This window comes from Phycodurus eques, chromosome 5, assembly GCF_024500275.1.
Source record: "Phycodurus eques isolate BA_2022a chromosome 5, UOR_Pequ_1.1, whole genome shotgun sequence".
NCBI lineage: Eukaryota > Metazoa > Chordata > Actinopteri > Syngnathiformes > Syngnathidae > Phycodurus > Phycodurus eques.
Window position 1 is genome coordinate 14,649,045 of NC_084529.1, and position 144,179 is coordinate 14,793,223.

Below are 144,179 nucleotides of genomic sequence, written 5' to 3' on the forward strand. Positions count from 1 at the left end.
GAGGGTGAGAGTGTAAGTTAACCCTTTCAGCACCATAATAGATATATGTATTAGTTTGACAGCTTTCAGTTTTAATGATTAAAATTGCACAAAGTAGCGAGGAGTTACGGTAATTTCAAATACACATGCGTCGCGGTGTCACCGGTGATCCCTGTCGTTTTAAAAAGGTTAACTGTTGACGTTGACTTATTGTAAAATGCAGCCCTACGTTTATTTAGTAAATGAGAACATTACACAGTTGTGCTCATGTTTGATTACCAGGGAAAAAGGTGTAAGGTGTGTGCAATTTGTTATTATGATCTAATATTATTATGAGTGGCATAAAAAACATCAATGATACTATCATTTATCTTAAAGGTTCTTGGGAAAATATACTGTTCCAAAATATTTGCTATCGTGGCATGCCGAAACACATATTGAGAGAGACAAACAGAAATTAACACCAAAATATTGTACAAACATTGTAACAACTGTAAGAAAAATCTGCAATGTAGCAGGACTGCCAATGCAAGAACCGTGAGATAGCTGAGGATTACTGTATCTGTATTCCATGATGATAAATTGCAGGAACTCATTGTTTCAGGGCTGGGACTCTTTTCCATGACGTGTGCATCCGTGGACTCATAGTCTCAAATGTAAAGTGATGTATGGTACAGTTTAAACATAGATACTGCACTTAAATCTAATTTTAATTAATTTATTTAATTATAGGAAAAGAAAAAACTGTATTTGATTCATGATTCAATTCAAATGTATTGCACATAAAAAGTTTAATAAAAATGTACTTAAATAAATGTTTAAAAATAGTTAAAGATTAAATGTAAACTGTACTTAAAAGGGCGGCACGGTGGTCGACTGGTGAGAGCGTCAGGCTCACAGTTCTGAGGACCCGGGTTCAATCCCCGGCCCCGCCTGTGTGGAGTGTGGATGTTCTACCCGTGCCTGCGTGGGTTTTCTCCGGGCACTCCGGTTTCCTCCCACATCTCAAAAACATGCATTAATTGGAGACTCTAAATTGCCCGTAGGCATGACTGTGAGTGCGAATGGTTGTTTGTTTCTATGTGCCCTACGATTGGCTGGCAACCAGTTCAGGGTGTACCCCGCCTCCTGCCCGATGACAGCTGGGATAGGCTCCAGCACGCCCGCGACCCTAGTGAGGAGAAGCGGCTCAGAAAATGGATGGATGGATCTACTTAAAAGTAAAATACAACTGAACTATACTTTAAAAATGTACTAGAAAGTAAGACGTACTATACATGAAAAGGAAAAAAATAAGTTCTGCACTGGTTTAAAAACAAAAGTTAAAACAAACTGTAAGCGTAGTTACAAATGTCATTCCAATATGTATGATTGTATTTCATGTTTTCATAGCTATACATTTTATTAGTATTTATTTCAGTTATTCTTTCGCGGACTACTAGAAAGACTCCGAGTAGCCACAATTGTCAATCTCCGAGGGGCGGCACGACATTCCCCCAACAAATGTATTTTGAACATTCAGACGTCCACCCATATTGTTTTTGAACGTGTGGATCGGCAAAATGTTTCGTCAGCACCCTTAGAGCTTAGTTGTACTGTCCCAGAAAACATTGACAATGAGCTACTGGCAAGTAGGCAAGCAATTACATGACGGCGTAAAATGGCCTTAAGTACTGTACTACTTAAGCGATAAGAGTTGATGGAAAAAATGCATCGTTACGTAAGAGCGTCATGGATAAATGGCGTGTCAAACACAGGTTCACAGACTGTACTCCAAACATTCCTGTTCCTGACATGTTTACAAGCCTTAATCCACACTGTAGAATGAAGCCTCAAGGAATGTACATCCAACAGGATGTTTTTGACTCATTAATTGCATTCTGGTATCTAGGCGGTGACTAGCTGAAGACCCCCCGAAAGACAAGACACTGGTAATCATCTTACAAAATGTAGTACATGTATTTTATTTAGAAGGATTACCTCACATCATATGGCTTTGATGATGTCAGAGAATGTGAGCTCAACTTGTCACAATATAATGACATCATGGCTATGATGCCATCAAACATAATGCTGGAAAATTATTATGTGTTGAAATGCATTACCTTATCAGAAAAATAGTTCACCCACATAATAACCATAAGAACTTCATGAATCTCAATGACATTTTCCCCTGAAAGAAGACACTGCCAGTCATGTTACCGGATAAGGTTAGGTTAGCAAATTATTTTATTAGACTTTGCAACCAAAACTGCTCTCAATTATTATTATTGTACTGTATATTTGTCACTCAACTACTGAGAGTCAGTATTGCTGGTTTCATTCCCAACTGCACATAAGTACAGTATAGTACTGTTGATCCATGTAAACTCGTCACATACAATGCCACTCCCAATTCTTGATGCTTTTTTAATTCACATTCAGATATGCATATATAGTATGCCAAGTATAGTTTTCTAATAATATATCTATTTACGTATAACTGTTACTGCACTTCTGTTCTTATTGCTGGTGTTTATTTCATTTCATTCTCAATTTATACTCTATATAGACAATTTATTGATACCTGTCTATGTGTATCTGATGCTACTGAAAATTTGTGCTACTGTTCACATTCACTCCTGTATTTTTTCATATGAAGTCTGACTTTCACAGCCATATACTGCATAATGTTTCTGTAGTTGCCATACACTGCTGCTCTTTCTGGTCATATTGCTTGATGTTTTAGGTTCGAGCTTATGTACAGCACTTTTTATTTTTATTAAGTTGTTAAGTCAATTAAGTTGAGTTGAGGTATTGTGAATACGCATATATCCATCCATCCATTTTCTGAGCCGCTTCTCCTCACCAGGGGCACGGCGGGCGTGCTGGAGCCTATCCCAGCTGTCATCGGGCAGGAGGCGGGGCGGGGTACACCCTGAACTGGTTGCCAGCCAATCGCAGGGCACATACAAACAAACAACATTCGCACTCACATTCACACCTACGGGCAATTTAGAGTCCCCAATTAATGCATGTGTTTGGGATGTGGGAGGAAACCGGAGTGCCCGGAGAAAACCCACGCAGGCACGGGGAGAACATGCAAACTCCACACAGGCGGGACCGGGGATTGAACCCCGCTCCTCATAACTGTGAGGCTGATGCTCTAACCAGTCGGCCACCATGCCGCCAATACGCGTATATATATAAAATATTTTTTTAAATATTCCTATTCTTGTGTGCTGCTACTGTCCACTTTTGTAGCTTTAAAACTGGAATTTCCCAATAGCCTAAAAAGGGTCTATTCTATTGTGTATTTTTTTTAAAATGGGGACTAGTCCATCAATTAGGACTAGCTGATATTCACTTGTACTGACAACAGGCTGGGCGGCTGTTTGATTATTGATAGATTTTAGGTGTTGTCTTGGCTTCCATGCCTTTTTGCACTTCCCTTTCTTCGTGTGTTCAATCCTTTTTTCCCTGTGTCATTTCACATTATTACACACGACTTAATTTCTGAGTTTATTTATTCTACTTTCTTTGTATGTATAGATGACTTGGGTTGTTCCCATGTTGACAGAAAAAAACAGAACTGTTGAATTTTTTGCAGATTTATTAAAAAAGAAAAACTGAAATATCACACAGCCAGTATTCAGACCCTTCGCTGTGACACTCATATTTAACTTGGGTGCTGTCCATTTCTACTGATCATTCTTGAGATGGTTCTACACCTTCATTGGAGACAGTGAAGCATGATGGTGATGCCATCATCATGGTGTGGGGGTGTTTTTCAGCTGCAGGGACAGGACGACTGGTTGCAATCGAAGGAAAGACTAATGCAGCCAAGTACATGGATATCCTAGACAAAAACTTTCTGCAGAGTGCTCAGGACCTCAGACTGGGCCGAATGTTTACCTTCCAACAAGACAATGACCCTAAGCACACAACTAAAATAACGAAGGAGTGGTTTCAGAACAACTCCGTGACTGTTCTTGAATGGCTCAGCCACAGCCCTGACTTAAACCCAATTGAGCATCTCTGGAGAGACCTGAAAATGGCTGTACACCAATGTTCACCATCCAACCTGACAGAACTGGAGAGGATATGCAAGGAGGAATGGCAGAGGATCCCCAAATCCAGGTCGGAAAAACTTGTTGCATCATTCCCAAGAACACTCATGGCTGTTTTAGCTCTAAAGGGTGTTACTACTAAATACTGAGCAAAGAGTCTGAATACTTAAGGCTGTGTGATATTTCAGTTTTTCTTTTTTAATAAATCTGCAAAAAATTCAACAATTGTTTTTTTCTGTCAATATGGGGTGCTGTTTGTACATTGAGGAGAAAAATGAACTTAAATTATTTTAGCAAATGGCTGCAATATAACAGTGAAATATTTAAGGGGGTCTGAATACTTTCCGTACCCACTGTATTTCTTTATTTTTAAATAATTTAGGCTTCCAGCTCATAAAACCCACAAAATCAGGAATTCAAAAAATTAGAATAGTGTCATTTACTTCCCAGTTTAAAAAAAAACAAAAACAAAAGAATTAGGGTCACATTGAATCAATCAAAATATGGTACTTTCAAAACGATACGTTAATCTTGGTTGGGAATCCCTTTGCTTTAATCCCTGAGGGTAGCCCCTTGTTACATCTGTCAGAAGTCATTAAACACCAGGGAGCTCATTGAATAAGCAGCCATACGTGGCCAAGCCATAACACTCCCTCCACTAAATTTGACGTGTCACATGTTTTGGATCATGAGTTGTTCCTTTCCTTGTCCAGACTTCATACTTTTCTCTCCCTTTGGTTCTGATCCAAGTTGACGTTGGTTTGGTCCAAAATTTCAAACATGAGGAATTTTTGAGATTATGATATTTTTTTGCTTTCCTTTACTTACTATACTGTACCTTGTTGTTTCATGATTGTTTCTCGTGATTGTTGATTTTGACATTCATGTGCCTACTTTCTCCAGATCAAGGATGGGCCTCTTCGAGTGGCCCCTAGATTTATAATAAAAAATATATATTTCCTCTACCGTAACAGAGCAGTTTTAAGTTGTAATATTACCATTCACCACTACATCGCAGACATTGTTTACTATCGCGCCAGATCTTGTCCATGAGAGAATATGAATGGGGACGCCTGAATGAAAATCAGCGGGGAGAGAGAATAATGACGCAATAGCAAAAAGCTGCGGTAAGATACAACTCCACCAAAAACAAATCAGTCCCATGTTGCCCCATCGTAGCGCTGACAAAAAATTGTGGCCACGTCATCATTTAAGTTGCCCATCCCTGCTCCAGAGAATTCTTGACTTGAAAATTTAAGGCAGGAAGACCCACAAATAAGCAGCAATTGAAGGTTGAAGGTGAAGGCCAGGCAAAGCTTCTCCAGGGAGATGATGTCCTGGGGCTCCCGAAACCAGGCAGTCAAAGGATTTTTCCCTAAAAATTTTAATTATGGTTATAAAAGTTACATCACAAATACCACTACTGCTTATAATAATCATTTCCACATACATGTAAACTTCAAATGTATAGTATGTTAAATGTCCACATGTACCTATGTGACAATACATACAAATTATCTGCATGGTATGGCAGCTTTTATTGTCAATCCGCGATATGTGTGGAACACACAGAGGATGAAAATATGTAAGCATTTCAGTAAACTGCTAGACCAAGTATTTGCAGAATAGCACAATATGGTGGTTACATTGTTTTGAAGTAAATTCTTGATTCTCATTGGTTTTTTTTCAATTGTTCTACAAAAAAATACAAGTGAAATATTCATTCTTGCATTCTGTTTTGGTCTCCAAGGTTGATGCAACAACCACCCTGGAGTACATACCCAGTCACAAGAAAATCTGCTTACTTCTCTCTGGGAATGCCAGAAAAACATTGCGAGGGTTTCTGCAATCAATCACCATTGGCCTTCTGGACAACCAACAAAGTTGCCGCCCCTGCCAGCAGAGTGTCCTCCAACAAAAGAGTGACCCTAACAACAAACCTGTGAGGCAGCTTGTCTTGAAACCTGCCTCTGTGACCCCTCATATAACCGAACTGCGATATAACATCCAAGAAAAGAGTGTTCATGCACCAAGGACAACTAAACTGAATAGTAGTGGACGGGATTGTAGGGCATATCAACAAAGTATCCGCCCACTGATACATCGTGCTTCCAAGCACACGAAGGAAGCTTGCCAACTACCAATCTCCATTGGCCCTAAAATAACCAAACTGGATGTTAGACCCAATCAGCAGAATGCCCACACAACAATCTACAAGAATGTTAGAGGCACACAGCAAGTTGTCTATCAAACCATCACCTTGGATTTTGACAAATCCAAACAGAATCGAACCATCCAACAGCAGAGTACATGTCCACCAAGGACAATTACTCAGAAAACCAACCACCAGTGCAGTTCATATAAGAATATCCATCCAACAATCCACAATGATGCAAGAAAAATTGGTCAAGATATTCCACAATCCATTCCATTGGTACCTTATATAACACAAGTGCAGTCCAGGCCCCATCAGCAGAAGAAAACCAACCTGGAATGTAGGCACAATCAACACCGTGTCCGTCCACCAATCCGCAAGGATTGTAAACACAGTTATCAAGAAATCTCAAAGGGGCTTCAGATAACCCAACTTGAATGTCCGAATAGGCAGACTATGCATCCAATCCACAGGCCTGTCAAAGACATGCAACAAGATGTTGTACAACCCATCACCTTGGTCCCTGATAGAGCCCAACTGGGGGGTAGCTCCCATCAGCATGGTGTCCGCCGACCAATTGACAAGCCCGCTAAAGTTTCTCGTGAAGGTATTCCTGAACCCATCTCCATGGGGCTTCAGATAACTGAAGTCAAGTGCAGCACAGATCAACCATCCGTCCACACATCACACCAAAAGGATATTTGTGACACGTGCTCTCATTTAACCCGGATAGATTTTTGTCCTAATAAAAAGAATAGTAATGAAGTCCAGAAGGGTGGTAGACACACTCGGTCAGTTGACCCACAACCCATTTCCATGTGCCTTCAGATAACACCACTCTAGCATGGTCTCCCAAGTGTCCACCCAACAAATCACAAGGATGCTAGACTCATTAAGCTGCACAATTCAGTGGGCTGGGGTGGGGTGCATTCAGAAAACCCCAAAAAATTGGTGCACACACCACTGTCAGCAGCAAAGCCACCACTATTCTGTCCAAAGGTGCACACTGGTTCCCAAAAACAAACTTGGACTTGTAGTTTTCTGTGAATCTTTTGGACTCTACTAAACTTCACTCAGGTCAAAGGTTTATTATGAGAGCTCTTATCAGAGCTCTGTTAGCCTGCAGTTTAAATAGTATTGTCATTGTTTGTACAAGCCAGGACCAGACAGTTTTTTAAAAAATCTGTCTCAAGATGGGAAGAGGTAATTTTAAGTACTGTATCTTAAAAAAAAAGACGCTTGAAGTAGCTGGGATTACTTTGCTGAGACTACTCGCAGACTACCACTCCAAGTTTTAGCTTTACACTTTAGTTTTTGCATTTTACTCTTTATTTGTGATCGTTCATTAACAATTATTTGTGACACTAGTTACTGTATCTCTTGTGCAGCTGCGTGAGCTGTACCCAATGAGAGTATGTGTGAAATTAAATAAAAAAGAAAACAAAAGGTGGGGTGTCTAGAGAAAAGTCCAAAGAAGTTTTACTCTTGTAAATTTTAGAATTAGTTCAGAATTAAGATTCAAGATTGAGGGCAGTTGAGGGTGAGCACCCTTTCCACTAAATTATTTCTGGGATGAGTTTTGGTCTCTTGCTGTCCTGCATAGGCAAACCAGCATGCAGTGCCATGAAAAAGTATTTGCCCTTTCATAAATTCTTATTTTTGCATAGTTTCCACACTTTGTTTCAGATCATCAAACAAATATAAATATCAGACAACGATAACGCAAGTTAACAAAATGCAGTTTTTAAATGATTTTATTTATTAAGGGGGAAAAAGAAAAATCATGAGTTAACTATGGCTAATCCCATTTTTGGAAAGCTGAGTTCAGTCAAGAAATCACTTGAATAGAACCTGTCTGACAAAATGAAGTCAGCCAAAAGATCTCAAACAAAATGCCACGGTCCAAAGAGATTTAAGAAAAGATGAGAAATGAGGAATTGACTATCAGTCTGGAAAGGGTTAAAAAAACATTTCTCAAGCTTTCGGATTCTAGCGAACGAAAGTGAGTTCCATTATCCAAAAAATAGAGAAAACACAAACTCAGGGTGAACCTTCCCAAAGATTACCACAGTGACAGAGCACAGTGACAACTCATCCAAGAGGTCACAAGGGAACCCAGGACAGTATCTAAAGAACTGCAGGCCTCCATTGCCTCAGTTAAGGTCAATGTTCAAGATTCAACAATAAGGAAGGGACTGGGCAAAATTGGCACGTATGACAGCGATCCAAGGGGAATTATGTATTAAGGGGGGAAAAAACTACAGCGCTACCTGGCCCTATGAGAAAAAGTAACTATAGCCCTTGTTAAATCATGAATTAACTATGGCTTATCACATTTTTTGGAAAGCCAAGTTCATTTTCCCTGACCACATCCAAGCCTGATTTCCTCCAGATCTGTTCAATCAGCAACACACTTAAATAGAAGCTGACGAAAATGAAGCTGGCCAAAAGATTTCAAAAACCTGCAACAAAATGCATCGATCCAAAGAAATTCAAGAACATATTAGATATAAAGTAACTGAAATCTATCAGTCTGGAAAGGGTTACAAAGGTATTTTTAAAGCATTAGCACTCCAGCGAACTACGGTGAGAGCCAAATGCAGAAAACATGCGTGCGACAGTGGTGAACCTTCCCAAGAGTGTCCAGCCCCCAAAAATTATCCTAAGAGTACAGCACAACTAATCTAGGAGGTCAGAAAGAAACCCAGGACAACGGCTAAAAGAACTACAAGCCTCTGTTGCCCCAGTTAAGGTCAATGTTCATGACTCAACAATTAGGAAGAGACTGGACAAAAATAACATGCATGGCAGAGTTCCAAAGCGAAAACCACTGCTGAACTAAAACAACAAAGTCTCGTCTTTTGCACAAAAAAGACCCCAAAACAAACCTCCCGAATCATTCCTAAGACGTTTGGGAGATTATTCTATGGACTGAAGAGATGAAAGTTCCACTTTTTGGAAGGTGTGTGTCTTGTTACATCTGGTGTAAATGTAACATCATTTCAGAAAAAGAATAATACCAGCAGTCAAACATGTTGATGGTATTCTGATGGTATGGGGCTGCTTTTCACATTTAGGACCTGGACGATTTACTGCAATTGAAAATCCTGAAGGAGAATGTTCGGCCATCAGTTTGTGACTGCAACGCAGTTGGGTTTTGCAGCAGGGCAATGAGCCAAAACACACCAACACGTCAACTTCTTAATGGCTTACAAAAAAGATAAAAGGAAGGTTTTGGAGCGGCCGAGTCAAAGTCCAGACTTGAATCTGATTGAAGTGCTGTGGCATGACCTTAAAAAGGCAGTTCATGCTCGACAACCCCGCAGTGTTGCTGAATTGAAACAATTCTGCAAGGAAGAGTGGGCCAAAATATATCTGTAGAGATGTTAAAGACTCATTGCCAGTTGAAAGAAAATGCTTGATTTCAGATGTTGCTGCTGAGGGTAGTCCAACGAGTTATTAGGTTAAGGGGGCAATTACTTTTTCACACAGGGCCAGGTAGCCTTGGCTATCTTTTCCCCCTTGTTAAATAAAATCAACATTTAAAAAACACATTTTATGTCGGGTTAGGGTTGTTTGATATTTACTTTTGTTTGATCATCTTAAACATTAACGTGGGGAAACTATGCAAAAAAATAAGACCGGTAATTTTATAAGGGAGCAAATGCTTTTGGGTGGCACTAACACATATTACACACACTTGGCTTTCGACCCAGGCACTAACAAGCAACACAAACAAACCACTGAAAGTTCTACGTCTGAATGGGGGTCTTAGATTACAGTATCTATAATCTTTTTACCTTAACATATATGTACCTATTGGAGGACCAAGGGGCACTGTACTGACAGGGGTCCCAAAAACAGCATTTTTAATTTGTGGCATTGACTTAACTTGATCATCTCTGACAGCTCCCTCAGGTGGGCAAACTGTGACAGCAAACCATGAACCAGAACCATGAAGTGAGACTTAAATTACTCCTGTTTCCCTGACCAAGGCTAACATCTTCCCCATGAGCTTGGCTTGGTATACGTTCATACTGCCATTTAACCAAAAAGGTATTCCAGCTATCTGCAGCATTAATAAGCTAAACTTGCTCTACTCCAGCCTCCTTGTCCTCTCTTCAAGCCTGCTGCAATGTAGTGTTTAGGCATAGTGCCCTCAAGTGGTTCATAAGACTATCACAAGTGTCATCAATCCGTACAGCGTAGAAAGAACATTCAAACCAACTGTTTTTTAACCTTAAACCTTTGCTCAAATGCAATCAAAAAAATTTTTTATTCGTATAATGTAGAACATAGGTAGCATAAAAATATCTATTTCAAGAAAAATATGCAAAAATCATCCTCAAAACAAAATTGAAAAAACAAAAAGCCTGCTGTTTCATCATTTCTGCACAGCATTTTTTTCAGTTATGCAGTTGCTCCTTTGTATTAAAAGGTCATGTTAAGAGATGTAAAAGTAACATGTCAGGGTAAGACACAATGACAGTTATTTGTCAAGTGATTTGTCTTTGTTTGTGGGAGGGCCTCAAGTGTTGAATGAGTATTGTCACCATTGAGGAAGAGGTTTCAACAAAGCATATGAATAACATCTCCAGTCTGGACTTGGTTAATTCTGGTGTCAGTCTTAATGTGTGCTCACTCTGAAGAGACTTGAAGCCGCCGCTCTGTCCAGGAGCTTTGACAGCTCACTTTTGTTGCCAGGCTGCACAGGTCCATCTCTATACTGAAAGACAGGGGGATTTAATCTAATTAAATTCAGGCACAATTTCATTGGCAAAAAACCCTTTTTGTTCATTTCCATTGCCATTCATGTTTCAGAGAGCAGCAAGCAGTAATTTCATCAAATTATATTGTGATGGACCAGTTTTGGATTATTTATTTTCTGTTTGCATCTAGTAATTGATGTGAATGGTTTTGAACTAATTCAAGGAAGTGTTACCAAAAACAAGTAGTGTTCATTCCATTTTACAAATGGGAGAATGGGAGAGTACAATTATACATCCCAATGGAAATAAAAGGTCGACCCATATCCATATGCCAGGTTTTGTGATATAATTTTTCCACCATGAATGTGACCTAACCTGTACAATTCAAATTTGAAAAAAACAAACAAAATCAAATGTTTTTGAGAAGGTAAGTAAAAATATACAACTGAGCTAATGTGGTTGCACAAGTGTACACACCCTCTCACCTGGGGATGTGGCTGTGTTCAGAATTTTCCATCCATCCATCCATTTTCTGAGCCGCTTCTCCTCACTAGGGTCACGGGCGTGCTGGAGCCTATCCCAGCTATAATCGGGCTGGAGGAGGGGTACACCCTGAACTGGTTGCCAGCCAATCGTAGGGCACATACAAACCATTCACACTCACATTCTCACCTCCGGGCAATTTAGAGTCTTCAATCAACCTACCACGCATGTTTTTGGGATATGGGAGGAAACCGGAGTGCCCGGAGAAAACCCACGCAGGCACGGGGAGAACATGCAAACTCCACACAGGCGGGGCCGGGGATTGAAACCCGGTCCTCAGAACTGTGAGGCTGGCGCTCTAACACTGTTCAGAATTAATCAACATGAAAATTGTCACTTTTTTTTTTGTTGTACAGGTTGTAGGTCAGATCAATGATTAAAAAAATAATTGAAATATTTATCCTTGTCTCATTTTTTACACAAAACCTGACATTGGAACATAGGTGTATAGACAGTACAGTACAGTTCAAAAATATATAATGCGTAGTCACATTTAATTCAGGTAAAATTCTATATGGTTCTTGCTTTTTGTATGAAGTATGAATAATTAACTTTAACATATCATTAATATGATAATTATAACTAAATCTTATGTACATGTCTCCTATCTTTGTGAGGATGACAATTAAGTCCAAATTTTGCTTAATTATTTGCAATTTATAACTCCAAGTAAAAAATAAATAAATAAATAAATAAAACTACCTTGTGAAAAAAGACTATAAATACTTTTTACAATGGAATTTAAAGTTTTACCATGAATTGTTGAGCTGTCCTCCTGTCGGCGATGATGGACGAAATGTATTTGTCCTTGTCACCTGCTGCTCAAAAGGCAGGTCTGTCGGTGCAGTACTTGTGGCCTTCACAACTTTGTGCCCCTCACTGCAGGAATGAAGCTTGTGTTCTGAATTGGCCAGGTTGAATTGAATCCTACGTGCACGGATTCCTATGGGCTTCTTCCTCACAGAGGCTGATTTGGAACTTAGAGGAGGACAAGGCGAACGTGTGATGTCACAGAAAAGTTGAGCCACATCAGCTGACTTGGATTTAAACTCATCTGAAAGTGATATGTCAGAAAGCAGGCAAATTTAGGCACTCTCAGTAAGTCATCTTTTATAGCTTGGCATCGCATAAAGTTCTGCCTTCCCCCGATGTGACATATTTTTATTTAAAAAAAAAAAGGATCCAGTATGTTCAGAGAGTTTTTACCTGTGCAAACAGACTTGATATATGATGATTTAGATGGGCTTGTGTCTAGGCTATCCACACAATGCTCTTCAGCACAACTGTTGCTGCTAATACCATCAAATCCTTCCGCTTCCTCCTCATCATCATCGGCCTCTTCATTGTCGTTGCCTTGCCGAACAACCAGTACCTGCGATAATCTTTCTCTTTGTATTGCTTGGAGACGCCTGGAAGAAATGTGCGAGTCATGTACGTGCAGATGAAGTCAGTTAAAACTGATCACCTTTAAATTACCTTGATATGCACAAAGTTGGATAACATTACAGTGATGAAAGTATAGGTACACCTAGAGGAAGTGCAAATAGTTGGATGAGAGGGCCTGGAACACAATCTCTGTTCTAGTTCATCCCAAAGGTAGTGGATGAGTAAAGTTCTTCCACACCATACTTGTCCAACCATGCCTTCTTGGACCTTGCTATGTCCACTGTGGGCTTTCCCTAAACTGCAAATTTGGAAGCATACACTTGTAAAAATTGGTAAGAAATAATATTGTAGCGATTACCAAGGGGTCTACCCAGAGAAAACTAACACAAGCATGGGAAGAGCATGCAAACTCCACACAGGAGAGCCTGAGCCTAGGTTAGAACCCAAAGCATGTCAACTGTGAGGCAGACGGGCCAACTCTAGCTGAACCCGGCCATTTTATATAAGGTTTGTTCTCATTAGGGTCATGGGAAACCGGTGCCTATCCCAGCTGACATTGGGCGAAAGGCGGCGTATATACAGTACTGGACTGCGACAAGAGTCGCAAGTCAATTGCAAAGGCACAAATTAAAATCATTCAAACTCACATTTACAACTATAGATGATTTGGAGTCCTAAATTAATCTGGCATGCATGTTTTGGGAATGTGGGAAGAAGCTTGAGTATTAGGGCTGTCGCTATCGAATATATTTAGAATCGATTATTGTATCATTCCATCGATTATTTGAATAAAAATGTATTTGCATTAAGGTTTACTGCAGAATACATTTTTACCTGATAACTGTAAATTAAATGATTGTTGTTAATTTGGTATCATTTGATTAAACAAAAATCAATTAAGCAATATCACACGAGGAAGTGATGTTGCAGTCACCAACCTTATTGAAACTGAGCTACTTTGGTACTGATTAATGCGAAGGGCTACGAGTGCGATATACACTTCTGAAGCTGCTTCAGGTTCAACGACATGTCAATTACAGGTTATTCATACTACGACTGCAAATAACAATTATTTTTGTAAAAGATTAAACTGATGATTATTGTTTCTATGAATTGATTAGGATTCAGTTACTGGTTAGGTCCCCAATATGTCATAAAAGGTGGGAAAATGATTCTGTTTCATGAAGGACTATAGAAATCAGAAAATATTTACTGTTGAGATGCTGAAATCAGATTTGGTCAATTTTAAATTAAACAATGGCTCTGGATGATTAATCAATTATCAAAAGAGTTGTTGATTAATTTGATGATTAATTAGGTCTTGATTAATCAATTATCGGTAAGTGTGACACCACTACTGAGTACCCAAAGAAAACCTACGCAAGCAATAGAGGAACATGCAAACTTCACACAGAAAGGACGGTGACGATATTTGAATCCAAAACCACTCAGTTGTGAGGCAGACTCTAGTTGAAACCTCCTAAATTGATTTCAATTTACTATACTTATTCATATCCCACATGGGGAAATTCAACTCACACTCCAATGTTAATTTGTGGTGCACACCACACACAGAACCATATCACACACATGCAAGCATGCAAGAGATTCAGCGTGAAAAGGTTCACAAAGAGTGCTGCACCACTTGAGCTGGCAGTGACAATGCCTTGCTCAAGGGCACTTCAACAGTAGCCAGAAAGCAGAATACCATCCCTCAAACTAGTTGCCATTATTATATTTTTGTCCACAGTGGGACTTGAACCCCATCCTCCTACTCCAAAGACCAAGTCTTTACAAACTGAGATACTGCCTCTCCTGGTGGATTGAAGAATTATTAATTAATTCATCAAAACTGTACCTATGTCCAATTTACCAGAATTATATTTGTACGCCTTTTACATTTTCTGTAATTTTCAGTCAAGTGTCAATTTTTTTAATCTAATAAAGAGTGAGTTGTATACCTGCTGTGTTTCTCCCTCCAAGCTCTAACTTCAGCAAGCACATCACCACTCTCTTTCGTATCAGTGTCTTGAGGGTTAAAGGTCGACATACAGGGTGCAGTCTGTGAGCGAAAAAACAAATACATATAGAATACAGAGAGTCAATTCATTATACTAACACCGCGGGGTAAGTAAAGGGAAAAATAAAATTAGTTTCTAACAAAAACTTCATGATTGCCAATCCAAGGTAGGTATATGTATCCCCTTAAAAATAATGCTCAATTAATACTGCCAAACGCAGCAACCCAAAGATGGAAGTTGTAGCTCCAGTGGATCTCATAGCAAAATGTACTTTCACAACAAAGTGACACTAAACTTTATCTCTATTATGACATGCCACCTACCCTCAACTTTTCACGCCTTGCTCGTATAGCCCTGACAGGGTTTCCACAGAACAGAATCTTGCCAGCTCCTACATAAAGTATATAAACAGAATACAGTTTTTTCAATAAGTCCTAGTTTTTGCGTTGTTTTTGTTAAGAGTTTGTCATCATAGGCCAATACTAAAACGGGACCCAGAAGCAAATACGTTCATAACGGAACAAGCCAAGACTATAGTAGGTGAACATTCGTGTGAACCATCAGAATATGTAACCATGCGTCAAGACGCTGCTGTCTTCTTCGACTTCAGCTAAGTCTGAATCCACAGAACAAGGTGTGGGCACTGGGGAGCAAAGAAACCCAGATGAGGTTGCCGATACAGGTCTGGAGCCAGTTGTGCTTGCCGATGACAGGGGCTGGAAGCTGGAGGCAGGATGCCTGGCTGAGTTGGGCCGGCTATATGCACAGTTTGCCTCCGCTTCTACACAAACAACAATAAACATGTCATTGAAATCACCTTTAAATAACAAGTGAGTCCACAATAAAAACAAATGCATACGGTCTTTAGTCGGTGCTGGAGAGGAGTCCCTTAGGCAGTCTCGGAGAATAGCCCAGTCTTCCCACATGGTGCTGCTCGGGCCCAACCTGCCATCCTCCACTCTTGCATTGTCAAGGTAACGCAGCTGTGGAACCAACTCCTTCACTACGTCACAATAACTATAGTCAATCTGGTGGGATGAGCAAAGGAAAGTATCAAAATAAATTCACGTGACTGCTATTTTAAGGTTTAGAATTGAAGTTACTACAGAGTTTATTTAAATGGATATCAAACCTGCTCAAGTTTGAACTCAACATTTCTCATCTTCTACCAAACTACAGAGATGTTGTGCAGAAAAAGAATAACTAGCAAGGGGGAAATGAGATGAGAAAGTGTGACGGTTTGGAGAGAGGAAGTGAGCGGTTGTGCGTCCTTGTGCGTTGGAAAAGGTTTGGCCAACCCAAGAAACCCCTCAGTTCCTACAAAGCGTGAGCCTAATACATATTCAGCTGAGCCTTTCCCTTCATTGCCCTAGTTTCCTAATTAGTTCTCTATTGAACAGAGAACTAAACTCCCCTTACAGTGGCCCAAAAACTTTCCACGCTGTTATAAATCAGCAGAAGACGGAAACCATGGCTCTGCCATACGTTCAGTTTCACTAACTGGCCAATTATACAGATTCGAAAGCCACCATTATAGTATTTCAATTAACTTGATTTGTATTAACAATGCAGAGCTCGAGATTGCGACCAAATTGATCGCATTTGCAACCTTTTTTTAGCTTGTGGTTAGAAATTTAAAATGTTGATCTTGTCGCAGTCCATGTTTTAATGGTTGAAGTTGCCTTTTTTTCCACCGCAGTCTACTCCTGCGCGCCACTGAGAGAGAGCGAGAGAGAGAGCGAGAGAGAGAGAGAGAGAGAGAGAGAGCGTTGTTTTGAATTGCATTTGAGTTCAAAGCGACCCGCTGCAATATGATTGTCTGTCTGTTGCAACATAATTGACTATTTCTTTCAATTCAAAACGCGTTATTTTCCACAGCACCGCTGCGTACCCGCGCACCATATATACAATATATACAGTACATACCACAGACGGGCCAGTACGCGGTTGTGGTCAGTCGCCAGTGGCCACCACTTACTGAAATTGACGCTGGCCCGCTACTTATTCATTTTAAATGACAAGTGTGAGCCCTCAACACATCTAGACTACTGGTGAGCAAGCTAGTTAGTCAGCACCCACCTTGTAAAGTCCTGTAAGAGTCACCCGCAGCTTTTCTTTTTACACGCAACATTATCAGTGATGCTACATTTGTCACGGGAATAAACCCAAAAGCGGTTTCTCGAGTGACGTCACGTATGAGCGTCTCAAAATTACGAGTGCGCGTGTGTGTGTTGCGGGGGTTAAATTGGTTTGTTTTGCTTGCTGCTTGTTTGTTGAGCAAAATAGTGTTAATAATCATAAACAATACTTTTATATGGTGGTGGTACACTTATGCAATCATTTATAAATGTATGTCAATCATATGGTTATGTTAATGCTCAAAATGAAGTGGTTTTCCCATGGGGAAGAGTGTTAGGAGTCCTCACTTTAAGAACTGACTGCTGGCCCCTCTGGTCAAACAAATGATAAAATATAAGTCAAGCCTTTTTCTTTTTTAAGTAAATGACCAGTTTTGTGGCGGCACGGTGGACGACTGGTTAGATCGTCAGCCTCACAGTTCTGAGCACCGGGTTCAATCCCCGGCCCCGCCTGTGTAGAGTTTGCATGTTCTCCCCGTGCCTGCGTGGGTTTTCACCGGGCACTCCGGTTTCCTCCCACATCCCAAAAACATGCATGGTAGGTTAATTGACAACTCTAAATTGCCTGTAGGTGTGAATGTGAGTGCGAATGGTTGTTTGTTTGTATGTGCCCTGCGATTGGCTGGCAACCAGTTCGAGGTGTACCCCGCCTCCTGCCCGATGATAGCTGGGATAGGCTCCTGCACGCCCGCGACCCTAGTGAGGAGAAGCGGCTCAGAAAATGGATGGATGGACCTGTTTTGTCTTCCGCTGCCTGTTGCGAAACTTTTTGTTCACAGTAAAATATTTTGTAAATATCATATCTCGAGTTACTGTCAATCTTTAGCCTAACCCGAGGAGCTGCATGGATATTCATGGCAGTGCCACAACCGAAGCCAAAAAGGAGCCATTGCCAAGGTGGCGAGAAAGGAGGCAGCTGGTCCGAAATGATCAAATACAATTTTCCATTTGTTGGACTATTATTTTGGAATAGTACAAGGAGTACCGATTCGATTCTGATTCGTTAGTCATTTGTTTCTGACAAAACAAATAGCGAATCGGGATTTGGAGGGCGAGTCCGAGCCCTACCAAAAATTATATTTATTATGAATTAAGACACTGTAACATTATGCACAGTTTGAACATTAAATAAAATTGTACCTGTATAAATGTTTTACAAATTGTAAAAAGTGTACCTGTATCAATGTTTAAAAACAAATAATTGTTGAATATTAAATGCTAATTTATTGTACTTAAAAGTTAAATACAACAGAACTATACTTTACTGTACTGCAATTGAAAAGTTAAAAAAAACAAAAAAAAGAACAATACTGGATTAAAAAAAAAGTTTAAACAGGCGGTGTATGCATATAGCTACGAGCTTCATTCTGTTTGTTTTTATTTTATTTGGATTTAATTCAGTGATTATTTTGTGTACCACTCGAAGAAGCTAGCATACCAGTAGTGGTACACGTAACGCACATTGAGAATCACTGACATGTATTATAAAAACACATTGACCTACTTGTGTGGTAGTGGGGTTTGGCCGCAGACACACAGGGTTTCCTTCCAAGGTGAGGGTCTGTAGTTTGCCACACAACCCAAGATATTGAACCTGGACAAGGTCATCTACATTATTTCCTTTAAGATCTAACACTTGTAGGTTCTCCAGCATGCCAACCTGACTCAAGTCTGTCACTTTGTTAAAGGCCAAGTACAATTCCTTAAAAGAAGAACAAAAAAACACTTCAATGTTGGATTTAATAGACAAATTTAATATCTGACATTAATCTCTGATTTATGAACTTTACCCTGAGAGAAGAGAGAGTCGAAATGCCATCCAAGTCTTGTAGGCTGCAGCAAGACATCCAAAGAACCTGCAGGTGGGATAGGGTGATTCCCAGGTCTCTATGAAAACCAAAACAGCATGAATCAAGCTATTAGACATCTTACTGTTGCAGTTATCCATACTGTACTGAGATTGAAGCCCAGTTTTGTACTTAGTTTCTCTTTGTAAATATTAACAGTTGTTAGTCCCGTTTTACAACGTTCTATGCATAAACCTTGCTTTCTGCTACTTGTCAACATATCCCTCGTAAACATCTGTGAAACGCCATGCTATACAAATGACAATCACTTAGCTAAACAGACTTAGTATAAAATGCCTCTCCTGGTGGCTTTTATTTTTATTTTTTTATTTTTTTAAGATACCTTAAGCAATTTTAAAAGCAACATTCATGTTTAGTTCCTACAGTAAGAGGGGAGCAGAAAACTCGGAACTCAAAAACGATACAAAATCAATTTATTAATAAGGGTTATTATTGAAAGGGCGGCACGATGGACGATTGCTTAGCACATCTGATGATTGCTGGGATAGGCTCCAGCACGCCCGCGACCCTAGTGAGGAGAAGCGGTTCAGTAAATGGATGGATGGATGGACATTTATGTCCAGAAGGCTAACTTGCCGGGCACAGATCGAGCCAGGTGGATCGTAGGAATATAACTCGATATAATAAATTAATTGTTACACCACTGATTGATTGATAGATAGATAGATAGATAGATAGATAAATAGATAGATAGATAGATAGATAGATAGATAGATAGATAGATAGATAGATAGATAGATAGATAGATAGATAGATAGATAGATAGATAGATAGATAGATAGATAGATAGATAGATAGATAGATAGATAGATAGAACCCCAATTCCAATGAAGTTGGGATGTTGTGTTAAACAAATAAAAACAGAAAACAATGATTTGCAAATCATGTTCAACCTATATTTAATTGAATAAACTTGAATTGAATTGAATTGTGAATTGAATTGAATTGTGGCGTGGAACAGAATATAGCCAATCAAGAAGCACCCTGACTCAACAAAAGGAAAAGACCGCAAATAAAAACAAGCATGTCTTACCCGATGTCGTTTTTTGTATAAAAGTGGGTTCTCCAGAGAAGCAAGAAATATTTTCCAAAGCAAGTCGTTTTTTGAGGACAACGTCATTTTACAAGGCTCCCAGCTACAGCAACTGGGGAACATTTGGGAAACATCGACGCATATCTGGATATGTTTCTGTTTTGCGAGATCACGTGTGATCACACAAGATTTCGAGATCGACAATGAATCTTTATGTGTGTTATTCTGTGTTTAGAATATCGGAGCACACCACCACACAATACGACCAAAACTTTAAAAGGCCAGATTTTTTATCTTCATGTGTGGGGTCTGTCACAGATAATCTTTTTATGATTGGAAACATATTCATGTGTGTACCATGCCTTAGGAACACATTTTCCATTATCTATACACTTTCGAACACTTCTAAACCCTGGTCATGATTGCTCCTTTTTTATTACTTATTTTACATACAGTAAATGTATTGAGGACAAGCAGCAGAAAAAATTAAGCTCGTTAAACTCTAGAAGCTGAGATCAAAAGATGCATGTGAACGCCAAACCAGGTTGAAAATATGAAGACTCAGTTAATGTCTTGTATTGTGTCATTTTTACTCACCGTACAGATGTGAGTACACTGTTGTTCATTCTGAGCAGCACCAGCCTGGGCAAGTAAGAACCTACAGGATGACATCAGCTATTTTAATGACAAATACGATGACCATTTTAAGTCGTCTCACAATGCCCCCAGTTTAATTCCAAACCAAGCCAGGTGCACCGCTTTTTGCTTCTCACTGAATCTAAAGTGTCTAAACTGTCAATAATGTCCTTCATGTTACGGTGGATATGAAAATAGTGTTAGTTTTAGAGTTGAATATTTGACAATGACAGAGGTCAAACTTTTCCGTAAGTCTTCACAAGGAATGAAATGGTTATCCACACAAGGAAGACTACATTAAAAAAAAAAAAACACATACACAAATAGATACATACAGTCCTGATACTGTGTAATAGTACTCAGAATAGTTTCCTGAAAGAACAATGAAGTATCTAAAGATTACAGATGTCTGATATGCAGCTCACCAAAGTTACCCAGGCTGTTTTCTTGAGTATCCACGCAGATTTCCAGGGAGGTCACCCGTGACAGATCTTTTGTTCCACACAGTAATTCCTGTGAAGGACAGGCTTAACTCAACACAGTTTCCCAACATGTACTGTTGATTAGACAGGATTTCAGCAGCCACCAGTAGGAACACAAATGAAGGGAACTACAGTCTACATAGGTAAAATATAGTCGGGGACATTCATACTTCTGATCTAGATACAGTATATTCACTACGTGGGCCATACAAATATAACTCTATAGTAGCTTAATATCAGTGAACGTTCACCAATACGAATACTGTACTGTTAAATTTTATTGCGGGTAAGGCTGACTGGGCGAGAAGGGGGCTACAACCTCAAACAGTGATTCACTGTGCCGTGAGAGATCATCAGGGGTGCCATAGAAAATTATCCATCCATCCATTTTCCATATCCTCACTCGGGTTGTAGGTGTGCTGGCGCCTAGCCCAGCTATCTTTGGGCAAGAGGCGGGGTACACCCTGAACTGGTCGCCAGCCAATCACAGGGCACACAAAACACACATTCATACTTATGGGCAATTTGGAGTCCTCAATTAATCTACCACGCATGTTTTTGCGATGTGAAACCGGAGTAAACTCATGCAGGCATGGAGGAGAACATGCAAACGCCATACAGGGGAGGCCGGATTTGAACCAGGGTCCCCAGAACTGTGAGGCAGAGGTGCTGACCAGTCATTCACCATGCCAAATTTTCTGAAAATTATTATTCATAAATGTATCTTTGTCCACGTAACTGCCAACAAAGTATCATGAAAGGCAGAACAGTAAAATACTCCTCCTTTGGATGGCAGAAGATACAGTAAACCTGTGTATCCACCTGTTGCCATTCATACGGATTAAGTCATGGCTTCCTGCGAATATATGATTTTAGTGTTTATTTAAACGCCCAGATTTCACACTGAGTCAGTCAGTTTGTGCGTAAATTGAAAGGAGATCGTGATTTCAGTATTCATACTTTTTTGTGACATTTTTGTTTGGTGATGTGTTGTAAGTTTTTTTTTCTGATGTGAAATGGGAGCCTTAAACTAAATAAAGGTTGGGAAACCAGTCAATCGCAGGCACATATAAACACATACACAAAATACATAAATAAAACATTCACACCTATGGCTAATTAGTCTTCACCTGACATATGTTTTGAGAATGTGGGAAGAAGCCAGAGTACCCGAACAAAATTCGACTTAGAACGCCAAAGCCAAGCGCAGAACCTCTCCACCGCGATGCAGATGCGCTAATCACTACTCTACTGAATTAACTGAATTCATTTTCCTAATTTAAGTGCTTTTAACCCGTTACATAACATGTTTGATCCAGCCTAATCTGTAAAAATGCACTGAAATTACATTATCAATGAAGAGTGTATCTTTTTGGCTTTCTGTGACATTACCAGCCTCTCCTGGAGCGGATAGAGCTCCACTGTTTTGTCAGCCTCCTCACGGACTTTGGTGATAGGAGCTGGGTTGAGGGGGCCTGATTCATCCATCACAGTCACCTGAACCCGGCCAGAACCAGGCCGAACCTCCCGTTTTACACACGCGAGATCCATTCTTCTCTGCTAATAACACCTACGATGGAAATATGACGTCGCAAAAAAACGCCTTGCTTTACTCCGACCTTTCCCCTCGTATTGTGAAAAAGATAATTCATCCATGTTTGTCACCACTCGGTGCAGTTAAATGTTTACTTGACAACTACTCTCAACTTCCTGGATACGGCGAGTGCGGAGGTACCTCGGTGGCTTCATGGGAAATGTAGTTTAAGCCACCTACGAAACACTGAAAGGGGCTTTGGAAAAGTGTGGCGACGCAAATCGAGCTTAAAGAGTATCTTAATTAGCGCATATTAATTTCATGTTGAATTTTATTTTTAAAAGATTGTAAGCTCATCCCTGACTTCAGTGAAGTATGTAACTGAAAACTACGCGCAGTTTTACCTTTGGTGGAAAGACAACAAATCTCTCAAGTTGAATTGAGCATTTGCTCAAAACAATGTAAGTCAGTGTGCTGTTTTTCCTGTTAGTTGGGCGCGTTCCCGCGAAGTGCGCGCAACGGTCTTGAATTCGACAGGCGGGGACGGCTCGTGCGCGCAACGGTCTTGAATTCGACAGGCGGGGACGGCTCGTGCGCATCGGGGCGGTTCTGCGTGGGTCCGCGCTGGGCGTGGGCTTCACGCACACCCCACTCCCCACTCCCCATCCTCTCGCCTGCTCCCCACACTGGAGCCACATTGTTCGACGCGGGTACATTTCGCTCGAACCGATGAGTGCACCCGAGTCGCTCGGTGCTATTTAGCAGAGGAAAAGTGATCATTTCGCGGTAGAGCATAACCATTCGGTTATTTGAAGACGACCGGAAACGGTGCGAAGACTGGATATCTTCAATTGAAGAGGGAACTTGAGTTGGAACACCTTTTTTTTTTTTTTTTTTTTTTTTTTTTTTTTAATAAAACATCTCTCATCTGGCAGACGAAACATTGCTAATTAGAGAGCCCCGCTTGTTGTAAGTATGCAGCAAACACATTCGAGTGTCCGAAAGATGTTCATTACGAATAATGTGTGCGCCTTTGTACCGTGTGTTGTCTTTTTGCTGCCCACAGTTACGACGTTTTAGCTAGCAGTGGTGAGGTTTTAATTGACAACCAGCCATCTTTTCCAGTTACACGCGTGGATTTAGTTCGACTACGTGTGCGTTCCTAATAAATAATGCATGTTCAATTCGCAAAATTATCATTCAGAACAGTGACGACCCCCTGAGTAGATCGTTCAGCTTGGGAGGACGTCAGTGGATGTCTCCGTTGCCCCCAAAACATAACACTAAGTAATAAAAATACCGGCAGTTTTGTTGATTGCATTGTAAAAGAAATCAAATAAACCAGAGTGCTGTTGTCGCTGACAGTGGCCACGCAGAGCGAAGGGAGACACCCTGTCACACTGTGGGAAAACTGCCAATGTATCACTGCGGAAGTTGGATTCCTCTACCAGTCTTGAAGACTGTTATGATGCTGCCTCCCTAAAATGTTGGCCGAGGAGGGGCTGACTGCTAGGGTGTAATTGGCTAATCATGGCTGAAGGAACTGTACAGTATACATTTACTCTACGACCACAACGTTAGGCACACCTGCACAGTTCAACGGGATTCCATATAACGCATAAACCCTTATAAAGATCACAAAGCCGAGTTGTGATTGACACTGTCACTTAAGTATTCATGGAACAACATGATGATTATTCTGGGTGTAGTTTGCAGTGATGTAGAACTGAAAGCTGTTAAGAATTCTGTTGCTTGTGTGAAAGTGATTGTCGATTAATCGTGTCTTAAAGCAACTGTGGCTAAATTGCTATATTACAATCTATATTTTTTGTTTAAAAAAAATAATAATAATTTTCACCCAAACCACTACAAGAGTAGATGAGAGAATACTGATTAAGCCTATCAGCTTCTGACACATCTTGCTATATTTTTCAATATTTATATTTTATATTCAGTGACTATCCAATACATTCCCGCTCTTGATCACTTGGTGGTGCTCAAAAATTATGTCGTAATGATGTATTTTACCGATGAACGGGCAGGCCCATATATGGACTGAGCCTGTGTCCAAAATAACTCCCTTCTCCATTTTGTAGTGTAGTCCAAATGCTTAGTGATCAAATTCAGTGCCTTAAATAGTGCACTCAAAATTTTCCCCACAAAGCATTCCAAAAAGTAGTGAGCAACCGATGGTTACTCACCAAGTCGTGATATACCATAATGCATCGCGTCTTCAGAGAAAGAATGGCTGGACTTGATAGGTCGCAGACGGAAGGAGTTAATTTTTCGCATAACTGTAACTTTTCAGCAAAGCTTCTATTGTTGGCATTTTTATTGCAATGTACAGTAAAATAATCTTGTTTTAATGTGCAATTTTTATTTATTTTTTACCCACCGCAACATCCTGCGTTGTTAATGTGCGACAGTTGTGACGTCATTAACAGAGCATCGTGTAGTGTCCGAAAGCTGTTATGAATGAGCTCACTATGTAGTCCGCTACAGTCAATAGTGTAACACTACATGGGGAGTGAGTGAACGATTTTGGACACAGCCTGAGCCATAGAGAAAAGAGAAAGTATGCGTGTTTGGAAGGAGGAGGGGGGGGCCAGACAAGCATTTAGCCCACATCATATCGTAGCAACGAAGGATTTTGTTGTAATACTGAATTCCAGCGTTAGGGGGTGCCAGAAATCGCAGCTAATGCTGTGTCTTTGAAGCAATTGTGGCAAAAATGTAGCTCTACTCGAGATACTGTTGAGTCGGTCTCAACTGTTTGCAGTCTGAACTAGGGTACATGTTAAGATTTTTAAAATCATAAAATGACCCAAAATATGTGTTGTTATTGTCCTTATAGTGTGTGGTGTATTTCAAGATGACCAACACAGCACAACACACAAGCAACAGTTCACTTCTGTTAATGCCTATGATACTACCTTGGAAGAAGGCAAATTTGCGGGTCGACTTCAACACCCCCTCCCGTTCCTAACAGACAGACGGCAAATAAAAATGAAAAGCTCAGCTAGGTGTTTGCTTCTCTGGTAAAGTGGTGTACACGAGGGATGGGAGGGTACTGGATAAACCTCAGTATCAGTAAAACAGAGTACCGTTCGGTATGCTCTGCAGGGGACAATACGCCTTTCTGCAATGGGGTTTATGCGCCCAAATTCCGGTTTTAGGCACTAATCCAGCTCGAATTCTTCCGGTCTGTTTATCTCCATGCAAAATGACTGTATTCTTCCTAAGATCACTGAAGACAAGACACTCAATCACTTATTTTGGTGCTTTGCGACTTAATGTCACGATAGCCTAGCAATTAGCATAGCGTCTCCATCTTTCTCCTGTTAATTATTCCTTGTCCTCCCTTCAAGAAACGATACTTGCCAGAAGTGTATCTTATTTGCTGCCATGGATGTGATGAGTAGTGACTTATGCTGCGTTGACACCGGACGCGAAGGGAATGTTGGCCTCTGTGGCCAGGCATTGTATTAAGCTACATTAGCTGTAGCTCATATGTAGTTGGGCCGGCGCAAAATAGCGTGCAACAAGCATTTCCCTTTTGTGAGTTATGCTCCGTCAACACTGGACGTGAAGCGAACGTTTGCCTCCATGGCTCGACATCGTATTTACCTGTAGCTCGTAGGTAGCTGGAGGGTGGGGGGGGGGGGGGGGGTTGGGGGGGTGCATAATAGCATGCAACAAGCTATCCCCTTAGTACTCGAACAGCGGAAAGCAGCGAGATTGGGCGACTGTTCAAAGTCAACTTTTATTTTTTTAAAACAATCGACCACAGGCTGGCTGCGATTTTTGCCTACATCATCACAACATCCAGTTTTGGCAAAAAAAATTTTGGTGACAAAAGTCTTTTTGTCCGAAACCGCAAATGCACTTTTGGGCCATTTTCAGCCGAAACATTTTGGTGGTCGAAATTTCTGTGCATCACTAGTTTATATAAAGCTTTTTTTTTCCCGGTTTGAGCTTCTAACCTGATTCTAATTGGAATACAAGGCTTCATGTAAACCAGGCTATCCAGATAAATGATCACGAAAAACTGGAGCGATACCAAGGGCTAAAGGAAGAACTAGAGAAAATGTGGAGGGTGAAGGCAATAGTGGTGCCAGTAGTGATCAGGACACTAAGGGCAGGAATCCCCAAGCTGGGTGGATGGCTCCAGCAGATACCAGGACCAACATCTGACATCTCCGTCCAGAAGAGCACAATACTGCGAACAGCTAAGATCCTGCGCAGAACCCTCAAGCTCCCAGGCCTCTGGTAGAGGACCCAAGTTTGAAGGGGATTCTGCTCGGGTAGGCGAGAATTTAAAAAAAATAAAAAAATAAAAAAAATAAAAAATGTTATGTACTGTCGCAATCAGTCTGCTGTTTTATAATATTGGGTTACTCATTGTTACCGGTAAATATTTAATTAAATAAATAAATGCCACAATCATTAGTACACATATTTTATACCATGTTATTAGTACAATTACATTCATGGTTATGAATGACTGTGGACTAACCTCTGTACTATGACAAGTGTTACAACACAGTGTTGTAAAGTGTCATGGTGTTGGTGCGCAATGCATCCTACAACTTCTATGATGAATAAAGTTCTCGTTAGTACACCGTTCTTGTCCGCACATTATTTGACATAATATTGTGGTGACAAAGGTTCACTTTGCATTGCTGCCCTTGTTCCCCATGGTCTTGCTACTGCTAGTATAAATCTTTTAAAGGTCCCATGCCATCCATCCATCCATCCATCCATTTTCTGAGCCGCTTATCCTCACTAGGGTCGCGGGCGTGCTGGAGCCTATCCCAGCTGTCATCGGGCAGGAGGCGGGGTACACCCTGAACTGGTTGCCAGCCAATCGCAGGGCACATGCAAACAGACAACCATTCGCTCTCACAGTCACACCTACGGGCAATTTAGAGTCTCTAATTTATGCATGTTTTTGGGATGTGGGAGGAAACCGGAGTGCCCAGAAAAAACCCACGCAGGCACGGGGAGAACATGCAAACTCCACACAGTCGGGGCCGGGGATTGAACCCGGGTCCTCAGAACTGTGAGGCTGACGCTCTAACCAGTCGGCCACCGTGCCGCCCCATGCCATCCATTGTTTAAAATTATGTTTTATAATCGTTGATGTCCTTTCATCGGGTTTGTAGAAGAAGAAGAAGAATCACCTTTATTGTCATGAACATGCATGCATGCACACAAAATTTGTTCTCTGCATTTTACCCATCACAGTGAACACATACACATGTTAGTGGAACACACTGGAGCAGGGGGCAGCTGAAGCGCCCGGGGAGCATTTCAGGGTATCAGTGTCTTGCTCAAGGACACCACAGCCATGAGTCCGGGGGATGTTGGTGGATGGTCCAGTCGGGGTCTTGAACCTAGGTCCCCCACGGTGGCAATCCACGGTTCGGTTCGTATCTTGGTTTTGTGGTGATGGTGTTTGGTTCGGTATACGTTGACGCTTATAAAAATCCATTATGTCTTCTATATTTTGAATTATGATTTAAATTATTTGTTATTAATCATACATATACCTTTGTTTGTCCATCTATGCCAGTGGTGTTTAGTGACAGGCAGAACAATTAAATGCTCTTCCATTGGATGGCAAAAAGTACAATAAATGTGTATCCACCTGTTGCGATTTGTACAACAGAATAAGTCATGGCTCCCTGCAAATACATCAGCTTTGTGTTCAACTAAACAAGCCCAGATTTCACACTGAGTTCAAAGACTTAATAAATAAGTCTTATATGATGCACATAGAATGACATTTTTGTACGAACATTGCCAGCGAGTTGATCTGTGGTGCATAAAATGAATGACTTGGAAGTTCATTTTATGCGCCTGAAGTCTTGCGTTTGAGAGACACAGACACGCTATGCTGGTCTCGCGTTCGTCTGGGATGTTATGTGAGTCAACTCGAAATAGGTGTCTGGTGCTGGTCGCCTTTGAGGTCCTGGCGGGCGCAGTGAATGTTCGCTGAAACAATAGTGCATAAAAAGCAAGGAAATAGTCCACAAAGAACACCACAGAGGATTGTCGTATGCCACTGCAGCGTGACTATGAATCGCACTAGAGGACGCGCCCCGGTGCAAGATTATTGGTTGCTGCATCGCTGGAAGAGTATGATGTAAATGATGAGTTCAGAAATCCTGAAAAATAACTTCAATAAAACCAATAATAACAAAAATACATATTTAAATTGCAAATGTAACCACTGCTTAACTTGAACATTAAATAAAAAATGCAATAGTAAACCATGAAAAATAACCTAAATAAATAATAAATACACCTGAATGCTACTTTTCCATTTTAGGATTAGTTTGTGGAATAAAGTATTAATTTTTGGATTTTAGATAACAAGACTATTTTCCAACTTTGCACTGTCATGTGCCCATCCTCTTTAATCCCTGTAACGAATGTGATTGTTGAGAACACTGTAATATTTGCAATGTGGCATTTGTGTTGTGTGGGGTGAAACATTTCATCCGGTTCAGTTGACAAACAGATTTGACATCAGGCATTCAAATTTGCAGAAATATAATCACTAGTGGCATTCATGTGAAGTTCTGAAAATATGATATCACATTCAGGTTATTGTAGTTAATCCGGGGTTGCAGTGAGTAGCGGAAATGCTCTGTCCAAACTACCAGCCCGGATGGGCAAATGTCTCTAAAGGCAGCGGAAAAGAGAAGTATTTGTTATTGAGGCTCTTCAGGCTGGAAGTTAATTAATTTAGCATTCGGGTTCGAAACCAGTGTCTGTGACGCAGCTTTGATGCCCCTTGGGACTGGTTTGTGATTCATTTAGCGTCCATGTGTAAAGTTAAATCTGGCATCCCCATGGTCGTCAGCGATGCCGCTTGGTCTGGAGTTTGGGGATCACGGTGCCATCGGGCGAGAGCATGTCCGTTACAATTCTACATGCCTGAGAGTATTGTTATATTGTCTTTTTGTATGTTTTTATACAGCTTTTGTGTACCAATAGTCATTTTGAGAAATATGTGCCGTGAGTTTGAAATGACCAATGCAAACTGTAGGCTGGTACCAATCACAGATAAATGCAGATGATTGCGTCAGGAAGGGCATCCGGCTTAAAACCTTGCCAAACAAATATGAGCGTTCATCCAAAGAAATCCATACTGGATCAGTCATGGCCCGGGTTAACAACATCAGCCACCGGCGTGGTTAACCTACAGGGCGTTGTTGGAAATTCAAGTACTGTTGGTTGAAGAAGGAGCGGTGGAAAGCGGGTTCTTAGGCAGAAAGAGAAGAGCAGAGCCTAGAAATGAATGTGGGGACTTTGAATGTTGGGACTATGACAGAAAAAGCTCAGGTGTTGGTTGACATGATGATTAGGAGAAAGGTTGATATATTGTGTGTCCAGGAGAGCAGGTGGAAAGGCAGTAAGGCTGGAAGTTTAGGGGGAGGGTTCAAATTATTTTAACATGGTGTAGCTGAAAAGAGAAATGGAGTAGGGGTTATTGTAAAGGAAGAGTTAGCTAAGAATGTCTTGGAGGTGAAAAGAGTATCAGATCGAGTGATGAGGCTGAAACTTGAAATTGAGGGTGTTGTGTATAATGTGATTAGTGGCTATGCCTCACAAGTAAGATGTGACCTAGAGGTGAAAGAGAAATTCTGGAAGGAGCTAGACAAAGTAGTTCTGAGCATTCCAGACAGAGAGAGAGTTGATTGGTGCAGATTGTAATGGACATGTTGGTGGTGGGGCGGAAGATTAAGAAGACAAAGGCAGAGTAGAAAACCCATGTGGTGGAAGCTTGGAAAGTGTTGTGCGGCTTTTCGAGAAGAGGTGAGACAGGCTATATGTGGACAGGAAGAGCTTCCAGAAGACTGTACCACTACAGCCAAGGTGATCAGAGAGACCGGCAGGTGAGTACTTGGTGTATCATCTGGTAGGAAAGGGGAGAAGGAGACTTGGTGGTGGAACCTCAAACTATAGGAAATCATACAAGGAAAGAGGTTAGCTATCAACTAACACTGAGTTTTTGACAAGCTTGTTCAACAGAAATTTAGAGGGTGATAAGATTCCTGAGGAATGGAGGAAAAGAAGTAAGTATTTGCAAGCAACCCTAAGCAGCTACATTGTGTCTTTGTAGATCTATGTAGAAACCCTATGACAGAGTACATAGAGAGGAACTGTGGTACTACATGCGGAAGTCTGGAATGGCAGAGAAGTATGTTTTGAGTAGTACAGAACATGTATGAGAGCAGCAGAACAGCGGTGAGGTGTGCTGTCGGTGTGACAGAGGAGTTTAAGGTGGAGGTAGGACTGCATCAGGGATCAGTCCTGAGCCCATTCCTGTTCGCAGTGGTGATGGAGGTTAGACTGGAACATGTTCACAGATGACATTTTGATCTGCAATGAAAACAGCGAGCAGGTGGAGGAACAGTTGGAAAGGTGGAGACATGCACTGGAAAGGAGAGTAATGGAGATTAGCCGGTTAGACGGAATATATGTGCATGAATGAGAAGGATGGAGGGGGAAGAGTGAGGCTACAGGGAGAAGAGAAAGCGAGGGTGGAGGACTTTAAATACTTGTGGTCAACAGTCCAGAGTGATGGTGAGTGTGGTAAGGAAGTCAAGAAATGGGTCAAAGCAGGTTCGAACAGACGGAGGAAGGTGTCAGTTGTGTTATGTGACAGAAGAGTCTCTGCTAGAATGAAGGGCAAAGTTTATGAGACAGTGGTGAGGTCAGCCATGATGTACGGATTAGAGACAGTGGCAGTGAAGAGACAACAGGAAGCAGAGCTGCAGGTGGCGGAAATAAAGAAGTTCTCTCTAGGAGTGACCAGGTTGGATAGGATTAGAAATGAGCTTATCAGACGGACAGCCAAGGATAGATGTTTTGGAGACAAAGTTAGAGAGAGCAGACTTTGATGGTTTGGACACATCCAGAGGAGAGAGAGTGCGTATATTGGTAGAAGGATGATGAGGATGGAGCTGCCAGGCAAGAGAACTCGAGAAAGTCCAAAGAGGAGGTTGATGGATGTAGTAAGGGAAGACATCTGGGCAGTTGGTGTTGGAGAGGAGGATGCAGGAGATAGGCTTGCATGGAAAAGGATGACACACTGTAGCAACCCCTAACGGGACAAGCAGAAAGGGAAAGAAGAATGTGCCGTGAGTTTGATGCTAATTTTCGTTAGTTCATCAATTATGTTTTTCATTTGTTGTGTGTTAGCTTTGAGCTAGTGATTTTTGTAGGGGGGGGGGGAACGAAGACTATTTGAACATTCAATATGTTTTATAGTTTTAAAGTGAAGTTAAACTGGAGTTTCAATAAATGACTTTAAGCAAGTAACATTCACTCTTACTCCTTGCTACAATGGTAGCATCTGAGCTACCTGTTGTCGTGATCATGTGGGATCTGCATGCCGTCCGGGCGCTGCTGGATAGAAGTGCTGGAGCGGCGCATGGAATGGACTGCTTGTATAAGAGTGGTATAATCGGAGATTTTAGATCCAGACTGATCTGATACCCGTTTTTTGCTGACTTCGGACAGATACCCGATTTCAAAGATTGGATTGGTACACCCCTAATAATTTGCGTTGGAAATGCTCAGGATGCCGTTTTTCAAGATTATTCTAGTTGGTCTTTTACACCTTGCAGATCAGATGGCCGGATTTCTCATTAATATTCAAGATATAAATAAGCTATGCACTGATTAGAACTGGCAGTCGTGTATACACCGAACGTGTATTCGCTTCTACAACCGACAGCTGTAAACAAGTTGTACTACGAGGGCTGCAGGATATTTTGTTTGAGCATCGTCATCGCGATGTACAGTACGTGTACGCAATAGTCACTTCGCATGGTCTGCTGCGATGTTAGTGTACTGTAATATACAGTGAATCAACTATAATACTGTTCGGACATGCTCAAAAGATTAAAAGCTTGTACACTTGCTGCATTTCGCTCTTAAGAATGAAACTAGGCAGGCATGCAGCAGCTGCGTGAGTGCACGAGGTGCTCTCAGGGACACTGCGTAAATGGGGAGTGATTGTGTTCTTTTGCAATATAGTACATAGTTGTAAAAATTGATCACTACAAAAATTATTTGTAGTAGAATGCTTTAGCTCAAACACTGTATGATCACACTCTGATAAAATGCAATTTTTAAAATACACTGAAATACAGCAGGAGTGCCACCTGCCCACAAATCACGACGATCTTTGTATTCGCCATTGTTTGAGGACCTTGTGAGTCACTCAGCATATTTTCGATGGCAATAGGCTTTCGCGACGCATCGTCATGCAAATTTAAGTTGAGTGGGGAGGTACTTGAATATTAATTCGTGAGTCTACGTCACAATGTCACCGATTTCAAATCCACCCGTTTTCAAGGGCTGTTGCATACAATTGACAAACCGCATAATGGGAAACTTAATGTCACAGACAAATTTTGACCTATGTTATGCATAAAACAGTTGAAAAAAGCAAATTTTAATGGCACGGGACCTTTAAGTCTAGCGGCTATCGCACTAGCCGAAGCTAGTGATGTGATGCTAACCCCGATGTTCATTCACAACAAACGTTTTTTTTTCGTACTCTCAGAGTATGATAAGCAGACACACAAGTTAAAGAGGCAAGCCTTCTGGCAGGAAGAGAGTTTCTCAGCTTCCACAGCGCCGACATATTGGCCCCTATCCTGACAAGCGCATGCTAGTTGCGGTTTTTGCTTGCGTTATCACAACATCCTGTTTCGGCTGGGTTGTTTGAGGGGTGCATGATTATGGCCAAAATGATAATCACAGTTATTTTGATAAATATTGTAATCCTGATTATTAATCACGATTATTCCTCATGTTAGGGAGAACATCTTTAATTTTACTGCACCACTTTTCAACAAACAATATGTAAACAGTTTTCAGTGAAAAATGAAACTTTTAATAAGAATAATAGATTAAAAAAAACTAAAATTATCCAAGAATTTCAAATTGACCAAGTGCTAGCTGAATTACAATAATATGCTATTACAGAGTGCATTCATGAAGTGCAACTCAGTGGAAGCAAATAAAGTGTGTACATCAACTAAACTAAACTAAACCATTAGGTTTAACCATTCTGCTTGACCGTAGGTCAGTCGTGCTCGCAAACTGCAAAGTACTTGACAGTTGCGATTTCCCCCTCTATTCTCTTCTCGCATTTTTCATACAGTGTAGATAATACTACTTTAGAGAAATAACTGTGATATTTCTTGTCCAGTGTTTCCACCATTTTTCTGCTGTTTCTTCCAGATGGTTGAACAGACACAGCTCTGCTGCACTGTTTACATATGACCTATTGTTAACGTCACTTGTCCTGATTGGAAACATCGAAACGGATATTGATCGCTTTTTTGAGGCACATCACTATGATGATCTTCATCTCCAATTTTTGATGTACTTTCTTCTCTTGGCTAGCTCACGTCAGTCCACTGAGTGACTGAGGCTCCCGCTGCAGGGTGAGCTCGGCACTACTCTCTTGTTTTTGAGGCAGCTTAATAAAGCTTTAACCCTGCATTTGCCCCCTGGTGGTTGGCTGACTATTCGTTGAGAAAGTGCTTCATATGGAGCTGAGTCCACATCCATCCATCCATTAATTTTCTTTCGCTTATCCGAGGTTGGGTCGCGGGGGCAGTAGCTTTAGCAGGGAAGCCCAGACTTCCCTCTCCCCAGCCACTTCCTCTAGCTCTTCCGAGGGGATCCCGAGAGGTTCCCAGGCCAGCCGAGAGCCGTAGAGTCTCCAGTGTGTCCTGGGTCGTCCCCGCGGTCTCCTCCCGGTGGGACCACATTTAAATGTAAATATTACCGCCGATCAGGTTAATTTAATCGGAGCAGCCAAAATCGTGATCACAATTACAATTTTATTGTGCAGCCCGAGGTTGTTTCTTCCTGGGAGACCGCTCCGTATCCAGTTCCAAATACAGGCAAGATTGCACCGGAGTGCCGTCGTACCTGTGCCCTGCCCCGGGGGGTGAGGAAAACCAGGTGCACTGTCAAAACGTCTTTAATGTTGGACCCTAACGATTCAGTACACTACAAAATGCAGTTTCTACTGACATGCAAATTAAAGCCATAATTTTGAGAAAGAAAGAAGTTGTTTCTTTGGGCAACATTAGCCCCTTTGTGCTTGAGCCTGTATTTTACGTGCCTGGCTTGCACACTGTCAGTGTGCGCCTATTCTCCCAAAATGACTTGACAAACTGACCACGCGTACCGGGCGAATGTGTGCACACCGACACAGAGGGCGTGACTCATTGAAGTCTGAGGGTCGCTAGAATTCCTGGATCGTGGCGTTTTCCTGGGATGCATGAATGCCATTGAAATCCATTTGGGAAATATGTTGTACTTTTAAATGTGAAATTAAGTTAGGTTAATCGTGGCCAGTGAAATATGTGCACCGCTCATCTAACAGGCTATTTTGAAAGAGCATGTGTTTTTGTGGCGGCACGGTGGCCGACTGGTTAGAGCGTCAGCCTCACAGTTCTGAGGACCCGGGTTCAATCCCCGGCCCCGCCTGTGTGGAGTTTGCATGTTCTCCCCGTGCCTGCGTGGGTTTTCTCTGGGCACTCTGCTTTCCTCCCACATCCCAAAAACATTCATTAATTGGAGAGTCTAAATTGCCCGTAGGTGTGAATGTGAGTGCGGATAGTTGTTTGTTTGTATGTGCCCTGCGATTGGCTGGCAACCAGTTCAGGGTGTACCCCGCCTCCTGCCCGATGACATAGGATAGGCTCCAGCACGCCCGCGACCCTAGTGAGGAGAAGCGGCTCAGAAAATGGATGGATGGATGGATGTGTTTTTGTATTCTGTATTTAAATCAGAATACTGTGATCGTGTCTGAACGCATGTTTGGAGTTGACCCATCAATAGAAAAGCGATGAACCAGCTTTTCTTGATCAGCGTTGTCTAGCAACCATGCTGGTGTCACTTAAATGGATTTTGCGACAGACAATGATATAGATAACATAAAAACAAGAATCAAACTCTAACTCATCATCGCGTTTTAAAGATGACTGCAATTGTTTTTCTTTTTTTTTTTTTTGAAGAGCACTTTCAGACAAACTCAAAGCCACCAGCTGCAATGATGCAGAAATGCTGCTCGTAGGTGAAAAGAAAAAGTCAGCAGGTGCTGAATTTGTATTTATTTTTCCACGGCAATTAATCAGATATATTCTGTTGACATTCGGCTGTTGGTGTAATGTGGTAGGGACACATTACAGCCATTGGGCAGTCTGGGCAGTCTGTGAGTGGGCCAGGTGTGGGCCACCTCAGGTGACCATAGCAGGAAAGGTTAACACTTCAAGTAAAAGAAACTGAAATACATTAAAATAAAAAAATAAGATGCTCTACTTACCATTACTGCTAAGAGTGTGAAAGAAGGAGGGCGAAAAAGGCAAAGATACACCCGGCGCACAAACACAGACAAGCACTATGTACTAGCTAAGCAGAAACACTATGTTGCTGGTGACAAAATAGGCGGACGAGGCACGGGTGTCATAAAGTCGAAACGTCATAGGTCAAGTACGTCGTAACTCGAGGACTTCCTGTATATTGTTAACAGTCTGCATATGTTTTCAGCACTTCAAAAATATTTATGTATTTAGAAACAAAACACAGATACCTGCCTAGACCCTCTTTAACCGAATCAAAACGTGCAATATGATGTTTCACCTTCCCGGGGCACTAGACTTACTACACCCTCTTGAGCGCGGATGAGGAAACGTGCTCAAGTCTTTGAGAGAATACCCACTCGGCCAAATATGAAAGGGAATGCCAACACTTCAGACTTACTTCACCCAGAGTGTGCAAATGGTCAGAAGGTGCACAAATGATAGAATTAAGTCGATGGCAGAATGGGCTGGCACAGTCAGAAAAGTGCGGAGCTGCGCGTCCTGACATAAGCATACGGGAGAATATGGCCCAATATGCACAAAACACGTACCGAAAATGTATAAAACCGTTTCCCAAAAACTGAGGTATGGAACGTACCGTGGGTGACCTGTATCGTCCCACTCCGTGTGCACACACATACCGATAACTGGGCCAGATTTGAGCATTCCAACCTCACCTTTTCCAGTCAAAGTCAGCAAAGGCTGATTCTCAGCTATCTCTGAAAGATTATCCTGGGTGTTTTGGCAAATCCTTTTCTGACAATAAGTAAGGAAGCAATCTTGTCTTTGTGGGTTTTTATTACAAGGAAAATAGGTCTTTGCAAAGAGAGGAAAAGGTACAAGTCTTACGAGTTGTCTTACTGAAGTCCAAGCAAACAATCACCTCCGTTATACAGAAGTGAGAGAGACAGAGAAGAGAAGGAAAGCAAAACAATTATCTTTGTCCAGCTGCACTCAACTTATCTTTATCGAAAAACAGCTAGTAGTCACAACATGGCTGGGAACAACTAGGACGCACAGCATGGCCAGAAAACAGCTTGTAGTCACATCATGGAACAATAAAACGTGAAGGTTTTATAAACTAATAAAAGTAATATTTGGTACATATGAAACATACATTTTCCAACTCAGCTCCCCCCTTTTGATTATATCACACAATCTACTATTAATCACGTCAAAAAGGAAAATTAATAAACATTATTACATCCCAAGTACCTAAAAGTTAACACAAAGTAATCAAAACATAAGTTAATCAAACTAAATATTGCTAAACACTAAGTGATCCAAAAAAAGTGAATCAAAGCATAAAATATTACTACATATTGCGAAACACTAAGTAATTAAAAACAAAAGTTAATCAAAATGATATAACAGTATAATATGTATTAACAAAACAACCCTACAGTCATCCAGAAAGTGGAGGAGTCGGGACCATAGGAGACGCTGGGACCTTCTTGCAGTGTGACGGGTGAACACATGTAGCATGTAGCGATTTTCACTGCAGTGTGGGTCACAAGGAGGACTTGGAAAGGCCAAGCTAGCGCTGATATCGCCACATTTTTCACCGGAAGTTCTTCATCAGAATGAAGTCGCCAGGTTTGATTACATGCAGGGGTCTGTCTGCCAGCCTTTGGAGTGCTGATTGGACTTGGTTTCTGAAATTGATTAGTCGATAATGTGCAATACCTGAACAATTTGTGTGCCCATTGACAGATATGGCATGGGTAGACCCGAATGGATCCGGTCCAATGGAGTCCATGCAAAAACAATCTCAAAAAGGGATAGGGACACACACATCCTCATACAGTGGGTACGGAAAGTTTTCAGAGCCCTTACCTTTTTCACTCTTTGTTATATTGCAGCCATTTGTTAAAATAATTTAAGTTAATTTCTTTCCTCATTAATGTACGCACAGCACTCCATATTGACATAAAAAAACATAATTGTTTAAATTTTTGCTGATTTATTAAAAAAGAAAAACTGAAATATCACACAGCCATAAGTATTCAGACTATTTGCTGTGACACTCATATATTTAACTCGGGTGCTGTCCATTTCTTCTGATCATCCTTGAGATGGTTCGACACCTTCATTGGAGTCCAGCTGTGTTTGATTATACTGATTGGACTTGATTAGGAAAGAAACACACCTGTCTATATAAGACCTTACAGCTCACAGTGCATGTCAGAGCAAATGAGAATCATGAGGTCAAAGGAACTGCCTGTTGAGCTCAGAGACAGAATTGTGGCAAGGCACAGATCTGGCCAAGGTTACAAAAATAATTCTGCTGCACTTAAGGTCCCTAAAAGCACAGTGGCCTCCATAATCCTGAAATGGAAGACGTTTGCGACAATCAGAACCCTTCCTAGAACTGGCCGTCCGGCCAAACTGAGCAATTGGGGGAGAAGAGCCTTGGTGAAAGAGGTAAAAAGAACCCAAAGATCGCTGTGGCTGAGGTCAGGAGATGCAGTCGGGAGATGGGAGAAAGTTCTAGAAAGTCACCCATCACTGCAGCGCCTCACCAGTCAGGGCTTTATGGCAGAGTGGCCCGACGGAAGCCTCTCCTCAGTGCAAGACACATGAAAGCCCGCATGGAGTTTGCTAAAAAAACCACCTGAAGGACTCCAATATAGTGAGAAATAAGATTCTCTGGTCTGATGAGACCAAGATAGAAATTGTTGGCCTTAATTCTAAGTGGCATGTGTGTAGAAAACCAGGCACTGCTCATCACCTGTCCAATACAGTCCCAATAGTGAAGCATGGTGGTGGCAGCATCATGCTGTGGGTGTGTTTTTCAGCTGCAGGGACAGGACGACTGGTTGCAATTGAAGGAAAGATGAATCCGGCTATGTACAGGGATATCCTGGATGAAAACTTTCTCCGGAGTGCTCAGGACCTCAGATTAGGCCGAAGATGCACCTTCCAACAAGACCAATGACCCTAAGCACACAGCTAAAATAACGAAGGAGTGGCTTCAGAACAACTCCGTGACTGTTCTTGAATGGCCCAGCCAGAGCCCTGACTTAAACCCACTTGAGCATCTCTGGAAAGACCTGAAAATGGCACCAGCGTTCACCATCCAACATGACAGAACTGGAGAGGATCTGCAAGGAGGAATGGCAGAGGATCCCCAAAACCCAGGATGATCCGAAGAATTGGACAGCAGCTGAGTTAAATATGAGTGTCACAGCAAAGTGTCTGAATACTGGCTGTGTGATATTTGTTTTTCTTTTTTAATAATTCTGCAAAAATTTCAACAATTCCATTTTTTTCAGTCAATATGGGGTGCTGTGTGTTCATTAATGAGGGGGAAAAATGAACTTAAATTATTTTAGCAAATGGCTGCAATATAACAAAGCGTGTAAAACTTAATCGGGTCTGAATGCTTTCCGTACCCACTGTACGTGTGTGTGTTTGTGTGTGTGTCTGTGTCTGTATATCACCAGTTAAGTGCTGCTGTCTTTGGGGCCGCCGGGAGTCAGCCAGAGGTCGGACGACCTGGGTCCCCCACCATCCATCACCACCATGAGTCCAAAAGCCCTTCCCCCTCTCCTTCGGACAGTCTCTGATCCAGTGTCCCTTCCTTCCACAATGGAAGCATCTTCTGCACCGTCCGCATCTCCTCCCATGTTCAGTGCCCAGCCTCAAACTCCTCAAATCTGGTTCAGCGGTGCTTTGCTGTTCATGAGGCTGTCATAGAGTGCATCCCGCAAGGCCTGGCGGTATAGGAGGTGGCTGCTCTTATTGTGACACTGCAGCAGGCTGTGTGAGAAGAGGGAGGGGGCCGCAGATGTGCTGCGTGTGGAGGACCATGCTGTGGGTCGTAGGAGGCGGTTTTGTTGTTGGTCTTCTTCCAGATTGCATTCTTCTTGATCTTTGTCATAGGGTGATTGACAGCTCGCGACCACAACCTGACATCCTCCCCTTGGCCAACTCAGACAGATTAGACCACAGGCGATACACAGTTATCAGTAATTTGTCCTACACATAGTTTTGTCAGAAAGCTTCTGTCCCTGTTCGCATCTAAATTTAACAGTCAACCACATTTCCAGACATTTGAACCAACCAACTTTCTTCTTCCATTTTTCAACACCGCTTATCCTGGTTGGGGTCGCGGGTCTGACTTCAGGCGAAAGGCGGACGACACCCTGTACTGGTCGACAGTCAGTCGCAGGGCACATATAGACACGGACAACCATTCACACCCACATTCACACCGTCACTGAGTGGGAACTGAACCCATGCTGCCTGCACCAAAGTCAGGAGAGTGTACCACGACACCATCAGTGATTACTTTCTTTTTCCCTCAACCTTTTTTTTTTTTTTTTTTTTTTTAAAAGTTGTACACAGGCTCCTGTTGCTGGGAAACCACATTCATTTATCCACATCTCCACGCACTCCGCAGACTTCTCTCCATATTCTTCTCTCATGCGAGACATACTAGGTGACGTGTACAGTGGTAATTCGGCTGTACTTTTTTTTTTTTTTTTTTTTGCTCTTTCCATTTTCCAGTACTCATTATAAGCGCTTCTCTTTTTATAATTTTCGAACGTCTTCGAAATTTTAGGGGACCCTAATCCCTGATTGTTGGACTCTAACCTGGTGACCAAAACCCCTAACCGTCGGACTCAGACTTGGGGACCCAACCCTCGTCAGACTCGAACCTAACTCTGACCTGAACTCCTAACCCCTGAACTCCAACTGGTGAACTGTAACCTAGACTTTAACCGGACTCGAACCTAAGGACTTTAATCCAGGACCTTAACCTAGACTTTAACCTGACCGTGAGGACTCAGACCCTACCAATGGAATGTGGTGAGAGCAATTACTAATACCACTTATTACAAAGGCACGATTGTTTCAAATACAGTACACCATAGGGAATGATTAAATTTTCAAGGAATAAATTTTTTCTGGCGGCATGGTGGCCGACTGGTTAGAGCGTCAGCCTCACAGTTCTGAGGACCCGGGTTCAATCCCCGGCCCCACCTGTGTGGAGTTTGCATGTTCTCCCCGTGCCTGCGTGGGTTTTCTCCGGGCACTCCGGTTTCCTCCCACATCCCAAAAACATCCATTAATTGGAGACTCTAATTGCCCGTAGGTGTGAATGTGAGTGTGAATGGTTGTTTGTTTGTATGTGCCCTGCGATTGGCTGGCAACCAGTTTAGGGTGTACCCTGCCTCCTGCCCGATGACAGCTGGGATAGGCTCCAGCATGCCCGCGACCCTAGTGAGGAGAAGCGGCTCCGAAGATGGATGGATGGATAATTTTTTTCTTTGCCGTAATTCTTCATTTGGAGGACAATAGATCCGTTTGGATCCTGAAGTGATAGCCGACATCCAGAGCCCCAGTAGCCGCACGTCCTTAATTCTTTAGGTGGAGGCAGGACTCGTGCATTGGTCCTGGATGATCAATCACTCCCGGGGTCCCCTGGATCGGCGATCAATCCTAGAATCCCACTTCGGACACCAACTGTTTTGGCAAATCTTTTTCTGACAGAATAAGTAAGGAAGCAATCTTGTTTTTGTGGGCTTTCATTACAAGGAAAAAGAAAAGTCTTTGCAAAGAGAGGAAAAGGTACATGTCTTACGAGTTGTCATCCCTTACTGAAGTCCAAGCAAACAATCACCTCCGTTATACAGAGGTGAGAGAGACAGAGAAGAGAAGGAAAGCAAAACAAGTATCTTTGTCCAGCTGCACTCAACATATCTTTATTGAAAAACAGCTAGTAGTCAGAACATGGCTGGGAACAACTAGGAAGCACAGCATGGCCGGAAAACAGCTAGTAGTCACAACATGGAACAATAAAGCATGTGAAGGTCGTATAAACTAATGGAAGTAATATTTGGTATATATGAAATATACATTTTCCACCTCATGGGTCATTATCCTCTGGGTGTGTTTAGAGTGATTTTTCCTCCCAGATCTGTTCGGGGTCGGGGCTGACAGTTGTAAATGTTTAACCTGTTCAATATTCCCACTCGTAAATCTTCATGTCTGTGAAGCTGTGCCAGATTAAATAGAGCAAATGGTTATGTTGAGTGTTTGTATAACCATTACCAGATAAGCTAACAGTTAACCTAGCTTCTTCTATTACTACTGCTGCTACTACTATTACTACTACAACTTTTTTCTCATTCTTTGTGTTTTCTAACATTCTGGATGTCCTGTGGCACAATACAGGTAGTGCCTCTCAAAGTTCAGTCTTGGCATCTGGTTTGGGGGACTTGTGATTGTTGGTGGAAATATTGTTATGTGTATAGTGTACTGTGTTGATCGTCTCGAGTACACTGCAGGCTACAAGAGCAGTAAGCAAATGATTTTTCCTTGTCGTGTAGGGTCGCTCGCATTGTAAAAGTCCGTTCAGATGGTCAAAATCTGTATGTCCTCCACTTAAGACACATTATGTAAACACTGCGGTCAAACAGTTTGTCCTCCATTTTTTAAACCCAGCTCATTTTGAGCTTCACACTTTTTTTTTTTTCAAGGTACCAGTCGTTGATTGTTACTGTAAGGTTACATCTTCTTCTATCTTTCCTGATTGGATTCTATGGCTTGGACGTTGGCCCCCTGGTCCTACACAATAAGATTTTTTTTATTGTAAAATATGTGAAGTTGGAGTACAACTCCTCCAGGGGGCATTATACTCGTCAGTACAACACAGGCATTGAAACCGGTGTTAAGAACATTCAGAGAACGTCTCCCGTCCCATTCAAAATGTTGTTGTAATAAATAACAACAAATTTATTAATTTTCCCAATAGTCAATCGGTGTGATTTAGTCAAATGCCCCACGTAGGGGTGGGCGATACGGGCAAAAAAAGAAAATGTCAATTTTTTAATTTTACGATGATAATTTGATGATATCCTTAAAAAACGGTGTAAATCTCTACTTACTTCTCAGGACATTTGATAGATACAGCGTTTCAGAACAACACCTTGTTTATTTTGTAAAGTGCTTCATACATTTACTGCATTACATTGCACAAGAATGTTGTATGGCAATATTTTAACAATTATTAACATCAAATTATGTCCAGGCTGTATATGGAGCCAGCATCAAATTCCATTGACAAGGTCTTCGTTGAGTCATGCATGAATTGAGTGAATCAGCTGCATCAAGTCCAGCTAGTGCTTGAATCAGAGCTGTCAAATGTTACGGAACGTCTGTATTTTGTTACAGAAATCACTGAACGTTGACTCGTTACGGCCGTAACACTGATTGTTCCGGATATTGGGGGGGTAATCCAGCGTTCGAGATTAAGTCATGGAGGCACAAGTTCTCTTTGTGTCCGGTGTCAACGCATTGTACTGATCATCGCCCCACATGGTTGTGAATAAGCTACACTTCTTACAATGCTTATTACAACTGTCACGAAGAGAGGACAGTGAGTGGATAGGCGAAGTTGATGTCAGAGCCATGCTAATTGCTAAGCTATCGTTACATGGGGTCCCAAAACAAGTGATGATATGCAAGTGATGATAAATGGTGATAAAGTACACGTGTTGCATAGGTTTTCGCGGAGAATAACCAACTTTGAACAAAATAACAGGCCAATTGTTTAGAGATGTAAATATAAAATAATGCACGTCCACACAGGACGCCGTGTCTGAACTGGAAATTAATTAGTATGTCGCTTCAAAACGTGGGCATCTTAAAAGTATTTTATTATTAATAATAAATATTTGTAATATATATTATATAATATTCTTGACGAAAATATGGAAATTCAGACAAAATTGTGGAAGTGAATTTTTATAGGTTGGCAGCTCTGTAGAAGTGATGTGTATCTGTCATCCTCTTCTGTGAACAACAGGGTCTGATTAGTATGCAAAGTATGAGAGTGACTATTCACACATAAGGATTTTTAAGATGTCCTTCCTAACTCCCCAGAAGTAATTTGTTCAATCTGTAGCTGCGAATTGGGCAAGGCTCTTTTGTTTACTGATAAATACATTTCAGGGAGACATTTCTGCTTAGTTTTTTTCTATTTCTTCGTGCACGCAATCATTTTAAATGAGCTTAGATTTTAATTATTTTATCTGTAGCACAGGAGGTATCTTATGTGTTTCTCTAACAACAGGGGATAGCTCCAAGAAAGACCAACCAGTGAGTTTGGCAACATATTCTGTGTCTGATGATAAGCCATTTGGCTCCGATAACCAATCATCCTTTCTGGAGGTCAGCTGGCCTTTTCATCTCTGCTGCTGCCTCTGTGCTCTCACTCTGCTCCAGCTGCCCAAAGGATGACCCTGTAGGGAAAAGGTCACCTGCACACAAAATCTGCAGGGGACAAATTGTTGAGATGATACTGGTTTCAAAATGGAAGTGGAAAATGGAGGGTTTCTTTCATGCTTTGTAATTTTTCTCAGGTTTTCACTTTGCTGAAGAAAGGATAATTAAGCCTTGTTATAAATCCTTTATGTGCAATTTCTAAAAATGTACACTACCTTGGAATGTATAGTCTTAATGTAATATTTAAGCTTGTTTTTTTGGCCTCAGAAAGCAGAATAGTTATTGTTGACTGGCTCATCTGCCAGTCAGCACTTGTTTGGGTGCCGTTTAGGGGGATGATCTCATAGGAGCGCAGGAGGACTGTGCAGTGAGATGTCATGGCGTGTTTTATTGGACTGTGATATCTCCCCAAGAGGGTCTCCTCACCATCAAAGCTCCATTAAATATCTATTATCTCTGCAGTAGGCTTGTGGCTCTGCCAGTATGGATTCTTTAACCAATTAAGCACTTAAATGGAGAGCAGAATGCATACTGAGAAAGATGACCATTCTTGCACTATCCTTTTTACGCAGGTTATGTCTTTACTACTGCTGGAATACTCTCTATGTTTGTGAAGAGCTAAGAAAAATCTAAGCAGAAAGTTTGTTTAAAAGTTGGATTATTTTTTTTTTATCTCATGTCCTGTCTCTTCTGTTTTGAAATATGCCTGACTTGGTGTAGAGTAGCCCGCTTCCCTCAAATTCAGAAACTACTCATCAGTTCCCTTCACGAGCACCCTCCTTAAACTGTCATTGTAAGATTATCCTCTTGGATCAGGCAGGGGGTCTAGGGTTTCAAAACCAACTGTTTATTTCCCAGGCTGGAGGTGGCAAGTTATAAATAACTCCAAACACAGACGTACCGTTAGTGATCCTTGCTCATGGCAGACCCATGCATAGATTTTGGAAGCTGCACATGTAAAAATAAAAACCAAACATTTATACATAAACAGTATGGATAAAACCTTATTGCAAATGCTTTTGAGAAGACTTCTTGTTTTTCACAATTTGTCTCATCTCGCAATCTGATATTGACGTTATGATTTTAGCTGTTTCAATTAAATTACGGCTAAATTAATTGATCTGCAAAAGCAGAAGAGACAACAGGCAGAATACAGTTCGGTGGGTTTACATGGAGCGTTGTATTCCAATTGTAATCAGTTTAGAAGCCCAAACCGAATGGAAAATGCTTCATATGAACGCCTCAGTCGGAATAAACAGGCCGAATCCGAATGGAATTTTATTCGGTTTCACAGGGGTGGAATATTACTTTTGCTAAACGGATCAGAAGTCAATTTATGTCATGTAAACCGTGAATCAGAATAGTGTTGGGCTGCGCTCTCTCCGCGCATGCCCTGTCTTGACTTAAATGCGTGGTGACGTCATTGTTTACACACGTAAATATGGCGGCTTCCAACCAGAGCTCGTATGCAACGGAGATCTTTTGAACTACCAACTTGTAAATTGTTTTTATCGAGCTGTTGTTTTTATCAAAGTGGAAAAACATAATAAACCCAACTACTGTGCCAAGTAGACGACTGATCTCGATCCTGATAAATGTGACGTTTACGTCGATGTGCGCATGTCACAAGGCTGTTCCGATTAAATGTAGTGCATGTGTATAAACCTGATCGGAATACATCACGCCACATGTAAACAGTGAATCAGAGATTTTCACTCAGAATGAATTCAATCGGAATTACATAAAAGTCGGCATGTAAACCCGGCTAGTAGCGTTGGGCATCGAGACCCAAGAACCGATTGGAACTGGGACTAATGTTCTGGTTCTCCCGGAATTGTTCAAATTTAAAAAATTATGTTGCCAGCTTCAATGCCTTACAATCCGTCAACCCCAAAGAAGAGAGTGGCGAAAACCAACTAAGAAAAACGCGCATGAAGATGTGCTTGTGCCCAACGGCGGCGGCAAACAGAAGTGTGTCTTTGTTAAAATTAATGACCAGTCACCTCAGTGCAACACTTGGAATAAGATTATATTGTGCAAAGTAGGCTTTCATGATGTGTAAGAAGTTTGACGTGCTCCCTCCCGCTCCGAGCCTCAGCCTACACCTCGCGGAGCTTCAGTGAAGTCAAATTCGGTGAGTGAAACAATAAAATACATCGATGCCAACATTGAGGCAGCTAACACGGTAAACTGGTAGTTGCACTTTTCCACTGATGTTTTTTTTGCATTTATTTTAGTCTTCAAACCAACGTAACAGCCAATGATAGAAAAAAAGCTTAACACCGAGCTAAAACTTCACCAAAGGTCAAACTAGCAACTTTACATCACAATGAATTGGGACGAAATTAACATAAACGTTCTTTTGAGTCAAAATTCTTCACTGATCATGTGATATTTACATATTTACTTTAATTAAAAATTCCTTAGCCCGTTATTATGTTACTCTCAATTTTTAAGACACAAGAGGAGAATATTGGGACCTGGAGCAACCAGAACATAACCATGGTTTCGACAGAAGGATTATGTTAAGGAAAAACTCTCAATGCATTTTATACCAGTGTGATGAAATATGTTACATCAATGATGTACTGATTATCATCTCATGTAGAGGTGTCACCCATTGATACACCAGCCCAAGAAGCAGGTCAATGTAAACCCATAATGACAAGTGTCTTGAAGAAAGCAACAGCATCTCTCAACATTATGAAGTTTTCTATTCATCTTCATGTGTGGATTATTTATCAGCCGCTGACATGGCCTAGTTTGAGAGGAGATAGCAAGGCTGTCTGGTTTCCTGCCTCCAATCCTCCATCAGGCATGGCTCTGTTGAATTTGCAATTTCAACTGTCCGTTACATCCATTTGGGAGGTGTGCACTTTCGATCCAGTGTGGCGGGTATGCAAAACCATTTGTGTCAATTGATGGTGTTATCACTGTTCATGTGCAACCCTTCTACAGTTAGGTAGTTTCTACCTAATCCAGTGAACTCCAACAATATTTTTATTCTACAATCTTGTTTGCTAGCTTTGTATCTGATTGTTAATGTAAATAGTTAAAGTAGTATTTTTAGTCATTACAAATTAAGCATGTTTAGCCTTTATTGGGACATATGTTATGGAGTAGTCTTTTGATTGTTAAAATAAACTGTACCGAATATCCACTTAAGATAATCCCTGTCTGGTCTGTATGCATTTTAATGTATCTTAATGTACAGTATGTTCACCTGAACCTAAAGTTGTTCCAGCATCTATAGATCCTGTACACTATATCACCTTGACACAACTCCTTAATCTATCATCAGACACCTCATCAATAAACATTGATGACCCAGTTCCATTGGGAGCCAGACATTTCGATGCCTTTCTGTCATGCCATAACATGCCAGGAACCAAGGCATTATACAACCCCAATTCCAATGAAGTTGGGTAGTTGTGCTAAACATAAATAAAAACAGAATACAATGATTTGAAAATCATGTTCGACCTATATTTAATTGAATACAATGCAAAGACAATATATTGAATGTTCAAACTGATAAACTTTATTGTTTTTAGCAAATAATCCTTAACTTAGAATTTTATGGCTGCAACACGTTCCAAAAAAGATGGAACAGGGTCATGTTTACCACTGTGTTACATCACCTTTTCTTTTAACAACATTCAATAAACGTTTGGGAACTGAGGACACTAATTGTTGAAGCTTTGTAGGTGGAATTCTTTCACATTCTTGCTTGATGTACAGCTTCAGCTGTTCAACAGTCCGGGGTCTCTGTTCTCGTATTTTATGCTTCATAATGCGCCACACATTTTCAGTGGGAGACAGGTCTGGACTGTAGGCAGGCCAGTCTAGTACCTGCACTCTTTTACTACGAAGCCACGCTGTTGTAACATGTGCAGAATGTGGTTTGGCATGGTCTTGCTGAAATAAGCAGGGGCGTTCATGAAAAAGACGTTGCTTGGATGGCAGCATATCTTTCTCCAATACCTTTCAGCATTAATGGTGCCTTCACAGATGTGTAAGTTACCCATGCCATTGACACTAACACAGCCCCATACCGTCACAGATGCTGGCTTTTGAACTTTGCGTCCATAACAGTCCAGATGGTTCTTTTCCTCTTTGGCCCGGAGGACACGACGTCCACAATTTCCAAAAACAATTTGAAATGTGGACTCGTCGGACCACAGAACACTTTTCCACTTTGCATCAGTCCATCTTAGATGAGCTCAGGCCCAGAGAAGCCGGCGAAGTTTCTGGGTGTTGTTGATAAATGGCTTTTGCTTTGCATAGTAGAGTTTCAAGTTGCACTTACCGATGTAGCGCCGAACTGTATTTACTGACATTGGTTTTCTGAAGTGTTCCTGAGCCCATGTGGTGATATCCTTTACACATTGATGTTGGTTTTTGATGCAGTGCCGCCTGAGGGATCAAAGGTCACAGGCATTCAATGTTGGTTTTCGGCCTTGCCGCTTACATGCAGTGATTTCTCCAGATTCTATTAACCTTTTGATGATGATATGGACCGTTGATGAAGAAATCCCTAAATTCCTTCCAATTGTACGTTGAGGAACATTGTCCTTAAACTGTTCGACTATTTTCTCACGCGCTCGCCCCATCTTTGCTTGTGAATGACTGAGCAATTCAGGGAAGCTCCTTTTATACTCAATCATGGCACTCACCTGTTTCCAATTAGCCTGTTCACCTGTGGGATGTTCCAAACAGGTGTTTGATGAGCATTCCTCAACTTTCTCACTTTTTTGCTGCCTGTCCCAGATTTTTTTGAACGTGTTGAAACCATAAAATTCTAAGCGAATGATTACTTGCTAAAAACAATCAAGTTTATCAATTTGAACATTAAATATCTTGTCTTTGTAGTGTATTCGATTAAATATAGGTTGAACATGATTTGCAAATCATTGTATTCTGTTTTTATTTATGTTTAACACAACGTCCCAACTTAATTGGAATTGGGGTTGTGTAATGCCTTGGTTCCTGACATGTTATGTTCCTTTCCCACCCTTCTGGTGCATGTTTGCTCTCATCACATTTGCACAAAACTGTAGACTTTCAAAATGACATCTTGCTTTGACAATACTACATTATATAGTGTTATCCATCAAAAAAATCTTTTACTTGTATTTGTGGTCTTTCCATTAGTAGTCACCAAACAATAGAATTGCCTATGTACACTAATGATTTTCTCATGAAGATAGAAGTACATTAACAATTACTTAAGTACATATGTCCAAATACTTGTTTATACCTGTATATAAATGTTTTGCCAAAAGCTTGAGGCTCCGAAACTGACAGATTCCTGTTATACCCGTTAGATAGGAGGAGGCCTCCGCTGACATTGGTTATGGTGCTCAGAGCCACCTGTTCCTCCAGCAACAATTTAATGATGTGAGGCTCTATCGCTGCAGCTTAATGTCCTTAGTTCTGACTTTCAGTCAATCATTAACATCAGTGAGCAAGGCATGGCTAATCTTAACCTGCTTGACATGGGGGTTATTAAAGACAAACCACTTAAAGGCAGCTATACTGAAGACTCCATATGTGTCTTAATCCACGTGCCCTCCTATATTCTTGCAACTCAAGGTGATGTTCACGCCAGATGTGTAACATAGCAGCATTAAGATTTTATGTATTTACATGCACAGGTACATGCATACATAAGATCATTAAATCATTTATCAGTAGTGAAGTCAACTAGTCCAACATTAGCCCTTTCGGTCACAGTCCACAATCTTAACCTCATAACCACAGCTGCCTCCATGTACTTGATGTAGTAATTCTCATGTAATGGATGAAAGTTGGGGCTCTGTGGATGGTACTAAAAGTATATGTGTAATTAACTGTGGCACTCATTCTGTCAGTGATTACACCCTCATCCAAGTTATGCTGGGGTGTGTTTTTCATTTCAAAACACCTAAAGAACTTTCAGACTCAATTGTTGATGGGGACTTTTTTTTCATCTTTGACTTTGCATGAACCCAAACTATGTGGTTGATACCTCCAAGTTTTGAGAGATTAGGTTTAACAAAATTAAATAAGTGTCTTCGCCATCCCCGGTGTATTTCCGTGTCCTGCTAAAACCTCAGAGGCTTTCTCTCAGCTATTGTCACCCTGGAAGAGAGAAATTACAGGTAGTAAAAAAACTGACATATTTGAAGGAGCGGTTTCTGGAAGCATGTCCTTTTCTTTCATTTTTTGCATAAGTGTGTTTCTGCAGAACTTGCAATGTTTGTGTGTTGCTGAGGAGGTAACCGCTCAGTTGATAGGCAATGATTCACTGAGTCATGTACTGTGCCGTGATTAACTTTACTGGACAATTTTCAGTTGTTATTGTACTATCCCTCCATTTTCTATCGCCATCCATCCATTGTCTTTGCCGTTTATCCTCATTAGGGTTTTGAGTGAGCTGTAGCCAATTGCAGCTGGCTTTGGGAAAGAGTATTGATTTTGATGTATTTTGCCTGAGCCAACTCATCTGGCTCCTCTCAATGCAGAGGAGCAGAGGCTCTACTCTGCGCCCCTCCCGGATGACCGAGCTTCTCACCCTATCGCTAAGGGAGAGCCCGGACACCCTACAGGGGAAACTCATTTTGGCCGCTTGTATCCGGGATCTTGTTTTTTCAGTCACGACCCACAGCTTGTGACCAGCAATGCGGACCAAACTCTGACACTGGTCGTACGGAGACCGAACAGCCCGTATCAGGGGGATCGGCACCCCATACTCCCAAAGCACCCCTCCACAGGACACCCCGAGGGACACGGTCGAGCACCTTTTCCAAGTCCATAAAACACATGTAGACTGGTTGGGCGAACTCCCTTACACCCTCGAGGACCCTTCTGAGGGTGTAGAGGTGGTCCACTGTTCCACGGCCAGGATGAAAACTACAATGAACTGAGATGCGAGTTCCCGACCCTCCTCTCCAGCACCCCTGAATAGACCTTACCAGGGAGGCTGAGGACTGTGATCCCCCTGGAGTTGGAACACACCCTCCGGTCCCCCTTTACCACCCCGGTCTGCCAAACCAGAGGCGCTATCCCCGATGTCCACGCGATGTTGCAAAGGCATGTCAACCAGGGCAGCCCCACAACAGCCAGAGCCTTTAGGAACTCCGGGCGAATCTGGGATCTTTTCACCGAGGAACTTTTTAACCACCTCTGTGACCTCAGCCCCAGAGATAGGAGAGCCCGCCTCAGAGAACCCAGACTCTGCTTCCTCATGCCGCACACACAACAAGTATTCTTGAGATTCTTCAGACACAATGTTATCGTCAGAGTACATTGTCAAAATTATTTTATCAAAAAGGGATCTGTAATATGGTTAAATAAAAGGATGATGCACCCTCAAAAGTTGCAGGGATTCAGTGATTTTCCTCTCGTAAATTCTAGTGAGACATTACTCCCATGACGGTAGTGCCTTGTCAATCATTATGATCCTTATGTACAGTATGTAAAACTGTGAGTGTAACCACAGGGTTGCTAGGGGCCTGCGGCAGGGTGAGCGTGCAGTTGGCCATTGCTTACTGGTCCTAACTTGTATCTGATGTAATCTTGCTCAACCTCCATGGAAGCTTCTCCTCTTCATAGCGCTGACTCATCATGTACCATCATGCCTGCCACTCGTCTATTTTCAGGTCATTTTCAGGTTATTGACTTAGTCCGTTTTTTTTTTACCACAAACGTACTAAACCTTTGTGGTAAATTTTCAATAGACTGAGTCACTTGTTGCCACTGTATGTAACAGCTATACCCCCATGATTGCTTTGTCTACCCTCTCATTTCATCACTACATCAAGCAATATTTAGAAATGACTTGTTTGTCCAGGATTGGTTAGTTAGGAAAAGCCAGACAAATGGCAGAGCATATTTTGTATAAGTCACACTTTTGTTGTCATCAAACTATTGGTCTCCACAATAGAAATACAGTGGAACCTCCAAAGTCATAATCACACAATTCATTCACTGACACTGGTCAGCCTCCAATTTTGGACCCCCCCCCCCCCCCCCCCCCCCACCAAAAAAAAAAAACAAGAAAACAAAAAACAAATTAAAATAATTTGTTCCTGAGATCCTAAAACCTTAATGAATTGTACAGACAATGTTTTAAGTAACATTTTGACATTCTTAATAAATTTGTACAAGTTTGTACTCTGCATTTTGTGGGGCTGTCCTGGTTGACACGCCTCTGCAACATCACGTGGACATCGGGGACAGTGCCTCTGGATTGGCAGACTGGGGTGGTTGGCCCCCTTTTTAAGAAGGGGAACCGCAGGGTGTGTTCCAACTACAGGGGGATCACATTCCTCAGCCTCCTTGGTAAGGTCTTTTCAGGGGTACTGGAGAGGAGGGTCCGTCAGGAAGTCGATTCTCAGATTCAGGAGGAGCAGTGTGGTTTTTCTTCCTGGCCGTGGAACAGTGGACCAGCTCTACACCCTCGGCAGGGTCCTCGAGGGTGCATGGGAGTTCGCCCAACCAGTCTACATGTGTTTTGTGGACTTGGGAGAAGGTATTCGACCGTGTCCCTCGGAGGGGTCCTGTGGGGGGTGCTTCGGGAGTATGGGGTACCGAACCCCCTGATACGGGCTGTTCGGTCCCCGTATGACCGCAGTCAGAGTTTGGTCCGCATATCCGGCACTAAGTCGGACTCATTTCCGGTGAGGGTTGGACTCAGCCAAGGCTGCCCTTTGTCACCGATTCTGTTCATAACTTTTATGGATAGAATTTTAAGGCGCAGCCGAGGCGTACAAGGGGTCCGGTTTGGTGGCCTCAGTATTGCATCTCTGCTTTTTGCAGATGATGTGGTTCTGTTGGTGTCATCAAGCCGTGATCTCCAACTCTCACTGGAGCAGTTCACAGCAGAGTGTGAAGCGGCTGGGATGAGAATCAGCACCTCCAAATCTGAGACCATAGTCCTCAGTCGGAAAAGGGTGGCGTGCGCTCTCCAGGTCAGGGATGAGATCCTGCCCCAAGTGGAGGAGTTCAAGTATCTTAGGGTCTTGTTCACAAGTGAGGTAAGAATGAAACGGGAGATCGGCAGGCGGATTGGTGCAGCGTCTGCTTTGATGCGGACTTCGTATCAATTCGTTGTGGCAAAGAAGGAGCAAAGCCGAAAGGCGAAGCTCTCGATTTACTGGTCAATCTACGTTCCTACCCTCACCTAGTTGTTTTTAAACACACACCCCAATTTCATTCATGGAAGGTTACACATTATATCCCAAAATATTTAATTTGTTTCATTATCACCGTCTTCATTACTAGTTAAACAGGCATGTACATTTTGTCATTTGAATAAAATCAGCTACAAAAATATTGACATATTTCCTGAAGTACAGTATATTGCATTTGGCACATCATATGGTGCGTGATATCTAAATGTGTAATAAGGAGAGGAGAAAAAGATTCTTGTCATGACACTATTGTACATCTCTGTATAGTTTTGATGCTCTCTTCCAGGTGTGTATTTTTGCTTTGAAACGAGAGACAAACATATTTTTCTTTTTCAATATAGATTGATAGATTTAGAAATAAGATAGCCCTTCAATGTCACCATATACAATTCCTCAGTTCCCTGATACGTAAATTAGAAACTAAGGCGTGATATATTGCCATAACATCAACGAATCTACAGTGTATACTGTATAAATAAATGACAAAGACAGTACAGATATGATCCTAAGTTTAGGAATAGCTGCCTCACAGGATTGTGAATTCCTAAAGATCTCCTTTTGTCATGTTCCTTTTTCTGTCCTCTCACACTGAGCGGGATGGAACATTGAGTACCTTCAGCGTATTTTATTTCTCTGTGAGGATCCTACCCCAGGCTCTCTTTATTCTCTCTCATATCTCATCTTCGACTTCTAATGGTAATATCTGCCTTCTCTGTGTCACTAATCGTAGGACATTATCTAAAAGTGTGTTTAAACATTTTAAATGTCCCCTGTTGCTAATGTGCATTGAGTTTGTCACTACTAAATGGCAGCCTTTCTCTGCTTGCTTTTCTTCTCTACAGCTGCAGCAGCAGCGTAAGTGTGTGTGTGAGCCACAGCGACAAAGATGACTGAGTATAAACTGGTGGTGGTGGGAGCTGGAGGCGTGGGCAAGAGTGCACTCACCATCCAACTCATCCAGAACCACTTTGTGGATGAATATGACCCCACCATAGAGGTACAACTGCCTTTCTTTTTGTCACTAAACATATTACATATTCCCACTGAAATCCCACTGGAATCTTGGATAAGATGTTAGTGAGAGAACAAAACTATTTAATATATAATTATTATGCCAGTCATACTAGTGGTGCACGTTCCTGCTGTTTTCAAGCATTTACTTGTCTTGTGAATTCATCTAGTGCATCGAAAAAAAGTTGATCATGTAAAGCAGATTAATCCTAGAATTATTGACTGGTGATTTTTAAGTGAGTGCAACTCTCTTTTATTTAATTATTTATCAGAAATGTTTTAAAAGTAATACTTATCCTTGCTTTTAAGAATCTTCCCCTCCCCATTTCCATTCTTTTTCTCACCACGCCTGTTTCTGGGCAGACAATGTCCTTTTTGTGTATTTGCATTCCTGGCTCCTATGCTCTAATAAACAAAGGGAAGGCACTCCCATGTTTTTGTGGCTACACATTGGTTCCTCAATTGTCAAGTTAGTATGACCTGCAAGTGGAACGGCAATGAATCAGTGGTTGTTCACTCCAATGGGAAACTACAGAGCTGTTTACATTGCTGCATAAATGTTCCACACACTGTGTCCTGAACACAAAAAAACGCCTTAATATATTGTAGTTTTTTGGGGCGTTACACTCTTTACGTGTAACAACTTTTAGCGCAAGATCAGTTTGTCAAAATAAGTTTTCTTTCACCAACCAGTTATTGTCAAGTCACTATTTGAAGTTGTTCTTATTCAAACACAGAGGAACCTCAAACTCTAAGGTTGATCACAATCTGTTTCAGAATGCATGTCAACCTACAATTTGTTGGAGATTCTAAGTAATTTTCAAACTGTAGCCATCATAACAACTGTATTTAGTAGTCAATTTCAAGGTAACATTTTAAAAGTTCCATATTTTGGCTAGTTAGACCTCCACAGAGTGACTCTCTTACATGGAATTAGTATAAAAGTGTCAATTTCATTTCAAAACACACCTTGGTTTTGTCATACGAGTGTCCAAAAAAGACCCCTCTGACAGCTACTTCTGTCTGACCCAGTTTTGCATCCGCTTTGTGCATATTTGGCTAAGGCCGCCCCCTTTACTCTGATTGGTTGCTTCTATGTAAAGGACCCACTTGTGCGAGGACACATGTTTATGTTGACAGTGCTGGCTCGGAGTGGAGAGGTAGACGGAGATCTTCGCTCGTGAGGTAGATAAGCTGGAGAAATTCAAATGACCTGATTTCATGCCTCTCTGCAGAAAAACGTTCGGAACTCAGAAATGCATGGACGATTTTAATTCATATTTCACATGGTTACTGAGGCACCATAAAGACAATATTACATCCCAGATACTGCAAAAAGTTGGTTTGGTAAAATATGGCACCTTTGACATTCTAAACCAGTGGTTCTTAACCTTATTGGAGGTACTGAACCCCACCAGTTTCATATGCACATTCACCGAACCCTTCTTTAATTAAAAATATGATTTAAACTTCTTTAAACTTTAAACTTTGTGTTGAGACTTCTGTCTCAACACCAAACGTGAATGGCTGTCTCACCCATGCTGGATACGACTCTTGTAGGGAAGTATCCATCGAGAGACTTTGCAACCTCATCTAAGTGCGTGGCAATTGTTTGTTTCAGTTACGCGGGTACAAAAATGTCTCCGATTCCAGACACATCTTTGATCTTACACAGTCGTTCAGCAGGGGAAAGTTTGCGAAGTTATGCTCAACTATATGCATTCACTCCACACCCATTCTGCTCATCTCACGTCACAAATCTCTTCCTTTGCCAATGTTCGTAGATATATTGTTTGTTTTGTGTTTGCCTGGGTTTCATCCTGCAGAAAGCCCTTTTTATTATTAAAATTTCTATCAAATTCACCACTTGCATCGATTATATGTGTAATTGGGTTTGGAACGAAACCTCTAGAACGTCTAGAACTCAAAATTCCTAAAATGTAGCCACCTTCCGTTAAGAGACTGATTATAAAGGTTTGTCGTCATTTCGCCTCAAGTTAAACTTGTAGAAAATATGACGTGGTGCCCCTCATATCTATCAAAGATCTTGATTTATAACGCTGTAATTTAAAAGTACGATAACCCGGAAGTGACGTAGGCTCTACTTCCAACTCATTGTTTTCTTCTAAATTAAGCTAAAATTTGAGTCCCCCCAATAAACGCTACACACTGTTCCACGGTCTCCATTGTTGTTGCTTTCTTCCTTGTTCTGGAAAGGAAAGTAAAAACGGCTACAGGAAATGGCCCAAAAAATGCAGTGGAAACTCCACCCTGTGGCGTCCTAGCCAATACCAGCCGTAGCGACACCCCGAGTTTGAGGAAAACTGCAGTACATTTTCAAAACTGCGCGCATGAGTTGCGCTCCAGTATAGAGGCAAACTGCGTGCGGGATAGCCGCAGTGATGTCAGCGCGGTCGCCGCCCGCGTGAGTATAAAGAAGCCTTAAAATGTTATTTTCCCTGGTAGGACAGTTGATGTGCTGCTTGTATATAGGGAGTTTGTGGTTATGTTTAGCTTTGTTAAAGTCCACAAGAATAAAGAGGAGTGCTTTTTTTCAATTTCGTTTACGTGTTCAGCGAGCTTTTGCAGTGCACCGTACGTGTTAGTTTGAGGAGGAATGTAAACAGGATGAAAGTTGCGAACTCATGCGGCGAGTAGAATGACTTGCAGTTAAAATACAGCGACTCCAAGTCGTGTGCGCTGAGCTCCGTGACGTTGGTACCACATTTTTCGTTGATTTAGAAGCATATCCTGCCGCCTTTTTTTCCCCCCGATAACTCCGTGACACGGTCTGCCCTGTGAAGTTGGAAACCCGAAAGCATTACGGCGCCATAGGGGATGTGTTCACAAAGCCATGTCTCCGTAAAGCACAGGACTTTATTACTGTGTAGACACATGTAAACCCTCTATCGCCTAAATGCATGGGTGTAGTCAGTGAATTGATCAGTGCCAAAAGCCTCTCAGAATATCCATACTCACTTCTTATTCTCACTTCCGTTTCGTCGTCTTTGTCACCATACACTTAATCCTTGACAATCGTGCCATGTTTTTGTGGTTCAATAAAAAAAGAATACAATACAGTATATTGTGCTTCAAAACCTCGATGCAGACTCGCAATTCTTCCATTTCAGGCCGTTGTTCAACGTACAGTGCTCAGTCGTTGCGAGAGTCGCTCACCGTTATTTTTTTGTAATAAAGCGACAGTTGCTTTCGGCCACATCGCTCAGTGTGCGGTGGGCCTTAGAAATAACTAGATATGTGGCGACGTCAGCGAGACAGTGAGAAATTGCTTTCAACAGAAAGGGCCACAGGAATTGAATCTTGGGTGTTAAACTTCATATTCTGGTCACAGCTGGTGGGTGGCATTCCGCCTCTGTTATGTCTCTGATTTTATATGGAGGCCAGCAAATGTCTGGGTTGGCTAAAAGCCCAATCCTGCGTCAGTACTGGGAGTTGGGGAAAAAAAGTTGGGAAAGATCTGGGAAAATGTCAGCTTACATGGCCAAAATGGAGGAGGCAAGAAGTGATGATGCGTATGATACGAGGCTGGCCCATATTTTGAAGTAACTGTTGCAAAAAAGCAAGAAAAATTAAAACAGAGTGACATCTTTGATGCGCACTGATCAGAGGTGTTGTGTGTGATGCTGGCGTCTCTGATCTTTAGTGGGACTTCAGAGATCATGTATGTTGATTTAAAAGAGCCAGAGAAAGCATTGCTGTGTTTTCAAAAATTGAATTTTGTATGTTTGTTTTGCAGGACTCGTACAGGAAACAGGTTGTGATTGATGGAGAGACCTGCCTGCTGGACATCCTGGATACTGCAGGTCAGGAGGAATACAGTGCAATGAGGGACCAGTACATGAGGACAGGGGAGGGGTTCCTCTGCGTGTTCGCTATCAACAACACCAAGTCGTTTGAGGACATTCATCAATACAGGTGTGGCAAAATTACAAGCGTCAGCAAATTCTGACTTTCTTTTTATATTTGTTTTTTATTATTTTATTATTTTTTTTCGTGTAGGCGTGCATGCACATTTCTATGTGCGCTGTGCTAGAGAGTATAAAGGGAGAGATGCCTGTATTTCCACAATGTGTGTGGAAATATGTGTATCTACGTGTGTCTCTGCAGTGGTTGGGTGATGTCAGGTTGTAGCATTTAACACAGCGAAGGAAAGCTTTGCTCCCAACTGGAGGATAACAGCGCCATGCCATTGACATCGATCCTGACTCAATTAGGGGAGCTGGAGATGGCACTCCCAAGGACAGGGAAGGACAAAAAGATAGGAAGGAGGAGAGGAGTCGCTTATACCTTTTCTGGATCTGCAACATGCCCACTTAATATATCTTTGATAGCTCCCCCTTCATTCAAGAAGTCAAAGTACAATAAAAGACTTTAAAAAGTAAATGGCTACTATATTTGATTCATTGAAAAGTAAATCCTTGATTGTTGCGCCACAACACTGGTCAGAATCGTAACTCTTGCTGTATGAATTTTTTGTGTGAAACACCTGCCTCATTTGACTTATAACAAGGCCATAAGGTGAGGCGGATAAACATCATTAGTGGTGTTGATGACAATTGGTCGAGCTTTAACTAGTGTGGATGTGTCCTGCTGCACCGGAACCGAGGAGGAAGGAGCTAATAGATTGATTGGACCCCCTCCTCTCTGTCAGCTTCTTTAGCTGCTGGCTTGCTGTAGCAATGAGGTAATGCTCTTTGCTGCCTGCCTGTCGTTCATCTCCAGCCCTCCTTCACTTCATCCCTGGCATGCTTCTTACTTCAGCAGTTCAGCAGGCCTCTGCACCACCAGGGACTGGATCTTCTTCAGGGTCCTAGTGCTCCCTAGTGTTTGGTTTCCAGTAGTGAAACAGCTGCGGTTTATAGGGCAGGGAACTCTCTGACAAAGGTCTGAGCACTACAATTAAATGTTGCATTGTTGGGGTGAGTTTAAGACCGTGTTAAGTGATTTGTTTCTAAATATGTTAAATATGCTTGACGATAAGTGCTGAAACCTGTGCTGAACATGTGCAAAGACAGAATAATTTAGGACTGAATTGTTCATGTACTGGTAAACTCTTTTTCACCATTTCAATTGTCCTGATTTTTTTGTGGTGGCACGGTGGCCGACTGGTTAGAGCGTCAGCCTCACAGTTCTGAGGACCCGGGTTCAATCCCCGGCCCCGCCTGCGTGGAGTTCGCATGTTCTCCCCTTGCCTGCATGGGTTTTCTCCGGGCACTCCGGTTTCCTCCCACATCCCAAAAACATGCATTAATTGGAGACTCTAAATTGCCTGTAGGCATGACTGTGAGTGCGAATGGTTGTTTGCTTCTATGTGCCCTGCGATTGGCTGGCAACCAGTTCAGGGTGTACCCCGCCTCCTGCCCGATGACAGTTGGGATAGGCTCCAGCACGCCCGCGACCCAAGTGAGGAGAAGCGGCTCAGAAAATGGATGGATGGATGATTTTTGTGGCCAACTATGCACTTGGGCTTTCTGGTATGTGTCAGCCGTCCCTCACTGTATAAGTACTGAGCACTGTGATTACATAAGTGGCTATCTATCGCAATTGCAAATTACTTAGTAATTCTATTAATTGGAGTTGGCTCGCTAGCCTGTGTATTTGCGTCATAGCTCGCTAGTCCGTGGACCGGCATCATCCAAGAAGTCACCGCCTTACTCGGTTTTGTGCAGTGTTTGAGTCCACAAAACAGAGACACTTCAGGGAAGGTTAACTGTTTATTTAACACAGCAGAACATGTTATTCAGCCTGTGGCTCACGAAACAGACATTTGAGCACATATACGAAGTATTTGAGTTGCAGGTGAAAGCCAAGCAGGGCGTGTTTTCAGAGCATTCAGCGGACATGCCCAGAGCATCTAACAGCTGGGAGGAGGTCTAGATTTTTTACTATTTTGTAGCCTGATTTCATGTTGTACTTGATTTTTGTATTCATTCAAATTTGGCAGGCTTGTTAACACCACTCTTCTGTCGTGTGTCATTTTTATATTCACTTTACAGGGCCTTGAAGGGGGTTAATGTTTAATTGTCTTTTTTTTTTTTCTTGTGCTACCTACAGAGAACAGATTAAACGTGTGAAGGACTCAGATGATGTTCCCATGGTGCTTGTGGGCAACAAATGTGACCTCCCGGCACGCACGGTGGACACAAGGCAAGCCCAGGAACTCGCCCGTTCCTACGGCATCCCTTACATTGAAACCTCTGCAAAGACACGACAGGTACATAATGTGAAGCTTGAACCTAAATAACACACGTGCAGTAAAAAACACATTATTATGATTGGACACCTGGCCCATACAACAACAACTGTTTAATTCTCAATACCACAGTTTTGGTAGTTTTGGTTTCCCTCTCAACCAACCAGTTACGCCAGCAAAGAAATGGAATCTGTCAATTTGTATTTTGCGTGTGTCGTCATACATTGTCATGCATTCAATATGTTGAGATTGTTTGACAGGAATGATTGTCTTGACTCATATCCAGGTTACCTTGGCTGGAGAGCAGAAACACATTTGAAAGGATTCAATAGTAGCGATAGCTGCATAGCCTGCTCATCTGACTCACTGTAATACATTATGTACGTCTACATACAGACTGACCTTTTCATCTCTGAACGAGCAGTGTTTACTGAAGGAGGTGCAAAGAATATAGTGAGGACCTTTTTTCACATAGTATTTGAAATGATTGTCATGGTAACATTGACACACTTCTCCATGGTGAGCTTCTGAAGGCTTTGCTCTCCCTGAGGAAAGGTCTTTGTTGTGCAACGCAAGATTGATCATAGTCAAAACTGTTCAGTCAGTTTCAAACTGTTATTTTAATACAAACTCAGCAGTTTTGATGGATCAATCATGTAAACTGGTTAAAGGTTGGAGAAATACAACGAGGAACTAACTGTAGAATTATTTTTGTGCATGTATTTGTGTGAGTACAGGGAGTAGAGGATGCCTTCTACACACTGGTCAGGGAAATTAGGCAACACAAGCTGAGGAAGCTGAACCCACCGGATGAGAGTGGTCAGGACTGTATGAGCTGTCGCTGTGTGGTATCGTGATGAAGGTGAGACTACATTGACATCGGGCTGGGCGATATCACCTTAAAATAGAATCTCAGTTTTGTTTGTTTGTGTGTGTGTTTTTTCCCACAAAGATAAGCTTTCAGATTTTAATCAATATCCCCTGGCTCATATAAAAAGCAAATGAAAATGACATGATTGAATAAAACTGTTGTTTCTCCTTATGTCAAAACATGTACTGTATTTAAACACAATCTTTTCTAAATTAACATTTCAAATGTTCATAAATTTTACATAATGAGCTGTCAAACTGTATCGCTCAGCTGGTAGATACACTATATTGCCAAAAGTATTCGCTCACCCATCCAAATAATCAGAATCAGGTGTTCCAATCACTTCCATGGCCACAGGTGTATACACTCAATTACCTAGGCAGGCAGACAACCACCATGTTTTACAAACATGATAGAATGAGTCGATCTCAAAAGCTCAGTGAATTCAAGTGTGGAACTGTGATAGAACCTGTGCATTAAGTCCAGTTGTGAAATGTCCTCACTCCTAAATATGAGGGAGGACAGAAAAGGACAGGACAGGGTGTGGGTAATGAGCAAGGCAGTGCTACTGACGAGTGGTGCGGTGGGATTCTTTTTTAGTGTCTAAACACCTGTAAGAACCTGTGAGTTGAAATGTTGGGATAACCTGTGTTGTTATTAGTGGTCCCACCACAAGCATTTAAACCTTATAGCGTGTCTATCGAACTTATTGGTGGATGAGCACCATATCACATGCATGTTAGTCAACTGGTGTACGGAGTTGCTGAGCCAGCACATTGAGGAAGGGTGGGCCTGGGTGGGCCCAGCCTCCTCCACCCACAATGGGGGGCCAAGCCAGCGAGCCTGTCCGGCAGGGGACCCAACCAGATGGACGCCCCCTCCCCAGGACCCAGGGAGGTCCCCAGCCATACTGAAGCGCCCCGACCAGTCCCAGACGAAGAGGCGCGGGCACCGGACCACCGCCCCCCCATGCCCAATCCCCACCCAGCGCTCCACCGCCGCCACCACCAATACCACCCCCGGAGAGCATGGGGGCCCCAGCCACCAACAAGGCCAATGCAGGAGCCAACTTCCACCCAAAAACGGTCATAGCCTGCCAAAAGCGAGCCCATGTTAAGTGCCTGTCGTGAGCAAGGACAGCCAAGGGGGCCAAGAGAGGAAAGAGCGGGGGGCGGGGGGTTGTCCGCAGCCCGACAACTGAAGGGGGGCGTGAGGGTTGCAGGCCCCAGGAGCCAAGCCAAGTGAAATACCAGTGCACAAAGCAAGGTCCATAAAGACATGGATGACAGAGTCTGAACTTTGACTGGCTTGCACAGACTCCTGACCTCAACCCGATAGAACACCTTTGAGATTAATTCCAGTGGAGACTCAGGCAGGCCCTCTCGTCCAACATTAGTGTGTGTGACCTCACAAATGTGCTTCTGGAAGAATGGTAAAAAAATTCCATAAACGCACTCCTAAACCTTGTGGACAACCTTTTTCAGAAGCGTTGAAGCTGTTGTAGCTGCAAAGGGTGGATTGACATCATATTGAACCCTATGGATTAGGAATGGGATGTCACTTAAATTCATATGTGAGTCAAGGCAGGTGAGCGAATACTTTTGGCAATATAGTGTATGTCTTTCTTTTGCTAGTCACACCACCCCATTCCAATATGAAGGACTAAAAGGGACCAAATTAAATAAATAATTAAGTGTCATTATTTCTTCAATATATCAATTAAATTTATATGTAACAAACACTTATTAATTCCTTCTTTCATGGTCCTTGTTGCTGTGCTTCATAAATGTACAAGGGTCAGTCAAAACTAATGAACCCAATGTAATTTAATCTACCAATAATTGATTTTCTTTTCAGATTTTTTTTTCCACTCGAATACTTGTTTAATGGTTTATTTAAAAAATAATAATAATAATTAAAAAAAAATTTTTAGTTTAAGCCTATCCTCTTCCTGTCAGACATATTGGCAATAATGCCATTGTTGGATGTCTGTCAGAAGCAGACAGCTATGATAGAATTTATTGCTTGGAAGGGGAACCACCACTAAACATTTTCAAAAGGTTGCAAAATGTGTATGGGGAAGCTGCAGTAGGCAACAGCACAATCTAAAAGTGGGTGACCAGGATCAAAGGCGAAGAACAAGAGCTTGCTTTGAGTGACCTCTATGACAAGTCAAAGGAGCTCCTGAAGTCATCAGTTCTTTTGGGTGGACAACCCATTCACCATACTCACCTGATCTGGCACCATCAGATTATCACCTTTTTGGACCTGTAAAAGAAGTCATTAGGGGTCAGCAGTTCTCTGATAACGAGCAAAGTTAGCAAGCTGTAAAAAAAATTAAAGTGCAACATAGGGAATTTTACAAGGCTAGCATACATACCCTTGTTCATCAATGCACAGTCGGTGTTGAGAAAAAATGATTACATTCAGAATTAACGATGAAATCCCCACTTTTTGGGCATCATTTCCATGTGTATACATTGTATACATTTCTATTGCAATAAACAAAGAGAGGAAAATTGGGCTCATTACGTCTTGACTGCCCCTCGTGTTCATTCTGTCAAACTTGCCCATCAAATTCAGTGCGAGTGGCTAATGCTAATATCAATACTCCACCTCTTTTTTCATTGAGAACTGTACAGTGAGGCAAGGCGACTTTAGAAAATATTTGTGACCAGGAAAGGCACATACCTCAGGTCAAACGTTTCCAACATGTTGATAAATCACTGCTTATGCAACATATAAATGGCCACCATGTCTTTGGCAATGTTTAGTGCAAGTGACACCATGACTTCCACCGGGCTCCTTTCTTGTCATACGGAAAACAGGAGGTTAGTGATAGATTACGGCTCATTTCTACTTCCATACAAATTTGGCTTTCATCACTGCCATAGGAACAGAAACCCCTGTGCTCAAGTTTCCATTTCGAGTATAATACAATGCTATTCATACTTTTTTATCCTGCCACCTTTCTTCCCCAGCTCCTCTTCGCAACTTGGAAAGAAATACTACAGCACAAGAAGTCACAGCATGGACTTGAAAATAGGAAGAAAAAACTGAATGACGAAAATTAAATAAAAGATTGCCATTTTGGTCTTGCGAGAAGAAGCTGAACCAGAGCCCTTTTTATGGAAAGGAGGAATTAGACTGACTGTTGTCTATGTGGCTGTCTGAACAAGTTTGGGCAGCCCTTTTCTTTTTGTTTTTTGTTTTTGCCTTCTCCATGTTGACCTGCAAGCAACACCACTAATCACTAAAATCAATCCTAGCGTTGTCTTGCTGGGTAACTAACTTATTTTTTTTCAGTCTCGACACTGGTCCTACAGGGGACGCCTTGAATTCCAACCTCCTTTCACCTCACCCTAAAATGCTCATTCCACTTGTGCCCTTGTTTCGCACTGAGCTTGGGTAGGCATTAGACATTTGTTTGCTCTATAACCACTTGTGTAACCCACATCAAAAAAAAAAAAAATCTGACTACCTCCCTTTTAAAGGTGGAGGCTGACCTGGGAATTTGTAGACTGTGTTCTTGTTGTTGTTTAACAGTTAGCCTCACTGTAAAAAATGTGCATTTTGAACTGGAACATATTTTGTGGATGGATGATTAGAAAAACACAGAGCACTACTGATGCAGAGCTCAGTATTTTTCACAACTTGCCTATACTTTAAATTGTGACTGATTGGAGTTCATATTCTCTCTCTCTCTCTCTATCTATCTATCTATCTATCTATCTATATATATATATATATATATATATATATATATATATATATATATATATACACACACACACACACATCCATTTTCTGAGCCGCTTCTCCTCACTAGGGTCGCGGGCGTGCTGGAGCCTATCCCAGCTGTCATCGGGCAGGAGGCGGGGTACACCCTGAACTGGTTGCCAGCCAATCGCAGGACACATACAAACAAACAACCATTCGCACTCACATTCACACCAATGGGCAATTTAGAGTGTCCAATTAATGCATGTTTTTGGGATGTGGGAGGAAACCGGAGTGCCCGGAGAAAACCCACGCAGGCACGGGGAGAACATGCAAACTCCACACAGGCGGGACCAGGGATTGAACCCGGATCCTCAGAACTGTGAGGCTGACGCTCTAACCAGTCGGTCACCGTGCCGACACACACACACACGCACACACACACACAGTAGGTACGGAAAGTTTCAGACCCCCTTAAATGTTTAACTTTTTGTTATATTGCAGCCATTTGTTAAATTCATTTAAGTTATTTTTTCCCCTCATTAATGTACACACAGCACCCCATATTGACAGGAAAAAAAACATAATTGTTGAATTTTTTTCTGATTTACTAAAAAAGAAAAACTGAAATATCACACAGCCATAAGTATTCAAACCCTTTGCTGTGACAGTCATATATTGAACTCGGGTGCTGTCCATTTCTTCTGATCATCCTTGATGGTCCTCCACCTTCATTGGAGTCCAGATGTGTTTGATTATACTGTTTGGACTTGATTAGGAAAGAAACACACCTGTCTATATAAGACCTTACAGCTCACAGTGCATGTCAGAGCAAATGAGAATCATGAGGTCAAAGGAACTGCCTGTTGAGCTCAGAGACAGAATTGTGGCAAGGCACAGATCTGGCCAAGCTGACAAAAACATTTCTGCTGCACTTTCCTAAGCACAGTGGCCTCCATAATCCTGAAATGGAAGACGTTTGTGACGATCAGAACCTTTCCTAGAACTGTCCGTCCAGCCAAACTGAGCAATTGGGGGAGAAGAGCCTTGGTAAGAGAGGTAAACAAGAACCCCAAGATCGCTGTGGCTGAGCTCCAGAGATGCAGTCGGGAGATGGGAGAAAGTTCTAGAAAGTGAACCATCAGCTGCAGCCCTGCACCAGTCCGGGCTTTATGGCAGAGTGGCCCGAGGGAAGCCTCTCCTCAGTGGAAGACACATGAAAGCCCGCAAGGAGTTTGCTAAAAAAAAACACTTGAAGGACGCCAAGATGGTGAGAAATAAGATTCTCTGGTCTGATGAGACCAAGATAGAAATGGTTGGCCTAAATTCTAAGTGGCATGTGTGGAGAAAACCAGGCACTGCTCATCACCTGTCCAATACAGTCCCAACTAGTGAATATGGTGGTGGCAGCATCATGCTGTGGGGGTGTTTTTCAGCTACAGGGACAGGGAGACTGGTTGCAATCGAAGTAAAGATGAATGCGGGCCAAGTACAGCGATATCCTGGACGAAAACCTTGTCCAGAGTGCTCTGGACCTCAGACTGGACATAAGGTTCACCTTCAAAAAAGACAATGACCCTAAGCACATAGCTAAAATACCGAAGGAGTGGCTTCAGAACAACTCTGTGACTGTTTTTCAATGGCCCCAGCCAGAGCCCTGACTTAAACCCAATTGAGCATTTCCGGAAAGACCTGAAAATGGCTGCCCACCAACGTTCACCATCCAACCTGACAGAACTGGAGAGGATCTGCAAGGAGGAATGGCAGATGATCCCCAAATCCAGGTGTGAAAAACTTGTTGCATCATTCCCAAAAAGACTAACGGCTGTATTAGCTCAAAAGGGTGCTTCTACTAAATACTGAGCAAAGGGTCTGAATACTTATGGCTGTGTGATATTTCAGTTTTTCTTTTTTAATAAATCTGCAAAAATGTCAATCAATTGCGGTTTTTTTTGTGACAATATGGGGTGCTGTGTCTACATTAATGTGGGGAAAATGAACTTAAATGATTTTAGAAAATGGCTGCAATATAAAAAAGAGTGAGAAATTTAAGGGGGTCTGAATACTTTCCATACCCACTGTGTGTGTGTGTGTGTGTGTGTGTGTGTGTGTGTGTATCTATATGTGTATATATATATATATGTATATATATATATATATATATATATATATATATATATATATATATATATAGATAGAGAGAGAGAGACATTTTGGTTCTGAATGCAGCTGCCTTACATTTTTCGCTAAGGTTTGTAATTGTCGCATAACAGTGATGATGATAATAATAGTAGTTTAATAACAGTAATGGTTACTGTACAGTACATGGGTGCTGGTGCAGTAGGTTTCACATCTGTCTAATTTACATTGCACAGTGAGCAAGGAAGGGTACAGTGCTTTTGCACAGTTGCTCCCAGAGGAGGCATTTGCATATATATGATAGGGGCAACATGCTATGCTTGCACAGTTACACAAACGGGATTTAGGTAGAGATACAGTTTATTTTGAAAACAACTTGCTATAAGTGTTCTACGTTCTTCTCAGCCTCATTAGTTTTTTAAAAGAAGTCTCATCCTCATCCTGTACACACACACACGACATGCCTCAGAATGCTTCAACTTCCCACAAACCTCACTATCGTTCAGAACCATGTGTATACTGTACATGTACTGTATCTGAGCGTTTGTGTAATGGATGCTGGATCAGGGGGTGCGTTGCTGTGTTTCTCAATGCTGACTTCCCCGTGCTCTATACTGCTGCATTCATTTACTATTACCTTATTCAAAGAATGCCCTTACCTGTTTGTACCTTGTAGCTTCTTATACAGGTATATGCACATGAGACGTTCTGTCTGTTGTTAACTTAGTGTGCAACTACAGAAAACGCATATTGGGTTTAGACATGCACTGTACAGAAATTGAAGGTCAAACTGCAACATATTCAAGTGTGTCTAAAAAGTGTTTCTGTAGTGTATAGCCAATAAAAGCCAAATTGCCTCACTCTTTTGCTCAGTTAGTTGTAGTTAGTGACTATATTTCTTTATAAATCCTACTCACATCCCATGTAAACCGATTGGAGAATTTTCGATTTAGTGCAGCGGTAAGGTCACTTTTTTCCCCACCACAAATTACAAGTCGTAAACACCATGAACAACCATGCTACAGTGCGAATGCAAAGTCATTAACTATTCAATATTTCCTCAAATAAAGGGCATGAACTGTGAATGTGTCTTTTGAAAGTATTCAACTAAAACTGTTTAAATTCATTTGATTCCAACTGGCTGACTGAAATATTCTGTTGAAAGGTTTGTGACGTCCCATGCTTGTTGTATCCATGTCAAACTTTATATATCGAATCCATAATAATGCCACAACTCCACAAATCTATGCATAAATTCTCGCCATCTTAGAATGTCTTGTATTGATGCCGCATGGATACTTAGCCAGTAAACCCGGAGCATACATGTCACAAAAAGACTGTGCTGACCTGTGGAGGTTTGGACTCCTATATTTAAAATTGTCTCAAGGGCTTCTTTCTCCCTTGAACACTATAAAATGAAAGTGTGGTTGGAATTTGTAAAAATGTTGGCTGTTTAGCTATTTAAGATGTATGTACTCTTTAAAAAACATGTCAAATGTATTACAGGGCAGGAATAAAGATGTTAAGGTAAACGTGTTTTGGTCTCGGTCGCTGCATTGTGTGTTCCTTTCACCTGTGCAATTTGCTGCTCCCAACAGGCGAGAGCTTGAACAGCGACTCTTCAAAATGATAATTTACTGTGACTGTTTTCGCAGTTACCGTATTGTTGTTGTTAATACACTAAGGTACACTTCTCAAAGGAAATACTTATGATTATTCAAATAAAAAAAATAAATAAATAAAAAACACCAGTGTAACTCTGAAAACATAACTACTAACTAACAAAATCATATGAATGGTCAATGTAAGCCCAATGCATCAACCCACTGATCATTGGATTCCGAAGTACTGTATACTGTACTCAAAATCAAAAGTGGGAAAATGAGATGAGAGGCTGAGCAAACTTTATAATTTCTTTGAGGCACATCGTTTTAGTTTGTGTTTGACTACAAATTTGTTTTAGTCAAGATTTAAAATTGATTTACGTCGGCAACCAGCCATGTATCACATATTTATTGAAAAATTACCCATAATAGTGAAACTGTGTCACAGACTCAAGATGTTTGTTTGAGCCATGTTGCCTAATATGGTTTATAAGTCATGTGATTGTACTGTCATGACGCTGCTCTTTTATTGCATTCATAAAGTCTGTGTGTGGGGGAGGGGGGGATCATAAAGTTGTGTGCTTGTCTATAAATACAAGGAAAGAAAAAGACAAAGGTTAGTGGGTGTTGGTCATCCTGAAAGACGAGGCAATACCAATTTTTGGTTTTACATACACACAACAATCATGACATCCTGCAAAAGTGCCATAAAGAAAATGCTGCCAAAGGTGAGAGAATATAATATACCCTCTGATAAATACTACAATCCTTAAATTATCCCCAGATGATCAATTCAATTCAGAAATATCAATAATCCGCACAGAAAACGTTTTTGGTCACGGTATTATTTGTGTGTGTGTGCGGGTGTGCATTTCTGTTGCATAGACATATCTTCGTAAGCATGTGTCCCATGAAATACACACTGCGTTGATCCACTTCAAAGACCTTGTTCCAATGGTGGATAAATACAGTAAGAAACTGCCCTCCCCAAAAAAGTTTCATTTGTTGCAGTAATTGTGTGTTTCAAAACATGTTGCTTTGTACAGTTTACAATGATGGGACCACCAAGGTCTTGATGAGTCTCACAGGAACGATACCCATCATTTTTCAAGGTAATAATTTAACGTTTACCGTGGGCAATAGTCGTTTATGTCCACACTATAAAGCGTTGCACCAGTGTTAATAAGTATTGTAACTGTCTCTGACACTATGTTAGATATGAGTTACAACATCCCCATATGTGTGTGGCTTGAGGAGAGCTACCCTCAGTCGGCCCCCATCTGCTACGTCAGGCCCATGCGGGACATGATGATATTGCGCGGAAACTATGTCTCTGGCAATGGTGACGTCCTGCTGCCATACTTGCAGGAGTGGAAGCAGGTGAGCAGCACATGCGAGAGGTTTTCAGCCATGCATAGGGTACACTGACCGTTCCATGCCTCTGTCAGGGGAAGTGTGACCTGGTGAGCCTCCTGCAGGTGATGGTTTCCATGTTTGGAGACGTCCCTCCCATCTGTATGCAGCCTCATACCCAGCCTGCGCAAGCATCCTGTAAGTAAATGTCATCATACAATACGTCATAGGCTAGCAAAAGAACACAACCAAAAATGCATAACATGCTAAAACCAGGACCTTCAGCTTACTGTATTTCCTCTTATACTGGATGAAGGGGCAGGACGGAGGCCGAGTGGTTAGCATGTCTGCCTCACAGTCAACCTGTTTGAATCTCAAACTTCTCCCCATACTTGGGTTGGGTGGGTTTTCTATGTGTACTCTGGCTTCGTCCCTCATCATAAAACATGTTTTTTACGTTGATTGAAGACTGAAAATTTTATCTAGAGGTGTGTGTGGGAGTGTTAATGGTTGTTTCTCTATATTTGTCCTTCAATTACTTTGCGACCAGTACAAGGCTGGGAAAGTGACTTAGACTACCGTATTTTCACGACCATAGGGCGCACCATATTAAAAGGCGTAGTCTCAGTTACGGGGTCGATTTCTGCAAGCTTAAAACATACGGTAGGATGCATGCACACTAAAACAATGTTTTTAAAAAGGCAGCAGGACACGCCAGTCTCGTTGCCGTGCGGCTCCTAAGAAATGATGCCGGCTTTTACGAAAGCTCGAACAACAGTGCAAGCAGACACTAGCCCAAGCATCCACAATTCATTCACAAAATGTGGCGTAACTCGCCCGGCGCTTCCCCCTAGTCTTAGTAAAGCTGTGTTTGCCATCTGTCATCCATCGCTCCCAGGCCGCTCGCAACTTCACTTAGAACGCCCTGTTTACACCGATGTCCAGCGGTTGGAGTTCATTAATCCATTGCTCGAGTTGGTCTTCCAACTCGGGCCACCTCGCCTTGTTTCCGCGTTTTATTTTTATTTTTTTCCCCGCAGAAACTCAGCTTTGTCTTCTTGACTTGGCGAAGCTCTTTTTCTTGCTTCCTCCACTTGCGAACCAAAGATTCGTTGATCTTGAATTCTCTCGCGGCTCCTCGATTCCCATGTTCCTCCACGTAACGGATAGCTTGCAGTTTAAACTGTGCTTCATAAGCGTGTCTTCGTAGGTGCCGTTTTCGACTGCGGTCATGCCAGCCTCCACTCGTAAATTAGCAGTCAAGCCAGCCGACCTTAATTTTGTTCATTCTAGGCATTACAGAAATAGGTCGCCAATTTGCAGCGAAAGCCAACTTCAAAATAAAAGCTTCGCAATAATATGGACGACAGTGCTCTTCGGTTAAGGAATGCAACCAGCAAAGTTATTGGAATCTTGAGATACATTAAAAAAATTACTTTATTTGATATCTTAGGAAAAATAAATGGTAAATGGACTGCACTTATATAGCACTTTATCTACATCATCACAGTGCCCGAAGCGCTTTACAAAGCCTCACATTCTTACACACGTTCATAAACCAATGGGCGACTGCTGCCATGCGATGCGATGCGCTGGCAGGCCCACTAGGAGCAAATTAGGGTTTGGCATCTTGCCCAAGGACACTACGACAGGCGGACAGTCGTAGCAGGGATTCGAACCTGTTCTACCTACTGAGCCAAAGCCACCCCAACATAATCCCATTGGTATCGCAAGACAAGTCCAGATCTGTGTGACAGAGCACCAAGGACTCCACTAAAAGAGTTTTGAGGAAGATCTGATATTGTATTTCAAAATAAAAGGCTCCGAAAACGAATAAACTACATTTTTTAATGCATCTCAAGATTCAAGGCGGCATGGTGGACGACTGGTTAGAGCGTCAGCCTCACAGTTCTGAGGACCCGGGTTCAATCCCCGGCCCCGCCTATGTGGAGTTTGCATGTTCTCCCCGTGCCTGCGTGGCTTTTCTCCGGGCACTCCGGTTTTCTCCCACATCCCAAAAACATGCATTAATTGGAGACTCTAAATTGCCCGTAGGTGTGAATGTGAGTGCGCATGGTTGTTTGTTTGTATGTGCCCTGCGATTGGCTGGCAACCAGTTCAGGGTGTACCCCGCCTCCTGCCCGATGACAGCTGGGATAGGCTCCAGCATGCCCGCGACCCTAGTGAGGAGAAGCGGCTCAGAAAATGGATGGATGGATTCTCAAGATTCAAATTAACCTTGCTGGTTGCATTCTTTAACCGAAGAGCATTGACGTCCGTATTATTGGGAAGCTTTTATTTTGAAGGTGGCTTTTGCCGCGATTTGGCGACTTATTACCGTAATGCGAATGAACAAAATTAGGGGCAGCTGGCTTGATTGCTACTTTACGAGTGGAGGCTGGCTTGACCGGCGATATATACCTACTGGGGGCGTGCCTTTAGCGTCCTCCTTCACGCGCACCCTTCCCCCTTTACGTCCGCATGCTGTCCTCAGTCACGTCCGCCTTCCTCTATATAAGCAGAGTGTCGGCAGGAAATGCTCCCAGTCAGTCAGGCGGAGCGCTCTTCATACAACAACATTTATATGGAACTCGGTGCACACATAAGGCGCGCCGCATTATAAGGCGCCCCGTCCATTTTGGAGAAAATGTAAGACTTTTAAGTACCCTTATGGTCATGAAAATACGGTATACAAAACTTGTAGTTGATGATTGGATTTGAAATACTGTTTATCTTTTATGGCACCAGTCATGGAACCTTTCTGACACAGCCTTGTACACCAACCAGCCGCAGCATTTACAACAGTGTCCACTTGCACAGGCTAATGAGCTACAATTCAAGCGCTGTAGCTAAAAATAAAATAATTTTAAAAATGCCTTCACACAGGTAATAATGCTCAATGTTGACTGAGACTGACAGAGTAATTTTTATTTAACTATATGTTTATTATTGTAGTTTCAGTTTTCAGTGGTTTAGAACTGTACTGAATCATAATCAGGCTGTGTCTAATAGTGTATAGTTAAACAACCATTTATACTCCCATTCACACCAATGGACAATTAGGAGCCTTCAATTAACGTAAAAAGCATTGTTTGGGGGTGTGGGAGAAAGCTGGATAACCCGAAGAAAATCCACACACAAGACCTGAGCTGAGAATCGAAATCAGAACTTGACTGTGTGTCAGATGTGCTACCCACTACTCCGACGTGCTGCCCTGTTACTGTTTTAATATGCCAAAATGACTTATGTGAAGTCCTTTTCCAGACTTTTGCACATCTACGTACAGAGGGCATGTAAACTGTGATAAAGGAAAATAAATTAACCAATAAAAACTGTTTTCATGTATAGTGTAGTAATGTTGTGCCTTGTTATACGTTTGTAGTGGGGAAAAATACAAATCAGGTGAAGAAAAGCAACAAATTCTGTTGTCCTAGATATACGCTAAGTATTAACTGGGTCATGTCGAATAAAATTTGAGATTATGCATGGCGGTCATAAACTTTGGACTTTCCTGTCCTCAATACTTGTTTTAGGTTCGCTGCAGTTCCACAAGCAATCACGTGTGCTTTCCAGGCCAGACGGCAGTTTGTATTTGTCTTTATCAACAGAAGATGACCGACTTGTCCCTCAAGGAAATGAAACAAGCTGTTAATAGATTTCAATATTGATTTGTAGCTTGTAAAACGTATCTTGTGCGCACAACAGTATCACGTGGTCATGAATGGTTGTTGTATTGGAATTCGATTTAGCCAAGTAACATTTTAAAAATAATTTGCACTGCAAATGTCAGTATGCTCTGAGATGTATTTATATATATATATATACACACACACACACACACACACACACATAGTGGGGCAAAAAAAGTATTTAGTCGGCCACCAATTGTGCAAGTTCTCCCACTACCTCACCTATGAGAGACAAAATGAGGGAAAAAAAAATCACTGTCTGATTTTTGAAGAATTTATTCGCAAATTATGGTGGAAAATAAGTATTTGGTCAACAACAAAAGCTCATCTCAATACTTTGTGATATACCCTTTGCTGGCAATGACAAAGGTCAAACGTTATCTGCAAGTCTTCAAGGTTTTCACACACTGTTGCTGGTATTTTGGCCCATTCCTCCATGCAGATCTTCTCTAAAGCAGTGATGTTTTGTGGCTGTTGCTGGGCAACACTAGACTTTCAACTCCCTCCAAAGATTTTCTATGGGGTTGAGATCTGGAGACTGGCTAGGCCACTCCAGGACCTTGAAATGCAATGAAGCCACTCCTTCATTGCCCCGGCGGTGTGTTTGGTATCATTGTCATGCTGAAAGACCCAGCCACGTTTCATCTTCAATGCCCTTGCTGATGGAAGAAGGTTTTCACTCAAAATCTCATGATACATGGCCCCATTCATTCATTCATTCCTTTACACGGATCAGTCGTCCTGGTCCCTTTGCACAAAAACAGCCCCAAAGCATGATGTTTCAACCCCCATGCTTCACAGTAGGTAGGGTGTTCTTTGGATGCAACTCGGCATTCTTTCACCTCCAAAGATGACAAGTTGAGTTTTTACCAAAAAGTTATATTTTGGTTTCATCTGACCATATGGCATTCTCCCAATCCTCTTCTGGATCATCCAAATGCTCTCCAGCAAACCTCAGACAGGCCTGGACATGTACTGGCTAAAGCAGGGGGACACGTCTGGCACTGCAGGATTTGTAATGTGTTACTGATGGTAGCCTTTGTTACTTTGGTCCCAGCTCTCTGCAGGTCATTCCCCGTGTAGGTCTGGGATTTTTGCTCACCGTTCTTGTGATCATTTTGACCCCACGGGGTGAGATTTTGCATGGAGCCCCAGATCGAGGGTGATTATCAGTGGTCTTGTATGTCTTCCATTTTCTAATAATTGCTCCCACAGTTGATTTCTTCACACCAAGCTGCTTACCTATTACAGATTCAATCTTCCCAACCTGGTGCAGGTCTACAATTTTGTTTCTGGTGTCCTTTGACACTCTTTGGTCTTGGCCATAGTGGAGTTTGGAGTGTGACTGAGATAGTGGACAGGTGTCTTTTATACTGATAACGAGTGGAGAACAGAGGAGCCTCTTAAAGAAGAAGTTACAGGTCTGTGAGAGCCAGAAATCTTGTTTGTTTGCAGGTGACCAAATACTCATTTTCCACCATAATTTGCTAATAAATTATTTAAAAATTAATGTGATTTTTCTGGATTTTGTTTCTCATTTTGTCTGTCATAGGAGGGGTATACCTATGATGAAAATTACAGGCCTCTCTCATATTTTCAAGTGGGTGAACTTGCACGATTGGTGGCTGACTAAAATTGAAAATTGAAAAAATTGTACCGGCATTACCGGATTACTAGCAACCTTTTATTGCTCAGTGACTGTTTTGCTCAATGTCTTTATGTCTCAAAAGTGTTCTCTGTCAATTGACTGTCTGTTGTCGTACAAGAGCGGCTCCAAATTTCTTTTGTTTTTGACATACTTGCCGAAATAAAGATGATTCTGATTCTGACTAAATACTTTTTTGCCCCACTGTATATATAAGGGATGTAACAATATTCACAATATCGCTCGATATTGTCATGGTGTCTCTGTGTAAAATAATGAGCCTAGTGTTTAAAATTTTGTTTTGGTCCGGCAATACGAAACCACGCAGCTTAGCCAGACTTAAAAGTGCGTTTCACTTCCTCATTTGAGTGGAAACGCAGCCGATTGGTAGGGTAACCCATGTGACCAATTGTGTTCATCACAAGAAATACACTGATTGGCTGACTGGCCCATGTGACCGAGAGGTTTGCATTGGGAGGAATGGAGAAGCATTGGAACCTTCTACGGCATACCACTCCTGTCACAATCGTTACAACATATCCGTCCACCAATCCATCTCATTCGTCCTCAAAAAATGAAAAAAATAAAAAATAGGTATACTCCATAAAAATACAACAACCAACATCAATGCAAAAATAAATCATCTTATATACTTCGCTCAAAAATGAAGTGTCTACGTTTCAAATTATCAGATTAAACAGGCTGCTCAGAAAAATCATTTTACAATATCACTAAATGGAGGAAAACAAACAGGATCCCCAGGATTATTTATTGTTACTTGATTGTTTTTAAACTTGCTTTGCCTTTCAGTATTCCTGTGTTTCTGAATTGACTTGATATTTTGGACTCAATAAAATAAATCACTGTTAGTAGGCAGTATCCAATTTATAATGTAAATTTTAAAAAATGGCAATAAATACTGTTAAGTGAAAAGTCGATTTCTCAATGAACAGTTTTGTCATTGTGAGCATAGCATGATTATTACTGTAGCAATAATAGCGTTTTGGAGCTATACGTATGTAGACATTGGATGGATGGGGATAGAAGTGCACGATAATATATGATATGAAGAAAAACTTGTGGGAAAACGTAGCGAAACTAATAAAGCCTATTGAGAAGGACTCGGCCAGCAAGAAAAAGAGACGCTTTTCGGTTCGCCTGGTTTGGCCTCCTGGCTCCACTTGTACCGTGAACCCTTCTGCAATACCATGAGTCTTACTGCAGTACCGTGAGCTTTCTCACAATGTCGCAATAATTATCGTACCGTGAGATTAATACTGTGATAAAACTGAACGGTGAGCTATACAGTAGATATCGTTACATCCATATATACATATACACACACACACACACACAGACAGACCCTTTCCAAAAAACATAATATCACGGAAGAGTTTATTTCCATAATTCCATTAAAAAAGTTCAACTTTCATTGATTCAGGGCCCACAATTTAAACAATTTCAAGTATTTATTTATTTTTACATAATTTGGGCTTCCAGCTCATAAAACCCACCAAATCAGGACTTCAAGAAATTTGAATACTTTGAAGAAATCACCATATACTTCTCAGTTTTTGTAGAAAAAAAAGAGAAATTAGGGTCACATTAAATCAATCAAAATATTATACTTTCAAAAGGATATGTTCATCGTCAATATTTGGTTGGGAATCCCTTTGCTTTAATCACTGCCTTGATGCGCCGTAGCATTGAGGCAATCACCGTGTCGCATTACCTGGGAGTTATGGAAGGCCATATTTCTTCTTTGGTTTTGGGTCAGGTGCCCCTCCTTTTCCTCTTGATAATACCCCATAGATTTTCAATGGGGTTTAGATCCGGCGAGTTGGCTGGCCAGTCAAGCACTGTGATGGCATGGGCATCAAACCAGGTTTTGGTGCTTCTGGTGGTATGGGCATGGGCCAGGTCCTGCTGGAAGATGAAATCTGCATCTCCATACAGATCCTCAGCACAAGGAATCATCAAGTCATCTGAAACATTCTGGTAGACTGTTGCGGTGATCTTGGATTTAAGAAAGGAGAGTTTAACAACACCTGCACTGGACATTGCACCCCAAATCATGACTGACTGTGGATATTTCACACTGAACCTCTAGCAGCTTGGGTTCTGTTCTTCACCAGTCTTCCTCCAAACCCTTGGACCTTGATTCCCAAATGAAAGGTACACTTTACTTCCATCAGAAAAGAGGACCTCGGACCACTGGCCAACAGTCCAGTCCTTCTTCTCCTTGGCCCAGTTGAAACACTTCCTACGTTGGTTCAGGTTCAGAAGCGGCTTGATCCAAGGAACCCCACAGTTGTAGCCCGTCTGAATGTGGTGGTTTTTGAAGCTGTGTCTCCCGCCTCATTCCACTCTTTCTGGATCTCTGCTAGATTTTTTAATCTTCTCTGTTTGATAATCCGCTGAAGCCCACGGTCATCTCTTTTGCTGGTGCATCTTCTCCTGCCACATTTGGTCCTTCCATTGTTATACTTGGACGCAGCACTCTGTGAACAGCCAGCCTTCTGAGCTATGAACGTTTGTGGCTTACCCATCCTATGGAGGGTATCAATGATGGTCTTCTGGCCATTTGTCAAGTCTGCAGTCTTCCTTCCCCCTATTGAACCAAAAAATAATTTAATGACTCCTGGGGAAACCTGTGCAGGTGCTTTGAGTTTAGTAGGTGATTAGTGTGTGACACTCAGTTTAAAACCTTTATGGCCTGCAAAATTTGGCCTGATTTCTTCAGAGTATTCTAATTTTTTGAATTCCTGATTTTGTAGGTTTTATGAGCTGGAAGCCCAAATTATGTAAAAATAAACAAATAAATACTTGAAATTGTTTAAATTGTGGGTCCTGAATCGGTAATCTATGAAAGTTAAACTTTTTGATTGGAATTATGGAAATAAATCAACTTTTCCATGATATTCCATTTTTTTGGAAAGGGTTTGTATATTTTAAACACACACACATCGTACTGTATGATTTCTGACCTGTGATCTCATACATTGTGTAAATTCATGCTTAAATTATTTTTTTTTCCACATTAAAAATGTATCTAAACTGTAATTTTATTTTGAATTTAGCACCTGTGGATGTATACGTTTTTTGTTTTGCTTTTCTTTTACTTTTTTTTGGCTTGTATACTTCTTTCCCAGGATGAGGTACATTTTTTTTTGTTTTTGTTTTTTTGTTTTTTTTAACTCTGGTTTTATTCCCATTTCTCTTAACTGTTATTGTGGAGGCGGCACTGTGGATGACTGGTTAGAGCGTCTGCCTCACAGTTCAATTGCAATGCAATTCATTAAGTGGGTTCACTGTAGTCAGAATTTAGGACCATATTTTGTTTTTGTCCATGTGGCTGCTGTTGTTGTATAATGGGTATTCAATACAAAAGCCAATTTTGTGAGCAAAGAGTAAAATGTCAATCATTAAACTTAAAAATGAAAACAAATGCTACACTAAAATCTCACGATAATCTTAAAACAAGAGTTAAATATGTAATTATGCAAATGTATGGTTCCTGATTATCTTATTTCTGTTGTCTTCTAATATCTGCTGTATCATTTTGTTGTTGGTAATAAAGTTTTAGTGACGACTGACGTCAAAGGGCCGTGGACGACTGGTTAGCACATCTACCTCACAATTCTGAGGACGGGTTCAAATCCCAGCCCCGCCTGTGTGGAGTTTGCATGTTCTCCCCGTGTGTGGGTGTTTTTTTTCCGGGCACTCCGGTTTCCTTCCACATCCCAAAAGTGAGTGCACAAGAAGATGGCTGCCGGGGTGCAGCCACACAGTTTGGCAGGTCCTGTGCGTTTGCTTCAAAACTCAACCAAAGATCAAATAGGACCATGGATTATGCTATCAACGGTATTCCTTTGCTGTTTGGATAACCCTCTATCTTCTGCTAAGTTCAACATGTCCAAAGAAAAGGGACACTCTAACCTTGTATCCAGCCAGATGGAGTCAGCACATGCTATTCACAAGGGTACTGGACTATGGCCATGCTAGGGCCACCCCCAGGTGAGCAGGAACAGGCTGTCACAGGCAAACCACTCCTGGGTGTTTTTAATCTCTTGCTGATACGTCTTTTGGCTGGTGATGTTGAACTAAACCCTGGGCCAGTGCTAGCTGGGCCTCCACCTCTGCTACCTGGGCCAACATCACTGCCAACTGGGCTTTTACCTCGAGCAGCCAGGCTAACACCAATGCTAGATCAGCTAACATCATTGCTAGCTAGGCCTCCACCTCTACCGGCTGGGCCTCTACCACTGCCACCTGGGCCAACACCACTGCTAGTTGGGCCTCCACCACTGCCGGCTGGGCCTCCACCTCTGCCGGCTGGGCCTCCACCTCTGCCGGCTGGGCCTCCACCTCTGCCGGCTGGGCCTCCACCACTGCCGGCTGGGCCTCCACCACTGCCGGCTGATGCGGAAGCTGGCAGCGTAAAGCTATATGCAAACATTGCCAATAAAAGAAATGAGGCTGCCAAACCCCGCAATACTAAAGCACCGGAAACGCAGGGTGTTCCAAACCGTTAATAACTCTAAATTAATATGGGACTCAACACGTAAACCAAAAGGCATTCTTAGTGCACACTTAAATATACGAAGCATTTTAACGAAAAGTGATCAGGTCAATCACCTTCTCACTGACTCAAATATTGACTTCCTCTGCCAATCTGAGACATGGCTCCATGAATCTTCGCCCTCAGCAATACTATCTGTACCTGGTTATAAAATGTTGAGAAACGACAGACAGGGTTCTAAGGGAGGAGGTGTTATCATTTATGCCAAGGACACTTTTAATTGTAATGAAATACATGTTACAGATGAGAATGGATTAGAATTTCTTGGACTAACTGTTTCTTTGTCACAGCAAATGTCTTTTATTCTTGTAGTTATTTATAGGCCTCCCTCATCAAATGCAGCTTTTTATGAAAAGCTGGAAATTTTACTGAAACAACTCAATCTTGCAAAAGAGGTGATAATAATGGGTGACCTAAATGTTAATTGGGAAGTTAACAAAGTTAGGAAAAAATTTAAAAGGTTTATGGATGATATGGATATGACTCAGGTAATTAATGGCACTACGAGAATTACAAACTCCACCCGAACTCAGATTGATCTAGCTTTTACTAATAGGCCAGAAAGGATCTTGAAACCATACAATATGTTCACAGGATTGTCTGATCACAATCTTATAATGGTCACAAGAAAATTAAATAAAAAGCGCTTCAAACCCTTGGCCACCACTGAATCCAATAGGATACCAAAACATGAACAACAAAATTTCCAAGATTCTATCCAAGAAGTAAACTGGGATGTATTACTTGCTGGTAAAAATTTAGATGAGGATTGTTCTAAATTTGCCAACAAAATACAATAAATTATTATACAATTTACTCGGATAATTAAACTAAAAGCAAGAAAGAATGGCCTTCCTTGGTTAAACACATTTATTCTGAAACTGATGAAAGAACGCGATCATTCCTTGAAGTTGTCGGTCAAATCAGGATACAATAGACACCACTTTATTTCACTGAGAAATAGGGTAGTGAAAGAAATAAGAAAATCTAAAGCTGACTTTTTCATTACTGCTTTGAATAGTGCGAAGGGAAATTCCAAAATAACCTGGAATTATATACAAAAACTATTGGGTGATACACAAAATAACAAGACAAAACTAATGCAAATTAACTTAAATGGAAACATCCTGACGGAACCTCAAGTGATGGCTGATGCTTTTAACAACTACTTCATTGAATCTGTGTCAGAAATCTCTTCTAAGTTTGCAGTAAAACAAAGGAAGGAATACCCTGCATTGTCTCCAACGCAGTTCTTTACTATTACAAATACTACTGAGACCAAAGTTAGCGATTTAATTCATTCACTCAAACCATCTAAGGCAAAGGATGTTTTTGGAATGGGCACGAACATGCTCAAAGATCAAGGTTCAACTCTTGCTACTCCTATTGCTCAATCATTAATCTTTCAATTTCATCTGGTCACTTTCCAAAGGCCTGGAAATCTGCTATTGTTACCCCTGTCTTTAAATCCGGTGACTCAAATTGTCTGAATAACTACCGACCTATAAGCATTCTTCCGGCCATTTCCAAAGTTGCAGAAAAATGGGTGTCAGAGCAGATTGTCCATTATTTAAACAGCAGCTCCCCCTCTCTCCATGCCATGCAGTTTGGTTTCAGATCCAAGCATTCCACTGAAATGGCAACATGCCTCTTCATTGAGAAAATAAAATAAAATATTCTCTCGACAAGGGTGGAGTTGTAGGGGCGGTGTTTTTGGACCTCAGGAAAGCTTTCGATACAGTAAATCACTCTGTTCTTCTTACCAAGCTCTCAAAATTTAACTTCTCTCGCAAAGCTGTGAGCTGGACTGAATCATATCTGCATGACCGAACACAATCTGTGTCAGTTAACAACTGCAGATCAGAGTTTCCTAGGCTAACCTCTGGAGTCCCTCAGGGATCAATATTAGGCACCCTTTTATTTCGTCTTTATATCAACGATTTGCCCACTGTTTGTTCTGAAGCAGAGTGCGTAATGTATGCAGACGACACGGTTTTCTTTGTTCATGGTCGCTCCAAAGATACTGTTGCTGCTAAACTCACTAATACAATGTCCTGTGTCACAACTTGGTTGCAGGGGTGCTGTCTACAGCTAAACGTTTCTCAAACTGTAGGCATGTATTTCACTAAAACAAATAGAGCATCACCTGACCCCGACATACTTGTTAATGGAGAAAAAAATGCAAATTGTCAGCCAATACAAATATCTTGGGTTAATAATAGATTCACAGCTTTCCTTTAAAGCCCATATTGACAAATTGTGTAAAAATATCAAATTAAACCTTGCAAATTTCGAAATGAATTCGAAATGAAATGTCAACTGAAGCCGCAAAAATTTACTTGCATTCAATGATTCTTAGTCACTAACTATTGCATAACCAGTTGGTCCCAGGCTGGTCAGAATGCAAAAAAAAAAAACATTGGATGTTTTGTACAAACAAGTAATTAAAGTGATGGATAAAAAAAACCAAGGCACTATCATCACTGTGCAATTTAAAAAAAATACAGTCTTTTAAACTGGGACAGTCTTCACATATTTGCAGATTCAAATTTGATTTATAAAGTACTGCATGATTTGGCTCCAGCTCCTCTGGCTGAGTTCATCAGCCAAAGAAACAGCTCTGAGCGTGTCACTTGAGGCTCTGTCAGAGGTGATTGTCTCATTCCTCTGCGCAGGAGCACTTTCAGTCAGTCAGCCTGGTCAGTGGGGAGCGCTGGTGAGTGGAACTCAGTACCTGAGGAGGTTAAACTGCTTACAACATACAAGGCCTTCACAAAAAAACTGAAAATGTGGTTAGTTAACACCTATAGCTTCCAACACTAAAAGACAAGTATGTTATGATGTTTTTTTTGGTTTTGTTTTTTGTTATGATCAAATGATTTGTGTGTTTTTTTCTCTCTTAATAGTATAGTGAGTCTTTATGTATCCTGTATTATATTGTCTTGTAGCTGTATTTTACTGCTTTTTTACATCATGGCCAGGGGACTACAGATGAAAACTAGCCTTCTGGCTAATTCTGGTTTTTTTAACCATGTGTATTTCATGTGTTTTATGAAATTGCATTGTTCCCTTTCAAATAAACTGATTTTAAAAAAAAAACATGCGTGGTAGGTTGATTGAAGACTCTAAATTGCCCGTAGGTGTGAATGTGAGTGCGAATGGTTGTTTGTTTCTATGTGACCTGCGATTGGCTGGCGACTGGTTCAGGGTGTACCCCACCTCCTGCCCGAAGATAGCTGGGATAGGCTCCAGCACCCCGCGACCCCAGTGACGAGAAGCGGTAAAGTAAATGGATGGATGGATGACGTCAAAGGGTACACGGAAAATGTCAGGTGTAATACCGGAAATTCAGACGCGTTATTAGGATTCCCACAAAGTTTCTAGGCATGACACGCCCCACTGCAACATGATTGGCTTCTGCGTCGCAGGAAAGGCAGGCTACGCAGCTGTAACGAGATGACCATCCCAAACATGCATCACATTTGTATGAAATAAAAACAAAGAAGTTTGTTATGGTTAGGTTTGGGCCTAGCGTTTGGTCTTATTGTGGTTCAGGATGGGTTCAGGTTAGGATTGGGGTGGGTTAGGGTTAATCGGAATCATTGAAGCCGCCACATCTTTTCCTGTTTGGAAGCAGTAGGGCGTGTTCTACAGGGATACAAGAGCCAATCATAGTGCAGCAGTGCGTGTAAAAACAAAGAAGTTTGTTATGGTTAGGTTTGGCTAGCGTTTGGGTTTATTGTGGTTCAGGTTAGGATTGGGGTGGGTTAGGGTTAATGGGAATCATTGAAGCCGCCACATCTTTTCCCGTTTGGAAGCAGTAGGGCGTGTTCTACAGGGATACAAGAGCCAATCATAGTGCAGCAGTGCGTGTCCTGAAGCCAGTAATATTGGAGCAGGGCGTGTTCTGCCTAGAAAGTACGTGGGAGTTCCATTAACCAAACAGAAACAGTCTAGGATGCTTTGAGTGTTTTGTTGTTTGTTCCAACCAGTCAGGTTACCATTAGTCGTCAATGTACTGCTTCGATTTGAGACAACAAGACTAACTTTAACACTATTCAACTGTACGTTTTATTACAAATAACCCAAAAAAATTTTCCGTTCAATCCGGCCCAACGCTTTGCTAACATTAGCCTACCATTTGCAGCTGATTTGCTAGCGAGATTTAGTTTGTGTTAGCGTTCTGCCAGCTAGTTTCATATTTACTTATTTTCTCTTGAAAGATACCCTAACCTGGAAATAATGGCTGTTGTCAACGAAGGCGCCCTAAAGAAAATGCTGAAGGTAAACCTGCAAATAACATGTAAAGGCGCTTGCTGAGTATATCGTAACTTGTTAGCTAACATTACCGAAACGTAACAAAACAGTACAGTGGTTTTATCATTTCCTAGTATTGTAAATTTCATGTTTAACAAAAGTATACATTTTCCTATGTGTTAAGATTATTTAACATGACCATTTAACACATTAAAAGAATGTTCTTAGTTCCTGTTAGGCATGTTCTCCCTAAGTCACAAGTGTACGGAACTAGTGTGCAGTTGGTGAAAGGCTCCTATATGTCTACGCTACATTTCCAGCGTCTTTTACATGCAAAACATGCCTATCTTTTGTTAAGCAAAGATTAAACGCTGTAGGGAGTACAGATTATACCAAAATTAGTAACGTGTCAACCCTTTCTTCCATGGGCGAGGCGTTTCTATTGTTATTAAAATACGAGAATACATTCTATGTCATCACTGCTCTCCTGTGTTGTCATATTCCAGCAATACAAATACAGGGACCTGACTGTTCGTGAAATCACAAATGTCATCTCTCAGTACAAAGACTTGAAGCCCGTAATGGATGGCTATGGTAATCCAATTTTCTTATCAATTCTTAATTTCAGTGGAACCCCTTGGGTTGAACACAATCTGTTCCGTGACACTCTCCGAAGTCCTATGTTGTCTGAATTTCGGAACAATGTTTCCAGATGGGCGGCACAGTGGACGACTGGTTAGAGCATCTGCCTCACAGTTCTGAGGACTGGGGTTCAATCCTCGGTCCCGCCTGTGTGGAGTTTGCATGGTCTCCCCTATTCCTGCGTGGGTTTTCTCCGGGCCCTCCTTTCTGAATTAATTTTGGAATTGTCATACAAATGTAAAAGGAAATTGACCCCTGTGAAAGTCCAAAGTATAAATTGTACGACCTGAGTGATGTTCACTTTTAGTGGTTCAGCTTCATTCTTGGGTGACTGGTCTGATGAGTTTATCTTTCCTCATTGGCTCTACTTGCATTTCAGTGTTCAATGATGGCTCTACAAGGGACCTGATGAGTTTAACAGGAACAGTCCCTGTAAGCTACAGAGGTAAATATTATTTTTGGTTTTGAACATCAGTGTTGAAAATACAACCCTAATTCCAATGAAGTTGGGACATTGTGTTAAACATATATAAAAACAGAATACAATGATTTGCAAATGATGTTCAACCTATATTTAATTGACTACACTACAATGAAAATATATTTAATGTTGAAACTGATAAACTTTGTTTTTAGCAAATAATCATTGACTTAGAAATTTATGGCTGCAATATCCAATAAACGTTTGGGAACTGAAGACACTAATTGTTGAAGCTTTGTTGGTGGAATTCTTTCCCATTCTTGCTTGATGTACACCTTCAGCTGTTCAACAGTCCGGGCTCTCCGTTGTCGTATTTTACGCTTCATAATGCGCCGCACATTGTCAATGGGAGACAGGTCTGGACTGCAGACAGACCAGTCTAGTACCCACACTCTTTTACTACGAAGCCACGCTGTTGTAACACGTGCAGAATGTGGTTTGGCATTGTCTTGCTGAAATAAGCAGGGGCGTCCATGAAAAGACGTTCCTCGGATGGCAGCATATGTTTCTCCAAAACCTGTATGTACCTTTCAGCATTAATGGTGCCTTCACAGATGTGTAAGTTACCCATGCCATTGGCACTAACACAGCCCCATACCATCACAGATGCTGGTTTTTGATCTTTGTGTCCATAACAGTCCAGATGGTTCTTTTCCTCTTTGGCCCGGAGCGCACGACGTCCACAATTTGAAATGTGGACTCTTCGGACCACAGAACACTTTTCCACTTTTTATCAGTCCATCTTAGATGACCTCTGGGTGTTGTTGATAAATTGCAGCCCAAAAATTCTAAGTTAATGATTATTTGCTAAAAACAATAGTTTAGCAGTTTGAACATTAAATATCTTGTCTTTGTAGCATATTCAATTAAATGTAGGTTGAACATGATTTGCAAATCATTGTATTTTGTTTTTATTTGTTTAACACGGTCGCAACTTCATTGGAATTGGGGTTGTATGATTAATTATTCTGTTAAGTAATTTGAAGAGTATCACATGCTCCCAGTCACTTAAACTAGCAACATGTCAAGATATCCTAAAACTGACACTGTGTCAATATGCTGAGTCTGGTTGGAATGGCCACTTCAACCTGTGTCCAACGCACCAAGAATTTTGAATATCAGTGATGGGTTCCGGAGAAATTTAGTGTTGTTGTTTTGGGGAAAAAAATGGCCTTTTTGGGGAATGTTTTTGTGTGATATTGCCGATTGGAAAATCTGGTGAAAAAACACCTTCAAATTGCAGTTAAACAGTATAGCTTCATTATTTCTCAACATATCTGCTCGAACCTCGTTTCGTCTACTAATCGGGGAACCCTTTCTCCCATTGGCTGACTCGTTTCAGTTGAAAATATCGACCAATAAGCTCGTAGGAGCCAAAATTCTGAGGGATTCTCCAAGTCGACGCATCAAAATTACCGTGAGGTCTTAAACGACGTCAACTTTCCTTAAAACCTGATTTAAATAGCACAAATGGAACTTTATTTGTGGGAAGAGCAGTGTGGACCGTAGAACAGCTCATGTTTGTTAGTAATCAATTATTTTTTCGCCCCCTGCATTGTTATGGAGGACTTCAGATGTGTCTGAAGTGCTCATTCCATGTCTTTTTTTAGAAAATTCCACGAAGATGGCTACCACTTGTCACGTTGCTACTTAAACATGTGTAAACTTCATACTGGTGCACTGCATGTTATAAATGAGAAAAGTGGCTTTATGATTATCATTTGAGGGAGATGGTAGATATGCCTGCACTTGGTAATGTGTGTGTTTCCTCCTAGGCAACGTCTACAACATCCCAGTGTGTCTTTGGTTGCTGGACACGTACCCATTTAACCCACCAATTTGTTTTGTTAAACCTACCAACACCATGATGATCAAAACTGGTAAACATATCGATGCCAATGGAAAAATCTACCTACCCTATCTACATGAGTGGAAGCATGTAAGTCTGTTAACAATAGAGGCCACACTAAACTTTTGTTGTGCTGTGTGTACATTCAAAAAAATGAACTTAAATGATTTTAGCAAAAAGCTCCAATATAACAAAGAGTGAACAATTTAAGGCGGTCTAAATACTTTCCTTACCCACTATATTGAACAACTTATGAATGTTTTCAATAGCCGTAAATGCCTACAATTGAAATAAAACAAACTCTTTGGCGCTCACTTGACATATGTACCTGATTTCTACGAAATGTAATGCATCCAACACTGTCTACAATGACCTATGGGGTCCCTCAGGGGTCAGTTCTTGGACCCCTCCTGTTCAGCCTGTATATGCTACCCTTGTGTGAAATTCTTCAGAACTTTAATTTTGACTATCATAGCTACGCAGGTGACCGTTATATCTAGCAGTGCCTCCAGATGACTACAGTTCAATTGAGGTGTTGAGTCCGTGTCTAAAACGGATAAATATCTGGATGAGTCAAAATTTTCTTCAATTAAACCACAACAAAACTGAGAATTGTTTTTGGCAATAACGGAAAGAGGATTGCTGTTGGTAAATACCTGGAGTTACTCTCTTTAAAAATCAAAGACCAAGTACGAACCCTTGTTCCGATAGATTCCAACCTGACTTTCAACAGTCAAATCAATTATTAAAACTGCCTTCTACCAGCTGAAGAATCTATCCAGAGCGATGGCTTGCATGTGTCAAACAGACCAGGAGAAGCTCATCCATGCGTTTATCTCCAGTAGACTTGACTATTGTAATGGTCTTCTGACTGGACTCCCTAAAAAGAGCATTAAACAGCTGCAGCTCATTTAGAATGCTGCTGCTCGGATTCTGACCAGAACAAAGAGGTCAAAGCATATTACTCCAATTCTAAAGTCTTTACACTGGCTTCCAGTCAGCTTTAGAATATATTTTAAAGTCTGCTACTGGTTTATAAATCACTAAAGGGAGCACAGAGTCCAAAGCAAACATGGTGAAGCAGCATTTAGCTATTATGCTGCACACAAATGGAATAAGTCAGCCCCAAGTGTCCCATGTTTTTCAGTCCAGGTTATAAGCTCTTCTTTTTTCCCCCCATGCTTTTTAGAGCATTTCCACTTTTAAATATTTCTTGCACTGTACGCTGTTTTTAATTGTATATCGTTTTTTCTCTGTTTTAAATCTTTATAAGCTGTTTTTTTCTTTGTTTTTAAATGCTTTTAATCATGTAAAGCACATTGAGTTACCTTGTGTATGAAATGTGCAATATAAATTTGCTTTGCTTAGCGTTACAACTATTATTCCAAATGCCTTTTTTAATGAGAAAAGTAAAACATTTTCAACACCTTTTCTATACGCTCCAAGGTTTGTAATTTTATTTAATTTGAAAATGATACATTTGTAATAAAACTGTAGACAAAATACATGATGAATTGCATTACACATTGCCTAATGATAATCCATCTTATTTTGTAGTCCAGTTTAGCACAACACCAGACAAACAGTATTGTTCCGAATAACACGTTTCCACAAATCTGTATTAATACGGAAACTATTTCTATAACTTTGACCTGCCAGTGGTAGTCTTACGCCATTAAGCAAAATTACACAAAGTAGGCAGTACAGTCTTTGGGTGTAGTTTGATGCACACGAAGAACTGAGATAGAGTAATTGGTTGTGTAGATACACATTAACTGGATACGTGTAATAGAAACATCTTTTTAATGATGGTTTAGATGAGCAGTGTTGCCTTCACACAGGACAATATAGACATTTGTCATTTGAAATAGTCCAACTAAGGAAGTAAACTTGTGTGTTTTAATTTGAGTTATAAATGTCATGCAGCCAGGAGCTCCTCAGGAGCCTCCAAAAAATATTTTTGATTGTCTAAAATCAAGACATTTAATCACTGTTTAAATCTTAAATTTGTGGTCTTAATAAGCCTTACATTGGATTCATTCTACCTGCAGAGACCCTGTTTATTTACTTGATGTTACTATTGGGTTGGTTGTTGTTGTTATTAAATTCTGCAAAATGTGAGATTGTTTTTCTGAAAGGACCGTTCACCTTTTTCTTTGTTTTCCAGCCTCAGTCAGAACTCTATGGTCTCATTCAGGTGATGATTGTGGTTTTCGGAGAGGAGCCGCCAGTGTTTTCTCGCCCTACCACACAAGCCCCTTACCAAGCTTTCCAAGCTGCTGGACCTCCTAATGGTAAGTGGTGGTTACTGTTTTGTTTTTTGTTTTTTTTTGTCTCGGAATCACCCAGTTTAACACCAGGTGGAGCTCATTCCCCATAGCAGACCACCATGGAGAAGTAGATGATGTGATTGTGTGTACTCTTCCTCTTGCGTCAGCTTCTTACGTACCTGCCATGCCTGCAGTTTCACCTTATGGGCCAAGTCCTAATGCAGGGTAAGATGTTTCACAATCATGTGACTATGCTAGTTTTGTTTGACAAATGTGCTCTGCCACCAAAGCAATTTTATTACTTCACACCTTCAGTCTTGTATGTTGCATCCAAAAGTACAAAATGTCTGAATATAGTTATTAAATTTTAGTTGTATTTCCTTTGCAGAGGCTATCCAGGTTACCAGTATCCAGGCGGCAACTCTTACCCAGCTACTTCTGGTCCAACACACTACCCCACTCAGAGTCCCGTGTCCACAGTGGGTATGTGTTACGTCTAACATCTCCCATCTTGACACACGATTATAATTGTCAAATACAACAAACTGACCTCAGCCTCAATATTTTGCTGTGACAATGGTGTTGCAATGCTTGAAAGTACCGAGGGTACTCTGTTAGTGAGTCTACTAAAATGCATGTTTTAAGGTTACAGACGCCGTCCATTGACGTAATGACTATTTGCTAAATGCCAGAATAATAAGAGTACTCACTTTTTTACCCAGGGCCATGTAGGTTTGGATTTTTTCCTCCCTTAATAATAATAAAACCCTTCATTTAAAAACTGCATTTTGTGTTTACTTGTGTTGTCTTTGACTAATATCTAAATTTGTTTGATGATGGGAAATTAAGTGTGACAAACATGCACAAAAATAAGAAATCAGGAATGGGGCAAACACTTCACTGAAGAAAGTAATGAAAAATTGTCAAAGAATCCTCCTCATTATTCTGGCATTTAGCAAATGCAAGTAAATGTGGTAATCCTAATCCGCAACAAACAGTAAAAGTATAGTCTGATTTAGGCATTGGACGGTATTAAATTCAGAATACGATAACCTTGAGCAAAAATATCACTATTTAAATTACAGCTCTAAAATCTATTTGAAAAATGTGGAAAATAAAATCTTGATTTTATATGTATTTTATATTTACACCAAATATAGAATATTTGGGACATGAATAAACATGTTACATGTCAAGTTTAAATAAATAAATAAGCACATTAAGTAAATGAGCACGGGCGACACGGTGGATGACTTGTTAGCACATCTGCCTCACAGTTCTTCAAACACGTCCTCGCCTGTGTGGAGTTTGTATGTTCTCCCCTTGCCTTGTGTGGGTTTTCTCCGGGTACTCTGATTTCCTCCCATATTCCAAAAGCATGCATTTCATAGCATTTCATACACAAGGTAACTCAGTGTGCTTTACATGATTAAAAGCATTATAAAAAAAAAAAAGAAGAAAAAAAACAGCGTATAAACATTTAAAACTAAGGGGAAGAAATGAGTATAATTAAAACAGCGTACAGTGCAAGAAATTTCATTTAAAAGTGGAAATGCTCTAAAAAGCATGAGAATAAAGAAGAGTGTTTAACCTGGACTTAAAACCATTCACACTTGGGGCTGACGTCACTTCTGTTGGCAACTTATTCCATTTGTGTGCAGCATAATAGCTAAATGCTGCTTCACCATATTTGCTTTGGATTCTGTGCGCCGCTATTTTACCTGAGTCTGTTGATCTCAGAGCCCTACTGGGTTTATATTCCATTAGCATTTCTTTCATGTATTCAGGACCTAAACCATTTAGTGATTTATAGACCAGAAGCAGAACTTTAATATCTATTCTAAAACTGACTGGGAACCATTGTAAAGACTTTAGAATTGCAGTAATATGCTCTGACTTCTTTGTTCTGGTCAGAACCTGAGCTGCAGTATTCTGAATGAGCTGCAGCTGTTTAATGTTCTTTTGGGGGAATTCAGTCAGACGACCATTACAATAGTCAAGTCTACTTGAGATAAAAGCATGGATGAGCTTCTCCTGGTCTGCTTGGCACATGCAAGCCTTCACTCTGGATATGTTCTTCAAATGGTAGAGGTCAGTTTTAGTAATTGATTTGATATGACTGTTGAAAGTCACGTCGGAATCTATCAGTACACCAAGGTTTTGGACTTGGTCTTTGGTTTTTAAAGAGAGTGACTCCAGATATTTACTAAGAGCAATCCTCTTTTCTTGATTGCCAAAAACAATTCCCAATTTTGTTGAGGTTTAATTAAAGAAAATTTTGGCTTATCCAGATATCTGTTTTAGACGGTGACACAACACCTCAATTGAACTGTAGTCATCTGGAGACACTGCTAGATATAACTGTGTGTCATCTGCATAGCTATGATGGGTCAAATTCTTCATAACTTTAATTTCGACTAAGGGTAGCTTATACAGGCTGAAGAGGAGGGGTCCAAGAACTGACCCTTGAGGGACCCCATAGGTCATTGCGTTTTGATGAGATTGAACACTTCCAATGGTTACAAAATAACTAATTTCCTCCAGGTAGGACCAGAACCATTTAAGGACTGTTCCATTTAGCCCTCCCCACGTTTCCAAACTGTTCAGCCCCACTGAGATCCAACAAGACCAGAATTGACACCTTTCAGTATTCAACCTTATATCATTTAGCACTTTAATAAGAGCAGATTCTGTACTGTGATGAGTTCGGAAACCTGATTTGTAATTTGTCAAAAAGTCCATTTAAATTCAAGATATTGCTGAGTTGTTTAAAAATATTTTTCTCAACAATCTTGGCGATGAAAGGGAGACTTGAGATTGGTTATAGCTTGCTAACATGGAAGCGTCCAGCTTTATATTTTTTATCATTTTGATGATTTGTGCTGAAAAATTTTGCTGTCTAGCCCTGACTAACTCTTGGTTGAAATTACAAAGGCTTTGCCGGTAGAGGTCATTGTCAATTTGGAGTTTAGTTTTTCTCCACTTACAATCTGCTTTCCTACATTTTGATTGAGAGGTCTTTACCATCATTGTGCTCCTCCCCGGTGTTCTCAGAGGCCTCAAGATTGTCTTTGTTTTAATAGGAGCGACAGCATTCCTGACATTTGAGATTTTCCAAGTAAAATTATCCAAAAGATCATCAACTGTCTCAGCATTCAGTTTCTGGCACAGCTATGGTCTCCCTAAACTTAGTGGCGGTACTTTCATTTATGTACCTTTTCTTAATAGACATAGAGGTTGTCTGAACTTTTGGGAGAATCTGTAATTCAAAGAATAAACAAAAATGGTCAGAAAAAGCCATGCTTGCAATGTCAACTGATAGAATTTCATCATCCTTAGAGATGCCCAGGTCTAAGATGTGATGTCGAGTGTGGGTTGGACTCTTATGTTGAGAGAGGTAAAATGTGTCCAGTATAGTAGAGTTCTTTAGATTTTTTCATTTTTTTTTCCCATTGTCAACATGAATGTTAGTCTCCCATTATGAAAAAATAGTTGTAGTCAGTACATATAACTGACAGCAGTTCTGAAAAATCCTCCATAAATTTTCTATTGTATCTTGGAGGTCTATAAATTGGGGAGTGTGGTAAGGAAGTGAAGACACGGGTCTAAGCAGTTTGGAATGGGTGGAGGAAGGTGTCAGGTGTGTTATGTGACAGAAGAGTTTCTGCTAAGATGAAGGGCAAAGTTTATAAAACAGTGGTGAGGCCAGCCATGATGTACGGATTAGAGACAGTGGCACTGAAGAGACAACAGGAAGCAGAGCTGGAGGTGGCGGGAATGAAGATGTTGAGGTTCGCTCTTGGAGTGACCAGGTTGGATAAAATTAGAAATGAGCTCATCAGAGGGACAGCCAAGGTTCGATGTTTTGGAGACACAGTTAGAGAGAGCAGACTTAAATGGTTTGGACACATCCAGAGGAGAATTAGTGAGTATATTGGTAGAAGGATGATGAGGATGGAGCTGCCAGGAAAGAGAGCTAGAGGAAGACCACAGAGAAGGTTGATGGATGTCGTGAGGGAAGACATGATGGCAGTTGGTGTTCGAGAGGAGGATGCAGGAGATAGGCTTACATGGAAAAGGATGATGAGGCGTACATGGAAAAGCAGGCCAGCCAGATTCCTCGGTTATCTGCTGGTGTTGTGTCCTTCGTTTTAGATTTTGTCCCGTGTCTTTGGCCTTTGCTCCCATTAAATTCCAGGAAGAACTGCTGGATGATCCATTACAGTTTCTACAGTCCACATCCGTCCTCTTTGTTGAGCTAGGTGGCTGTCTGTTAGCATGTTTCTGCTCACCATTTTGAGACATTGGTAGAATCTTTTCATTCCCTGACTGTCCATTTACATCCACATATGATTCAAGATGGTGGATTTTCGTTTCCAGGACCACCATCTTCCTGAGCAGTTTGTGATAGTCTCAAGTGGAAAAGGGAGGCATCTCGTTGCTAATAGCAGGATTGTGCTAATTAGCAGGCCAGGCTCACGCAATCGTAAGGGGGTATGGTAGGTTAATTGAAGACTCTAAATTGTCCGTATGTGTGAATGTGAGTGTGAAAGGTTGTCTATTTGTGACCTGCGATTGGCTGGTGACCAGTTTAGGGTGTAAGTCAGCTGAGATAGGCGCCAGCACACCTGCAATGCTAATGAGGATAAACGGTTCGTAAAATGGATGGAAAATTGCTGAAATATTAACACTTATTAAATCCCGGTATGTCCCATCAGTCGTGAGTTATTTTTAGACCAGACCTGCGGGTTATTCGTGTGGTCCTTGGGGGCTACTTGGTGCTTGCAGGCACCATGTTGGAGATCCCTGCTCTTACATAGTGCTCCAAAAAATATCTATAAAATACAAAAACAAATGTATTTACAATAAAAATTGTAACTATTTTAGGCTTTTAACTTTTTTCTACTAAACAAATTTTAAGTGAAAAAAGAATCACTACAAAACAGAAGAATATATAAATTAAATGATGTACAACCAAAATAATAAAACAAATCAGCATCCTGATAACTTGCCTCTTGTTAAAAAACACCAAGTGCCTCAAGCTTTGAGGAGCTGATCCGGTTTCTTCACCCCTGTTTTGGAGAACATTCTCTGAGAAAGTTTCTGCGATGCACAGTCATTGCTTGAGCAGCAAGTTAGTCATGGTTCCATTAGATGCACTGGCACCTTCGTTATTTTTTCTTCTGAAATTTTGTTGTCAATAAAATTTAAATGTATCCTACGGTCCAGATTTTCCTGATGCTGTCACTCATTTCTTTATCAGTGCGTTCGTCTCACGTCTTGTAACCATTATGTTTATGTTCTCAACGAGTATCACTCAGGTGGAAATATTTCAAGTTAACGCCCTGTTACAAAGCCTCACATTCACACACACACACACACACACATTCATAAACCAATGGGCGACTGATGCCATGCGAGGCGCTGCCAGGCCCACTAGGAGCAAATTAGGGTTCAGCATCTTGCCTCAAGGACATTTCGACATGCAGACAGAAAACAAGTCCAGATTTGTGTGACAGACCACCAAGGACTCCACTAAAAGAGGTTTCATGAAGATCTGATATTGTATTTCAAAATAAAAGTCTCCGAAAACTAATAAACTACATTTTTTATTGCATCTCAAGATTCAAATTAACCTTGCTGGTTGCATTCTTTAACCGAAGCGCATTGACGGCCGTATTATTGGGAAGCATTTATTTTGAAGGTGGCTTTCGCCGTGAGTTCGTGACTTATTACCGTAATGCCTAGTATGAACAAAATTAGGGGCGGCTGGCTTGATTGTTACTTTACGAGTGGAGGCTGGCTTGACCGGCGATATATACCTACTGGGGGTGTGCCTTTTAAGGTCGTCCTTCACGCGCACCCTTCCCCCTTTACGTCCGCATGCTGTCCTCAGTCACGTCCGCCTTCCTCTATATAAGCAGCGTGCCGGCAGGAAATGCTCCCAGTCAGTCAAGCGTAGCGCTCATCACACAACATTTTATAGATTTTGGAACTCTGTGCACACATAAGGCGCGCCGCATTATAAGGCGCCCCCGTCCATTTTGGAGAAAATTTATGAATTTTAAGTGCGCCTTATCGTCGTGAAAATACGGTAACCCAGGGATTTGTGAAGATTTTTTTTATAGGTTGGCAACTCTGGCAATCCAGTCGTATTATCTTTCCAAACCCAAGGATGTGTTTTTTATATAGTTTATGTAAACTTTTAATTGTAAATATCTGCTTTAATTCTGACTTAGTTTTAGTGTATTCGGAGGTCCCCTAGGAACATAAACTGAGGACCTTTTGTATGGTCTCTTCAGAATGAACACAATGTAATCCAGCTGCATGACTCTGCCATCAACCATTTACATTACTCAAGCTTTTTGACACAGCTATAGATTTTTGAATTTGTGTCCATGTAACTATGCAGTTAAGTCCCCACAAATTACAGGGGATAGGGACCGATTTCTGCTGTGAATAGCGAAAAGACGAGTAATTGTTTAGAATTGCATGTGTTCATTTTTTTAAACCTTAATGTACCACAAACTATCAAAAAACACTTATTTCAAACTCAACTTACATGATTCTTAAAAATAAACAGATGCAAATGATTTAAAAAAAAATAAAGACAATGGAAGTTGTATGTATAAACCCCAATTCCAATTAAGTTGGGACATTGTGTAAGATGTAAATAAAAACAGAATATGATTTGCAAATCGTTTTCAACCTATATTACATTCACGACATATTTAATGTTTCTTACTGATGAATGCATTTTTGTTTTTTTTTTTTTTTTGTTTTGTTTTTTCCGCAACTATTCTCTCCTTTTGAATTAGATGCCTGCAACACAAAGGTGACAAAATCCTGGGAAAGTTCAGTAATGCTAAAAAAAAGCACACCTTTGGCACGTTCCACAGTTGAATTGGAAATAGGTGAGTGTCATGATTGGGTATAAAAAGAGCATCCCAGATGAGGCTCAGTTGTTCACTGCAAGGATGGGGCAAGGGTCGCTACTTTAACTGCGTGAGCAAATAGTCCAACAGTCTAAGAACATTTCTAAATGTACAATTGCAAAGTGAAAGCACTATAACGCCACCACCCAGAAATGACTGGACCAGAGCTCATCTGGAAGGGACTGACGCAAAGTGAAAATGTTTGCTGTGGTCTGCTGAGTCCACATTACAGTTGTTTTTGGAAACCATGGTTTTCATGTCCTCTGCACGGAGGATAAACAACATTGATATTATCAGCGCAAAGTTCAAAAGCCATCATATGTGATGGTATGGAGGTGTGTTATTGCCCTTGGCATGGGTAACTTGCACATCTGAAGGCACCATTAATGCTGAAAGGTAAATACAGGTTTTGAAGCAACATATGCTGCCATCCAAGCAACGTCTTTTTCAAGGACGTCCCTGCTTATTTATGCAAGAAAATGCAAAACCACATTCTGCACATCTTACAACAAACTGACTTTGTAGTAAAATAATGCAAATACTAGACTGACTAGCTAGCAGTCCAGACCTGTCTCCCATTGAAAATGTGAGGCGCATTATGAAGCGAAAAATACGATAACTGAGACCACGGACTGTTGAGCAACTGAGGTTGTACATCAAGGAATAATGGGAAAGAATTCCACCTGCAAAGCTCTGACAATTAGTGTCTTCAGTTTCCAAATGCTTGTTGACGGTTGGTGGGAGGAAATGTGATGTAACACAGTGGTAAACATGCCCCTCTCCCAGCTTATTTAGAACATGTTGCAGGCATCAAATTCAAAATGAGTGAATATTTGCAAAAAACAATAGTTTATCAGTTTCAACTTTAAATATCCCATTTGTGGTGTATTAAATTGAATATAGGTTGCAAAGGTTGTATGTTTTTGTTTACGTTGTATACAACGTTCCAACTTCATTGGAATTGGGGTTTGTACGTGAGGTGAAGACTTCCCAAAACTTCCACTAACAACCCAGGTTAAACTTGGCTTCTACCCGACATACAAAGATGCTAGTCTCTCAGCCGAGATGTATCACTTTATTACACTTATTTGAAACCAATTAATACTTTTCTGTTAGCTTTTAGCCTTATCTTGGGGTATCTCAGAGCCTTATAGAAAGAGCACACAAAACGCGACTTGGTGAATTTTCCCGTGAATAGCTGAGACAAGGGTTCACAGAAAAAAAATCGCAAATATACATTTGTGAATAGCAACTGAGTGGACGATGTTTCACTGTACAGTAAAAAAAAAAAAACTCAATCATACTCTGATATATTGCAGTACAGCATCTAAATGTTTATAGTGAAGGCAATCAGATGAAATGGAGCTTCTCAAGCTTTCTGTGAGGTTAACTGCAAATTCAGCCATATGACCTTTTTACTGAAACCCTCTCACCCTGAGCTGACTTTGGTGGCATGCTGAACTGACAGCAAAAGGTCATCTGATGTAACTAAAGTTGGGAGCATTAAAGGCCAACAGGATGTACAGTATGGGCCTAGAGACTAAGGAAGAGAGTCCTCTCTAGTTATGTGCTATATTTGGGGCTGTAACAGTAACTCTCCACAAAGACTGACCTATGATCAGCTGTTTGGTAGCAGTAGTGAAACGCCAGTGAACTCTCTGCCATCTTTTGGTGGTTTCCTATATTTAGTAGTGGAGGTGAAAAAATAACTGTCATTTGTTATGCTGATTCAAGACTGAACTGTACATGCTGTAGGGTTGAATCTGAAGACATGTACAGTGCCTTGATAAAGTCCATAATACCCCTTAAACCGTGTCGCATTTTGTGACCTTACAATCATAAACTTGAATGTATTTTGTTGAGCTCTTATGTGATAGACCAAGACAAAGCACGTAATTGTGAAGTGGAATGAAAATTACATGGTTTTCAACATTTGATTGATTCTATTTATTTCAAACAACAAAAAATGAAAATAAAATTTAAAAAATGGAACAAACAAACAAAAAACAAAGGTCGGAGCAGACAAAATTTCACATACTTGAAAGGGGGTAAGAGGAAGTATAAACTTATCAAGTCCTACCCCTTATCCTTATGTTCATATATATATATATATATATATATGCAAATTCAATGCACAATATATTTTATAAATAGATATAGATGGTCGATGCGCATATGTTCATATTACGGCGGGTGTTCTAGATTTGTATACTTTGTGAAGATGACGATGATTTTTTTTTTAACTGTTATGTTGGCTGTTCTGTGCTTCTACACTTATTCCACAGTTTAACTCCATAAATACCGATACAAAAGCTCTTTTTGGATGTGCATGTGTTGCGGAGATTAACATTTAGATGCCCCCTTAAATTATAATCCCCCTCCCTTTCAGTAAACATTGCTTGTATATTTTATGATATCCTATTATTTCTAGCTTTGTAGATTGTTTGGGCAGATTTGAATTCAATCAGATCAATAAATTTTATACTTTTGGACTGTAGGAATAATTTATTAGTGTGCTCATAAAGTTTAAATATGTATTATTCTGATGTCTTGTTTTTTAAGAATGCCCAACGGTTGTAAAGCCTTTTTTTATGTTTCCCTAGATCTCCAAACCGAAATTCAAATATGGTAATATTAATGAGTTGTATAGAATATGAAGTGGTTTATTATTCAGGAAGTAATCGGGTTTGGATGAGACTGAAATGCTTCTAGATTGTTTGGTTTGTATGTAGTTTGAGGTTTCCAGTTAATTCGATCATCAATAATTACCCCTAGAATTTTTTTTCATATACTCAAAATTTACACCCTCTATCTTCATCTGTTCAGATTTTTTACAGTTTCCAAATGTCATGATTTTGGTTTAACGCTAACATATTCCCATCAAACCATTTTTTAAAAATGTAGTAATCTCCACGGTCAATGTGGACAGAAGCGGCTGTGAATTATTCCCGGAAATCAGAATGTTTGTTTCATCTGCAAAAAGGATATATTTCAAAGATTTTGATACATTGCAAATGTATCAGTGTAAAACTAATCAATGTGGTTGGTGGTGGTCAGAGGGGCTGTAGGTGCAGAATGGTAGCCACGCTTCCGTCAGACTGTCCTCGGGCAGCTGTGGCTACACAAGTAGCTTACAACCACCAGGGTGTGACTGAGGAGTGAATGAATAAAGCATGAAATTGTAAAGTGTCTTTGAGTGCCCCGAAATGCTTTGTATTAGTGTAATGCATTATTATTATTATGTTAAATAAAATTGGTCTCAGTTCTGTCCCCTGTAGGACACCACACACGATGTCCCAACATTCCGACTTATATCCATCATCACAAACTGTCTTCTCTCCAAATAGCTCCTTACCCAATTCAAAACTACCCCTGAATCCCATATTGTTATGTTGTGATTTATTGGTCAACATTTTAAGCAAGTATAAATCTGAAAAGTGTGGTGTGCATTTGTATTCATCCCCCTTTATTTTGATAGCCCTAAATAGTATCCAGTGCAGTCAACTGCCTTCAGAAGTCCCCTAAGTCCACCTGTGTGTAATTTACTATCCGTACAGCTGTTTTTTGAAGGCCTCAGTGGTTTGTTAGGGAGCACGAGTGCACAGCAACATTGTGAAGACAAAGGACCTCACCAGACAAGTCACAAATACATTTCTGGAGAAGTTTAAAACCCAGTTAGGTTATTAAAAAAAGTATCCCAATCTTTGAACATCTCAAGGAGCAATGTTCTGTCCATCATCCAAAAATTGAAAAAATATGGCACAACTGCAAACCTACCAAGACATGGCTGTACACACAAATTGACAGAGTGAGCAAGAGAAGCAGCCAAATGGTCACTCCGGAGGAGCTGCAGAAATCCACAGCTCAGATGGGAGAATCTGTCCACAGGACAACTATATGTACATTGCGCACTCTACAAATTTGGCCATTATGGAAGAGTGGCAAGAAGAAAGCCATTGTTGAAAGAAAAGCATAAGAAGTCCCTTTTGCAGTTTTCCACAAGCCATGTAAGGGACACCGCAAATGCGAAAGAAGGTGCTTTGGTCAAATGAAACCAAAGTTTAATTTTTTTGGCCTAAATGCAAAGTGCTGTGTGTTGCAGAAAACTAACCGCTCATCACCCTGAGCACACGATCCCACAGATTTGCTGAGCAGGGACAGTGAAGCTGATCAGAGTTGATAGGAAGATGAATGGAGCTAAATACAGGGCAATCCTGGAAGAAAACCTGTTGGAGGGTTCAAAAAACTTGAGACTGGGAAGGAGATTCATCTTCCAGGAATACAATGACCCTAATCATAAAGTCTGAGCTACAATGGAATGATTAAAGATTATTCATGTGTTGGAATGTCATCCATCGATCCATTTTCTGTATCGACTTTCGGCTGTAATTGCTGTGTGGAGTTTGCCTGTTCTCCCCGTTCATGCGTGGGTTTTCTCTGGTTACTTCGGTTTCCTCCCACATCCCAAATACATGCATGGTAGGTTAATTGAAGACTTTAATCTGCCTGTAGGTGTGAATGCCAGTGCAAATGGTTGTTTTTTTTCCTCTGTGCCCTGCGATTGGCTGGCGACCAGTTCAGGGTGTACCCCGACTCTCGCCCGAAGTCAGCTGGGATCGCCTCCAGCAGGGCCGCAACCCTAGTGAGGATAAGCCAGAAGGAAAATGAATGAATTAATGGTTAAGGCAAATGTTTATATTCGTTTTGCATTCATTTTTGTTGGACAAAGCTACTTGGACTCCACATGTCTCAGTTGCTTCTGATGTGTTCCTGTTCTCTTTTCTTAATGTTCTTTTACGACTGTCATTCATTCTGAAATAAATGTTAAAAATAAAGCCCAATAAAAATGCTAAATATTATCGGAGTTAAAAATTTGAAATGTCTAGTGAGGTGCACTGGTATCACGCACTGTGTTGACTTTTAAGGCAAATGTTTGCTGAAAATGGAACTCCAAATCAAAAAAAGGGAGGTGCAGGAACACGCATGGATTAACAGTGACGGACTCAAAACAAGTGTCACCTTGTCTAGGCTCCAATAGAGATGGCACCATTGGCGAGGACACGATCCGTGCGTCGCTGATCTCAGCTGTTAGTGACAAGCTTCGCTGGAGGATGAAGGAAGAAATGGACAGGGCTCAGGCTGAGTTGGATGCCCTCAAGCGCACAGAAGAAGACCTCAAGAAGGGCCATCAGAAACTTGAGGACATGATCTCAAGATTGGACCAGGAAGTGGTAATGTTTTTTTGTTTTTATTAATATAGTGTTCCCCTCCTTTGTCGCGGCTCATTGTTCACGCTCCCGCTATATTATACAGATTATTTTTGGTTTAATGTATTTGTCTGTTGCGGAGATCCCTGCAACATTGCATATATCTGTTGCCTATAGCGATTATTATGTTTTGTTTTGACGGTATACTTACTGTCATGCCCCTGGATGTCGTGAAGGAGACCCACAGTCGCCGATGCACTTTCAGCTGTTTTTTCAGCGTCTTCTAAAGGGACAGGATGGGAAGCAAACCCCCATCGAGTTGGGGAAAGACATTTTCTCACAGGTATAAAATTTTGGATTTTCGATACCACTTTTTGTCAGATGGTTACCAGTAAGTACTCACCGATAAGGATACCGAGCACACATACCACTAATGCATTTGACGCATAAAATTTCAATTAACACAATGACAGATAATTGTGAACAAAGACATTTCTTTTGTTCTGACTCACATGATGATTCACCGATGTCAAACTGCGGCAGTGAAGCGGCAACTACAGGTGAATAGGACTTACTGGATTTCAGATTTTTTTATTATTTTTTGAGGGGGGGTTTTGCCTCAAATGTCGTGTCTGCTGTCAGCAGCGTTCACGAGTACCCGATGCCTTGAAATAAGGCTATCGGCGCGATACTATTTAGCAAAACATAATGGCTAACGTCAGCTCCACAGTGGACTATCGAGTTCTCTGTTAAAAGAGCAGTTAATCAGAGCAACGGAAAAGTCCATCAATTAGCCAGTCCTTTAATGACCATTTTAATTTGTACTGCATGTCCTCATATAGCATAACATTCTTTTTCTCAAATTATGGCGGTAGAGAAGAAGGCTGAAATCATCATTCAAGCCATTTATCCTCTTTTCATAGTAGCTCTGCCTTGGTCAAATGACAGTGTAAGGATTCGTTTCCTAGTGGTGCCATCGGACAACGCTCAACCTTTAGCCACTGGATGACTGGAAGTATGTGTGATGTGATATGATGAAAAGGTCTCCTATCTCGGGCAGATTTTCACCTTTTGCGGGTGGGTCTGGAATCGATCTGCCGTGATGACCGGGGGTTCACTGTACTGTTATTGTGTCCTATCCTTGCCCATGGTTTTGACTTGACAGCCAAATATTGTTGGGGCAGGGCGATGTGGACAGGAAGATCGAGTTGCTGAAGCGCAATGACGAGGAGCTGAGCGAGGCCCTGGAGAAGATGGAGAACCAGTCGGAGAACAATGACATTGACGATATCATTGTGCCGACGGCTCCCTTGTACAAACAGATCCTGAATCTGTACGCTGAGGAAAATGCCATTGAGGACACCATCTTCTACCTGGGAGAGGCCCTCCGCAGGGGGGTCATAGATCTGGAGGTTTTTCTCAAGGTGGCCATTTCAACACTAAGAAATACTGACTCGCACTCCACAATGTTAGGCATTTTCTTATCGGTGTTGATTAATTTCCTCTTTTGTTGCAGCACGTACGCCTTCTGTCCAGAAAGCAGTTTCAGCTCCGTGCCCTCATGCAGAAAGCCCGTAAGACCGCCGGCCTCAGCGACCTCTACTGAGCGTCACTAACAGAAAGCAGACATATCTTCAAGCCCTCTGGTTCTCTTTCTTCTCCCTGTGTTGTATCCCATCTTTAATGGGCAGTGCGGCTGTTTAGCCGCTCCTAGATTTGCCCTTGTGACCTGCATCAAACCAAATGCTTCAGAGATTTTCCGAACACATGCGCACACGTCACCATTATGTGTGCTGTGGCTATCTATTAGCCAGGCTGCCTTGTTTGTTGAGTAAGCACAAAATGTCGTGAGCTCGTGGTTAAGAGACACCCTACATCATGAAAAGGTTAAGCTCTGCTATAAATACCCAAAGCGGTTAACCTTAAGAAGACCCTTGATTTAGTGCTGCATGCAGCCTGAACCACTTTAAGAAATATTATTATTTTTTAATTATGTCTATATTTTAATCCATGAAACTGTTGTTTTTCATTGTCATGTTTGGACTCTGCCCACTTTCATTGTACATGTCAGCTGCTCAGGTTAGCCCTCCAGTTTGACTGTTTGGCTGCATTAACAAATCATGTACAGTAGCTCTTCTACCCTGTGCAGTCTCTCTTGATGACATTTTTACCAAGGTATTTTCATTTTTGCTGTCTACTTTGTGATTTCTGGTGAGAAGTTCGTTCTTTGTATAAACCTTTCTTGTAAAAGTTTTTGAGTGTTATAGGGTACAAAAGATACTAATCAAATGTTAAGTTATGACAACACCATATAATTTAGCCTTCTACTAAATGCACTTTGAAATGTATCATATATCTGCTGATATTTTTGGTTTCCAATTAAACCCTGGCTCATCTTTTGTATCTGTAGAGTTATGTAAATCTGTTCAAATAATAAAAAAAATTGATTTCATGGCTTAACTCAAATTTTTATTTGGGATAAATGTCAACAATTGTTGTACTAAGCCAATGTTTTGGGGACATGCAAACAAAACCTTACACCAGGAGTGTCAAACTCATTTCTGTCGCAGGGCACATCATATGGTTTTCCTCAGAGGGCCGTAGTGACTGTGAATTAGAGCTTCAACAATTAAATCAGTTATTCGAGAAATAATAGGTTATCACAATAATCAACTATTTTGATAATCGATTAATCGTTGAGGCCTTGTTTAGCTTAAAATTGTCCAAATCATCAAAATGTCAGCCTCTCAAACAGATTGCTGTAGTCCTCCATGAAAGCAGACTTGATTATCTTTTGTGTTTCATCGTAAGTATTTGCAAACATCTGCTTTTACTTTTGAAAACACTGATCAACATCTTTGCCTATTTTCTGACTGATGTTTTGCACCAAACCAGTAACTCGAAACATATTCAATTTATGTTTATGCATTTTTGGCACTGTCAATTTGAAATTATGTCCTGTTTTTTAATGAAGGGATAGAAATAAATTTTTCATCTCATTCATTGATTTATCAAAAAAAACAACAACAGATTAACTGATAAAATAATTGTTAGTTGTGGCAGTAGTGAATATGTATAATAACCCCATATTATTACAAATACACATCAGATTGATGGATAACTAGTTTTGAAAACAGAAGCTAATCAAAACTCTTTGACTATTATTCAATTTATTTTAGAAGTGGGACTGGTAACAAAACAGGCTTCCAATTTTCCAACGTTATTACTGGTAAATGTTAAGAGAATTTATAATTTTGGTATTTTAGCAGGAAGTCGACGCAGATGATTTGCTTTCATGGGCCACATTACATGATGTAGCAGGCCAGATCTGGCCCCGGGCCTTGAGTTTGACACTATATGCCCTCCACCATTTTGCCAGGACAAATATGCCTGCAAAATATTTGTTTTTGAGTATGGAAATGCCTTTGTAATGCCTGGATGAATAATAATGATGAAAAAGCAAAGCAATTTCAAGAATGCAAAGGCCTTCAAAAAATATTGATGACAATTTTAATACAAAGCAATGAAACATGGACTCACTGTAGTCATGTACTTTACAAGCTGTGTCGAGACGAGAGCACCTTTTGATCTCCATTATCAAAAAGTACACTAAGATGCTCTCTGAACCCGGCAACATATTAACCTCAGAGGACTTGTATATGATTTATTGGGTGTGACCTATGTAAGTCCTGGTGCAAAAACAAGATTTAAGTTTATAAATGACCCATGTGTGTGATACTTCTGTAATAAACATAATTGTAATGAACAGGCAGAGAAATGGGGATCTTTTTTTCCCCCTGTAGCCCGGCTTTACTTGATGTTACAGCACATACAAATATTACCAGGCTACAGTTGTTCATCTTAATGATAAGTAAAAGTGGACACAATAAATATGTATCATTACAGTAACGGCTTTTTTTTTTATTACCAGACTACAGTTAGTTGTTCATCTTAATGATAAATAAAAGTGGACACAATAAATATGTATCGTTACAGTAACGGCTTTCGAGAAAATAACACCATTACACTTTGTTCATGTCTAGTTTATATGGAGAAAAATCAATACAATTTTCTAAAAGGGCATTACCGTGTGCTAACGACATTCAAGTTTGTTGTTTATATGGGATTATTTCCCTTCAATAGCATCCCCAACCATATAAGGAGCGGAGTGAATTACCATTGACTTATGACTTATCTCACTTGTCAGTGCACTTGTGGTCATGTGTGTGGAGAAGGCCTTAGATTACTATTACAAGATCAGTTGGACAGGAAGTCCACCCCCAGAGAATGGAATGTCTCTATCAGACTTTAAAAAAAAAAGAAAAAAAAAACACAAGCTGACCAAGTGGACAAAAAAACAGACACACAACCCACACACAGTAGACTGAATATATATATAAAGCATACAAGGAGTGTATGGAAGAAGCCACAACAGTGCACAGTAACAGCGTACATGGTTATTTTAGACACCGATTCCCACATTTCAACACAGGCTGACCTTCAAGGCTAAATAGTGTTTCTGCTTATACATACAATGATGGGGTAAGACAGCAAAAATAAAATTACACCGATTAATGGTAAATATCTAAAAGTAACTTCTACTTTTTGGAACTTCATAGGTCTTAATGGAGGTCGTTTGCAACAGCGGGACACAGAAAGTACGAGGCAGTTTGTTCGGGGTAATGCACAGTGTTTTGTGATGTTTAGTTTGGGGTCGAAGTGTGGCATCAAGGGGCCCTATACGCCGTTCACAGAGTGAGCTCCTTCTGGACGGCCCACAGCGTCTCAGCGCTCTTCACTAGCTGCTGCTGCTCCTCTGGCTTCAGACTCATGTTGATGACATCTGACAAGCCCCTGTTGCCCAGGACGCAGGGGACGCTCAGGAAAACCTCCTCTTTCACTCCGTACATGCCCTGCCGTACAACGCGTGCAATAATAAGGTATGTGGCACAGTCTCATGGGAACACATAAAAGAGCCATATCCACATTTTTTGAATGCTGCAGTTAACAGGTTGAACAAAACAGCTCTTGTTGGTGGAGCTAGTTAAGATTGAATACAGCGTTCCCTCGCTATATCGCGCGCTTCACCGATTGTGGCTTCAGTGCATTGCAGATTTTGTTTTTCGTATTCATATCACGCATAATTTGCAGGATTTTGACTGTATGCTATAATTTTTTTGTGGTAAAATAAACACTTCCTTGCCTAAACCATTAAAACTGTAATATATATATATATATACTGTATACACACACATATATAGTATATCATTAAAACATTACACGGAATAAAATGTACATAGTGTACAGTACTACTGGATGGTAAGTGTTTATAAGAGTATGGTAGTGGTTAATAGGCATGTGGAGAATATAAGTAAGAGTCTGGGGCGGTTCATAGAGCTTTAAAATATGTATGAATAATAAGTTGTTCCTTCATGGATTTCACCCGCGATAAACGAGGAATTACCTAACGAAGTGTCCTTACCTTAATGAGTGTTGACACGGGGTGAACTTTGTGCATGTTCTTGGTGATGCTCGCCACCAGGTCAGCCACAGACATCCCGATAGCCCATGAAGTATAACCCTTCAGCCGGATCACCTCATATGCTCTACAGAACACAAACACACAAATACATACGCGCACAAAAATACACACACACACACACACACACACACACACATTAATCATGCACATTTTGAAATGCCAGCATTTTCACATTAAGCTTTGAATATGAGCAATATTGATAACACGATGATGATAAGGTATTATTTTCTCTAATCTCAATCAGGAAGCCTATTGTTCTGCTGTAAGAACACTATGCAAGTCAAAAATTCATGTTTACTGTTGGACATTGCATTGTAAATGTGTCCTAAGCCAACCAATTGCTGCAATCTGAATGATGACTTGTGGTTAGCTGAACAGCCGTTCCTAGAGGAACTAAAGTTTAAACGGAAGTTCAAAGGGGATAGAGTTTTTTTTTTTTTTTTTTTGTATTGCTGGTTCATACTATGGAATGACCGCCCGCTGCGCATTACACAAGCCAAATAAAACGATGAAAAAGTCGACCCAGGCATTCAGGCATAAGGCAGGAAAATAAATAAAATGACTTTAATACATAATGGCCAGGTCAACATGTTTCGACCAATTGTTCTTCTTTAGGACGATAATAAAATGTAACAGGCATTTGTAAAACATGCCTTGAAACTCATTGTTATTCCTTGGCTTTAAACACAGCATGAGACTCTCTCGTGGCTCTGCCCTTTATTTTTATTGGTTAAAACTTGATGACTTTTATTCTTTTTAAATGATGGTATGTCCAGTTGTCTAATGTTCATGCACTTTGTTTTGGCTGTGGTTGTTTTTAAATTGATCTGTAAATAAAACTGAGTTGAGTTAAGTTGTGATGTATGGCTGGGAAATTATAAGTCACTGGTGGGCAAAATATAGCGCGAGGGCCACATACTCCCTGCTCCGTTCTTTAATACGGCCCACTGAGCATTTATACAAGAGTCCTGTACTATTTGCTAGACTAAATTAGCCTTTTTCCCTTAAAATGGGTTCATTAAAATGTATATGACTTTTCTTATCTCATTAAATTATTGCTTCATTAATTTACTGTGAATAATAAATAAGAAATCTTGGTAAAAATAAAATAAATATTTTTAGTATTTATGTCTTAAAAGTATGTATTGAATAATTATTGTTATTAAATTAATCATAAATACAACAAAAAAATAAAGTTATGGATGTCTTTATCGTTACAATATGACATTTTACAAATATTATTATTATTATTACTTTGACCTCATCTGTCCGTTTTGAAAACCAAATGTGGCCCTTGCGTGCAAAGGTTTGCCCAACCCTATATCGCGGTATATCCATCTGCCCGTTGACTTAGCGCCATGTTCAAATTCCTAACTCGGGTTGGTCAGCTACACTGAATTCAATTGTGGACTTTGTTCAAATTCAACTTCCTTACTGTGGCACAGGGCAACAGAAGGCCGTACAAGTGTACACGATCAGTTGCTTTGCACACTTGGACCAATTGTACTCACCCATCAACCACCATCTTGTGCACCCCCTTCCAGTCTTCGCCATCTCCTTCAGCCCCCATCTTAGGGTTGAAGCCCTGAAGACTGACGCCGGCCACGTTCACGCCGCTCCACACGGGCACTAAGAAAAGCCGAATACAGAAGCTCAGATAAAGCTGAATTCAATTACGGGCCAATAATGCCATGCTAAATTTAAGCTGCGCCCGGGTACCAGCTCCTGTTTTATTTATAGCGAAGCGCCGCATACCACTGGAGTCTCCGTGCTCTCCGATGATCCATCCGTGGCAGCTCGAAGGGTGGAGGCTCAATTTCTCTCCCATGAGGTGGCGGAACCGGGCCGTGTCCAGGTTGGTGCCGGAGCCGATGACACGGTGACGCGGGAAGCCGCTCAGCTTCCAAGCAACGTAGGTCAAAATGTCCACTGAGAGGAAAGATGGACAATACGATGAGTAAATTATTTATTGACACAAAAAAGTGAAAGAAAACATGCTGGGAGAGTTTGTGGGAATGTTTGTGACAATCTTCAAGTACTTCTTCAAATTCCTCCACACCAAACTCATCCACGCATGACTTTATGGACCTTGCTTTGGCCACTACGTAGCTCTACCCGACTTGTTTCGCATCAGAAGACGCTCCAGCAACAGTTGAGGCTAATAAATACTGCATTTAAGGCTCCTGCTTACTGCGACCCCGTATAGAAAATGGATGGATGGATATACTGTAACTGATATTTAATAGAGAGGAGAATCAATACAAAACAAGAAACTGGACCGCTACAGCAAAGTGGAGACTATGGAGTCTGATAATGCAGTGTCCAGAGCTAAGGCACAACAAAAGGATAACCTAAAAAAAACAGCAGTCCTTCCTTACCCGGGTTAGAGACAACCATCAGGATGCAGTTGGGGCTGTACTTGACGATGTTGGGGATGATGAACTTGAAGATGTTGACGTTGCGCTGCACCAGATTCAGGCGACTCTCTCCTTCCTGCTGACGGGCGCCGGCGGTCACCACCACAACCCTGGAGCCGGCGGTCACGCTGTAGTCTGGAGAATTCAGACACGTGTGCTTCCATATAGATAGCTAGTTGTTGTTGTTGTCGTCAAATTGGTTTGATGTCCTCGTCTCACCTTTGTCTGCCACAATCTTGTGTGTCTTCAGGAAGAAGGAGCCATGTTGCAGGTCCAGTGCTTCGCCCTTCAGTTTGTCCTCCATCACGTCCACTAGGGCCAGCTCGTCGCACAGATCCTGATCAGCAATTACGGTACGCACGCATTCAAGGTCCAGATTTTACAGAGCGTAAGAACATAAATTGAGTCTGTAGACGCATATACCTTTTGTGACATTTTTGTTTGGTGTGCCATGGCACTTTTCTTATGTAAAATATGCACCTTAGCTCAATAAAGACTTCAATGCTGTGGTGTGTATTCTATCCATTATCTCAATTAGAAAGGCCCCACTTAAAATTCCGAAATAGGGATTGGAAAGCCAGAGTGCCACATCATTTCTTTCCATGCTGCCCAGCTTTCGATTTTTACAGAGGCCCGCTTTTACAGTGCCTCCATTATTTCGCCACTGGCACAGAGTGAGAGGCCAATCCAGACTGTGTAGCCATAGACTATACGTATCACTTGGATGGCTAGACACCAGGCAATTGGGGAAGGTTTAGATTACGACCCCTTCGATTGCATTCGAGGGAAACGTGGCTAAATGTGTTCTCTAATAAAGGAAAGGCAGTGTTTTTATACATGAATACAAATGTACACAACTTATTTGTATACCATTATTATACCATGCCATGTTTATTTTTGTTTTGGTTGTACTGCTGCATTGTAGGACACTAAGAGGTGTTTCTAATATTATGGTCATCTTACTGAACTACATAATATATTACAGTTCAACACCACTGCAAACCACAACAACAATAGCATGATTAGCCCCACAATCAGACGCTCACTTCAAACATCCCTGACTGACTGCGTGTGTCTTTTGTCTCTTACCTTGAGCAGGACACTCATGGCGGTGGCCATGCCCACCATGCCCACGCCCACCACCGTCACCTTGTTCCTGCTACTCCCAGGCTCCTCCTTCAGCACTTGGCTGATCAGTTTGTCTTTGGTGGCCATCTGCGGAAAGAAAAGTGCGAACGGATCAGAGCCGTGACAGCCAAATGGATATAATCCATGCGCAAACGGCGCTAGTGGATAGCACATGTGCCTCACACTTCTGAGGTTCGGGTTCTAATTCGAGTTGCGGCCTTTCTGTGTGGAGATTGTATGTTCTCCCCGTGCTTGTGCGGGTTTTCTCCAGGTGCTCCGGCTTCCTCCCACATTCTGAAGGCGTGCATGTTAGGGTCCTTGAAAACTCTAAATAGGTGTGAATGTTACCATGACTGGTTGTTTTGTTTTTATGAAAATCATGTGTACGTGCACCACCGCCAATCCCCCGGCTGACGTGTCTCTCACGCACCCACACAATACTATTCATGGTTTGTGGAGCGTTCACGACTTGCAGGCCTTCACATGCCAATGTGATGTGGACATTAGTGCTCATATGCGAGGTTCACACACAATAGCAGGATATACCGTGGGTGGGGGTGGGGGGGTGTTAGACCCTTCTTTGACTGAAAGGTGAGCTGGATTTAAACAAGGGATCTTTTGTCCACTTTCAGCACAGGAATACTATGTGTGTACACAGCCACTGAGAGGTCCTTCTTTTGTAGTCGAACTATGCTGTGCAATCAATCCTACTTGCCTTGGAGGCGTGTCTGAATGGGTATTACATGAAATAGCAATTTCATGAGAGAAACACGTGTACAAGAAGGAACCCGTTACACAAGCCAGGGCTGTGTGTTATCGCATAGCCTCTGTCGGTCGTTTGGCATTTTTCCTATCACGGGTCAACAGGCGGTCAGAGAGAGAGAGAGTCAAGAAGCACAAATAAAACACAAAGCAGTCACTAACAGGACAGACAAAACTTTCCTCTCTGCTTTCACTGAACGCAACAGGAAAAGCTGCTCTCTCTTTTTCTTTCTTTGTTTTTTTTTAACCAACTGCAGTGCCTCTCATTCATATGTATAACAAAGTGTGTACTTCTCGAACGGGGAAAATAAGTATTGGTGGAATTGAACTGGTTTACCTAAAAATATACCACAATGCTTAGATTGTTATTTTTTTTTAATATTTTTTATATACACGAGATATTTAACAATATTATTACGGTTGTGCCTTGTGTAAAACTGCCCTGCATCAGCCAATAATAGCTGTTTCTACTCGTGTGTGTAAACTTAAAGCAACCAAAACCGTAATAAGCATTTAAATGCAAGCACATTCGCGTAATCTAGCGTTAGAATTCCCGATATCTTCTCTGACATCTTTATGTTCGTTAGGTGTCGGTCAAATAGGAACGTCGGGATGGAGACCACAGCCAGGGGGAGTACTAAGACGAAGGACTAAGGTCGCTCCTCCATTGCACACTCGTGTAATACTGCGACGACACGACACGCAAACACACTTTAGCTCTGTCTGGAAACTCCTTTAAGACCCTAAAAGCAAAAAGCAATATTGCTTTTAGGGTCTTAAAGGAGGGTCTTTTAGGGTCTTTTAAGACCCGCGATATATATATATATATATATAGGCAACAAGTGGGAAACGTAACTAGTGTATATCGATGGTTAAAGCGTGAAATCTAAAACCTGATTGGCTGAATTCACTTTGTGATTTGAGCAGAGTGAATATGGAGGTTAGTTAATGTTAACACATAAAGGTCGGAATATTGAAAAAAAAATAGCAACAAAAAAAGCTATGTATTATGTTGGCCTATATTGGTCATATCGAACATTTTCTTTACGTTTGGAAAAAAAAGAAAAAGAAATTAAAAAGAAACATTAGATTGGACGTTTTGCCTTTTGGCAATTGACATGATGGAACGCCTCATGCCCCTTCCTGGTCAAGTCAACATTATATATGACGATAAATGCAAGCGGAAATTATCTCCACCCCCATTAAAAAAAAAAAAAAAAAAAAGCAGCAGAAGCGTTTTTAATTCATCCTACCGTTGAAGCTTTTGGGTGAAAAGGGTGTAATGCTTCTCGTTGCGTTGGTTGCTGCCGCAGTTCTCCCGCAGAAGAGGTGTCGCTGGGGTGGGGGGGGCTCGGCTCGCTATTTAAACACACCCTCCTCCTCGCTGGCCCCGCCCCTCAAGGATCACACAGGGGCGTGGCCATCGCCACCGGTGTGCGTGCTCGCGGTCACGTCCGAGGCAGGATGCGGAAGAACAGAGCCTCGCCACATAATATGTCATGTTTTGTTCCTGGCCTTTTTAAAAATTAGATTTATTTTATTTATTATCATTTTTAATTATTTATTCAGACCACACCCTGTGCTATCTGTGAAGAAAGAACCATAATGAATGAAAGACGTGGGAAAACTTGAAACGTCGGCTATTTACTGACGGACATGTGCAATTACTGTATGCTATTTAGCAACGCTTCTTTCGTCATCTTAATAAAGATGAAGCTTGCCTCATCGGTGAACGTTATATCGGTAAATCTATGCATTTCCCTATGTTTTGCACGGCTACAATTTGTATTCTTTGATCACCTAGGGAATGAATAAACTGTCTATCTATCTATCTATCGTATAATTTGGTGTTATGTATGTAAAGAACAACCGCGACGATGGAAAAAAAAGAAGAAATAAGAAATGATAGTACTCAATTTGGATTGACAGAGCCTGAAGTTATGTTAATGATGGTGTGGCTTGAATCGCAGTCCATCACCTTGAGGTGTCAACTGAATTGTTTACTATATTTAACTCACTTTAAAAAAAAAAAAAACCTATGTTCAACACAATTCCCAATGCAATATATAAGATGAAATAAAACTTGAGGGAAAAATAAATGTTTTATTGTATTTCCGATGTGGAGTCTGCACTACTTGACTTCTGGTTTATTACCCAAAGTTAAAATAAATAAAACCTAAAGGCATTCCTACAAGTGTATAATGTAAATAAATAACATTAATTAATCAAATAAAATGTAATTACCGGTACTCTTCAAAGGCAGAATTTTTATTTATTCTTTTGCGGTTTATCGCTATCATTTGCTTTATCAGCGGGGCTATTGCGCCCCCAACTGTCATCTTTTAGTAACGACAACAAAAAAGCTACCTGACATAACGCACGTTTTACAAAACAGTATTTTCATCACCTTATCCAACTGACGTCTGACGTAACAGTATAGTTTATTGCAACACCGCCTTTCATTTCTTTCATTCATTTGCTCCCTATGACGTGACCGGGTGTGTAATTGAGTAATGATTTAGTAATTTAGTAAGTAATATGTAATTGTTCTTAGACTAGTTCTGTAGCTGGATTACTTCATTGCTGTCAATCATGGGTCTGAACTTTTCAAATGTGACCAGCATGAAAACAATGATGTCACCAAGGAAACCCATGAACATTTATTTCATATCTTTTTATTTACAGCTTAAGGTCCATGTACTAGTACACTCTTTGTCTTCACTTGTAAGACAATTCAGCACACTATTAGAACGACTGTCTTAATAGAAATGTTTTTTTGCCTCCCACTACTATTGTCACCTTTGGCCTACTAGCATGTAATTAAACCTGACCTGACTACTAAAGCCCTGATGTCACCTCAACAATTCAGCACATTGTTATGTCTTTGTATATGTTTTCAGCAGTTAACCTCAAAACATATTTAATGTATTTAGAAACAAAACACAGATATTTGCTTAGAGCAGTGATTCTCAACCAGTGTGCCGTGAACACTCTTCAGGTGTGCCGTGGAAAATTGTAAAATTTTACATAATTGCTCGAAAAATGATTTATTTACAAGAAATGATGTATCTTTGTTCATCTATTTATGCCAGTGAGGCATAGTGACAGACGGAACAAATAAATGCTCTTCTATTAGATGGGAGGGAGTACATACAGTAATTAATGTATCCACTTTTTGTGACATTTTTGTTTGTTGGTGTGCCGTGAGATTTATCAATTGTAAAATATGTGCCTTGGCTCCATAAAGGTTGGAAATCACTGGCTTAGAGTCTCTTTAATATTGCATTAGCAATTGACACATTTTTGGGAAATTATAGTCAAGGAGTTTGGGCGAATGTTCAATGTAGATGCATGTTGTTTTAAAAAAAAAAAAAAAGTTTATTTCATCAAATTAATTTAAGAAATGTGTACTCAGAGTTACGGCCGGAACGAGTCATCGTTCATTGATTTCCATGACAAAATGCGGAAGCAGGCGATAGTTTGGCAAGGCGGGCCGGATGATTTATTTAACGTCAAATGAGCAGAATTTTATCACAGTGTACGATTATTATGCTTATAGTAGTTGGCTGGTGGGTTTGTATGGCAAATCCTTTCAGTATTTATCCAATGGTGTCCAGGTTAACACTTATATACTGTTCATTTTCCATGCACACATATGTTCTAGATCATTTTGACCCAGGCCCTCGTCTACTGTATATCACGTTATGAATTGAAAATGGAAAGTGTTTTTAAATTTTTTTGTATTAAATATTTTTTTTTTTTTACGTTACACCAGTGTTTCCCAACCTTTACTGTCCAGAGCATCGATTTTACTTTTTTTTTTTTTTTTATCTTCTGCCTTTCACTATACATTGCTGGCTTTGAAAGCATCTTCTACTTACACTGACAGCAGTGCTACTGTTGCAAGAGCATCTGGCGCTTGCTGTTGTCGGTGAAAGGACCGATAGCATTCAGATGGCCTAGATTTCAAAAACAAGTTCTCTTCATGTATATTTTCCTCAAGAAAATGAAACTGGCACTCATTTCCAAAAATATACATCCTTTTGGAGCCATTGGTAAATAACTAATTGCACTGCCCCTTTTTCGTCGCCAAAATCAATACTCTGCCATGTCTTGGTGTGATGTCAATTACGGTGCTGAAGATCAAATTTGGGGCAAACCTGGTGTGGACAAAGGAATATACTATAGAGTGGTATTATCTTCTCGTATTTCATACATTGTAGCTGTCAGGCGGAATCAACCCACCTCTAAAATAACACAAAAAAACATGCCATCTTGCTTGAGTGCCCAAACAACACTTTGTTGAAGTTGGTATTATACCTGAGTGCTATCATATACCGTTACACACTCACTTCAACACAACAGCACCCCAATATTATGTTTAATCTCTAATTTCCATCCATCAATTTTCTGTACCGAGTATCCTCGCTGGGTTAGCGGCCGTGCTGGAGCCTATCCCAGCTATCTTCGGGCGAGAGGCGGGGTACACCCTGAAATGGTCGCCAGCCAATCGCAGGGCACATATAGACAAAAAAACATTCGCAACTCCACATAGGTAGGGCCAGTTTTGAACCCCGGTCCTCAGAACTGTGAGGCAGATGGGCTAACCAGTCGTCCACCGTGCCGCCTTACTCGCTAATTTGATATGCAAAAAAAAAATCACCAATTTATTACGGTGTCGGCGCCAGCTGTGCCCGTAAAAGTCAGCCTCGGGCACCACCACCATACTAAAAGCAAATGCCTGTGTCACATCATCTTCCCAAACTCTTTTTCAAAGGTCTTACAGCCGTCAGTGATTTAATAAATAAACGATGAGCTGAAAAAAATCAGTGTACAGTGGCGCAAATGAATCACCTCTTGTGGTGACTTCCTTCTGCAACGAAGCCTTACAGCGATCAATTTTAACAAAACAAACCTCTGCTCAACTGTATCTAACGTCACTATTTTCACTTGTTGACATGGGACACAAACTCAGGTTTGATCACACTGTAGCGGGTCACCTTTGATGAGGGTGTTCAAGTAGGCTTTCCCCTCACATAGTTTAGAATAGTTCTTATCTAGCGCTTCACTGAAAACAAGTTAAAATGTGTAATTTTAATAATATTAAATTTTATTACAACAAACAAAATTCATCCTCACTAGGGTCGTGGGTATACTGGAGCCTATCCCAGCTAACTGCAGGCAGGAGAAGGGGTACACGCCGAACTGGTAGCCAGCCAATCGCAGGTCACATCTAAATAAACAACCATTCACATTTACGGACAATTTTGAGTCTTTAATCAACCCACCGTGCATGTTTGTGAAATGTGTGAGGAAACCGGAGTGCCCGGAGAAAACCCACGCAGGTACGGGGAGAACATGCAAACTCCACACAGGCGGGGCCGGGGGTTGAACCCGGGTCCTCAGAACTGTGGGGCTGACGCTCTAACCAGTCGTCCACCGTGCCGCCACATTTTTCAATAAGGTAAATTAATACAAAAAATACATCTGGATGAACCAATTTAGAGTAAAAAAATTGGCAAAATGAGTGCATAGAATATTACATGGACTCTTGATCATGTAAATGCTTAGTGAGCACTGGACACACTAGTCTAATGTATATAAATTTGAAAAACACACAAAGGCGGAATCATGTGAATCAATTCTTCATCTACAGTATACAATACTCTACCTGCCATATCATTAGTTTAATAGGATAATTGCCAAAGTCATTTTTAACTTACTGAAGCAATATTGAAAAAAAAAACAAAAAAAACTGCTTGCTAAAAATGATGTATTTATTTATGTATCAGTCATACAGGTCATGGGAATCCGCAAAGGTTCAATCGAAGCAACTGCACACTTCTAATTTGTTGATTTTTTTTGTGTGTGTTATTTTTTATTTTATGATAACATTCAAGAATGACTTATGCAATTAAGGCTAACGATATTTTCTATTATATTATCTTAAAAAAAACCCAGACACATTTGTCAAAATTGTATTGTCACTTAATGAAATATAGTCATACGAAGGATTAAAATAGCCAGCAAATGTATTAATTTCTTTCCAGCAGTGAAATGAGTTGCTTATGTGTAACGTGTATGCAACAAACAGGACGTCTCTTTTCTGTGTACTCAACATCCCATCGGGCACCGCGGCTGACGTAATCTTGTTGTTGCGGAAGTACCGGAGTCCCCCGTGCCGTTCGTCGATTTTGTTCATAAGACACTCGTTGTCATAGTGCACGCAGCCGATTCTAAGTAATAGTTTTCCGTTTTTGTTCCAAATTTCCCATTTTAAGACGCTTATCCAATGGCTGCCCTTAAGTACGCCGGTATGGACGATACTGACAGTGACGACGAGTTACCCCCTGGGTGGGAGGAAAGATCCACCAAAGATGGATGGGTCTACTATGCCAAGTGAGTAGACTCTGTCAAACATGATGCACAGTCACGGACATGTGTTGACATGCGGTTTAAAAGTGCTTATTTGCAAGCTTACTTATGTATCTTACGCAGATATGAGCCTGTACAAATGTATCTTACGCAGATATGAGCCTGTACAAATGTATCAAGCATCCGCAGTATGATTGCGCACCTGCAGTAGTCTTTTGTAATACGTCCTTTTTATTTAATTAATGTGCATGCTGTATATTTATTAAGGAAATACAACAAAGTGGACATGAACACATTTCATTGACTAACTTTTATTATTATTATTCTTCTTATTTTGTTTTGTGTTAAAAGCCATGATGAGATGAGGACACAATGGGAACACCCTAAGACTGGAAAGAAGAAACGTTGTGCTGGAGGTTTGATTATTTTCCATTTCTACACTCACCACCTACAGCATTAAAGTTTAATTTAAGTTTTCGTTTATTGTTGTAATTGCTGTTGTGTTCTTGTATATAACATCCCCCAGAAAGTATTGCATTTATGTTGTCTTTCTTCCAAAAGATTTACCCTACGGCTGGGAGCAAAACACCAATAAACAGGGTCAAATAGTTTACGTTGAGTAAGTACACTGTCACATGATTTAAGTCAATTTGTTTCTTGTTCCAAAAGTGTACAATTACAGAATATACATGTATTATTATTATTGTTATTATAATATTTTTTTTACAATCTTTTTCCCACTGCCAGTCACATCAACAAGCGGAGTACTTATTTTGACCCCCGGCAAGTGTTTACTGTGGAGGACGTGATGGTGAAGCCGAAGCGGTATGACGGTAACTCGGCGGCTCTGGAGATCCTTCAAGGTCGGGATTTCTCTGACAAGGTGGTCCTGATTACTGGCGGCAACTCTGGCATTGGTGAGTTCCTTTTACATGCAGCATAGAACAGTAACCTTGACTTATGTGTGCCCCAATTTGCTCAAGTGAAGTCGAAAAAAAATGGAGCAGTTAGAGGTCCACATACAACACACAAACACTGCAGTACGTACAGCAATATACCATTTTATCGCTTAAAATTCTCGTTTATGATGTTTTATATTTTTATACAATACAATTACAAGTGCGATGTAACAATTGATGTATTCTCAATTTAATCGACAACTATTTTATTAATCGATTAAAAATTGTGCATATCCTTTCATCCCCTCAGATTTCTGCAGTCCTCTATGAAAGCAAACTGATTATATTTGTGTTCTATCAAAATAAGATATTTTCAAACATCTGCTTTTACTTTGGAAATAAATGATTAACATTTTTGCTGATTTTATGACGTGTTACGGACCAAACCAATAACTAAATCATAATCCATTTAGGTTTATGTATTTTCTGCACTGTCAATTTCATATAAACTCCTGTTTTTGAATAAAGAAATGGAAATAAAAAATCGGATTAATCACAAAAAATAATCAATGGATTATTCGATTATTAAAATAATTGTTAGTTGCAGCCCAAAATACAATGTTATTTTTCTTTATTAAAAATACAGAACAAAAAAGTTGTGCTGCTGCTTTTAGTAACCTGTAACGAATTAACGACATTTCAATTGATTTTAATTGGGAAAATTGTTTTTATATATGAATACATTTTAATTTAAACTTTAAAGAGTTATGACCTTGGACACTGAGGGGTGTGCCTCCAACTTGGAGCATAAATAGTTGATTTTATGCACACCAACTCAGGCTAGTGAGTCCTAACTCAGCCTTGTTGCATGAACTGATGAAGCCTGCTCAGATGAGAGGCAAAACCTCTTCTAAGACAACCAGAACAGTCCAGTTGCGATTGATTCGATGTCCTGAGTGTATATACACAATATGTCTACTTTCGGCCAAAGGTATTGGGACACAAGTCCATTTACACATTTACAGTAAGTGAAAATTGCACTTTATCATTGGACATTACAGCAAAACCCCTCTATATCACGCTACACGCTTCGCGGTCCCGCTATTTCACAGTTTGTCATTATCGCACCAGACCATTTTAATTATTCTTTTTTTTAAAACAGTTAAGGCAGTTGATATTACAGGTAGTCTCTCTGGGATGCAAACACCTTATTTTTGGTTGGCTCACAGTTTATTTCACCCAAAGGGATTTAATGGCGTATTCCACACCAAACTCATCAACGTTGAAAGCATAGAATTGTCCAAAACGGTCTTGGCAGTTGGTGTTAAGTGCAATATCCCAAGACTTTTGTCTATTTGCTTTGTGTTTCTACGAGGACACCACCGGGTGGCAGTGTGGTATCACGCTGTATAAAAGTGTGGACCACAACCGGGCATTCATCAACATTAGCCTCCAAAATGTATGACATAGACCCAACAAATCACTGCCTTAATGCTGAACATGACTGTATTGAATTTCATTAACCGGGCTGAATTGGATGTCATTGTTAACCGCAACAAATGTGTGTACCCTGCCAGCAAAAGTGTAAGTCACTATCAAATCCCCTGGAAACCAATGTTATTTTCACCCTTCAGTGTAGTTTGAACTCGGAGAACAGAGGTAGGGGTCGGTCTTCCCTTTCAAAAATTGACTGCATTGTACAAGACGGATAACGACAGCTCCGGGGAAATCAAATCAACATAAAATGCTTAATTGTCTTTATATTCAAATGCTTTGTACAAAGGAAGTGTTGCAGGGCTATCTAATTGCTGTATGTACATTATGAGGTAGGGCAGTATAGTAGATTTACAACTGCCTTGGGACCTTGATGGAACAATGGAGCTTCTGAACTTAATTGCCTCCCTATCCTTGATGTTTCTCCCATTTATCTGTCCAGGCTTATATTAACAAATGGATTGTGTAAAAATGATATGCAGTCTTATGCAAATGTCTCTTTTCTTTTCATTCAAATATTTCCTCTGTAAACAGAATGAATGTGGTCACCTTTAATAACTACAGTGTGACTGAAATTAACTCCCTATTTTAAAATACTTATACTCAATAATTTCATGTATTTTGTTTGTCAAATAATTTTAGTTCTTTCGTCATTCATGGTATCGCAGAGAATGAATTGAGTCACAATCGTGTGGAGTCATCCCACATTACAGCTTTATGATACATTAAAATCATCATTAGGAAAAAATAAATAAATAGTATGTATTTGAAAATGGGGAGTTACTTTTCAATCACAGTGTATATTAAGGTCAAATTTAACAACAACAACAACAACAAAAAAACAGGCCCCTTTTGCCCCCCTTTTTTCATGATGACTCCTTGAAATGATGAAACTGTGAAGCCATACTCGCCCAAAATAGATAAAAAACTTTTTTAAAAATGTATTTTCGTCCATCTATCTAGTGTACAGTGCTTATAAAAAGTCTACACACCCCTGTCTAAATGCTCGGTTTGTGTGATTAAAAGAAAAGAAAAAAAAAAGAAACTACGATTAAATAATTCCAAAATTTTCCCACAGAAAATGCTTGCTTAAGTGTGCACACCCTCACATTTAAACTCATGTTAAAAGGGAGTGAGCACAATCCTGCCACCATTAAAAGTGCCTCTGGTTAACACCTAATGAACTTCAGATGTACTGGTAGGCTTTTCCTGACTTTTGCTTTCTGGCAGAAGCTTAACGGTTTTGTGCCAACATTGACTGCTATTTGGAATTGTTCATATTTCCTTCCCTCTCGAAAATATTAGATATTTTTTTTCAACTGAGTTGTACAGGTTAGTACACCACATTATTAGTGGAAAAACTTTTGAAATTGTTTATTTCCGTCTCTTTTTTATATCACCAAAACATGCAACAGTGCATTTGAAAATGGGTGTCTAGACTTTTTATATCCACTGAAAATGGTTCTTGAGGATTTTGTTATTACAATAGAATGTGTAAAATAAATTATTCTCAACTAAATGTAAATAACGTGTCCTGCACAACATAATATGAAACGCGCATGAACGGGTTTGTTAAATATAAAAAAAAAACATGACCACATTCTATAACCCAAAAATCCTACAAGTATTGTTGAATAAAACGTTTTTAAAAGATGGAATCATGTTTGGTAGGACTGGAGTATAGTTTTCACCACAAGAGTGCACAAGAGGTCCACGCTTCCATTGCCACTAAGCCTTTAAACCATCTAAATTGCTTTACAAATGTCCATTTTTGCTTTTAAAAACATCATAATGAGAAACAGACTCTGTTTTTTTTTTCTGTCTGTGATGCATTTAGTGCATACATAATCTGCTCTGAATGGAACCAAGAAATGACTTTTTCTCCAGAGAATTGTCAAACTTTGTGTTTAGAATGTAGCGACATTTTAAATACTTATTATACCCATATTAACATAACCTTTGTTTTACTCGACCATGTATTAAATACGCAGCACCTCGTAATTAACAATACTCTTATAGTAATTGCTTCTACTTGTGTGCTCCTTTGACATTCCACCAGTGAAATGTGGTTATGCCAATTGGCTGGACCCACTTAGCATTTTAATGGCATCAATAGTGTTTTAATCCAAGTGTCAAGGCTATTTCCATTTTCTTGAGTACGTATTTCTCCACCAGGGGAACGTGACATTTTTATTAGGAATGGAAGGATATTATTTAATTAGCACATTTACATTTCATGTCTTTAATTTAGTTTCTTAATGCACATGGAAGAAGAAGAAGGAACCCCCCCCTCGACATATAGGAGTTTATTTATGCGTGAAATGTCAGATTTTGTGGCCGGCCTTCAAGCAGCGTCGTGCAGAGACTAGGGACACTAATTTGTTCGGTCTTGCCGAGGTGATCACAACGCCGGATTCCCCCCTACATTAGTCTTGCTCACGCCGCTTTCCCATGTAAATTAAAAAGCACTACAAACCTGAATGGTGTTTTTAATCGTGATAATGGAAATGAATGATCTCACTTTGTTTTCTCCTTCTCCTGAGCCCTTCTCTCTCTCTCTCCTGGCTTTTAAGGTTTTCTCACTCTTATAGACCTGCACTTGTACCTCCTCAATGATTCCTAAGTGGCTTTGACCCAGGCCCGAGCCCTCCTATCCATCCCCATTACACACTCCTGCTCCAGTCCTAATTCCCCTGCTATCCAATAAACTCGCTGCTTATTTTCTGGCCAGGGCTCCGTTTTTGTTAATTGTTATCCTTATAGTCTTCTGAAAAGCCTTATTTTTTGAGAAAGTAGAAGGCTGTGTTTATTTAGAGTAATCTAATGAAACCTCAAAGAAGAAACGTAAGCATAGTAATGAGCATAGTAATATAATATAATGAGCATAGTAATATACGGTACTAGTAGCCTATTTAATCACACCTGATAGTTTTTTGTATTTGTATGTGTATTTGGGGTCGTGGCATCAGTGTTTTTTTACGAGTACGAGTCAAAAATCTTAGAAGGGTGTCAAATTCATTTTTATCACAGGCCATACTGTAGTTAATATTTCCCTTAGAGGGCAGTTATGACTGTGAAACTGTAAAAGTGTATCATCGCCTTATCATGTTGTCATATGCAATATACAAAAAAAAAAAGGTTAGGAAGTTTTGAAATATAAAGTCAAAGGAAACAATTTATTCAACACATTTATTCAGTTTATTTTAAAAAGCAGTTTGGTAACAAAAAAATGCTTGCAATCTCAATGTTATTAAGTGAAGACAATTTGCATTTTTGGAACAGATTTGAGCACGAAACATAAATTAGACTCACATGATCTGCTTAAGCGGGCCACATGCAATGATGTGGCGGGCTGCATCTGGCCCCCGGGCCTTGAGTTTGACGTTGCTGTTTTATGAGATTAAAATCAGCCATTTTCAAGCTATTTTTAAAAATGAGATTAAAGCATATTTTCATGAAAAAATGTCATTTTAGAAGACTGAAGTCAGGTGTTTTCTTGGCAAAAGTTATAATTCGTCGTTTTCAAGAAATTCGATTTTTTTTCAAGATAATATTTGGATATTAAAAATATAATAATAGATATGAATCATATATTTACAAGAAAAAAGATATGATTTTACAATATTAAAGCATTTTTAAAAGAATAAATGGCATACTTTTAACTACATTAAAGTCTCATAATTTCAAGGAAAACGTAATTTTATGATATTAGAGCATATTTTCAAGAGAAAGTCACAATTTTACAATAATAAAATCGAACATTTTCAAGAAAAAATAAATCAAAAACTTGTACTGTCACTGCGAGGTAACTGCGTGCCATCGTGTCTAAAGCTCACTAATAACTACATTTTTGCTTGCAACACAAAGCAAAAAAAGTCACCAGAGTGACAATTCGTAACTCATAAGTTGGGGCACTTGTACTTCAAGGTAGCACTGTATAGTGTCTGGGTCTATTGATTGCAGAACTTTCTGTTTAAACTCCACCCTAAATGTCAACTTTACAGATGCCACACCTGCCCTGCTGTGTGTTGTGATGTATTATCCATCCATCCATCCATTTTCTGAGCCGCTTCTCCTCACTAGGGTCGCGGGCGTGCTGGAGCCTATCCCAGCTGTCATCGGGCAGGAGGCGGGGTACACCTTGAACTGGTTGCCAGCCAATCGCAGGGCACATACAAACAAACAACCATTCGCACTCACAGTCACACCTATGGGCAATTTAGAATCTCCAATTAATGCATGTTTTTGGGATGTGGGAGGAAACCGGAGTGCCCGGAGAAAACCCACGCAGGCATGGGGAGAACATGCAAACTCCACAAAGGCGGGAACGGGGATTGAACCCGGGTCCTCAGAACTGTGAGGCTGACGCTCTAACCAGTCGGCCAACGTGCCGCTGTGATGTATTATCATTTTTAAAAAAAGTGTGGCATTTATTTTCTGAAGTGGATGACCCAACCAATTAGTTGCGTCTGTTAGAGTGGAGGCCACTCTTATAAAAAGTTTTGTTATTTGTCATAGTGGTCAGGTTATTGTTATGAATCTTGGGTGGTAAGCCATTACATTTTCCTACAAAGATTCTATTTTTTTGTTTTTGTTTGACGTTTTCTCAGTGAACAGTGAAGGAATCTTGATGACAAAAATCAGGCACCTGATGGGTGTTAATGAAGGTTTTGTGCTGATCCTCATCGGGATTGTTCGGCCTTAGTGGAGGTTTGCGCTCTACTAAGCGCGAATATTCTTCCCACTTTAGTTTGGGTAAAACTGGCAGGGGAACCAAATCAGTCAGGACTGTGACAATATAATAAGACATGTAGCATCAGGCAGCGAGTTACACCACTAAAAATACACATAGGAGTGTTTCTAAGTAGTATTCCTTCAACAAAGCTCTACTCCATAACGTGGGCTTTCTCTAGTGGTAAGTGAAGAATCACTGAATTAAATGTTCAAACTCTGCGATTGGCTGGCGACCAGTTAAGGGTGTACCCCGCCTCTTGCCCAAAGATAGCTGGGATAGGCTCCAGCACGGCCGCGACCCTAGTGAGGAGAAGCGGTGTAGACAATGGATGAATGAATGAATAAATGTTCGAACTGTGCATAATGCTACAGTGGCTTAAACCTTTTGAAATCCATTACAGCACATTTGTATTTAATCTTTCAGAAGTGTTTTGTTTTCAAACATTTATTCGGGCATTTTCTTTATTTAAATTATCTGCAATACATTTTAATTAAATAATTATGTAAGTACAGTTTTTTTCCCTATATTTAAGACCAGTCTTAATGTTAAAACCACATAATTACAGTGACTTACAGTACTATTCAATACACATTTTGGGAATAAGACCTTGGCCTACTACATTTCTGTATTTTAATGTTGGTCATTAAGGTGGTACTGGGAAAGCTGAGTATTTTCTTTAGGTAGTGCTTGGTGTTAAAAGTTTGAGAATCATTGCTCTACTCCATTTAAATTCATGTCCCAACCTGCCACGTGATTTTGTTGTTTACGTACCGGGTCAATTTAGGAACTCCAATACAAGAAGCAGGAAATATTAAGGATTTGGGAGGAAGCGCTTCGACAATGTTTTCTGCGTGTCTGTCCACTTCTTTTTTTGAATGTTATTCATAGAAGACTAACATTGTTCTGTGTTTGTGTTGATCCCGGCGGTGTTGTGTGGGAGAGGATTAGGTGTCAGAGCCGGTGCTCTCCTCTCTCTGGATGGAGAGATCTGTAAGCATATTCAGTGAGTCGCGGCGCTGCGGGGAGCCTCGGCGCGCAGATTAAAAAAACGGCGGCCCGGCTTTGTGGCTGATCATTAGATTGAGGCAGATTTGTTAAGCATAACTGCCATTAAATTGGCTGCAAAGCTCTGGTATTTACCGCGCCACTGTTTATATGAATAAGGACCCCCCTTAAAGACTGGCGCGGCCGTGCGTTAAAGCGGAGCGCGGGCAAGGAGGGGGATGCATTATTCATAGCAAGAGGAAGTAGATGGATAAAAAGATGTTCCCGGCGAGAGTGGCGTGTCTGCGTCTTATTGCGTGTGTCCTGGAGCATCTCCGAGTGGCTGCTTGTGGCTTAGATGACATCCGCAGTTTATCTGTGTTCATATCCAGCAGTCTGATTCTGTGTGTGTCTGTGTGTGTGTGTGTGTGTGTGTGTGTGTGCGTGTGTATGTGTGTGTGTGTGTGTGTGGGGTGTATGTCGGACTCTGAACCAGTGAGGAACTCAAGATTTGTTTTCTTTCTTTCTGATAAATTGTGTTTATTAGCCAAGTAATGAGGAGCAGTTCTGCTTGGTTAGTCAAATTATGCAACTTTAGAGAGACGTTAGAGGAAAGTCTGAAAGAACAGAAGTGACTGGAGTGAATACATATTTACCTCTACACAGTAATAATGTTGAATTTTGATTAAGCCAAATTTGGTTACCAAATAAGGGTTTAAAACATAAGGCACAGCTCTCTGCATGATGCAGTCCAACTGTAGTCCAAGCCACTCTCTCATTTGTGCGGTATACAGAGTGGATGTGTACAACATGATGGCAATAGAACGGTAGGGATCAATTCTCCAAACAGGTAAAACGTTCTTGCATCAAGCTGTTTACAGTATTTGTCACTCCCAGTTGTAGTTTATTGTAAAATGGACACATAAAACAGAAAGAGTTTTTAAAAAAAAAACTGAATGTCCGCTACCTTTGCTAATATACAGGTAGACATACTAACAAAAAATTAGTACCGATGCCACGGTAACTATAAACCTCCTATAAATGTTCTACAGTATACTTATCTTCGGTTACTACTAATGAAGAAACGGGAACAACGAATGCGCGTCAAGGCAGTACAGGGGGTGAGAGTGCAGGGTGGATTGGGCGACTGCGGCATTCAGAAAGGAACAAACTTAATGTGTACCACAATTACGTGTCACATTACTTAAATCTTATACAAACACATTTTATGCTAAAAGGTGTATAAACATACAGATCAAATTAAAATAAATGATTGGTGTGCTAATAATTGCTGTATGTACGACAGTATATCTGGGTATGCAAAAAAATTATTTTTACTTCAAGTCTGGTAGGATTGTTATTGAGCAGGTTATCTGATCAGTTTTGTGCACTTTATTAAAAAATATATATTTGGCAGATACTGTATAGCATACTGTACATTTGTATGGCTTATCGTAAAGCTATTTGACAGCAAAAGTATTCATAATTTATTACTTTTAGAGCTCTGGGATGTTCGTGCAGCAATTTGTGCCCTTTTCTGCACTGCCAATTTGAAGTAATGCCCTGTTTTTGAATAAAGGGATGGGAATAAAAATATATTTTTGAAGCCAATTCCTCGTTTAATCGAAAAATAATTGACCGATAAATCAATTATTAAAATATTCTTTAGCTGCAGTACGAGATCCAACACAGCGTGGCAGGTGAGGAGAGCTAGCAGGCCAGCCAGCCAGCTAGCTATCAGTTGGTCGCAGGCAGCGAGGATTTACGACACCGACAGATTCAAAACCACCGGGGTTGTATCTCTGGCCACGGTACGACAAGGCATCCTGGTTAAAGTAAGCCATTTTAAACCCAAAAAAATTCTGCACAGAAGCTTAATTGAAGACTCTCAATTGCCCGTAGGTGTGAATGTGAGTGCGAATGGTTGTTTGTTTATATGTGCCCTGCGATTGGCTGGCAACCAGTTCAGGGTGTACCCCGCCTCCTGCCCGATGACAGCTGGGATAGGCTCCAGCACTCCCGCGACCCTAGTGAGGATAAGCGGCTCAGAAAATGAATGGATGGATGGATGGATGGATGGATTTGGGGATCCTCTGTCATTTCTCCTTGCAGATCCTCTCCAGTTCTGTCAGGTTGTATGATGAACGTTGGTGGGCAGCCATTTTCAGGTCTTTCCAGAGATGCTCAATTGGGTTTAAGTCAGGGCTCTGGCTAGCCCATTGAAAAACAGTGACGGAGTTGTTCTGAAGCCACTCCTTCAGTATTTTATCTGTGTGCTGTGGGTCATTGTCTTTTTTGAAGGTGAACCTTCGGCCCAGTCTGAGGTTCTGAACACTCTGGAGAAGGTTTTCGTCCAGGATATCCCTGTACTTGGCCGCAGTCATCTTTCCTTTGATTGCAACCAGTCGTTGAAAAACATCCCCACAGAATGATGCTGCCACCACCATGCTTCACTGTTGGGACTGTATTGGACAGGTGATGAGCAGTGCCTGGTTTTCACCACACATGCCACTTAGAATTAAGGCCAACAATTTCTATCTTGGTCTCATCAGACCAGAGAATCTTATTTCTCACCATCTTGGAGTCCTTCAGGTGTTTTTTAGCAAACTCCATGCAGGCTTCCATGTGTCTTGCAGTGAGGACAGGCCTCCGTCGGGCCACTCTGCCATAAAGCCCCGACTGGTGGAGGGCTGCAGTGATGGTTGACTTCCTCGAACCTTCTCCCATCTCCCGACTGCATCTCTGGAGCTCAGCCACAGTGATCTTTGGGTTCTTCTTTACCTCTCCAAGTCTCTTCTCCCCCGATTGCTCAGTTTGGCCGGACGGCCAGCTCTAGGAAGGGTCCTGGTCGTCCCAAACGTCTTCCATTTCAGGATTATGGCGGCCACTGTGCTCCTACGAACATTAAGTGCAGCAGAAATGTTTTTGTAACCTTGGCCAGATCTGTGCCTTGACACAATTCTGTCTCTGAGCTCTTCAGGAAGCTCCTTTGACCTCATGATTTTCATTTGCTGTGACATGCACTGTGAGCTGTAAGGTCTTATATAGACAGGGGTGTGGCTTTCCTCATCCTGAAGTCCAATCAGTATAATCAAACATAGCTGGACTCCAATGAAGGTGTAGAACCATTTTAAGGATGACCAGAAGAAATGGACAGCACCTGAGTTAAATGAGTGTCACAGCAAAGGGTCTGAATACTTATGGCTGTGTGATATTTCAGTTCTTCTTTTTTAATAAATCAGCAAAAATTTAAACAATTATGTTTGTTTTTTTTGTCAATATGGGGTACTGTGTGTACATTGAGGAAAAAAAATGAACTGAAATGATTTTAACAAATGGCTGCAATATAACAAAGAGGCGGCACGGTCGACGACTGATTAGCACATGCGCCTCACAGTTCTGAGGACCGGGGTTCGAATCCCGGCCCCGCCTGTGTGAAGTTTGCATGTTCTCCCCGTGCCTGCGTGGGTTTTCTTCAGACACTCCGGTTTCTTCCTCCCTGAGCTTGACTTGAGGGTCAGAATGAGGGAACGGGGGTATGTTTTAGACAGCAGGCGCAGGGAGGGGTAATAGAACCACTTCAGCGCTCTTGCCTGGAACAGCTCAACCTTGGGCAATAATTACAAACCATACATCCCACTTTTAGGGTGACATCTCCCTCCTCATGGACTAATAGAGGGGAATTAAATGTGATCTTAGTGCGAATGGTTGTCTGTTTGTATGTGCCCTGCGATTGGCTGGCAACCAGTTCAGGGTGTACCCCGCCTCCTGCCCGATGACAGCTGGGATAGGCTCCAGCACGCCCGCGACCCTAGTGAGGAGAAGCGGCTCAGAAAATGGATGGATGGATCTTAAAAGTCTGAAAGAATGGGCGTGTATAGGGGAGTACTCTCATCTTGGGATAGGAGCGCCACAAACATTTCAAGAAATTTCCCAAATTCACGCCTTAAATATGCTTCCCCCAAAATGGACGCTCGGTAGAAGAATACAGTACTTTATTTCTTGACGCCATACCTCAATTAGTTGCTGGGTCTAAAAAAATAATGGACTCACCTCGCCATGTGCACAGCATACGTGACATCTGTAAAGGTGAAGTTGAAAGTGGCATTTAAAGAAATTGCTTTACTTCAGTGTGGAGCATACTGAAAAACTCACTTATGCTCCGATTTTGTGCTCAGGGCAAAAATTGTCTAATAAAAGTATTACTTGGGCGCCATCCTGTGGCATCTTGGTGCCAAAGCTGTTGTTGCCTATGTGGTGCCAAAGCTGTTGTTGCCTATGTGGTGCCAAAGCTGTTGTTGTCTATGTCAAAGTGAGTTGAGGAGCTTCATTTAGTGCTTTGGTTCCATCTTGTGACATCTATAGACAATTGTGAACTTTAAAGGGGCAGACCAATGACTTGCGGAGTTTTGCTGTTTGTGGGATGGCTTGGTCCCTGTATTTAGTGCTGCAGTCATTCTGTGGCTTATGAATTTAATTAATTCCATTACCATGTCATTTCTCAATTTACCCGTTTCTGAAATCAATTTCCCCCAAATGGACTGAAATGACATTAATCAGTTACAGCTCCTTAATAAAAACACCACCAATTTTTGTTGTTGTTTTTTTTTTTTTAAATAAAGAAAAATAACACTGTATTGTATTTAAACAGAGTATCGTAAAAGAGAATGTAAAGAAATAAATTGTTTTTTTAATGTAGTGTAAACAGTGAATGTACTATTTTATTTATGTGTTGGGTGTGAACCTTAAGGGGGCGTGGCCTAGTTAATGATGTCAGGCCATGGAGTCGCATTGGCCCCCTAACTCTGCGTGTGAGCGTCTGGGTGTGAGTTGTGGCCTACAGTGTCTCCATGCAAGTGTTTTCCTTGAGTTTGACTATTTCTCCCATTCGATGAACTTCGAAAGTGCCGTGGTATTTTTGGGATTGCAGCACTGCAGTGATGGTCATGTTGAAGTTACTTTCATTGTTGATGTGATGGATGATTTTTGTTTTCCTGTTAAATTGTGAGAATGCACCAACCCAAACAAATGTTTCACTATCCATACAAAGAAATACTGCTTAATTCCAATATACAGGTGCCTTTCAAAAAAGGACCACCAATAACCAATAATACCACCAATAACCAATAATATGGAAAAGTTCATATATTTCAGGTGTTCAATTCAAAATGTCATATTTATATTCACAATACACAGAGTGAAACATCTCATATTTCCCCCTCCCCCCCTTAACTTTAGCTTAATGCTAAAGAAAACTCAAAATTCACCTTCACAAGAAATTACATAAAATAGGATTTTTAACATAGAAATTAGGTAGGAATTTGTCGTCTGAAAAGTGTTTCCCCATGTGTTTAATGAATGTGTATATATGTTTCACTTTTTGAAATAAATTAAGTTTTCAAAGATATTCTCATTTAATGAGGATGCACCTGTAAAGGGGAGTTTGTGGCTAGTTTGAGATTTGAGAGTGACTGCTGTTTGCTTGATCACTCTTGATGAGCTCCGAAAATGTATCATTAAACCGTTTGCTAATGTGAAGGTCTGAGAATTTTAATGCGTAAAACAAGTTGACTGCAGAAAATTAAAAACCATAGTCCAAAGGAAATAGAGAATTAAATCGTGTAATAAACTGTCACACATTCATAACATTAATTCCCCTCTTCAGAAGTACCCCACACACACAAGGAAAGTAGTTTTATACTTAGTCGTACAGTTAATAATGGGACTAATATATTGCAAGTGATTCTGTGTGAGCAAAGAGATCGAGTATGCAGTCTCGTCATGTGTTGCGCTTCAAGCACCAGTTGTGCTCTGCTGAGAGAGAGGACTGTGGGAACCGGACATGTTTACCCACAGTTCTTGTAATGATCTCTATTGACTTGTGTTTGTCCAATTGTACTACAGAGCTTATTTTAGTTAAACGCCTCTTTGGATGCAGATCAAGAGCGTGCGGGAGCAGGCAGGCAGGCGGGTGGGTAGCGGCGGTGGCGGCGTTTGCCAAATAAAGCCGCTCACTGACGAGGCTGGTAATGATCTCATTACACTGAGCCAATACACCTGTGTACGAGGGAGGGATCCAGAGAGGGAGCGGCGGGCCAGGGAGGACAAACAAAGCGTGAAATCACTAAATCACACTCATTATTGGGGGGGATATCTGAAGGGCCAGGATCCTAATGTACCATGAAGAGCATTCGTTGCTTAATGGACATTTTACACCATTCTTTTATGCATCATAGTAAAACACATTTTTAACAGTAGTGGTGCTTTTTCATTTTCTGATTAGTGCAGTGTCAAGCACACAGCTTTAAAGGCAGCCCTCAAACAGATTCAGCAGTCAGTGCTGTTTTAATATATTTTATAATAAATACAGAGTACTGATTCAGTTGCATAATTAATGTTGATACAAAATGTTCTTATCCTTAGTCTTGGTTTTGGAGTAATTTCCTTAGTGTGTGTGTGTGACTGTGGTTGGGCATCTGCACATTTTTCACTATGAATTCTACTTAGCAACAAGTGACTGTGTGTTGAATATTGTGTGGAATCGACTTGATAAGTTGAGTCTTGAAACAAATGAGGCAAAATGAGGCGCACTACTCTAGTTGAGGTGCTGTTGATTCACTCACAGCTAGTTTGTGGCCTGAAGAACTTGACATCAGCATCCATGCCAATTTTTTAAATGTGTGACCCTGACGATATAGGAAAAACATTGTGAGCATTTGATTGTTTTGCCTTTCACTATACTTCGCTGGCATAGATAGATAACTAAATATATGGTAATAGTTGTAAATTATTTTAAGACCAGTTAAGTGAAATGGATAATTTAGGTGCAGTGGTGGTGAATCCGGCGGCACGGTGGACGACTGGTTAGAGCGTCAGCCTCACAGTTCTGAGGACCCGGGTTCAATCCCCGGCTCCGCCTGTGTGGAGTTTGCATGTTCTCCCCAGTTTGCATGTTCTCCCCGTGCCTGCGTGGGTTTTCTCCGGGCACTCCAGTTTCCTCCCACATCCCAAAAACATGCATTAATTGAAGACTTTAAATTGCCCATAGGTGTGACTGTGAGTGCGAATGGTTGTTTGTTTGTATGTGCCCTGCGATTGGCTGGCAACCAGTTCAGGGTGTACCCCGCCTCCTGCCCGATGACAGCTGGGATAGGCTCCAGCACGCCCGCGACCCTAGTGAGGAGAAGCGGCTCAGAAAATGGATGGATGGATGGTTGTGAATCCCTGCGCTAGGCCATCCGTACTGGGCTACTAGTGCACCCTGAGATACTCCGTCAACTAAATACTGTAGTTGCATAGTTACATTTCCCTGGGTGAGGAAACCTGTAGTGCCCTTACACAGGCTGGCATAATAGAGCACATTGTAAAACAGCTTTTGGCGACCAAAAATGAGAAAACAAAACTCTGCGTGTGACCTCTCGTCATGTTCCATCATCAGAGTACAATGGCGAAACAGGCTCTAGCTGTTTTACACTTGACCGGGAACTCATTTGAGCGCCACCCTCTCTGCCGCGGAGTCTCTGTTACAGTGCCGCTCGCTCTTTTGTTATTTCACAATTAATGTCGAGCCCTTGTTATTTGTCACCGCAAATACATGGCGCCGGTGACGCCGCCCGTTGTTGCTGCCATATTCTAATTTGTTCTCCATTATGGAAAACACTGACTCTCCTTAATTTCACTTTCATGGTGTGTACACACAACAAGTGAGGGGTGAGGCGTTATTGTTTACTAGCTGGCAGTGCTCGTGTCCATTTTAGAATGGCTGAAAGGATGCTTTTGTTTTGTGCCGTTTTTAGGGATTTAGGCTGGTCCGTCATATCTTATTGATACCATGTAATCCATTGTTTTATGTGAGGTACACAAATACTTTCAGTTAAGGCTGCACAATTATGGCCAAAATGATAATTTCTGTGTTTTTATTTCACTACTTTTCAACAAACAAAACATAAACCGTTTTCAGTGTAAAATGAATCTTTATATAATACATAATGAAGTCCAATTTGAGCTTTTGCACAAAACATAAACCGTTTTCAGTGCAAAATGAATCTGTATACGATACATAATCAAGTCTAATTTGAGTTTTTGCCCTCTGTTGCGATCAAAGTCAGTAAAGGCCCGATCCTTGGATGTTTTCCGAAGATTAGTGGTGAAGTGGTGTGTTAAGAGTAATTCTTCTTCCCCAATCTTCTCGCAAAATATCAGACAAAGTCAATGTTAAACATGTTCAATATCTATGATCCCAATTTCTTAAGCCTTGTATATCAATAAAATATATATACGATATATAATATAAATAGAATGAAGCCTAATCTGAGTATTTTTCCGATTGGCTGATCAAAGTCAGCAGATTGTTAGATGTCTAAAAGATCCTGTGGGGGGCGGTTTGAGTGAAAGTACACAACGCAATACATTTCCAAGTTTTTTGATGTAAAATGTTCAAATTCTCCTTCTTTATACACTAGATAAACATTTCCTGATTCCTAAATCCTGGCGGCCTCTCTGCCTATTCAAATTATGTATTTAATCTGTGTCTGCGTCACTCTGCTCCTTCTACCCCTGTCATGTTGTTTTTATTTTCCCCATTCCCTGCGAGCAGAATGATCGGCGCTCTCCACCGCAGTCCCCTCCATTACACCTAATAACGAGTCATATAATTCAATTCCATGCTTCACTTGTCAGCAAGGCAGGCTTCCAATCCGGGCTCCAATTTTGGTTTTTAATAGATATTGGTCTTTAACACTCTCCTCACAATTAGGCCTCCCAGTTTTGCTCTTAATGAAAATCAGATTAGGATTTATAATCTAATTACAGTTCATATTAATCCGCCCTCTGATACATTCCTGCCTCGCGGTGTACCCTCTTTGCCACAATCACTTATTGTGGCACTTTGTCAGTCAAGGCGCGTTCGAGTCAATTTGAAGGTGGGAGTGAGAAACGTAGCAGCTCCCACAAGACTTGCCGTAAATGTCAGCGGAAATAAGAAAATACAGTGAAAGTTGATCTAGTAAATTAATTCAACCTACGGCTTGAAATGACCCATTTAGACTTGTAATTTAGAAAGGAACTTCTCTGCCTTCTATCTTTTAGTTTTTGTCACTTTTATCGCAAGTGCGTGATTTGGCTGGAGCCACGCAGTGCAGTAGTCTCGGACTGATAAATTCTCCCGCTATCAGCCGACCGCGTTCCATTTCAGAACTCTGGCCTTATCAGGGGCCCTTTGATGCCGCCAACTATCACCACACCAAAGGTTCAGTTTATGTTTGATTGTCCATTTGACTCCCTCTATTATTAGCCATGTTTGTCATAATTACCCCCATCAATGCGTAATTACCAACATAATTAATATCTGACTCCCCCCTCTCGTCCTCTAACGAGCAGACATAACGAGCGGGGCGATACCTTCGCCAGAGACGACGGTCACATCCTCAACTTTATCTTCTCGGCCGAGAGGAAATAGCCCAGAACCACAATAATTCAATCAGTGTCATCACTTCTGAGAGAAATGATTAGCTCTCTGCGCCGAGACCACTGGCTCACTCGGTGAAATAAATTACATGAAAACTTGATAGTGATTCTTACTGGCCCTTCCTCCTCCTACATTTGATCCAACCTCTGAGAATCGCATATCTTCCCCTTTGAAGCATCTCATAAAGAAAAAAAGAAAATGTCTCTTTTCTGTCCTCACATTCCAGGCTTTGAGACGGCCAGGTCTTTTGCTCTGCACGGTGCCCGTGTCATCCTGGCTTGCCGAAACCTGTCCCGGGCCAGCAAGGCCGTCAGCATGATACAGGACGATTGGGTAAGTCTCTCAGGTCAACCTTCAATTTGAACAGTTGAAAAGAAAAAGTGAGTAAAATATATATTTCCACGTGTCTCCCATGTGTTTATGATTTTTTTTAATGGTCCGATTAAACCGAGTTTAAATTTTTAGGCCATAATTTCATAATTTCAGGTACGGTAGACACAAACACAACACTGCTCAGAAAACTCCATCCATACATCCATTTGCTGTTATCCTCACTAGGGTCGCGGGCGTGCTGGAGCCTCTCCCAGCTATCTTCTGGCGAGAGGCGGGGTACACCCTGAAATGGTCGCCAGCCAATTGCAGGGCACATAGAAACAAACAGCCATTCGCACTCACATTCACACCTAGGGGCAATTTAGAGTCCTCAATCAACCTACCACGCATGTTTTTGGAATGTGGGAGGAAACCGGAGTACCCGGAGAAAACCCACTCAGGCATGGGGAGAATGCAATGCAATGCAAACTCCACACAGGCGGTTATGGGATTTGAACCCCGGTCCACAGAACTGTGAGACACATGTGCTAACCAGTCGTCCACCGTGCCGCCCCAGATTATCTCAGTTATTTATGTTTTACTTCCCGTCTCAAAAAGGTTTTTTTCTTTCTTTCAATTGAGTTGTTCAGGTTATAGGTTTAAAGGTGTTTTTTTTTTTTTTTTTTTTAAATCTTGGTCTAATTTTTTATATCACTGAAACAAATGAAATTTTCTACAATAGTTTCTTGCACCTGTGTATGTGGACTGGGAACAATTAGCAAATAAGACAGAATTGGACAAAGAGAACAGGACAACCTAACAGGACAGGGCATTTAAAACAAATATTTCTCACGAAAACATTATGCTGATATGAAATGATCAATTCTGTAACTGTTGCATGAACGACATTAACAATTTTAATGTATCTCACGCTCCAGCTGTGTGTACGTACCTGGTTAAGTAAAAAATTTTATTCGACATTTGACGTGCCGTCCGGGATGGTGGGGCGCCGGCGTGAGGGAGAGCATCTGATAATTGCCTGAGATTATTGCTTTAATATCGCCGCGCTTGCGACTCGTCCGCAGATTTACGAGTGTGGGAAAATAAACAAGTGAAATGCGGCCGCTGGAGCAGAAAGAATAAGTCATTAGCGCTGGCTTGATTACATAGAGTAGCAGCAGAGGAGGGCGAGTCAGCCGAAACGGAAGGAGGCGAGGCTGGAAAAAGAAAAAGAATGAGTGGAAGAGTAGATCTTCAGTGTTTAAACTCAACGCAACCTCTAATTGAAGGATGCCCCTGGGGCTGGCAGTAGTGTAGGCGAAAGTCACTGTGCACCATCTAAAAATGGAGAAAGAACTTGGGTCCAAGTGTCTTTTTTGAGTTTTGATTGATGGATTGGTTGGTTGACTTCTTTATTTCGAACATGTGGAAAAAGTAACAGAAAAACTACAACAAAACAAAATTTGAACAAAAAAATAATAAGTTTGAAAAGCAGTAGGAAGAAGTAAAGCTCATTTACTCCTACACCTATCTATACTTCCTTATAATCTGATAGAAAACCAATACGATAATAATAATAATAATTAATAATAATAGTTATGAGCCGTAGCTTCAAAAACGTCAGCGCTCAGGTGAAGTGGAAAAAAAAATGGAGCAATTAAGGTATAGTAGTGTCTCAGTTCCAATGGATGCACATTCAGCTGTTTATTGAACAGGACAGTCAAACACACACATACAAAATGAGAACATTTGGAAGGAGCTGCTGTAGGCCACAACTCACACAAGCTGACTCCAGCTCCTGATGTCACTTACTTAGCCACGCCCCTTATCCAGCAAACAATACTACAGTAGGTACAGTATTTACACTGTAAATCTTTAGGGAAATCTGTGGGGATTTTTTTGCGCCTTGAATGAGAACAACATTGGCTTGGACAAAACTTCAGATATAGCAAGATCAAAGATTTACTGTTGAAGCTCCAAGTTCCTCAACATAGGAGTTTTTCAAGTTACAAGCTGTTGCTTGCTCATTTGAATTAATCATGATGCACACAATTGTGATGCACGAAATTGAGTGAATTAAGGTCCGAGCTTAGTGGAGTTAAAAGTCTGTATTTATAATAGTGAGGTTTCACTGTATCGCTCAAATTCTGAATTGCGCTACGTAAGAGACGATTTTGGCGATACCAGTATATGCCGAGTCCTCCAAGTCGTAGGAGGCTCGCTTCCTTCTCAAGGAATTCCAACCCCCCCATTTACAGGCTAATGAATAAAAGTCAAAATATCAGAATAAATCTTTGCCCCTATGCTGACAGTATTAATAGATTCAGCAGAAGAATAGAGAGGAGGATTAATCTTTAAGATGATGGATGGACTTCGCTCGCCTTCCCATGCTCCTGCGCTGAGGTCGTTGTGATAAGAGAGTATATTTTGGGGTCCGCCGTACAAAAGGTCATCATATCTACTTCCAGGTGTCTCTCCCGAGTTCCACTCCGGCTGCCAGGAGTGGAACTGCTGTCCCGATTGCACGGGACCTCTCACCTCTAACTACAATGCTTAAACCATTACTCTGAGCTGCTTCTTTCTTTCCTCAACGCTCGTCTCGGACTGTGCGGGGCAGCGCTGCTGTTGAGCGGTGCAGTGTAACGACTTGTTCTGACAGTGGGAATTAATAATGGGGGTGGGGGGGTTATGGCCAGATAATGGGCAAGTCAGAATAGCCAGTGGCTGTTAGGAAGAGCAAGGTCAGAGGGCTTATCCTTCCCAACCACATGGACCGCACTCTGCCAGGAACCACTGCAGAAGAAGAAAGAAGAAGGAAAAAAAAAAACACACACAACTGTACACTTAACAGAACATTCTGGAACATTAGATTTTTAAAGCGGACAGAAGGGCCAGGTCGATCGTAGATGAGGTAATTTGTTTATTTTTTTGTTAAAATGGGTGTGTAAAAAAGTTCATTTTAATTGTGTAATAATGATTCATTCTCATTTGAATTAACTTAAATCTAATTTACTAATTATTTAATAAAATGTGCATGTAAAGTATCCACAATTGTTTATTTTTATGAATAAAATTCATTCATATTTTTAATTGCATAACATTCAGTTAATCTACGCTTTTACAAAATTTTTAATAAACTAAATAACCAAAATGTAAAAGGTATTATATATATATATATATATATATATACACACACACACACATATATATATATATATATATATATATATATATATATATATATATATACACACACACATACATATATATATATATATATATGTGTATATATATACACAATATATATACACAATCTAACATATATACACAATCTAATATGTATTCATATTATTGTAATAAAGACCATCATTAGTAATATATATGTGTATATATATGTATATATACATATATACACAATCTAATATGTATTCATATTATTGTAATAAAGACCATCATTAGTATTATTTTGAATAATAAGTACAATTACTATTAATTGTAATAATAATATTGTAATACTATACTAGTATAATACTAATAAGTATTATTACAGTGTCGTATTATAGTATATGTAATCCAATATTTTACATTCTGTAATTGTATATAAATTATACATATTATTTAATATTATTATTAAAAATGAATAAACATTTTACAAATAAACACCTTACCCATGGATCATAGATGCCTGGAACTCTCAGTATCCGCGGCCTCTATCAGAAGAATTATTATTTTAAAAATTATTAATCTCATGGTCATTTAGTTATGGGACAAAACATCAGAATCGCTTCACTTGTGGACTTCAACACCACTGAAAATTTCACACGGTATTCAACTATCAATAACTATGAAATATTCAAGGTGACGGTGTCCATCTAAAAGGCACCATTATTCCATTATTTGTTGCCAAATACCTCACATTTCATTTTATGTCTTCATTCCTGTAATTTAAAATATGTTGACATTGAGACGTGAATATTTTATGTGTTCTCCGTGTAATTTAAATATTAAATTCTAACTGGCAATTCCATTAATTACGTCCGCAGACAATCTCTCATTAAGCGGCTCTGAAATGACCCACCTGACACCATTAGCGTCAGGTGGCCGCTCTGTCGGAAAAAAAAAACCTTGACATTGTTCAGTAGCGCTTGGCCTGTGCCCTGTACACTTTACATACATGCCCCCCTTTTTCCTCCCACGGCTCCTCAACCATTCTGCTCACAGTACGGGGCTAGGTTAACTTCCCGGTTAACCACCAACATGTTGCCTGAGTGTCGGAGATTTAGTTTTCCTGATTGCCCGTAAAATTCTGCTTATCTTTGACTCTTTCGTCTCCCTTGGAGGGCCGTAATAGACTCCCCTGAGGGGTGCATCACTGCATGCAAGGCCCTCTGCCCCTCCGAGTTTCATGCAAAACACACGTACACATTTTGTAATTTATTATTATTATTTTTAGTTTAAAATGCTTACCCACTCCTCGACTATGACACTCGACAACACATGCTAATGAGATTCTTTGTAAAGGCGTTAATTAGTAAGTCAGTCACTGATTGCTGTGCTTTTTTTGTGTGCGAACCTGTGTGTGTGTGAGATGGTAGTGGTCGGGGGTATTATTAATATGTCCGTGGTGTGGCCGCTGTGGATAGTTCTGTGCTGTCAGAGTCTGCTGTGGAACCAATTAGGCTAAAGCCCCCTTGTCCACCGAGGCAGCCGGGAGGGGGAGCGTCTGGTGCTTGCAATGTCAAGCAGCCACATTAATGCGGACCACAGAGGCGGACGGGGGTTTCGCATACGTACACGTTGCAATAGACCGACACGTCCTCTTCAGAACCTCGTCATTTTGTAAAACACGTTAAAGACAATTGGATTTGTCCCGATTTTAAGGTCTGAAACATGTTGAGGCCAACAACTTTAAATAATGAACATGTTCAATATTTACGACCAAATCTTTTCATGTGTGTGGGGAAAGCCAACGACTAACATCTTTGAGTGTCTGGGTGGAGTTAAGTCTTGAGTCTTGGCTGTTCGAGGAGGTTACGGGAGAGTCATCGCCGCATGCACTACGTAAATTCATCTGTAAGCCAAGGAACTATGCTAAAGTGAGAGGAGGAGCTTCGTTTAGTCAGGACATAGAACTGTGTAATAGAAAAGTAATACTTTGCTGCCATTTTGTGGCATCTATAGACTTTTTTAAACCTGTTAAATGGGGGCGACAAATGTTCTAGAACAGTGATTCTCAAAGTGTGGTGCGTGGGATTCCTCAACTGGTACGCAAAGAATCGCTGAATAGCTGAACTTTTTTTATTTTTTTTAGTCCAGTAACAGTACATTTGTTAAGTACAGTTCAGTTGTATATAACGTTTTAAGTACAATAGAGTTGCATTTGTTTTCAAACATTTATTTAGGTACAATTTTTGTATTGAAGACATATTTTTATCAGGTGGTACTTGGTATGAAAAGTTTGAGAACCTCTGTTCTCAAAAACTACTCTCTTGCATGACTGTGCTGGTTAAGATACGTACATGCATGCATTGAAACCCAAGGTGGTGTCACCCTCACTATCCCTTTAACCTGAACTTATGTGTGTCTAGGGAGGGAGTGGTAGTAGTAGATGTGTGTGTGTGTTTGCCTGTATTTGTCTATTTGCCTTGCGCATAACCTCCCGTGGCAGCCTGACAGGCCGCATTGCCCCCGCTGGCCAACGTGCCACGCCACGCTCTTCCCGCTGAGGCCGACGGGAAGTGACACACATGAAATGCTGACCTGGTTGCTCGCAGCCCCCTTCAGGGCCCCCCCAGCATGCTGAGCTTTTAGTCGCCGCACCCCTCTGCTTTAGATTTGAAAAACTGGCAAAATACTCACCGTCCCCCTTTGTTTCACCTTTGTCTGAATTCCAGGCCTGTAACTTAACTTAGGTTTCTTATTACAACTGAGGAAGTTATGTTTGTCAGCTGTATTATGCCCAATTTTTTAAAATTATTTTTTAGTATTTTAATGCAAAGTTAACGCGTGGGATTGTTCTGCCATTCAACCATGGCCTAGTAGTTAGCACTTATGCGTCTTAGCTCTGAGTTATTGTATTTTATGTTCATCTATTGTTATTTTTACGTATTATTTTTATATCACAGGCAGGTAAAAAATATTTAAAATATGCGCAAAATATGAATAATAGTTAATAAAAAAAATTAAGTACTACCTAAATAAAATTTCATTATTTTTAATTGTATTCATAATTCCCTTATAATTAATTAAACAATTATTTAAGTTTATTTCTTTCCATTGTATTTACAGTAAATGAACTAATTATCTACTTAGATAAGTGAATGAAAAATCAATTTAAAAAAAAAATACATTGTATTGAACCAATCTTCGGAAAAACATAAATAAATGAATGCAACAAATATTGCAGGACACTCGATAATGTAAATGTTGGGCGGGCCGTATTTAAAGACCGGAGCCATACTTTGCTTAGCCCTGATGTAGCGCACGCACATGGCACTGGTTCATCCTCATGCCTTTTTAAAAAAAAAAAATTTAAATGCTTGATTATGCATTTTGCATAGCTGTGGGACATGCATCACTCTTCCCGGGCTGCTAATAAAGTGACCAGGGAGATGGGGCTAACCTAAATAAATCTAAAGTTGCCTGCCTTGCATTCCTGCCCCGTTTAGCTCCCCTCATGTCGGTCTGCTCTAACCAGGTGCTCGGTCTTCTGAAGAGCTGTGGCCTGCCTCTAATTGCCTGCACCGCCGTGAACTATCAAGTGAACTATGGGCAAACGCTCTGCGTGAAGGAGCGCCGCCGAAGAATAATTTTGAATAAATCACGTAGTTATCCAGGTCTTACTTTGTGCCGGATAAGCAGTTCGCGCGCGGGCCTTTACCAGTGACGGGTCACTCGCCACAGGGTCATGTTTGGGAGGATTTAAATGATTTAAATGATGTCACTGCCACCAAGGGGGAACAGGTTGAGGAAGGATGTGTAAGGCAGCACCTCTTTGTTGTTTGAACCTGACAGGCTCTCATCCCTCACTCTCTGAAGGCTGCGCTTGTAGCCCTGGGACAGGAGGGAGGTGAGAGGTGGCTTGGATCCCTTTCGCTCTTTTCCTCCTGCTGCCAAAGGAGAATTTATTATTATTATTATTATTTTAATTTATTGAAGTCTCAGAAGTGCTGAGCACAGAGCGATGAACCGCCACGTTTTAATTTACCAGAGGAGCCAGTCGGAAGTATCTGCGGCCAAGTTGCTTGATACCTGCCAAACTAACAAACAAGCTCAAAGCTTCTGGCTATAGCATTCAGCCACTATGATCGCCGTTTTGAGACTGGTTTGAAATGTGATCGTTCTAATTTTGTGAAGGCTAAAGAGCTTCGCATATAGTGGAAAGGCTGTCTACGAACAATTTTGTCAACAAACTACATTTTCGAAGAAATTTTGACTCTATTTTCAGTTTATGAACATTCTTGGCATGTCCACGGAGGTCTTCTTTGTGCTTTTCTCGTGTTGCAGGTACAGAGTTTAATTCGTTCCGTGATCTCGCTTGTAAATCACTCATATCTCGAATCAACATTCCCCGTTTAAATTAATGCAAATGCCTTTAATCGGTTCTAGCTCCCGCCACAATTAAAAAAAATAATAATAATAAGGAAAAATAGCATTGGTTTAATATAAAAGATGTATAACAAAATCATAATAAAAGAGAACGTAAAGAAATGAAGAAGATTTTATAAAGTGTAATTAAGATGAAAGTCACGCTGCAGCAATGGGGACTGAGGAGGGAACCAACTAGAGCTCAGTTTACGCCGCGCACCCTTTCCAAGGTTTCTTCATTGCACAATCATGTGCACGTTTTACTTTCTGAGGAGCCATACTAAGGGCTAATTTGCAGCAAAAAAACAAATACTGCATTCCTGAAATACGTGATTTGCAGAGCCAGTGGCGTTTATGCTACATATTGACCTCCTCCTTCCACGTATCTTGACTGATTCAAACAATTTCAACTTCAAAATGTTCTGCTTGATCAAAACGTCTACACACCTTTTAATCACATTCCCAAAGGTCCCACATTTTAGAGAGTTTACATCCTGTCCTCCTCCTTGCACATTTCTTTACCTGTTCCAACCATTCCAACTTGAAACTTTTCAGCTCATTCAGGACATCTTGAGTACTGTTTTCACATTCTCCGAATTCCCAAATTTCGCATTATTCCACATTTCCTCCATCAGTATTCCCAAAACTAATTCAGA

General features: G+C 40.8%; 6 protein-coding genes across 13 annotated transcripts in view; 4 read left to right on the plus strand and 2 right to left on the minus strand.

Moving 5' to 3' along the window:
- Positions 1-8,629: 8,629 nt before the first annotated feature.
- lrrc56 (leucine rich repeat containing 56) lies at positions 8,630-22,801 on the minus strand. 3 transcript variants are annotated; one of them, XM_061677637.1, is made up of 13 exons: positions 22,392-22,801; positions 20,943-21,030; positions 20,479-20,539; positions 18,771-18,867; positions 18,641-18,682; positions 18,485-18,541; positions 15,702-15,870; positions 15,417-15,623; positions 15,166-15,233; positions 14,783-14,883; positions 12,642-12,844; positions 12,189-12,489; positions 8,630-10,909 (listed from the first exon to the last, which is right to left on the minus strand). In XM_061677637.1, exons 1-13 carry the CDS (start codon positions 22,548-22,550, stop codon positions 10,822-10,824), a joined length of 1,641 nt encoding a protein of 546 aa, XP_061533621.1. In that variant the 5' UTR covers positions 22,551-22,801; the 3' UTR covers positions 8,630-10,821. The 3 variants fall into 3 exon arrangements, with proteins under 3 accessions (XP_061533621.1, XP_061533620.1, XP_061533619.1); XM_061677636.1 differs by having other exon boundaries at positions 18,485-18,574; XM_061677635.1 differs by having other exon boundaries at positions 18,485-18,682.
- A 617-nt stretch (positions 22,802-23,418) lies between these two features.
- LOC133403096 (GTPase HRas) lies at positions 23,419-68,844 on the plus strand. Its single transcript, XM_061677638.1, has 6 exons — positions 23,419-23,502; positions 54,196-54,350; positions 58,122-58,300; positions 60,440-60,599; positions 61,316-61,440; positions 64,431-68,844. The coding sequence occupies exons 2-5, from the start codon at positions 54,240-54,242 to the stop codon at positions 61,433-61,435; spliced, it is 570 nt and encodes a 189-aa protein (XP_061533622.1). The 5' UTR covers positions 23,419-23,502; positions 54,196-54,239; the 3' UTR covers positions 61,436-61,440; positions 64,431-68,844.
- A 702-nt stretch (positions 68,845-69,546) lies between these two features.
- zgc:123278 (uncharacterized protein LOC641569 homolog) lies at positions 69,547-75,001 on the plus strand. Its single transcript, XM_061677292.1, has 6 exons — positions 69,547-69,640; positions 69,798-69,882; positions 69,959-70,024; positions 70,129-70,292; positions 70,361-70,463; positions 73,799-75,001. The coding sequence occupies exons 1-6, from the start codon at positions 69,599-69,601 to the stop codon at positions 73,915-73,917; spliced, it is 579 nt and encodes a 192-aa protein (XP_061533276.1). The 5' UTR covers positions 69,547-69,598; the 3' UTR covers positions 73,918-75,001.
- A 9,097-nt stretch (positions 75,002-84,098) lies between these two features.
- Positions 84,099-105,305, plus strand: tsg101a (tumor susceptibility 101a). Of its 4 annotated transcripts, XM_061677640.1 has the most exons (11): positions 84,099-84,245; positions 84,405-84,465; positions 84,945-85,032; positions 85,460-85,525; positions 87,337-87,500; positions 89,578-89,704; positions 89,848-89,905; positions 90,069-90,163; positions 101,644-101,846; positions 103,007-103,246; positions 103,339-105,305. In XM_061677640.1, the coding sequence occupies exons 2-11, from the start codon at positions 84,424-84,426 to the stop codon at positions 103,426-103,428; spliced, it is 1,173 nt and encodes a 390-aa protein (XP_061533624.1). In that variant the 5' UTR covers positions 84,099-84,245; positions 84,405-84,423; the 3' UTR covers positions 103,429-105,305. The 4 variants fall into 4 exon arrangements, with proteins under 4 accessions (XP_061533624.1, XP_061533623.1, XP_061533627.1 ...); XM_061677639.1 differs by having other exon boundaries at positions 84,099-84,465; XM_061677643.1 differs by having other exon boundaries at positions 84,099-84,465; positions 103,145-103,246.
- A 13-nt stretch (positions 105,306-105,318) lies between these two features.
- On the minus strand, positions 105,319-113,014 carry ldha (lactate dehydrogenase A4). Its single transcript, XM_061677644.1, has 8 exons — positions 112,925-113,014; positions 110,871-110,996; positions 110,001-110,118; positions 109,743-109,916; positions 109,120-109,293; positions 108,876-108,993; positions 107,305-107,428; positions 105,319-106,735 (listed from the first exon to the last, which is right to left on the minus strand). Exons 2-8 carry the CDS (start codon positions 110,994-110,996, stop codon positions 106,571-106,573), a joined length of 999 nt encoding a protein of 332 aa, XP_061533628.1. The 5' UTR covers positions 112,925-113,014; the 3' UTR covers positions 105,319-106,570.
- Positions 113,015-117,836: 4,822 nt separating this feature from the next.
- The window catches only part of wwox (WW domain containing oxidoreductase), a 213,384-nt gene continuing 187,041 nt past the window's right edge, over positions 117,837-144,179 (plus strand). For all 3 annotated transcript variants that reach the window (XM_061677654.1, XM_061677656.1, XM_061677655.1), the window contains exons 1-5: positions 117,837-118,070; positions 118,398-118,462; positions 118,608-118,665; positions 118,794-118,963; positions 135,851-135,957. In XM_061677654.1, coding sequence (XP_061533638.1) covers positions 117,964-118,070; positions 118,398-118,462; positions 118,608-118,665; positions 118,794-118,963; positions 135,851-135,957 — 507 coding nt within the window. In that variant the 5' untranslated portion in view covers positions 117,837-117,963. The remainder of the gene's footprint in view (positions 118,071-118,397; positions 118,463-118,607; positions 118,666-118,793; positions 118,964-135,850; positions 135,958-144,179) is intronic.

Coding starts and splice junctions, on each gene's coding strand:
- LOC133403096 (XM_061677638.1), top strand. CDS start 54,240: ATGACTGAGTATAAACTGGTGGTGGTGGGAGCTGGAGGCGTGGGCAAG. Junction 54,351..58,121: donor AATATGACCCCACCATAGAG/GTACAACTGCCT, acceptor TTTGTTTTGCAG/GACTCGTACAGGAAACAGGT. Junction 60,600..61,315: donor CCTCTGCAAAGACACGACAG/GTACATAATGTG, acceptor GTGTGAGTACAG/GGAGTAGAGGATGCCTTCTA.
- zgc:123278 (XM_061677292.1), top strand. CDS start 69,599: ATGACATCCTGCAAAAGTGCCATAAAGAAAATGCTGCCAAAG. Junction 70,025..70,128: donor GATACCCATCATTTTTCAAG/GTAATAATTTAA, acceptor ACACTATGTTAG/ATATGAGTTACAACATCCCC. Junction 70,293..70,360: donor ACTTGCAGGAGTGGAAGCAG/GTGAGCAGCACA, acceptor TGCCTCTGTCAG/GGGAAGTGTGACCTGGTGAG.
- lrrc56 (XM_061677635.1), bottom strand. CDS start 22,550: ATGGATCTCGCGTGTGTAAAACGGGAGGTTCGGCCTGGTTCTGGCCGG. Junction 20,540..20,942: donor AAACAGCCTGGGTAACTTTG/GTGAGCTGCATA, acceptor GTCATCCTGTAG/GTTCTTACTTGCCCAGGCTG. Junction 12,490..12,641: donor TATCAAGTCTGTTTGCACAG/GTAAAAACTCTC, acceptor TATCACTTTCAG/ATGAGTTTAAATCCAAGTCA.
- tsg101a (XM_061677639.1), top strand. CDS start 84,424: ATGGCTGTTGTCAACGAAGGCGCCCTAAAGAAAATGCTGAAG. Junction 84,466..84,944: donor CCCTAAAGAAAATGCTGAAG/GTAAACCTGCAA, acceptor GTCATATTCCAG/CAATACAAATACAGGGACCT. Junction 89,906..90,068: donor GGGCCAAGTCCTAATGCAGG/GTAAGATGTTTC, acceptor TTTCCTTTGCAG/AGGCTATCCAGGTTACCAGT.
- ldha (XM_061677644.1), bottom strand. CDS start 110,996: ATGGCCACCAAAGACAAACTGATCAGCCAAGTGCTGAAGGAGGAGCCT. Junction 109,917..110,000: donor CAAGATTGTGGCAGACAAAG/GTGAGACGAGGA, acceptor TGAATTCTCCAG/ACTACAGCGTGACCGCCGGC. Junction 109,294..109,742: donor GATGGTTGTCTCTAACCCGG/GTAAGGAAGGAC, acceptor CTTTCCTCTCAG/TGGACATTTTGACCTACGTT.